The sequence below is a fragment of the Chionomys nivalis genome, chromosome 1, assembly GCF_950005125.1.
Source record: "Chionomys nivalis chromosome 1, mChiNiv1.1, whole genome shotgun sequence".
Classification (NCBI taxonomy): domain Eukaryota; kingdom Metazoa; phylum Chordata; class Mammalia; order Rodentia; family Cricetidae; genus Chionomys; species Chionomys nivalis.
In genome coordinates this window covers 49922570-50037082 of record NC_080086.1, presented here as the reverse complement: position 1 = coordinate 50037082, position 114513 = coordinate 49922570, and the positions used below count along the sequence as shown (strand labels likewise).

At 44.7% G+C, this 114513-nt stretch overlaps 1 protein-coding gene and 1 non-coding gene across 2 annotated transcripts; both read left to right on the top strand.

The window, feature by feature from the left end:
* Nucleotides 1-815: 815 nt before the first annotated feature.
* Gxylt2 (glucoside xylosyltransferase 2) lies at nucleotides 816-93848 on the top strand. Its single transcript, XM_057780440.1, has 7 exons — nucleotides 816-1181; nucleotides 27240-27429; nucleotides 43576-43707; nucleotides 74826-75077; nucleotides 77617-77740; nucleotides 86037-86209; nucleotides 92280-93848. The coding sequence occupies exons 1-7, from the start codon at nucleotides 901-903 to the stop codon at nucleotides 92460-92462; spliced, it is 1335 nt and encodes a 444-aa protein (XP_057636423.1). The 5' UTR covers nucleotides 816-900; the 3' UTR covers nucleotides 92463-93848.
* Nucleotides 93849-95134: 1286 nt separating this feature from the next.
* On the top strand, nucleotides 95135-95263 carry LOC130889809 (small nucleolar RNA SNORA27). Its single transcript, XR_009058646.1, has one exon. It is a non-coding gene; the product is annotated as a small nucleolar RNA SNORA27 (small nucleolar RNA).
* Nucleotides 95264-114513: the final 19250 nt, after the last annotated feature.

Below are 114513 nucleotides of genomic sequence, written 5' to 3'. Positions count from 1 at the left end.
CGTGTGTCTGTAGGATAGACTGTTTTGTTGTAGTCATTGCCAGAAATTCCATTTTGAGCCCCATACTGTGCAGCTCTGTTTGAAAGGATTATTTAACTTAATGCTCAGAGAGGCCTCGTGTAGCACCCTTATCGCTCTCATTTTGCAAGCTTGGGAAAGCTCGGTGCTTATCTCAGGTTCACCAAGCCAGGGACTGTCAGGTTTCAAATGTAAACCTTGCAAACCATTCTACAGTTGCGGTAGAGTTCATGGATCCAGAGGGGCTATATTCATTAGTGCCAAAAATTCTGCCCTGGGTCAAGAGGGACTGGGTTAGTGCCCAAGCCTGCGGGATAGATGGATGAAAACAATGATGGAAACACGTACGGAATAAACAAACGCATGAGGGAACTGGGTGAAGCTGTGGATGGAAGGGGTGAGTGTGCGCAGTGAGAGAGCCGGTGGGACAACGAGTGAGTGGACGGGAGAGGGAGTCCTCAGTGAGTGGATACAGGCTTAAATGGTGGAGAGACAGTTTGAGGATGCCTGGGTGAACTGGAGAGTGAATCTGAGTGCGTGGGTGAATATGAGTACTCACTGAATGAATGAAGTGAATGAATGAAGGTGTGGCGAGCCTGCACTACCTGAGGTCTAGGCTCCTGGCAGCCGGTGGTGGGCTGCAGGGCCGCTACTCCACACACTACGGTAGGGAGGGCTGCTCCACCCGAGTCCTCACGGGCCTCCTACCAGCCCTCCCCCTCCTTCTCATCTCCTCCCCCTCCACCTCCTCCCAGTCCTCCTCCGCAGCCGCCAGCCTAGACCCCAGTCCCGGGCGAGCCAGCCTGGACGCTGCGCGCCGCCGCCGCCACGGGCCGCGATGCGCAGAGGGTCCCCGCCGTCCCGGGGCCGCCGCGCCGCACCATGAAGCTCCGCAGTAAGGCGGCAGCGCTGCTTCTTCTGGCGCTGGCCGTACTGCTGCTGGCGCTGCTGTCCTTGCGCACCCGCCGCGACCCGGAGCCCCCTGCGTTCCCCGCGCTTCCCGAGGCTGTCCCTCAGCGCCTCCACGCGCCGGTCCCCACGCGCCCTCCGGAGCCCCACGCCTTCCCCGGGGTCGCCGGCCGACGCTCCCCTAGGCGCTGGCCCCCGCGTCCGCGCCCCCGAGCCGGCCGCCCGCGCGCCGCCAGCCGCGAGAAGTTGGCGAGGTGAGTCGTGGCAGCCTGGATCCCTCCCATCTGGGGACGAGCGTCTCGCTAACCGCACCGGTGCCAAGTTCAAGGGCGGCTTGGGGCTGGTTGGATGGGAGACGCGAATTCCAAGTTTCACCCACTCTTAACGTCTTTCCACCTCGCGAGACACGCAGACCACCCTGGTGACACCCATGCCCCTCCATGAAGGGGTGTCAGGGAGAGTGGCTTGTAGATTTCGGGTCGCAAGTGTCAGGGCAAGGCGTCTGGTTGCATTCTTGCAAACATGTGCTCTTTGTTTAATTTTTCAAAAGCCATCGCCAAGCAACTGGAGCTCATTCTCTTGTTTCACGGGAGAATTCAGATCTTGATGGAGTTGGAAAAGTTGGATGTTGAGCCAGGACTGGCTTGCGTTCTGTGCAAGCTTTGGTACCCGCGTGCTGCCCGTAAAGCGGGCGTCTGGCTCAAACTGATTAGAAAGAAGTTTTGTTCTCGGACAGAGTGATGTGTGGCACGGGGAAGAGGCAGACTGGGGGTTTCCTGATCTCTGTTGGAGCTGCAGGACCGCCAAAGGCTCCCGCTGGGAAACCATCTTAACCTTCGACCCTGCCCTCTCCCCACACGAGGCGGTCCACGCGGCTGCCTTTCATCGCAGCTTTTTTATCTTTGGTCTTGGCGTTACCGGATGCCCTCAGGTTAGGGATTCGCGTTCTTCTCCTTTGTTGTGGGGACGGTTTTGAACAGTCCCTGAGTCTTGTAGTAGGTCTGTTTCCTCTGCTCTTTCTGAGCTGCTTTTTCTAACTGCCTTACAACGACCACATTCGCTGGCTCCTTAATTGCTTGAAACAAGTTGAAGAATTCTTTTTTTACCATAATGACGAAGTCTGGGCGCCTTTTTTTTTTTTTTTCATTTAACTGTAGTTAAGAGAAACATGAAACCTTAAGAAGGAGCTGGGTCAGCTTTTCTCTCTCTACTTGCAATAGCACATGGATATGTCGGGGGAGATAGTACCCTAGCAATCTCTTAATTTTTATTACTTTTTTATTACTTTGATTGTTTATTTTGTGTGTGCATGTTGAGGGAGGCATGTGTGGAGGTCAGAAGTCCTTGTTCAGAAATGGTTTTATCTTTCCACTTGGTATGTACTCGAAAATGAATTCAGGTCCTCAGGCTTGGCAGTAGGCACCTTTACCCTCCGAGGCATCTTGCCACCTCCCGAGGAAGCCCTTAAAGTTCTTAGAATCCTTCTTGAGTTCTGACTATCCACTTTTAAAAATCAGGCTGTTTTTGTTGCATAGTTAGTAGGATTTTTCCTCCTCCAGTTTGCTGGGGTTTCTTATTTACACTAGATTGTTTCAGAGTTAAGCTACAAGTTCATTGTGATAAAAGCTGGCATCACTTAACACAAACAGTGTCAACTGCACTGTGTAAAGATAGCTATTAATAATTATACGCACACTGCAATCCATACAGTAACCCTTTGATAGTGGTCCACAAACTTCCCAGTATTAGAACTGTTGTACAGCATCATGAAAACTCGTTTCAAATGTAGGTTCTCAGACCCCAGCTAGCCCTCCGGAATCGTAAAACCTGGGAGCAGAGTCAGTAATGTGTGTTTTCTCCTCCCTCCTTTGCGCTGTGTGCACATACGTGTTTGTGCATATGAAGACCAGAGTGGACATCCAGTGTCCCTCTCAATTCTCCCCGTCTTTTTTATTATTTTATTGTATTTTGAGACATGGTCTCTCACGGAACCAGGAGCTTGAAGATTTGGCTGCTGGCCAACTCTAGGGAGCCTCCTGTCTCCACCTCCCCAGAGCTGCAATTACAGAAGCTGGGGATCTGAGCCTAGGTCTTCATGCTTGGGCCTGCCCGCATGTCATTAATGGAGCCATCTCCTCAGCTTTGCTTGAGGACACGTCAGAGTGGCAGAGCTGCTCCGTGACGCACCCATGAGTATTATCAGTTTTAGAGACTCTGAATCAGAAGGGCTGTTTGTGCAGGACTTGCAGGTAAGAGTTAGACCAGGCCAAAGACCAAGGCAGCCTGGGGCTGGGAAGAACCTGCTGAGCCGTTGCTGCCAGGCCACAGTCTTGCCTGCAGTTATCACTGCACGGAAGCTTTTCTAAAGAAGCATCATGGATTCTTGGATGTGTCTCTTCCTTCAAGATGTTAGGAACGTTGGGGCAGCATCCTCTTGTCACGATCTGAACAAATTGGCTCTGACTCACAGGAGATCATGAATAGAATCCCAATGGGCCCTAGAGAGAAGGTATATTGCCTCAGGCAACAGGATCCTGGAAACCATTTTTCTTTTGAACATATCTCCTCGATGATCACAGAAATGATGTCCAATGCCAGAGGAATAAAGAACTAATTCACAAACTCTGAAAAGTGCAAAGAAACTGCCATCAGGCATCTCGGGATTCAAATGCATAAACAGTCGGACATTTTCTGGGGGCTGCTTTCTTTCTTTTGCTGCCTCCACACCAAGGGTAACTCAAGGTTCAAAGAGAAAAGGGAGCCGGCGGGCGAGATCCCCACCGACTCCTTTATTGCTTTTCAAACTCTGCCTGGGTGAAATTTTTGTGGTTGAGAAGGAATTTCATCTAGGGAGGGAAGAGAAAACCTTGTGGCTTAATCTTTTTACGTGGCCAGAATCCAGAGGAGATAGAGGCTGCGTGATCTCATGTCTCCTTCATGGTGAGGGTCAGATTTGTGGTTGTAGTGAGCAGAAAACTTGAGGGTGGATGGGACCCAGCCGGCCACCTGCTGACCACTCAGTGCCCAGGCTGGCCCCCTGAGGGCCCTGCTGTAGTGAAGTTCTGCCACGTCAGTGTGGGGAAGGAGGCCTTTGCCTTTCACATCTTGTTTTCATTTTCAGCGCATTTTCCATGGGCTTGCCTGGTGAGCAGGCAGACCCTACAATTTCCGAACTAGCCTTTTGTGTGCAATCTGTCCTGTGGTGACTTCCTTCTATCTAAACATGAGGCCATGAGGGACGGTCTGGGCTTTCAAGCCACGGATGCGATCTCAAAGTGGACATCATCCTGGAAGTAACCATCACTGTAGAGCCCAACAAAATGAAATTTGCCTTCTGTTTTGGCTTATTGGTGGTTTGTACCTGGCTGGCTTCCAAAGAGAATTTGAGGTGACTACAGTAAAAGATACATATGCAATAAAGTCATTAAGATAGTTGTATAAGAGGGTCATGGAGGGGAGTAATAAGTACTGTTTGCTAAAAATCGAGACCACTGTTACTGAAGGAGTAAGTGCTAAATTTAGCTGTAAGCTTCCTGGCAGCCAAAGGAAAAAGGGAACATGGTAAGCTGCCCAATCTTCAGTGAATGATAAGGACTTTGCTAAGAGATTTTTAAAAAAAATGAAGCTAAATTCTAAAGTAAGTGTTTTCCTTGTGAATAGATTTCAGACTTTACAAGACTATATTTCCATTTTGCTTCAGAAAACTCTTTGAGCCTTCACATGGAAAAGGAAGTTTAATGTAGCTGGGAAATCAGCAATATAAAAAAAAAAATTGAGCTGAGTGACGGCTCGCTGAGCCGAGCGCTTGGCGTGCCGGTGTGAGCATCCGAATTTGGATCTGAAGAGCTCAGGTCCAGCTGCACACGGTAACTCCCATCCCAGCTTTTATATGTTGGGATGGGAGGCCGAGAAAGGAGAATCCCCCAGAAACTTAAGGACTAGCTAGCCTGGCTTATACTCCTGTCTCAGACAGGGTGGAGGGCGAGGACACTCCCAAGGTTATCCTTCGTCTTTCCTTCACCTATAAAGAAATGAGCAGATGATCCACAGTTTCCTGAGATCTCTCCCAGCTCTGACGTGATGATCCTGTGATGAGCACATACGTTCATCAGCAAGATTGCACCCGTCACTGTCACGTGCTGTCACTCGCGAGATCAGCTCCACATTCCCTGCACTGTCTCACTGATTGCTCAGATTCAGAACGCTCCTTATTCTTTGACTTCTGGGGTAGTCTGTTTTCTCTTAAAATAGAGCTTCTTTCAGAAAAAAATTGCTGCAGGTATTTATTTTGTGTGTGCATGTGCATGAGCTTGTCACATTGTGCATGTGTGGGGGTTAGAGGTCAGAGGACAGCTTGTAGTAGCTGGTTCTCTCCTTCCACCATGAACTCAAGCTGTCGGGTTCAGCGGCTGCTGACTCTCTTGCCAGTCCCTAAAATGTGGTTTCTGAAAAGGACTTGGGCTCCCTCCTGGTCCCGTGATATGCCTCTGTCAATATAGTCCACAGTTGTTGGGCAAATGTTTCTGGCACACAGACTGCTAGGCACTTGCTGTGCAGGGGAGAATGGAGTCTCCGCCCTCCTGGCATTGGAAGGGAGAGAAGACAATGGAGAAGCTGCTGGTTGCACTTGGCCGCCTCCCCAGCCACCCCAGTGAGAGGAAACACATCCTTGCTCCTCACCAATTTCCTGCGGTTCCCTTTGATCTTCGAGATGAGTCTCGTCAGAGGGTTCATGCCTGAACAAAGGTCTCAATAAACAGGGATGATGTCATGTCGCAGAATCTATCTTTCGTCCTCTCAGAATTAGATGCTGGCCTTAGAGGATAGTCATGACCTCAAGGACTTGAGTGACATGTGTGATGCTATGTAGATTGAGTCTTGATTCTCTTCACAGCTCATTTTCTAATCATGTGTAAGCGCATGCAAGTGTGTGTATGTGTGTGTGTTAGATAGTTCAAGGACAATTTTCTAGACTGTTATTCCCTCCTACCATGTGGGTCTCAGGAACTGAACTCAATTTGTCCAGCTTGGTTGCAAGTGCCTTTACCGAATGTGACATCTTGTGGACCCTAGAATTCAGCTTTGTTGTCTGACATGCACGCACTCCCTCTAATGTTAGTCCTATTAGCTCAGCCACAAAACATGCTTCCCACCATCTCTGCCACCTTCCTGGGTACTGCTCTCCACCATCCTTTGGACCACTGCGGAAGCCTACTCTGGTTTGAGTGGGTCTACTCTAGCGCCCTCTATAGTTCATTTTCCATATAGCTATTGAAATAATCTTGAACAAGTTAGACCAAAACAGGTCACTATGTCAGTTTAAAGCTGTCGTGTGTGTGTGTGTGTGTGTGTTCCCATCACACTAAGAATAAAATTCTTGGGTGGGAGAGATTCGTCAGCCTGTAAAAGCATGTTCCTTGTGAGGTTCATGACATAAATTAGATCTTCATGATCCACATAAAATGCATTTCCAGCTATCCTGGGGTGAGATGAGAGGTGGAGACAGAATTGCCCAGAAAGTTGAGGACTAGCTAACCTGGTTTATGCAGCAAACCATCAGAAACAAGCGAGAGCCTGCCTTGGCAAGATGGGAACCCCCCCAAAGTTGTCCGCTCGCCCCCATACATGTGCATGTCCCCCCATAAATAAATCAACTTTGAGCCCTTGCCCATCTCAGTTTCTCTGAGCCCTGCCCTCATCCCTTTCTATTCTCCCTCAGTCACTGGACTGCATTCCTGTCCACATCCTCATCTAGCAAGAGGCCTCACTTTCAGGTCTGTGTTCCAATGTCCTATTAACAAAGACACCTTCCAAGCTGTGCATGGACACTTCCCATCCCTCTAGATCTCCTAGCTCATCGTGGTCCATAGTCTGTTTTCATTGCATCCAAAGCTGTGCAAGCATTGGGTTTGATTTAGTCCTCCCATCTCAGGTGCACTGCCTGCGTCATTAATCACTTAGCCCTGAGTGCTAAGGCAGAGATGACCTCATGGTGGGTACTCCGTGAGGATTTATGGACCGAACTAGAGAACAGAGGCAGGGTCCACCTTGTCCCAGCCGGTACCCAGCTTCTGTGACTTATAAGATCTTCCACTGCTGGGGTTCGACTGTGTTGATGAAGTCATATTGAGACATTCTTATTAATGTTCATTTAGAGTCCCTGTTCCAGGGTCCCATACAGCAGACTTTGTTGTATGTTGTCATCTTTTAAAGCTGGACACTGCAGTAGTTTCTTAGACTGCCTATTTCTGACAGGTTTGGGTGGGGCTTGCTTTTAGGTTTTGCCATAGGCGTTTAAGGATCTGGCCACCTGGGAAGAACACTGGTCAGTTATTTGGGAAGGTCTCCTTACCAGAATATTTAAAATAAATATTTTACTCACGATAGTCCAAGGTAATAGGGCTCTAGAAGAAAAACCATCTCCACAATAGCGTTTCTCATGTGTGCTCTGTCTACAAGATTCACAACAAGCTGGATGAGGTGGAACACACCTTTATTCCCAGCACTGACAAGGCAGAGGCAGGCAGATCTCTATGTGTTTAAGGGCAGCTTTTTCTATGTAGACAGCTCTAGGCCAGCCAAGGTTACAAAAACAGCAGCAGCAACAACAAAAGCCTACTAATTTGGGCCTGGTCACCTGACTGAGGTGGCACTTGCTGGATTTCTTTCTTTTTTTTTTTTTTTTTGGATTTTCGAGACAGGGTTTCTCCGTAGCTTTAGGTTCCTGTCCTGGAACTAGCTCTTGTAGACCAGGCTGGCCTCGAACTCACAGAGATCGGCCTGCCTCTGCCTCCCGAGTGCTGGGATTAAAGGTGTGCGCCACCACCGCCCGGCACTTGCTGGGTTTCTGCTCTGGGTGGTCGCCCTGTCCTGTCTCCCTTCCTGTTCTGTATACAGGAAGGAAACATGACCCACAGGTGAGGTGTGTGGAGTTTGCTCTGATCCTGGAAGGCCGAGTGTTGGCATGGCTTACTTGAGGTACTCCTGCAGGAGATTGGTGTCTCTTCCACTGGTCACTTACTCCCCTGTTCCTCTCAGTCTGAATGCAAGACTCTCCATGCTTTCTTTGGGTTGGGCCTTCATATGGCTGTTCTGTTGCTAAAACTGTTCCCATTTTGTCCACTAGGAGCTTATCCTGTCCTTGACTGCATGTCCCCTGAATGAATTTTTGGTTTGGCTTTTTGTCAGGTGGTCAATCAAGCCTGGGATCTCACATATAATGGGCAAGCACTGTCCCACTGAGCCACAGACAAGCCTGGTTTTATCTGTAGTTGGGAATTGGGTACTTCTTTACCTTCTGGCACTATGGTAACTTGTGTGTGTTGGGGGAGGGGGCAGGAATAGTACTTGTAACTAGGAGCTGGACACTAGGCATGCTCATTAATCTTGGGATGCTATTTCTTAGATGCCTTCAAGCTGAAAGAGCGAAATGTATATTATGTGTTTATACTTATCTGCAGATTTGCATACTTCTTAAATCTTTTCATATATGATCATCTATGTTTACGTTTAGCTAAACATGGGTTCCTGCTGATGTCTCCAGCTCTAACTTGTGAATTATCCTTGCCTCCTTCCCTCCCATATACAGGAGAAGGGTGCTTTAATTTCCCAGGAGCTCCAGTGGAGTTTCTCTCTCATCCCATTGTCTTTGCTTGATTGCCTGTAATTTGGAGGAAGGGAGTAGAAAGGAATGGAGGATCAGATTCAGGTCAGATCAGCTGGTTGATGTAAGCTAAGCAAGTCTCATCCATTGAGACTACTTGCGCCCCCTGGGGGAGTGTGTATGGTAGATGTTGTTCTTGGCATCTGTCTTAGGGTTTCTATTGCTGTGAAGAGGCACCCTGACCACAGCAACTCTTATAAAGGAAAGCATTTAATTGGGGTTGACTTGCAGTTCAGAGATTTGGTTCATTATCATCATGACAAGAAGCATGGTGGCATGTAGGCAGACATGGTCCTGGAGAAGCAGCTGTGAGTTCAACATCTGGATCTGCAGGCAGCAGAAAGAGAATGAGTCACACTAGGTCTGGCTTAAGTTTCTGAAACCTCAATGCTCCACCCCCCACCCTGTGACACATTTCCTCCAACAATGCCACACCTACTTCATCAAGGCCACTTGTCCCAATAGTGCCCATTCCTATGAGATAGTGACCATTTTCATTCAAACTATCATAGCATCCGATTTCCATTTCCTCAGTACCTCTGCAATTATTGTGTGAGCCACACTCCACAGATGAGGTAAGCCCAGATGGCAGCCCATTCTTTCTGTATCCAGGACCAAGCACACCAATTCCTTCATCTCTCTTGCTACAGTTACTTTGCCCAAAAGGATCAACTTACAACATTGGACAGAAGACTCCATCTTCTAGATCTAACTAGAGGAACAGCCCCAGCTGCTCCTGAGGAAATCAGCTGTAGGACGAAAGCTTCATGAGGGGCAGTAGAGAAAGGAAAAGAAGAAGGTGCTATATTGGTTACCTTTTTCATTGTTGTGACAAACTGCCCGACACAGGCAACTAGAGTGTTTCATTTGGCTCACAGTTTAAGGGTACAGTCTGTCATGGCAGTGAAGTCACTGTAACAGGAGCCAGAGACAGATGATCACATATCAGCTCCAGTCAGGAAGCAGAGAGCTGAAGGCTGATGCCCAGCTCACTTTCTCCTCTTGATGCAGTCCAGGACTGCAGACAGTGGAATGGTGCCGGCTTCAGTATGTATTAAATGTGACTCTTATTTGATACCATAACTATTAATACATGAAATATTGTAATCTTCTAGCAGAAATGTATATTGTACAATATGAGACCCACATCTTCCATAAGACATAAAGAATGCATTATCAAAATTATGACTTCTGAATCTGTGGACTCAGGAACTGAAGTCTGGAGAAGTCAGATAAGGATTGATGTAGAGCATCTGGTACAGGGCTCACTCACAGCCCTCCTCAGAGTATTTTGTTGACCTAGGGCACTATCCCTGTCCACCACTTGTAGGGAGTTAAGCCATAACTGAACCCAGATGCCTCTTGTGTGATTTTGAATACATCAATCTTAAGGAAACCTTGGCTTTCTCACAGGCTCACTGGTAAAATGAGATTATGCAAGTGAAATGCCAGCATAGGGTATGAAGTACCAGCATAGGGCACCAAGCAACAACCATAGAGCATGAAGTACCAGCATAGGTCGTGTGGTACAAGGAACTGTGTGTGCTAGTGAGGGCTCAGAGGCACATTCGAGCAGACTCTTCTGAAGGGGGAAGAGTTCAGACTTGAGGACACTGAGACTTGCCTTCCATGTGTATGAATGGTCGCAAGGCCCTGTCTCTTGACTGATGTCTGATAGAGTGGGGGAGACAGAACTCTTCATACTGACTCCTGGAGAGTTTGAGATCAGTATCCTGGCCAACTAGAACTTTGATGTCTCTTCAAGGACACAGAATCAGTTGGTTTAATCTTAAGAAAGTAGGGTGTGGGCTACATATTCCCTGAGAATTAAGCAGTGTCCTTGGGAGCCTCCGAACAGGATTTTGTCCCTGATATATCTCCTCAGGGTCCATGGCTGTGATGTGACACATGCCTTTGTGCTCTATTTCTTTCCTCTCATTTTTCTGAGCACTTCAAGTTCTTAACGTTGTCAGACTAGTGACCTTAAAGTTATACACATTTAAGTAATCAATTTTTTATTGACAGAGAGAATGGGTTAATGGAAACCCGGGTCATTTTCTGAGAATTTTATGAAGCACATCCGCCCTTTAATTTGCTTTACAACAAATTAGAGCTTGTATGCTGAACTGTCTCCCAGCCTGATTTGGGCATGAATACAACATATTTAGAGAAACATCAGAGTGTCTGATAAAGATAATATTTAATTATAATCATGATGTGTCGGGGACCATCCTTGACAAAAATACCACTTGCCATGGTAGGGACATGGGGATCAGAAACATAAGAAAAGAGTATGAAGATGCAAAAATAATAAAACAGAAACAGAATAGTATCAGGAGGGAGTTCCAGTGAATACTGAAGTCGCCCACATTTAATTTCTTATTGCTTAAAATGCCCTGACCCCAAGAGGTGGGAGTAAGATAAAAAAAAAAAAAAAAACTACATTAACATGATACAAGGAGATGAACACACCAATTGAATGTCGGGGCCAACATCCATAGTTAAACATTCTATTGCTAGGACAAAACAAGCCACGTTCACACCCTAGACCAAAACATTCTGTGGGCAAACCATTCTGTTGGTGGAATCCAATGTATCTCCTTAGGGGAATTGGGACCTTAGTTGGATCCTTAGACTTTTGTTTGAGGTAGAAACATATCTACTTCTCTATTCCTGAAATACAAGGTCTGGATATTAGCCACACCTGTTGACAATAACCTTGAGAGAGCAGAAGTCTCTGAGCTAAGCCTGGGTTGGACCTTTGTTTGAGGTAGAAACAGACAATAACCTTGAAGCGATAGAGGTAAGTTCCAACTCTCTGACCTTTGGTCAATGTGGAAATAAGCTCACATTTTTGGGTCTCCACAATGATGATAATGACTACTTCATCCTTACTTTATGCACAGAACTGAGCCAGGCATGCGGCACATGCCTGTAATCCCAGCACTAGAGTGAACGGGAGAGATGGAGAGAGAGAACACCATGTACGGTACTATTCTAGTTAGCTTTCTTCTGCATGATAAAAGACTGACCAAACCAAGGGAGAAAAGGGTTTATTTAGTTTATAGGTCACAGTCCACCATCAAGAGAAGCCAAGGCAGGACCTGGAGGGAGGAACTGACACAGAGGCCAAAAAGAAATACTGGTTTGTGCTTTGTAGTTTGCTTGGCCTGCTCTTATACAACCCAAGGCCACCTGCCCAGGAGTGACCCCATCACAGTGGGCAGAGAGTGGGCCCACCATATCAATCATTAATCAAGAAAGCACCCCCACAGTCATGCCCATGGATCAGTCTAAGGGAACTGATACTTAGTTCAGATTCCCTCTCCCCAGAGTTGACATTTGAAACAAACTATGACAGGTACGAAATGCGTTGTAGGGTCACTTCACTTAATCTCCACCGTCACCTGACAGGTCACTCCTGTCCCTGACCAACCCAGAACAGCTTCCCTAGCAAGCAGTAGGTTCCCAGACCCCTCCCCATCCCCAGTATCACTTCATCACAAACACAAACTGCCACGCAAAGGAGACAGAGGCCCAGTTACAGGTGTGACCAGGACCATCCTTCCCCTGCCCTGCCCTTCAGCTTTGTGTGAGTGACATTCTCAGGTGCTTTCCCCCAGTGGAACGGTTGCCACCAGATCCAGGCATGTGCCCTTGGGTCACAGGCACATCTGCACTCCCTGAAGGCCACACCTGGGACCTGTGCCTGCAACTTAAGAGGCTTTGGTCCAAACCTCAGGGACTGAGAACTGAAGAGCAGTTCCCCTAAAGTATAATTGAGGTGCCATTACCTGAAACTCCTAAGGATGACAAAGGCCAGAAGACATCCTGTGTCACCCAAGTGTCCATTTTATAGATAGAAAGCCCCAGGATAGAGGTGGTGAAAGCTTTTGCCCTAGATAGTACAGCCAAACAGTAGACCTATAAATTGTACCATGTCTATGAGCCTCCAAGATCAAAACTGCTAAACACATGCTGTTCTTGGGGACAAGAACTCTGAACCCTTTATTACTACTGAGAATACCTTTGGAAAAGATCTCTTTGATACAGTCTTTTCTTTTTCTTTTAATTGAAATGTATACTTATATAAAGTCAGTTTAAAAAAAGCCATCCCTTTTCAGCTTTAAAAAATTGTAGGATCAGTGAGACAGATGAGTGGATAAAGGTGCTTTTTCCTCTGAGCTCCACATGTGGGCTGTGACATACACGTACCTGCATGCCTGCATGTGCGTGCACACACACGAAACAAATGGTTAAAATCTTGTTATAAAAAATAAAATGTGCATATATTCACATACTTACATATATTGTATATTGTTCTTAAAAACTAAAATGTAACAGTGATTATGAAACCGATTATGACCGTTCCCCTTGTGCTTGTCTGTGTTTCCGAAGCTTTCTGTAATAGATATGTGTGTTATTGTTATGTGATACCCTTTGGGGAGAAGAACAAATGTCTACTGACCCTGATAGGAAACTATGACAGAACAAAGTAAGGTTACCACTGAAGTCCACTTGGGGGCATGGGGGCTCAAAGGCAGCTGTGTTACCAAAAGCCCACTTCAGCATTGTGACAACCCTCAAAAGCTAGAACCCTGGGATTCATTGGACAGCTTGCTGGCAGCTTGGCCAGTAGGAGAGTCCCTGCTTCTCAGAAGTCCCGACTGCTTGGGTGACCTTGGGGGAGGAGGCACGTTGTGAATCTGCTAACTTTCAGGGACTTCCTGAGAGTGAACTAACTGTTCACATACTTAGTGGAATTTTTTTTTAATTTAATCTTTAATGTGTATGGGTGTTTTGTCCTCATGTATGGGTATTTATGCCTACACAGGCCAAAAAGGGCATCAGATCTTGTGGAACTGGAGTTACTGCCATGTGAGATCTAGGAACTGAACTTTTGTTCTCTGGAAGAGCAGCTAGTGTCTGAACCACTGAGCCATCTCTCCAGCCCCTACATTTTGGGTCTTCATACACTCCCTCCATGACAGAATGTTTCAGCTTAGAGCAAGAACAACCCCCCTAAACTAGAAGTTTATAAATGACCGTAATTATGAAAATCTGGTTATTGACCTGAGGTATAGGAGGATGGGAAGTTCCTGGAGAGGCCATTTCTCCTCCACCTCCCACTGAAGGCGTGTAGGCCCATATTTCTATATGGTATGGCAGCCAGGCTCTGAAGCCATAGGCACCATTTGAGGTGGTCACGTAGCCCTGCAGACAGGCTGTCTCTGTCTAACAAAGGTCAGGATGTTGTTACTTTTTTCTTTGTAATTTGGAGGATGCCTTATAGAGATGCTGATTCAAGCCTACGTGACAGCTAGCATACACAGCAGACAGGTAGATGTGGACATGACAAAATGCCATTCACCTGGTTACCTAGGAGACAGGTATTTTCCCTCTCAGTTTGTGTGTTGGTATAAAAGTTGTTTGGAGAATAAACGTGGGGAGATCATCAGGAGGAAGGAGCCTGAGATGCCCTTCCATGATGACCGTGTAAGCTGTGTCTGATTATTCCTCGTGACTCTGTACCAGTCCAGTTAGGGAAAATAGTTATCTGTGTTGGGACCCACAGGCTCTAACAAAGGCAGTGACTCTTATTCTTTTTCAGGGGCTGAGATAAACATTTTCTGGTTCTACATAACCTCTGATCCTCCTCCCTCCCATGTCAAGTGCCACTTATTTCCAACTCACTCTGCTGGTTCATATTTCAGGAATCTAAACAACATCCTAATTTGAACAGAAGGGAGGGTTGAGAAATCAAATCTCCTGTGTCAGGAACAATTGCAAGGCAAAAAAAAAATGAATTTAGTGTCAGTCAAGGGACCAGCATGTAATTCTGAAGTAGAAAGAGAAGGAAAGAAAGATGTTAGGTAATGGCAGAGCATTGGATAGGTGTGTTGTAGGAATGATGCCCTACATAGGGTTACCCAGGAAGGCTGTGAGTCCAGGACTGGAGTCCAGCCTACCCTAGAGGCCCTGGGTGGGAGGTTTATTAGTCAAAAGTGCTTTTTCTAACTCACTTGTGTAGCATGTTTAGCATAATGATCAGAAGCATGACCTCTGTCCCCTAGACCTGCTGCAGAATATGAGCTTATCATTTGGAAAGGGCTTTACAGATTCCGTTAGCTAAGGATATCAAGAAGAAGTTAGACTTGGGAGAAGCCTAAGTCTGAGGGTTGGTGTCATTAGGAGAAGAAAGGACAAGTGACATACATAGACCAGGTGCACTGCTACATGCCTGTAATCCCAACATGTGGGAAGCTGAGAAAGGAGGATTACAGGTTTGGAGACAGCCTGGCCTACATAGCAAGCCTATCTCCAAAGGCAATATGTACATTAATTAAAATAAAATAAAAAATGAGGAGAGAAAGAATCGAGGGAGGGAAGGGACTCAAAACCAAAGAGCTATATGGGGAAATGTACCAGGTACAGCGACAGTTGGAGTGTTGCGGCTACAACTTTAGGAACTCTGAGCATTGCTGGGAACTCAGAAGCTAGAGAGACCGTGAAACAGTCTTCTCCTTATGTAATGGTAAAAATAAAACTCTACAGTTCCCAGAGGGGAACAGTGGTAGAAATGCTGCATGTCCCCAAGTGGCAGCAGTGGGCAGCAGGCATGAGACCACAGTGGGCCACGAAGGCAGCCAGGTCCCAGGCAGGGAGCCACGTGGCAGGTGAGAGACTGAGATGGATAGGCACATCATGCAGAGTGAGGTTGGATATTTATTTAGTGGGTTATGGAAGGAAAAGGGGAGAGGGGAAAGAGCAGAGAGAGGCAGATAAAGACAGAGAGAAAATGGGGAGAAGGAGGCACAGCAGCAGCTACCTCTTTGAGAGAGAGACAGAAAGGAAGGAGCTCAGACTGCAAGTGGAAGGAAGATCTGCCTGCCTTGGTGGTGGAGGGGGAAGTGGACCGGGCTTGTCTCTTAAAGGGACAGGACAGACCATTATACCTTACCCTTTGGAGGAAGCTTGGCCCTACCTATACCTTGATTATATCTCTTGGCAGCATAAGAGAATTATTTCTGTTGGGTTAAACCACCAAGAAGTGGGCAGGGAAACCTGGCCTTTTAAGTGTATTCCCTGGGTCTGGTTGCTTGCGGTGACACTCACTAATGGCACGGCATGTGTACGTGTGCAGAGATGTAGAAAGCAAATGCACACATATCCCCACATGGACGTGGCTACTCACTTCAGACATCAGACACCTACACTGCATTAGCCCTAGACTTTGTTTAGGCACACAGCCATGTTTCAGATACCATGAACCAAATTTAGAATGTACTGTTCATAATTAATGCATTCATCAAATAATTTTATTGAGCCCCCCCATGGCAGGCTTTTGGCATGCCTTTGACATTATTCATATTCTACCATGACTCCAAGGCAAGCTGTCAGCTTGGTTGTCTTGAAAGACTAATGATTCTTGATTTGACTCCAAACCACGGGTCATTAAAAGTGATTTAAAAGTCTAAGTAAGGTTCTCGGTGTCGTGTCTGCCTTCCACATCAAGGTCTGGTCACAGCTTCAGTGGGGAAGTGTTTGGTGTTCATTCATGTTTCTAAAGCCTGTGGATTAGGGCTGAGGGGACAGCTCTGTCAGTAAAGTCCTAGCTACATAAGGAAGAAGACCTGCGGTCCGTCCCCAGCAGCCCGGTGAGAAACACACACTTGAAATCCCAGCTCTGGGGAGGGAGACAGGCAGATCCCTGGCACTGCATTTGCTGGCCAGCCTAGCTGACTTGGCAAGCTCCTTATTCCAGTGAGAGACCCTGTCTCAAAGACCAAGATGGCTCCTAAGGAAGAATGACATTTTGAAGTGGTCCTCTGGTCTCTCCAGAATGACATTTTGAAGTGGTCCTCTGGTCTTTCCATATGTGAACACACGCACGTACACATGCACAAGTAAAATCTATGGATTTTCAAGAGTGTTTGTGACTGTCATTGCCCACATGTGACTTGGATGGAATTCCACATCAGCTGATTGCCTCCCCAGAGGCCGTATTTAGTGTCGCCATTTCTTCACCTACCACTCTGGTTCCTTCACATCCGTCTCTCAGACTCAGATAGCCAAATGGGTTCAGCGAAGCGTCGCAGTAGAGAAACATTTCCAGATTTCTCTTGCCTATGGTGAGTGTAATCAGCTTCTCAGACTTGATCTTCTTCAGGGCACTTCTGCCTTTCCTTCCCCGGGTAAGGCTCCTTGCTGGCAGTCTAAAAAGTGTGGTCTTGCGTGCTGCTTTCCCTGGCCCTATCACAGCATCAGGCTTGCCTGAGTTAATTCTGCTTGCCAGTTAAGGGGCACTCTGATAAAAGGGGTGACGGGAGGCAGCAGGGAAGAGGGGCCGAGCAGAACCAATTACCCGCTTTAATAATTCAGTGTGTTTCTTAGTAATAGGCTACAGAGTAAACAGCACTACACATAAATGCCGCTCTCCATTATTTATACACTCCAGAAATGGAAGTTTAATTAACTCGCACACTTGAGACTTCGAAGCGATTAAGGAGCCGCTTGTCTCAGACAGCAGGCAGGGGAGGTGTGGGAGCCTTGGCTCCCCTCTGAGCTGCCTCTGGGGTTCTAAGGATCATTTTTCATGTGAGTGTGGGGAGGCTGGAGCTGGACGATGGGGGCAGCGACTTCCAGGCTCGCTCAAGCCACATTTGTTATTGTTGTACTACCATGGCCTGCTTTCAGTTTTTTCCTACAAAAATCTATGTGATAAATTTGAGTGCATCTGTTTATTAATAACAGCACTGCTACAGTTTAATCCCAGTACTTTTAGACACGTATATGCCGTCATGATTTTTAGTTTATTTATAAAATTGTGCAACCGCCACCCCTGTTTAATTACAGAAAATGTTCACCGCCCCGAAAGAAACTATACCCACCGAGTTATCCTCACATTTTGCTGTTGTCTGTTTCCAGACATGTCCTAGTGCATATTGGTACTCATTCCTTTTTATTGTGAAATAATATTTCATTGTGTAGCTCAGCACATTTTACTTAAACATTTGTCTCTTGAAGGATATTTAGGGAGGGCTTGGTGATCATGGTTATTGCTGGTGTAGACATTTGTGTACAGATTGTGTGTAGACACATGTTTTCAGTTCTTGTACATAGCTTTGAGCGAAATTGCTGAGTCGGGTGGTGTGCCCTATATTTAGAATTTTCAGGAACTGCCAGTTTTCTAGGGTGTCTATCATAGTTTATAATGCCACCAGCTGTGCTGGAGGGCTCCAATTCTCTAAGTATCTTTATTTATCTTTGTGGTGCTGGGGATCAAACCCAACACTCTGCCTGTGCCAGGTTAGCAATATACCACTGAACTGTATCTAGAGACAGGGTTTCTCTGTGTCGTCCAAATTGGACTGAACTCACTGTACCTCAAACTCATGATCCTCCTGCCTCAGCCTCCTGGATCTGTCTGTCTGTCTTCCTTCCTTCCTTCTTTCTTTTCTTCCTTCCTTCCTATCTTCCTTTCTTTTTTCTTTTCTTTCTATAAAGATACCCCATGACACCAGGCATTGGTGAAGCAGGAGGCAAAGATAGAGGCAGGAGATCTTTGTGAGTTCGAGGCCAGCCTGGTCAACAGATTGAGTTCCAGGACAGTCAGGGCTACACAGAGAAATCCTATCTTGGAGAAAAAAAATAAACAAACAAAAGGCCAAAGAACAAAACCCATGCCAGTACTGGGAATGGCTGTAATCACACAGGTGGGTGATGATTGACAGAGAACAAAATGCTGTTCCTGGTTTTTGGCCGAGTCCTCTTCCCTCCAAGGTTCTGCTGGGGGTCCAGTATCTACTGAAGGAGGATCAAGCAATATTAGAACAGTGTTCAAGGCATAACCACACAAGACTGAGACTTGGCCATTGACATTGCCAGACAAGGGCTGGGAATGGAGAGGCTGTGCCATGGTGACCCGGCTCTGCACCGTCCTTCATCCCTGGTAGATGGGGAAGCAGTTATGTGAGACCCCAACTCCATGATCTCATTTCACAAGTGGCTCCATCCTGTTTGTTTTATTTATTTTCTCACGGCCCATTTTCTCAGGAAGGCCTTGGGTAGATTTGAGAAGCTAGCAAAACTAAGACTTTCTTAATAAGAGGGTTGATATAACCAGTGGTTCCATTTATAAGAACACAGTCTAAAGAAATAGTGTAGTGTTGCGGGAGGTCCTTCCACTCCTCCAGCCAATAGCCGCTGAGATACCAGCCCATTGGGGCGTGGTCTCTCTCCCTTTAAAAAAGCGGCTACTTCCCTCCTTGCTCTCTCTTTGCTTCCTGCTCCGTTTCCGGCGACTAGACTCCCTTCCTGATTGCGCAGAGGGCTGTTGTCTGGGACGGTGATCTGTAAGTTTTTCCCCTTTAAATAAATACCACCCTATTAATCATAATTCCAAACTGGTGTGGGATTGTTTGTGACTTAAGCCTTCAGTGCAGAAGAAGAAAAATCTACTGGCTAGAGCTCTTTGGCACAAGCTTTTGAAATAATATAATAGTTAGAAAGAATCAGTGAGAAAAATGATTGTAGGTAATAGTGTTTCCTTGGGTAGGATAGTGGATAGCCATTAAAAAAAATGGTTATGCAACCTTAAAAAAAGAACAAAAAAAGAAAGAATCAAATAAAAATAGCAATTAAAATTATATGCATACTAGACATGCTAGCACGTGCTCTAATCCCAGCTCTCAGGAGGCAGAGGCAGGTGGATCTTTGTGAGTGTGAGGCTAGCCTGGTCTACATAGTAAGTTCCAGGACAGAAGTGAGACCCTGTCTCACATGTATAAACCACACACACACACACACACACACACATACACACAGACATGCTATCAAGCAGCTGTAAAAAAAAAGTGTGTTCAATTGAATAAAGACCCAATTGCAACATGAAAAAGTAAAAAATGCATAGAAATTTTCATCTGATAACTTTAATATTTTATATAATTTTTAATATTTTAATTACTTATTTGGGAGGCACAGTGCATGTACATTGTAGTACATGTGTGAAGGTCAGGGGATAACTTGAAAGAGTGCATTTTTTCTTCTACTATGTGGGTCCCAGGGGTCAAATTCAGGTCATCGAGCTTGAGCCTTCTTGCCAGCCCTCATATTTTAATAGATTGCATTGTATGGTTTTCAGCTTCAAATGTACATTATTTTCATCTTTTTCCTAAGGATAAATGTCTATTTGTACCACCTTCTATGATATGTAATGTTAAATATGTGTTGTAAAACACAATAAAATACATAATCATCAGCTGATGGGAGAAGGAACTCAGATCCATGATAGAAGATAAATGACAGCATGGAGAACAGAATCTGTGTTGGATGTCACAGGGAGACGATGAAGGTGAGCTTGTGGAGGGCACAGAGCTGCAGGATCAGGAGGCTGGAGGCCCCTACTGAGTCGGGGCTGAGTCCTCAACAATGATGTTGGGCACCTAGCTGGGCAGAAATGCTGTGACCCAGAACTAAGCCACAGTGGGTGAGGAGTGACCTGGAAGTAGATGGATGATACCAAGAGGGGAGGAGAGGGAAAATGCAGGGGAGTTCTCAGTGCCCTTCACCCTCTGGATGAAGACACTTGCCTGTGTCTGGTGATGACCAAGAGAAGCCAGGAGTATCCTGCTTCCTCTCCTAGGTGGGGCAGGTATCAGGAAAAAGTGGTGCCCTCCCATGTAACATGAGAGCTGGCTTGCTCCTTGGGGTTTCCTTCCTGCCCCATACCCCACAGCCAGCAAACCCAAAGAAAATCGCACAGAGAGTCTGCATTAATTATAAACCGATTGGCCCATTAGCTCAGGCTACTTATTAGCTCTTGTAGCTTATATTAACTCATTATTCTGATCTATGTTAGCCATGTGGCTCAGTACCTTTCACAGCTGGGGAAGATCACATGTTGCTTCTTTGGTGGTCTGGGCAGGACTGGGGGAAGAGCTTCCTTCTTCCCAGAATCCTCCTGTTCTCCCTGCCCCACCTCTACTTCCTGTCTGGTTTCCTGCCTATGCTTCCTACCTGGCCAATCAGCATTTATTTAAAACATGATTGACAGAGTACAGATAATTCTCCCACACCACTTCCCCCTCTTTTTTTGGGCCAATCACTTTATAATTAATGCAGACCCTCTGTGTGATTTTCTTTGGGGCTTGCCGGCTGTTGGGTACCAGGCAGGACGGAATCCCCAACGAGCAAGCCGGCCCTCATGTTACACTCCCGGGGTTTTATCAAGGCAAGAGAAGGGAACACTAAGCAAGAGCTGAGGTAGGGCAGGTGTTGCCAGCATAGGGCCAAAGGTAAAAGGTCATTGAGCGCATCCTGGCTCAATGTATGTGTGTTGCTAAGCAACCTTCAGGGGCTCCCCCAAGACTGTGGCATCAGACTCTCTCTCTGTGTCTCTCTGTCTCTCTTTCTCTCTCTTCTCTCTCTCTGTGTGTGTATTTACCTGATAACAAACAACAGGCGAGTGTGCTTTGCCAGGCAGGGAGTCTCCCACCATCTACGGTATAGACCATTTCTTCCAGTCACAGCTGGAGACATGATGGGAGGTATGGGTCAGAGTTGTGGGAGAAGGTGACCAGGAAAGAGGTGATTCAGTGGGTATTTCAAAGGATGAATCAAGGCAGAGTGTGGTAGCCATGTCCATAATCCCAGCAATTGGGCATCAGAGAATCAGAAGTTGAAGACTAGTCTTAGCTACACAATAAACTCTGGGCCAGCCTGGGCAACAAGAGACTTCATCTCAACAAACAAACAACAAACAAACTGGCTGGAGACATAGTTCAGCTGGTACAGTCTTGTCTTATAAGCAGGACCTGGGTTCAAACCCCAGGACAGGCATGGTGATGCAGCACCCCTGTGGTTTCAACACTGGGATGCAGACCCCTGAGCTCCTGGCCAGTCAGCCCAGCCTGATAGGTGAGTCCCAGGCCAGTGATAGTTCCTGTCTCAGAGGGACAGTGCTGAGGATGTCCTCTGGCCTCCATACATACCCCTCACCCGTGTGCACATGCCCCTGCGAACAGTACACCATTGTACATGTGCACTTATGCACACATCCACATCCACACAGCAGATTCCCCTACATTCTGAACAGCAAATGTCTACTCCAGTTGCCTTTTATAAAACAAGCCAGAGCGGAGTTACCATCCTACGTCTGGCCAAGTCCAGAGTCCTGAGGGGTTAAGAAGTTCCAGTTTCCTGGACAGAGCTCCTCAGATCCTTGCCGATTTGGGGGACATTTGAGAGGTGCTGAGTGTGCTGTAGGTGGGAGCTGGTGAAAGGCACAATGTTGCTGCACCCCCATTCTTCATTATTCATGTGACAGCACACCACGGCTGCCTGTGACCCAGAGCCTGGGGTTTGTACTGTAACATGAGAGGGAGCAGTGGGGCCAGCGAAGGTCTTTCTAAATCCCAACCACTGGTGCTGGACCTGGCAGCAGAAATGGCTTTTTCATTACCTGTTACCAGATACCATGAATTATGCATGCCTAGGCCCTTGTTTTCTGTACAGCACAGGCCAAAGCACTGGAGCTTCAGAGAAGCGAAGAGATGGTTTGCTCTGCCTTGGGAAGAGGGAGCTTCCCTTCCCTCCATCCCTTCTTTTGGATTTGGTTTTAGGGGTGGGGGCCACAGCCTCGGCATGCTAGCTAAGCTCTCCACCACTGAGCACGTCCCTGCTCTACAAACTTTCCTCAGTGAGATAAAGTATTTGCCCATCAGTTTGGAAGGCACACACACAGATATAATGAAATGAATTTCTGCCTGCTTAACACTCAGCTTAAGAATTGCAACTTTCGGGACTGGAGAGATGGCTCCACCTTTGAGAGTGTGTGTATGCTGTTCTTACAGAAAGCCTAAGTTCAGTTCACAATAATGTGGCTCAACCTTATCTGCCTGCAACCCCAGATCCAGAGGATCAACACTTTCTTCTGGCCTTTGCTGACATGTGTACACACACACACACACCACATACACACACACACATTCACTTAAATAAAAATGAATTTATCCATGAAAGAAAAAAAATACAACTTTTAGTTAGCCTCCGGAAATAGCTACTGTTCTGTATTGAAATATTGGTATAATTTACTTTTACTCCATATACATCAGCAAATAAGATACAATACTCCTTCTTTCTCTTATTTAAGGGGATTTAAATAAAAAAACAAATAAACATACAAAATGGTACCACGCTGGACGTCATGATCATCATACACATGATAATGGATTTTCTTTTGCATATTTACATGGCAGAATTTTTAGATTCTAAAAGGTCAATAGGACCAAGAGCATTAGAGAATAAGGATCCTGGACGAAAATGGACGCCAGCAAGTCTGGTGCTTATTTAACCCCCAGAACTGCATTTAAAGCCCCAGGAATCAGCGCCACTATGCTATGACAACACTCCTTCTTGTGTTGAAATCTGACTGTGACTATCCTGTTACAATCCGCAGACTTCTTCACTTCCTCCTAGGCCCGTGTCGGAGTCTGCTGTTCTAGGTTATTCTTTTTCCCTGCTTTATGGTAATCCACGCTCTTACCATGGCACGGATGTTGATGATCTTCTTTGCATGGTCATTGGCTTGTTTTCTACACAGAATTGTTCTGCATGCTCTTGCATGGGATTATGCAAACACGCAAGAGTTTCTGCAGGTTATTCATGGGGGAGTCCATGTGGAAGAACAGGGGGTGTGTTAACTTGACAAATAACTCTTTAGGGTTTGGGCCAGTGTCCACTGTTCAGGACCAAGCTGTCTGTTCCCTGCCCCAACCCTTGAGAGCTCATCAGGGACATCCTTTTATTTATTTTGCCATCTACCCCAAGGTATCCCTTTTTCTGTTCTGAGGATGGAATGGAAGGTCTCTTGCATGCCAGGCAGGTGCTTTACCACCGCACTATATTCCAGCCCCATTTGTCATTACCTTTGCAACACACCCGTATTCCCAAATACAGGGCAGATTTTAACCAACTGATCACATTGAGTCTTATAGCGTTTTTAATACTTGTTTGTATACATGCGTGTGCAAGAGTGTGTGTGCATGTGGCGATAAGAGGACAGCTTGTAGGAGTTTAGGGGTTGGTTCACTCCTTGCACCATGTCGTTCCAGGGACTCAAACTTGGGTTCTCGGCTGTGGCTACAAGAAACTTCTGCTGGAAGAAACATCTCGGAGGCTCAGAGTGTTATGGGCCTTTTGGCTGGTCCTTAACCATGTATTTAAATCATCATCTTAGTGCTGTTCACATGGTCTCTCCTCCCATCCACATAAGCTAGCTCATCGAGAACTGGCTTTAATAGTGGGCATGACTCCTCCATGAGGAAGACCTGTGGGTGTGTGAGTCCCGAGACGCGGGGTCCTCACGGTTTCCAGGCTCATACGGACTTAGTTTCTCCTCTGCCACTGTCCCCTAGAGATGCTGTGTCCCCACTGCCCAAAGCCTCTGATGGATTTCTTGTCAGGGCGGCCTGTCTTCCCTTGCCTGGTGTCACCCTGCACAGTCACCCACCGTGGATGAGATCCCACCCTGTCAGCAGTATTCTGTCACAACCTTTTTCACCTAAAAGATATTTTTATTTTATGTGCATTGGTGCTTGGCCTGCGTGTATGTCTGTGTGAGGGTGTCAGATCTTGGAGTTAGAGACAGTTGTTCGCTACCATGTGGGTGTTGGGAGAATTGTATCTCTCCAACCCTCACTTTTGACTTTTTCTGCAAGGTACTTAGGGATTGTCCCCCCGCCTCCATGGGTGTGTTCATGTGTGTATGGGACATGTGTGTTTGGGGACATGTGTGTATGGGGACATATGTATATGTGTGGAGGCCGGAAGACAAGCTTGGGTGTTATTGCTTAGGCTTCATCCAATTTTTTTCCCCTGAGACTGTTTTTTGCTTATCTGGAACTCAACAAATGGCCTAGGTTGGCTGACTGTTGAGCCCCAGGGACCACCTGTCTTTCCTACCTAGTGCTGGCATCACAAGTGGGCAACACTGTGCCTAGCTTTTCTTAGCCAGGTTCTGGGGATCAAATTGAGGTTCTCCTGCTTTCAGAGCAAGCCCTTCACAAGCTGAGCCCTGGTACGGGAGAATTGTCTGTATTCTGTCAATCATGTTTTAAATAAATGCTGATTGGCCAGGCAGGAAGTATAGGTGGGTCAACCAGACAGGAAGTAGAGGTGGGGCGATGAGAACAGGAGAATTCTGGGAAGGAGGAAGCCCATTCCTCCCAGTCCTGTCCAGACCACCGAAGAAGCAGGATGTGACCTGCCCCACTGAAAAAGATACTGAGCCATGTGGCTAACATAGATAAGAATAATGTGTTAATATAAGTTACAAGAGCTAATAAGTAGCCTGAGCTAATGGGCCAATCAGTTTATAACTTATGTAGACTTGTGTGTGATTTTCTTTGGGGAACTGGGATGTGGGAACTGGGCAGGATAGAAACCCCAACAAGCAGCAGGCCCTCATGTTACAGAGCCCTGTCTCCTTTTCAGTGTTATTTCTCTTCTTCCCTTGTCCTCTGGAGTGACTTCTCCATCTTTGCTTGGTTCAGCTCTGTTCTAGAATACTCTCTCACACATAATGGGCCTTTAGTAAAGAATTGTCCATAAAGGAGTGGGTGGTGGTTAGTAAAGATAAAAGAGAGAACACTTTGGAGAGAAATTAGAATGAGTGAAATGAATGAATGTCCAAATGGCTTAGTTAGGTTTCTATGGCTACAACAAAACACCATGACTAAAATGCAAGTTGTGGGGTGGGGGGGGTGGGGGAGGGTTTATTTGGTTTACACTCCCACATTGCTGCTTAACACTGAAGGAAGTCAGGACAGGAACTCAAACTGGGCAGGATCCTGGAGGCAGGAGCTGATGTAGAGGCCAGGTGTGCTACTTACTGGCTTGCTTTCCCTGGCTTGCTCAGACTACTTTCCTACAGAACACAGGACCACCAACCAGGGATGGCACCACCCACCATGCCCTTCCTCAAGGATCACTAATTGAGAAAATGCCTTACAGCTGGATCTCATGGAGGCATTTCCTCAACCGAGGCTCCTTCCTCTCTGATGACTCTAGCTTATGTCAAGTCGACACACACAAACCAGCCAGTGCACCTAGAAATACACTGCATGGACTGAAATAAAGCCACGAATGGGGACAGAAGTGTGACTGAATGTGTATTGGTGGCAGTTGAGATGTAGTTAGGATTCCTAATTGGCAGTTTGTGTTTGATCTTGAAGGCAGGTAAGCCTCACCTGATTCTAATTGGAAAACTAACAAGACCAGCATCTTGGAACCCCACCGGCACCCCCACACCAGTGAGGACAGCACATTAGGTTGGGGACTACAGGTAAAGCTGAGATGAACAGACCTCCCACGGGGCTGTCTGTCACGGTGACAGGGGAGAGAAGTCAGTGGCCGCGTCTGAAAAGAATAGGGGGACTGGAGAGAAGTGAGCGATTCATAAAGATACCATCTTTGCTCGTGACTCCCAAAGTTAGTGAAATCCGAGAACCAGCTGCATCTAGCCTGGGCTGAGCCACCAGGCCACACTTCTGCCAAGCTTGCTCTTAAGTAATCAAACTGGGACACGGTCCAGGATGCTCCACCCACAGCTTCAACTTCCCTCTTGGTGAAAGCAATCTGGAATGAGCCTGCAAGCGCGCCAGAACGGGGCGGGTGTGTGTGTGGGGGGGGGGGAGGCCGCAGAGTGAACAGGAAGGTTTTTGGAAGGAAGGTGGCGTTTGACATCCAAGTTCCCCTGCTCTCCAAATCTTTCGTGCGAGTAAATTGCGTTCATTTGTCTCTGGGCACCTTTTTCAGCCCGACTTCTTCCAGCTTGCCTGCAAATGTTTCTCAGTGGTGCTTTTGAGGCTTGGCTTCAGCTCCCTGGCTGGGACCAATCTTTATTCCTAGGAAATAGCTGGATGATGATCCTAGACTCCTGGATCCCATTTCTCCTCCCAGCTGTTCATTTGGTATTGGATACCTTGATGTTCGCAGGTTCGCGCACCTCCCCCCTGCCTGCTTCTCACTAAGCTGAGTCTCACACCCACCACCTCACCCTTCCTTGACCAGACAGGATTAACACCTGTTTCTTCAAGGCCACCCTGGGACACCGTGGGCGTGGGGGCGTGTAAGTTGTTTGCTTCCTTCACCTCTTGCAATTACACAGCTTTCCTTCCATCCAGCAGTCACGCATTCCACCGCAACCTAAAAACCTCCAGATGAGGGGGGTATCATATTTCGAGGTTCACATGGGAAAGCCACGACTCACCCTTCTCTTGTTCAAATTGCATCAAATCTAATTTCCATGGCCCTGTGCTAGTGGGAACCCCACAGCCCCCAGTCAGCTGTCAGAGTTTGGAAATGATATTTCCAAACACAGTCCTGTAGGCAGCCAGCAGGCACTAGACAGCTGAGTGCTGGCAGAAAAAGCCCCAGACACCTATAGCCATCCAAACAGTGACTCATCTCATTATGGCCAGGATAAATATGGGAATAAATGGTATTTTTCTAAAAGCAGGAAGAATTGTCAAAATGCTTATCACTTTATAAAATATAACAGATTGTGCCTGTTCATGTTTTGAAATGTTCCAACCATTCAGTGTGTTTTTTTTTTTTTTAAAGTTTAGCTTTTTTTTCTTCTTTCTAGGAGGCCTGGCGAAGCTAGGAACTTGCACCCCGTGCCACCCGAGCTCTGGATTCACCTGGCTGTGGTGGCCTGTGGTAACCGGTTGGAGGAGACGCTGGTCATGCTCAAGTCAGCCGTGCTCTTCAGCCACAGGAAGATGTGCTTTCACATCTTCACGGAAGATGCGCTGAAGCCTGAGTTCGATAAGCAGGTGAAGCGGGTAAACGGAGGCACAGTGTTTGTGGGAGGGCTGTTAGACCACATTGGGTGAGCTGACAATGCAGATCACAGCTGGAGCTGGCTGCCAGCTCAGTTGCTGGAAGACCTTGGATCCTTGGCTTGGGGCATTGCTTTGTTTGTGTGTGATTCAGAGATGGGCTCAGTTTCTAAAGCAATTGCTGAGCAAGCGTGAGAACCTATGTTTGGGTGTCCATAACCCATGGTGGCATGTGTCTGAACCTATGTTTGGGTGTCCATAACCCATGGTGGCATGTGTCTGAACCTATGTTTGGGTGTCCATAACCCATGGTGGCATATGTCTGAACCTATGTTTGGGTCTCCATAACCCATGGTGGCATGTGTCTGAACCTACATTTGGGTCTCCATAACCCATGGTGGCATGTGTCTGAACCTATGTTTGGGTCTCCATAACCCACAGTGGCATGTATCTGAAAACGCTGCACTCCTAAGCCGAGATGTAAAGTAGAGACAGGAGAATCTACGGAAGCTCATGGGCCAGCTAACTTGGCTTGTGCAGCTGCAAAAGTCAGACCCTGCCTCCAACAGGATACATGGTGAAGACCGGCAGGCACCCAAGGTTGTCCAACAACCTCCATGTGCTCCAGGGCGTGAGTGTATGCCCAAGTTTGCACACACTGGCACACACAAGAATTTTTAAAACTGGGCCAATCATGTCCTCCTCTTAGACATATTGGGAGCATATGAGCATATGACACGCACTCAGTCTGTGTTGCCTACCTTCCTGGGGCAAATAGCTTGTTTTTATGTATTGAGGAGAGAATTTTAAATAACAAGGAGCAGGCTCACAGAAAGACCAGTTCCCGCAGTGGAGGTCCTGCCCGACCTCAGCAGGCCGTGCTTTGTTTTCCTTGGATGTTTTATGTTGTACCAAGGTCTTGGATTCTGGCTGAGCGGGAACCTGCTTTGTTTTGTTTCTGCTGACTGAGTCAACAGTGATTCGTCCTGTCATCAGGCTAGTGGAGCTTGTGAGGAATGCCAAGAACAATGTGTTGGGCAGAGAGAGACTAACAACAGAAGACTGGAGAATGTGTTATGTTTCCTAAGGGAAAAGTCACCTCCAGATGCCACTGAGGGAAGCCAGGAACGGGTAGTTTTAGAGCTTTGGAGTCAATTGGAACAATGCCTGTGGAATGCCTCAGGGGACAAGGGAATGAAAAGATTGGAACACTCCCAGTTGGCTGCTCTTAAGTGGTGTTATAAGGGAAAGGACAATGACAACATAAAGATTATGGTAGGTTATGTCAGCTGATGATTCGTGATTTCTTCTCTTTAATCTTCACAACTCTTTGCAGAAAGAACCCTGTCTAATTTAGGGATTTTTTTTTTGTTACTGTATTAAAATACCCAAGGCTAGGTAACATTCTAAAGAAAAAAAGGTTCATTTATTTAACTCAGAGCTCTGGAGGTTCAAGATATGGTCACAGTATTATCTTAGTTGCAAGGATCTTATGATTGATAAGGTGGGAGAGACAATGCCCTACCATAGCAGAGAAAAGACATCACGTTGCCAGACAGGAATCCAGATCAGATACTTTCTTTAGATGTTACCTTTAAACATTATCACCCTAAGGACTGGGCTCCTGACACATGAACTTGTTGGGTGTGAGCTCAAAGCATAGCAAACTGAGAAAACCAAGACTCAAGGAGTTTTGTTGGTTTGCTCACTAAATGCCAGGTTAAACTCAATGATTCCCATCTCCGTGGCGTTTACCACAATTCCGTACATCTTCCTGAACCACTAGACAAAGAACTCACATTCAAAAATTGGTTTGCTATTTACTTGTTCCAGAGTCTTGGGCTAGTCTTTTCCCCTTTGAACGTCTCCTCTTCTGCATCTGCAACTTGGGGCTATGGTGCAGGAGAATTGTCTGTATTCTGTCAATCATGTTATAAATAAACACTGATTGTTCAGGCAGAAGTATAGGCAGGAAAATCAGACAGGAAGTAGAAATGATGTAATGAGAACAGGAGAATTCTGGAAAGAAGGAAGTTGATTCCTCCCACTCCTGCACAGATCACCGAAGCAGCAGGATGTGATCTGCCCCACTGAAAAAGGTGCTGAGCCACATGGCTAACATAGATCAGAAAAATGGATTAATCAAGATGTGAGAGTTAGCCAGTGAGAGGCTAGAGCTAATGGGCCAATCAGTTTATAATTCATGGAGACCTATGTGTGATTTTCTTTGGGGCTAACCAGTTGTGAGGTACTGGGTGGGACAAAAACCCCAACAACAAGCAGCCCCCCCCCCTCCATGTTACAGGGCTAGCCTGTACCTTTCCACCTATACACCATGGACAGTTTGCGAGTCAGGCAAACTCAGAGATTGAAATACACATGTACACACACACACACACAGAGAGAGAGAGAGAGAGAGAGAGAGAGAGACAGGTCATCCTTGAAACAAGAATGCCCCTTTTATTGTGTTTGAGGGCAGTTTATAAAGGCTCTCCTTGACTAATGATCACACCCTAGCTCTCGGGATTTTTCAGCTACAAGTCCACCAGAAACCACTCCTCTGCCCTCAGGAATTCATGAGGGTCTCGTGTTCAGAGCAGTTGCAAGCACAGAAAAATAAGTTGTTTACTCCACAGGCAAGGGGTTGCAGAAAATTCAGGGTCTGAGGGTCTGCAATCCCCAACACTAGCCCAGGCTATTCTTAGAAAAATGATGTTCAGGATGGCTCCAGTCAGCTGTAGTGATGGCTCCTGCAGAGTTCAAGACTTCGCATGCCTGCTGCTTCTCTCCCGCAGGGACAAACTGGTCCACATGGCCTTGGCTCTGGGTCAGGAGCTCAATGACAGCACTCATTCACACAGCTGCACCTGCTGGAGCATTGTTGACCAGTCAGGTTTCCCATGATACTACTTTATTTTTATTTATTTATTTTGGATTTTTCGGGACAGAGTTTCTCTGTAGCTTTTTTTTCGGTTCCTGTCCTGGAACTAGCTCTTGTAGACCAGGCTGGCCTTGAACTCACAGAGATCTGCCTGCCTCTGCCTCCGGAGTGCTGGGATTAAAGGCGTACACCACCACCGCCCGGCTCCATGATGCTACTTTAGAGAAGAGAGACTGGAACGTCAGAACCACAACTTTTGCTCCTTTTGTGTAACACCGACATGGATCTCTTCGACTGTCCATAAGTAGCCACAGGCCATCCAACTACAAGGGCCTCAGAACTGTTCATACACAAGAATGGCAGAAAACTGGCCATGGATGAACTTTATTCAATCTCTCAGAGTCCATCTGCATCCTGGATGCTGAGCGTGGGGCTGCACATTTGGCTAGAGATTGCGTGGGGGAAGAGAGATGTGTATGATCATATCTGTATGGCCAACTGTACCTTCCCAAGTGTTCACATCCATGGATACACTCCTGTACTGGCCTTGGGTAGATCTGTGCACCAGTCACATCAGATGGAGTGGAAGAAGACCATCCATGGAAGTATGGAAGATTTCACTGTCTCTCTTGGGTTACCAATTCTGGGTGAAGTCCACTGCTGTGACTGTGTAGTCCATGGAGATCTTCATATGATGAGGTATGAAGTCTTCTTGCCTGTTGTGGTGGTTTGAAAGAAAATGGCCCCCAAAGGAAGTGACATGATTAGGAGGTATGTTGGAGTAGGTATGTTCTTGTTGGAGGAAGTGTGTCACTGTGGGGGTGGGCTTTGAGGCCTGTCTTTTTTCTCAAGCTTTATTCAGGCTACTTCCTGCTACCTTCTGGTCAAGATGTAGCCAGCACCATACCTGCCTGCACGTCATGATGATAATAGACTGAACCTCTGAAACAGTGAGCCATCACCTCAATTAAATGTTTTCTTTGTAAGAGTTGCCATGGTCATGGTGCCTATTCACGGCAATTAAAAAAAATCCTAACTAAGACACCCATGCTCGTGTATGAGCTTGGCGGCAGATCCTCCAGGCTCAGCCTTCAGAGAAGCCCCATTAAACCTTAGATTAGCATAGACATCTCACCCCCAATGTCATGAGGGGCCCAGGACCAGATCATCTCAGCTCATACATTCCTGACCTTAAGAAATTATTTGAGTGGGCTGAAGATATAGCTCAGAGGTTAAGAACTCTTGCTTCTGGGGCTGGAGAGGTGGCTCAGCAGTTAAAAGCACTGGCTGCTTTTCCAGAGGTCCTGAGTTTAATTCCCAGCAACCACATGGTGGCTCACAACCATCTATAATGGGATCTGAAGCCTCCTTCTGGCATAAAGGCACACATGCAGAAAGAGCACTCAGATACACAAAATAAATAAATCTTAAAAACAAAACAGTGCTTCTCACCTGGGCCGTGGTAGTGCATGACTTTAATCCCAGTACTCGGAAGGCAAAGCCAGGCTGGTTTCTGTGAGTTTGAGGCCAGTCTGGTCTACAGAGAGAGTTCTAGAACAGTCAGAGCTACACAGAGAAATTCTGTTTCAAAAAACCAAAAAAAGGAAAATAACACTTGCTTCTCTTAAAGAGGATCCAGGTTGCACCCACACAGTGAACCACAACCATATGTAACTCCAATTTTGGGGGGCTTCAGTCCCCTTTTCTATACTCCTCAGACAACAGGCATGCATGTGTTACTTGTACATACATGCAAGCAAAACCTCTTATACACATAAATAAATTAGTTGATTGAGCCTGTTCTGGTGCTGCAGGCCTGTAATCTCAGCTACATGGGAGATTGAGGCAGGAGAATCATGAGTCTAAGCCCTGCCCAGAATACAAAGTGAGTTTAAGGCCAACCTGAGCAACTTAGTTAGACTGACTCAGGGGGCTGGAGAGATGGCTCAGAGGTTAAGAGCACTGACTGCTCTTCTAGAGGTCTTGAGTTCAATTCCCAGCAACTACATCTGGTGGCTCACAACCATCTGTAATGAGATCTGGTGCCCTCTTCTGGCCTTCAGGCATGGAGGCTGAACACTGTGTACATAATAAATCTTAAAAAAAAAAAAAAAAAGAAGAAGACGACTGACTCAGAATGAAAAGTAGAAAGTGGGCTGGGGATGCCTATCATACATGAGGTCCTAGGTTTATTCCCCCCTGCTACACACACATGCACACAGACACATACACACACACCACACAGAAGGAGGTAAAGGAGGGAGAGAGAGGGAGGAAGGGACAGGGAGAAACATGAAGTGGTTGGTAATATGGTAGTAGGTGAGGGTTTTTGCCACCAAACTTTCCAGCCTGAGTTCAGTCTCTGAGACCTACATGACAGGAGAGAACTAGCTCCTACAAGTTGTCCTCTGACCTTCACACATGTGAGATGGCTCGCATGTGCACATATAATAAATAAATAATTGTAATAATTTTTAAAAATTATTTGGGGAGAAACATTTATGGCTTTAAGCTGTTACTTTCTGGGTCATTTGTTACAAGGTAACAGTTAATACTACTGTGCACACACATACATGTAGCTACGCGTTCAGATGAGGATGACAGGTGTAATGACATATGACATCTAAGGCTAGGTCATGAAAGAAGACAGCTTTTGTTTGACCCTTTGGGGTGTGCTGTGTCTAGAAGTTGCCACCATTTCCAGAGAAGTTCAGAGTAGTCTGTGTGAGGAGACCCTCAGAAGAGGCCTCGGCTAACAGATTGCCGTGGACACCGGGCATGTGGACAGAGTTGCCTCCGGCTGTTCATACCTTGCCTTTAAGGCTCCTGGTTGAGACCCAGGATGGTGAAGCATAGTCCCTGTTCTTACTATGACTTGTCTGAATTGCTGACCCATGGATTCTGAGTGTGTAATAGGTGGCTATTGGATGAGCCACAGTGACTGCCAAGTTGCAATCTCCGAGTAGCCTCCTCTGGGACATGCTCAATGCTTACGATGTTCTGCTGTGTGTTGGTTTCAAGTCTCTGTGAAACCAGTGAAGGCTGTTGCCATAAGTGTTGCTGTGGTTTGGGTCTGGACTGTCCCCCAAACACCATGGTAAACTCTTGGACCTCCTTGGTGCTGTTAGGAGGTGGTGGACCCTCACGAAAGTTAAACCTGTGGTTTTCAGTGCTTGTAAGTGTCTATTGGGGCCCCAGCTCCTTTCTGTTTTCTCTTTTAAAAGAAGATTTATTTAATTTTAAGTGTGTTGTTGTTTTCCTTCATGTATGCCTGTGTACCACATGCATGCAGTTCCCACAGGGGCCAGAAGAGGGCATCAGATTCCCTAGAACCGGAGTTAGAGATGGTTGTGAGCTACCATGTGAGTGTTGGGAATTGAACCTGGATCCTCTGGAAACAGAGCCAGTGCTCTAACCTCTGAGCCATCTCATATATTTCTTCTGTACGCATTGTTGTTGTGATCTGCTTCCTTGTCACAGGTCCCATAGCAACTGGACTGACCAACCAGAGCCTGGACCTAATTTTTTTCCTCATTTTGACTTTTTGGTTATGGTGTTGGTTTAGTTTGGCTTGGTTGAAACAGAGTCTGACGACATGTTTCCTGCCTGCCTGCCTGCCTCAGCCCTTCAAGTGCTAGAACTGAAGATTGCACCACCCTGCCAGGAACCTTTCCTCTTTTTTAGGCGACTGTAGCAGGAGGCTGCTTGTTCATTTCCTGGCTGCCCAGACTCCGGAAATAACCACACAGAAACTGTATTAATTAACTCTCTACTTGGTCTATTAGCTCTAGCTTCTTATGGGCTAGCTCTTATGTCCTAAACTAGCCCATCTCCATTAATCTGTGTATTACCACATGGCTGTGACTTACCGGGTTCCATCCCCAATGTCTGTCTCTGGTGGGGCTACACGGCATCTCCCGACTCTGCCTTATTTCCCCACCTAACTCAACTCTACCCTATCACAGGCCAGGGCAGATTTATTCATTAACCAATAAAACACATGGACAGAAGGACCTCCCACACCAGTGGACGACCTCAGGTATTTCATTGCAGTACAGTCAGGCTGACTAGCACAGGTATCAGGCACTTGGCACAACACGTGGTATCACCTTTTTCCCATGCCATAATTATGGTGACGGTTTAGATTTGAAACCCGAGACTCTCTGTAGGTGATAGAAGGTCCCTCTGCTTCTGTCTTTGTCATCCACATCTCAGGACAAACTATTCTTCTTCTGAGCATGTTTGCAGAGTACCATTGTGGGGCCAGTCTGATCATACATTTGTTCTTTCACTCTGCAAAGATTCTCTGGAATGTGCGCTGTCCATTGGGCATTTTGTTACCGCAGCTGGCTGAGGCTGGGTTGGGGGGAAGGGGGTGGTGTCACCCTTTCCTCTGCTGTATCCAGAACTGAGCATTTTAGGCATATTCAGAGTTTGCCGTGATAACTTCCTGGGATATTTAGAACCATGTATTTTTACCTCGGGATGCAATTAAAAAAAAAAAAAAGTCAACCACCATTGCTATGCCTCGGCAGCTGCTCCATGGGTTAGGTCTTCTATATTTAGAGCGTTCCTCTTCTTTTTTAAAAAGTTGTGTTATATGCAGCCTCTCTTTAAGAGAAAAAGAACAAAAGGCTCCAGAAGTTGCTTTTAAAAGGTATCCTGGGGCTGGGGAGATGGCTCAACTTGTTAAAGGGCTTGCTAAGCAAGCCAGATGAGCAGAGTTTGATCCCAGAATACAGGTAAAAGGCTCCAGGTAGCTCACATCTGTTAGCCCAGAACGCCTACTGTGAGATGGCAGCAAAGACAGAATCACCTAGAAACTCACAACCCTGGAATAAAGGGAGGGCAACAACATGAGAAACTGCCTTCAGAAGGTGGAAGGGGACATTCTCCTGCATACACACACACACACACACACACACACACACAAATTCGCAACAGGAGGGCTGAACTTTGAGGGGGAAGAAGAGCCAAACAGAAAAGAACATAAGCCTGAGGACCTGATTTCCACCCCTGAAATCCCTGGTGGAAAGAAGACCTGACTCACTCGCAGAGGTGCATTCCAGTGTCCAAGCGCCTGTTCATACCTTCATGAGCAAACAGCTCCAGACTGCCTGTAGCTCTGAGCCCTCGTGACGGCCAGAAGGAAGGCCTTATACGGAGGAAGTGTGAGCAGCCAAAGTGTAGCACAGATCGGTGGCCATATTTGAATCATTCCAGAGGAAGTCCCAAGCAAGGGCTTTGTTGGCAGTTTTGGGTGAGCTTACATAGCGGGCAGTTCCTAGAGGTTAGCTGCTGGTTTCTAATTAGCCTGGCATGGCGCTGTTTGACCTACACAGGTCTCAGCTGCTTAGGTAGAAACTTGGTATTGGGAACTGATGAAGCCTCCTAACCTCTGTGTTCGCTCCTAACACCATGACAAAGGCAGCTTAGTAGAAAGAAAGGTTTGTTTGGGCTTCTGGTTCCAGAGGGGTAAGAGGCCATCGTGGCAAAAAAGCATGGCAGCACAGGCCAGAGCAGAATGCTGAGGACTTATATCTTAAACCCCAAGCAAAAACGGAACAGCATATGGCTTTAAAACCTCAAAGCCTACACCTAGTCACACTCCTCCTCCAGCAAGGCTGCACCTCCTAATCCTACCCAAACAATGCCAGTAATTGGGGCCCAAGCATTTAAACATCTGAGTCTTTGGGGGACATTCTCATTCAGGCCACCTCAGCCTCCCAATTAACTATCCTATTAGAAGCAATAGTTATAGCAGTTAACTTCTCAACAGAAATACTAGCTAACACACAATGGGATAATAGCTTCAAAATGCAGAGAATACATCAGCTTGGATATTCTTCCCTGGTTAAACTACACACAGAGAATGAAAGAATTAACTGCAAAAGATCATCATTAAAGGAGACTTTATAGGATGTTCTTCAAGATAGAGTAAAGTGATTCCAGAAGGAGGGTGGAAACACAAGAAAGGAAGATACGCAGGCAAAGTGGAAGATTGATGATTTTAAAAGTAATACCTGCCAGACAGTGGTGGCACATTCAGGAAGCAGAGGCAGGCCGATCTCTGTGAGTTCGAGGCCAACTTGGTCTACAGAGCAAGTTCCAGGACTGGCTCCATCACTACTGAGAAACTCTGTCTCAAAACAACAACAAAAAAATCAAAAAAATTAATACTTATGTTGTAGAATGAATATGAAAAAACATACTAAAATGTATCATGTGAACCATAGTTAGACTTTCCATATGTCCCCATAAGTCAGGAGTATGACGACAGCTAGCATCTGACTTCACACAGATACATAAGATGATATGACATACAGAACATGGAGGTGGAAAAGAAAGAAAATCTTCATGTAGAAAGAACAACAACAGCAACAACAGAAAAGACAAGATTGGAGATGGGAAAGAAACCAAAAAAGTGGAAGTGTAGCTTTGAACCTGGTAGAGATGGATTGAATGTGTGCTGTAACAAATATGCATGGGTTGGGGTTGCTCTCGCTGAAGACATGGACTGGGAAAGAGAGATTAGATCCTGAAGATCAAAATAAAGGAGACCCCCCATATTCTTGGAGGGCTGAGTTAGGGCTCAATGTATGCCCAACATGTGTGCCTGTGCTTGCTAAGCGGTTGGTCCTGTTGTAGCTGAGTGTCGGTCCTGAGCCAGTGAGCTCAATTGTGGTATTAAGGCTGGGGTGCATTCAGATTGGTCAACGCCCATCATGAGTCAAATGTTGGATGCTTTCAATGTCACTAAGAATTGTCAAGTGTGGGGCTGGAGAGATGGCTCAGCGGTTGAGAGCGCTGGCTATTCTTCCAGAGGACCCAGGTTCAATTCCCAGCACCCACATGCTAGCTCACAACTGCCTGTAACTCAAGTTCCAAGGAATCTGACACCCTTACACCGACGCACATTAAAATTAAATAAATTATTTTAAAAAAGAAATTGCCAAGTACCCCCAATGTTTCTAAAAGTTTGTGTTTATAAAAATGATGTTTGTTGCCAGGCAGTGGTGGCACACACCTTTAATCCCAGCATGTGGGAGGCAGAGGCAGGTGCATCTCAGTGAGTTCCAGGAACATCCAGGACTGTTACATAGAGAAACCCTGTGTCAAAAACCAAAAACAAACAGAAAAGATGTGTGCACATTTTAAACAAATAACCAATAGATTTGTGAACCACAAATGAAAAAGGCCTCGCCACCACAGTAGTGCTCAGGAGAACAATTTTGACATATTTTTCTATTGCATGTCTGTGCTGGTTAGTTTTTTTGTCAATTTGACAAAAGCTAGAAACATCTAGAAAGAGGAAATGTCAGACTGGCCTGTAGGCAACTCTGTGAGGAATTTTCATTACTACTAATTGGTAATGGAGGGCCCTGTCTACTGGAGGTGATACCACTCCTAATCAGGTGGTCCGGATTGTATACGAAAGCAGGCTAAGCTAGCCATAAGGAGTGTAGGCAGAGTTTCTCTGTGTCCTGCCAACCGTTCCCAAATAACCACATGTAGACTTCATATTAATATGAAAGCCAACAGCTTAGGCTTATTTTTAGGTAACTCTTGTAACTTCAATTAACCCTTTTCTATTCGTCGATGTGCTGCCTCAAGGCTCGTTCCTCAGGCATGTACATTCCACGCTGCTTCCTCCCCCATTCCCAACTCCACCCTTCTTTTTCTCTGCCCCGAAAATCCTGCCTAGCCACTGACCATTTAGCTTTTTTATTAAACCAATCACAATGGCAGATAGTCACACAGTGTAAAGGAATATTCTACAAAGGAGCAAGCCTTTAAGCAGGATTCCTCCATGGCCTCTGCACCAGTTCCCGTCTCCAGCTTCCCCACCAAAGTTCCTGCCCTGACTTCCCTTCGCGATGGACTGTAAGCTTTAAACTGAAATAAACTTTCCTTCCTTCCCAAAATGCTTTGGGGGCATGGTGCTTTATCACAGAAACAGAAAGCAAAGTAGAACAATACCTTTTCATATGAATATCAGAAATTAAATCATACACTGTATTTTTTCTTTTACTAACAGTGCATAGATAATAATTAATTTCATCTAAAGCAGGGGGTAGCTTTTTAAAGTTTTCCTGTAAAACACTAGCTATAGCAACTGTTGCTTTGCTGATGTTGTGGATCACAGTTATATTCGCCCCTGTCATTAAGTGGCCATAGCAATGTGTATGTGGGGTGTGTGTGTGTGCGCGCGCATTCCATTCTATTTAGGGATACAAATTCAAGTTTCATGTAACTTTTTTCTATCACAAAGCATGAGTCTTTTGATTTTTTTTAAAGATTTATTTTATTTTTAATTATGTGTGTGTATGTGAGTATGTACACGTGCCTACAGCTGCCTGTGGAGCCAGATTCTTTAGGTTCCCCCTTAGAGCTGGAGTAACACATGGTGGTGAACCACTTGATGGGGTGCGGAGAACTGAACTCAGGTCCTCTGCCAGAGCAGTGTGCATGCACTCTTAACCACTGAGCTATGTCCAGTCCCCATGATGTCTTTGACTATCTTAAAATGTCAAGTTGCTTTCCGGGTGTAGTGGGCTGGGTATTGGTCTTTTGAGGTCATCGTTTGCTGACTCTGGCTCTATGATGCGGTCACGAAGAACTGCATTGTATTCTGTTATTCAGACATACCCATAAGCTGCCAGTGACTGTTCAAATGAAATTATTCACCAATACCAAATAAAGCGTTTTAAAGTCTTACAATAATAAATTGAGTTTCCAAGACACAAAAAGGCATGTACAATCTTTTTAAAGATAATATATATATATATATGGTGCTCTATTTACACATAGAACCTATATACCAGACGAGGACATCAGATCCCATTATAGATGACTGTGAGCCACCATGTGGTTGCTGGGACTTGAACTCAGGACCTCTGGAAGAGCTGACAATGTTCTTAAGCACTGAGCCATATCTCCAACCCCTTGCATGTAGAATCTTAAGTACATATTGCTAAGTGAAAGAAGCCAGCATGTAGAGATGGGCATGTGTGAGTCCAGTGAAAGGATTTTCTAGCAAACAGGAATCTAAGAGATAACAAAAAGACCAGTGATTGCTTAGAAAAGAATGGTGCATGGGTAAAACAAGGATTTTTAGGATGGTAAAACTACTCTGTATGACATTGTGATTGTGGGAACCTGGCTTTATGCATGTATTCAAACCATAGAACTGTGGCACAGAGAGAACCCTAATAGACAGCACAGACTTTAGTTAATAACACCAATCACCGTGCTGAAGAGATGCCTCAGTGGTTAGGAGCATCTCTTCCTCTTGTGGGTTCAGTTCCCAGAACCCACGTAGTGGTTTACAGACATCCATAATTCCAGTTCCAGAGGATTTGACACCCTCTTCTGACCACCATGGGCACCATGCCCACATGTGGTGTACGTGTGTGTGTGTGTGTGTGTGTGTGTGTGTATTCAATCAAAGCAATCATATACAGAAAATAAGATAAATATTTCTTTAAATTTAAAAATTAATATTGGCTCATCAGTTTAAAAAAAAATAACCAGGCACTAGCTATGTAAACCAGGCAGCTTCTCCATACAACACATGACTGCCATCATTTTGACTGAGGTCAGGTGACCTTACCGCTCTCTTAACTGAAGTCAGGTGACTTCACCACCATCTTAACTGACAGTCAGGTCAAGTGGCCAAGTCCTGGCATCTTTACTGAGGTATACTCTGCTTAGTCCCTGGTTTACTTATGTTTTTGTCTCTAAATTCCTCTTGCTGACTCTGTTGTGTGTGTGTTTTGCGCAGTGGCATGCCTTTGGTAGGGCCCACCAAAGCATCCACTTCACCCAATTCCTGTTCACTGTGTGTGTGTGTGTTTACTGTTAACTGTTATAATCGTCTGCCCATTATATATCATTCCAGACTACAAAGCAATAAGTCTCATGTTTTAAACTGGTATTTTTAAGTCTATTACGAAAATACGGTGTATTTAATCTAACCCTGATTTTAAATATATTAAGCTGTTCTCTAATACTGTCAGTTCTGCTGTTAGCCTTCTATTGCCAGCAGTTTTTTCTTCTTTCTGTCTTTTACAAGTACAAATTTTACCTGTTAAGTTAAGAGCTGGTACAGTCAAGCTTGGATCCAGCTCTCCAATCAGATTCTATACTGTAGTTATAGCTCATCTATACTCCGTAAACAGCCCTCAACTGCTCAGAGATCTGGGAATATGGCATTTAAATATTTAATTATTAAAAGACTTTTCATAAGAAAAAGAGACAGGTTGGCTCCTAGCAGCAGCACTCTGCTTCCTCCAAAGAAAACAAAAGACAAATGGGCACAGAACAATGTCCATCCACAATTCATTTCAACGGCCAAGTGCTGACCACTGAGCAAAACTGCCTTTCATCTAAGCTGAAGATCACCAGACAGTGGACAGGATTGCTGGAATTGACAGCCTAGCTGCTCAGGTCAAGGTAGGCTTGTCTTCCTACAGATTTCTTAGCCCACAGGATCTTCTGGATCCTGGTCGGCCCTGAACTAAAAGTGAAATACGCCCCTCAGCAACCACGCAGGACTCTGAGGAGTAGTTCTAGGTGCCAACCAAGTAAGTTCTCTGTAGTTGTTTAATCAATGACTCAAGTAAAATTTTATTCTTCTCAAAGATCTCTAATGCAGTTTGACAGCTGAGAGGTTTTGTCAGTTTAAAGGACAGCCTCACCAAACAAATTTCAATAAGCTACAAGTTAACAAAATTCTCTCTCATGCTGCCTTTCATAGTCTTAAAGATACTTTTCATTATGCAAAAATATCTGTCACAGTCATTCTGATATAAATATGCTGTTGTTTAAAACTTATGTTTTCACAAACCCAAAATATTCTTGTGAGTTCCAGGGAGCCAAATTGAAGGATCCACCTTAAACAGATCAGATATACCCCTCTCAATTCCCTGGTCCTAAATTTTTTTTTCCTCAATTTAACTTTGTCCTCTGTTCTGCCAATACCTTAAACAGGTCTAAGAGACATTGGACATTTCCATACCACAAACACCAGACAGGATCATAGAGACCAACTACCCCAGGATGTGACCAGCACCCAGTTTTCTCAGGTTCCCCCCACAAGACGATGCCCAGAAGTAAGCAGGAAGCAGTTTTGAGAATCTGCAATCCCAACTCCTTTACCCTGTTGTACCTAACCTCCCGCCTTTTTATTATAAAAAAGAGATGGGAATGAAATGGTCTGTCCTGTCCCCTTAAGAGACAAGCCCCACCCAGTCCCCCTTCTGCCAAAACAAGCCAATCTTCCTTCAGCTTCCAACCTGCACTCTCTCTACCCCATCTCTCTTTGGAAGAGGTGGCTGAAGCCTCTTCTCCTCTCCCCCCTCCTCTCTCTTCTTCTCTCCCCCTTCCCTTTCCTTCCCTTTTACTGAATAAAGTATATCCAAACTCACTCTGCATGGCATGCCTATCCAAATCTGTCTCTCACCTCCTCATGAGACTGGCTGCCCCAAGCCGCACCTCTGACTCATCAAGGTCTCTCCCACGCTGCCTCCCACCTGCCTGGGACCCACAGAGGCCTCAGGTGGTGGGACCCCCTGCCCCTCGTGGCCTACTGCGCCCCTCGGGGAACTGCGCTGTTTTATCTAAATCATAACCCAGGGGAACGATGCCCTCCTCTGTCTTCTGCAGATACTAGCTGTGAACGTGGTGTACATACATGCGCTGTGGTGCAGGAAAAACACACATACACATTGTAGGGGTTTCAAAGAAGATTGCCCCCATTGGGGTGACACTGTTGGGAGGTGTGGCTTTGTTGCAGTGGGTGTGGCCTTGTTGGAGGACATGTGTCACTGTAGAGGTGGGCTCTGAGGTTTCATGTGTGCTCATGCAATGCCCAGTGTGACAGTTGCTTCTACTGCCTGCAGACTCTCAGCTCCTCCGCCAGCACCATGTCTGCCTGTGCACTGTTTGAAGATAATGGACTAAATCTCTGAAAAACTGTATGCCAGCCCCAATTAAAAGTTTTCCTTTGTAAGAGTTGGCGTGGTCATGGTGTCTCTTCACAGCAATAGAACACTAAGATACACATTAAATGAATTTTTTTTTGTTTTTTTTGTTTTTTGTTTTTTGTTTTTCGAGACAGGGTTTCTCTGTAGCTTTGGAGCCTGTCCTAGAACTAGTTCTTGTAAACGAGGCTGGCCTTGAACTCACAGAGATCCACCTGCCTCTGCCTCCCGAGTACTGGGATTAAAAATGAGTCATTTTTTTAAAAAAATTAACATATGCAAAGAAAAAACATATTCACTACAAAAGTTCTGAAGAATACAGAAATATCAACAGAAAATGAGACCCATAAACACCACCTGTAAAGGTGCCCACTTTTAATAAGAGGATGCTATCTGTCTAGATTTTTTTTATTTACATATAAAAGGCGTGTGCTTAGGGGCTGGAGAGATGGCCCAGTAGTTAAAGACACTTTCTTCTTTTGCAGAGGATTTAGGTTCAGTTCCCAGAACCCACATTGGGTGGCTCACAATGGTAACTCTAATTCCAGGTATCCAACACTCTCTTCTGGCCTCTGCAGGCAATAGGCACACCACACAGTACACATACAGCGCACAAACATACCTGCATGCAAACCCCTCATTCATGTAAAAGTAAACCTTGAAATGAAGATGCGTATATTTTTGCTATTAGATGGAGCCATATTAGAATTTTTTGAGACAGGATCTCACATAGCCCAGGCTAGCCTCAAATTTGTGTTCCTCTTACCTCAACCTCTTTAATTCTGGGATTACAGGCATGCACCCTGCACTGGACCATATAATAGCTTTTGTATACATCACACAGAAACACACAGTTCTTTGTTCTGTATACTCCATATATGGAATATCTATCATAATTTTTGTTTTCCCAGTTCCTTATGAATTGACATTTAGAGTCTCTCCAGATTTTGTTGCCACGACTCCATTGTGACGAAAGCCCTTGTCCTCTCTTTCTGTTAACCAGCTCCTGAAGTGTTCTGAACTGCCCTCTTGGCATGTTATCCATTCCCTTGGGCAGTGTTTGTAGACCAGTCTCCCAACTCCCCTGCCTTCAGCAAATGTGGTTTGTTTTCACTCCTAGCAGTGTTATAGGAAAATATCTCTTCACTTAGTGACCTGTAGGAGCTGTGTGAGTTGCCTGGATAATTTCCACTGTGCCCGCCAGAGGCCTCTCAGGTGTGCTCCGTACATCTCGGTGTCTAACCCTAACCCCTTCTGTGTTCCCATGTTTTGCAGTTGCGTCAGTGGCCCGACTCATATACAAAGAAGTTTGAACACAGAATCTACCCCATCACATTTTCCGTTGGAAACCCCCAAGAATGGAAGAAATTATTCAAACCCTGTGCCGCCCAGAGGCTCTTCCTTCCGGTAGGAACCCTGTTACTAAGATGCAGCTTGGGAGAGACTCCCCTTTGAAAATCGTGAAATCAGCTGAGGTGTGGTAGAGACCCTTACTGTGGGCAATGAAAGTGCCCCCCTCTGTTCTGGCGTTGATGTTCTCAGCCTGCTGTGTGCACACGGAGGATCTAGAAGGCTCTTGAAGGCTCTTCCCTCAAGATTTTGGGTCTGAGAGCAACCAAAGCATACTTTAGACAAGGGACTTTGTGTCTGTGGCTTCACCATTAACTGAGAACTGAAGCAGAGAAAAGGTGCCATGGATATATGTCATGTACAATCCCACTGTGTCCTGGAAGAGATCTTAGAGACCATTTGTGGCTAGACACAAATGAAGCGAGGTTACTGGGTGACAAAGGTTTGGGAGTGAGACTAGTGTGTGCAGAGGTCCTGATCTAGGAAGAGGTGTGTATCCCAAAATAAAGGTCCATGGACTAGAACAGAGGGGGCGATAGGGCCTGTGGTATCTGCAGGGGCTAGAAATAGAAGCTCTGAGAGCCCCATGAGATGTCTACTCTCTGTTTAAAGGTAGCGGGAAGCCATTGCAGAGTCTAGCATGGAAAATCGATGGCCCCGTTTGGGTTTTAATGAGGACAAACATTTGTGTTTAATGAGGACAAATCCATTTGTGATTTGACAAATGGATTTCCAGCCCCTATTGGAGATGAAATGGGGGGCCGGGGAAGTAAAAAGGCTTTCGGCCAGGTTTTGGTTGATTCAGGTAAAGCAGTCAATATCTAACCATTCAGATCACACACTTCTCATATGACTCCATCTCAGAAATGGATGGTGATACTGTGTAGGGATGAGGAAAACTTCAGGACCAACGGTTTGGGTGAAGAAGTTGTTTGACGTTTGATATTGAAGAGTCTAGGGTTACCCGAGGGGGGTGTGCCTCCCCATCTGTTTGTTTGGAAACTGAATGGTGAATGATAACCTTAGCATTTCCAACGTCGAAATCAGGGAGAAGAGCAAGGCCTGGATGGGCGGCTGCTGCCGGTCTGCAGCCTAGGGCCGCCTCTTATTTATTTTAGTTCTTACATATTTATTTTATTTTTTATTTGTGTGTGTATATACCACATGTTTGCAAATGCCCACAGACGTTAGGCAAGGATGTTGGATTCCCGGGAGCTGGAGTTACAGGCAGTCGTGAGCCCCCTGGTCATGGGAGCTGGGAACCGAACTCTGATTCTACACAGAGCAGTATACACTTTTAACTACTGAGCCTCAGCTGCCGTTTGATTAAATGACATATTTCTATCACATGCAGACCTGTCTATATCTTGTGAGATGAGTTAGTTGTATGAAGGCCTGGGTAAGGGAAGCCTGCCTGAGAGTAGAGCTAAAAACCTCTAGAATGGTGATGTACACAATTATCATTTGAGGTGAGAATCTATTTAAGGCAAAAGGACGTATTAAAAAGCCAAAGTTACTGTTGGGAAATTGTCTCCCAACCCTATCCCCATTTGAATTTTCCCTGCCCTTGCATTGTGGCTCTATGACCCCATTAAAACAACAACAACAAACTAAGCTCACTACAGGATGAGTATGATTCACTCCCCGGAAGTGAGCTGTCGGTTTTGAATGACAAATGGGTGTTAGTGTCCCTTATCTGCTTCTGGTAATGGGAACCATCCCTTCTTAAAAACAATAAAGAGAGATTGTGGCTGACAGGACATTTACCTTCTTCCCAAGTCCTACAGCATAATGGCAGATTACGAACATGGCTTTGGGGAGCATTGTTGAGAGAGATTGATTTTCAGGGTTGTTGAAGTAAAGTCTAAATCATATTTCCCATGAAACCACTCTCTCAGAAGCTAATCGGATGTGCTGCTAAGGCTGCGCCTGGAAAATGGAGCCCTGTAATGCAAGCATTTTAGCAAATGACTGACTGGGCTAGAGCCGTAGATATAGACATCTTCTGTACCATCAGTGCTGCGACTTGGATGAAACAGCCCCCGTAGGCTCGTGTGTTTGGACTCTTGGTCTGAACATGCTATTTTAGAAGGTCATGGACCTAGTGGGTGGATTTATGCTAGAGGAAGTGAACACAGGAGGTGGACCTGGCAGGTTATTAGCCTGGCTCTGCTTTCTGCCTGTTTTATACTTCCTGACTGCAGATTCAGTGGGACCCTTTGTTTTCAGCTACTTGCTGCCATGACTATCTCACCACAATGGACTGTATCTCCTTAAACTGTGAGCCAAGACAAACCCTCCCTTCCTTCGGTTGCTTTGTTCAGGGGTTTTATCACAGCCATGAGGAAAATAACTAATACACTTGGTATCACACCAGACACACAGTAGAGACTACTCTTAACTAATATACATATTATTTCCCTGTGTGTGAGAGTGAGTGTGTATGGTGTATGGGTGTGTGTGTGTGTGTGTGAAGTTGTGCACGCTGGTGCCTAGGTGTAGGGGCCAGAAGACAACATTGTGTGTCCTGCTCAATTGCCCTCAGCCTTCTTCCCTGGAACAGGGTCTGTCTCTCGGTTTGGAGGCAGGCTGGACACCAGTGAGACCCTCCAGTGTGTGCATGACCACCTCTAACTTTTTATGTGGGTCCTGGAATTTTGATCTCAAGTTCTCACACTTGCCCAACAAGGACACTTTTGCCCTCTGAGCCTTCTCCCTAGCCCTCAACTAACATTTTACCATCAGAGCAAAGATTTTTGCATCACATGCCTTTCAGATTCTAATGTAGCATTAGAGGAATTCAGATTTCACCGATGCTTGGGTTATGAAGTCCAAGAGATCAACTGACTTTCCTGCTGCTGGGGATAATGGCTCAAGGGGCACGACTGTTACAAGCTACAGGCAGCTTGGCTGAGTTCTCCCAGGAAACTCTCCATTCTGCAAAAAACGTTCATTCATTGGCTTGAATGAACACACACCACGACATTTTTAACAACTGCACATTTCACCACCCACTGCCGTTGAATCACAAAGGGTTCTCTCCTCAGGAATAGAGATGCCTGGGGATCCTAGGAATATTTAGGATGTAGCAGAGGGAACTGGAGGGCAAACTGTTCAGAAACAAGTAGTAGCTAGTGTGGTGGGAACATGCTAGTCAGGTTTTAGTCAGGGAGAAAGGATTCCACCGAGTTTTAATTGATATGCTCCTAATTATAACAGCATCTGATGTCTTTTGGTGGTGCCCTGTTAAGGCAAACTGAAGCTCTTATGCCAGAGGGAACAAGAGATACTTTATTCTGAGCGAACCGTTTGTGACAATGCCCCATGAACTCAGGATGTCCTGGATGGGGAAGTCCACTGTGGAAGCAGTTATGCAAATTCTTATAGTCACATAACAAAACACAGCCATAAAGCAAGGTGGGGACATTGGTGGGGACATCAAGCAGGCAGGTTACAGTACAGCAGGGAAGTCCCTGTGAGGGGTTTCAGATGGTATCTGATAATAAATATCCTTAGCTTTGGATTGTTGGAAGCTAGTTATAGCCAAGTTAAGCATGCCAAAGATTTCAGCTGATAGTCAAAGAGATGGATGTTAGGCCAGATACGGAGATGGGTGGTAAGTAGCAATTAAGGATGCTAGTGATGACCCAAGATAATGTTGGCTCTGATACAGCGTTCCAACTCTCCACAACTAGACATCCTAATCGCTCATCCGTCTGCAGAAGCTTTAACACAGATGTGGGGTTTGCAGGAAACTTCAGTGCACACTGCCATCGCTTGCTGCAGGCATCTGCATTCATGGCAGGAGTTAGGATGAAATTGCTCTCAGACCCGTCTGTGATTTATCCCAAACACAGTCTGACTCCAAACCACCCAGTAACTTGCCTCCTTTTAAAAAATATTTCAAAGCAGTACCATGCCAAATATGCACACATCTTATATTACCTGTGTTTTCTATATCACATTGGAAGGCATGTAACATTTCCATTTTCCATTTACAGCTTGCTAAAGGGGCCTGTAACTGGTTCTAATATGTAGAAATCTATGTGACTACAGGTGTTCTAATGAGTTAGGTGTAGGCTAATGGAAAAGGCTGTCTTATTAGACTTGTTTGAACATTTTAAACTCATGGCCAGACCTCTGTTATTACCAATGTCACACCTCAGCATTAGCAATTAACATTGAGATACCCTGGGAACCAGTTCAACGGCTATGAACACACATTGACAAATGTATAAGAATATATTAAATACCCTTACTAAGAGGGACATTGGAATCACCTTGGCTGATATTTTCGATCTGACCCAGCAACCAGAAGCCACAGAAGCACTGAAATGAGCTTAGCTAGCGAAATGGTCATGTTAAATGTGAATAAATCATGAAGAAACTTTCTACAGTATTATCATTTATTCACATCCTACAAAAGATTTGACATTCAGAATATTAATGCTAACTCGTGGTTACATATGGGAGATGCCTAGCTCTACTGTAGTAGATTGAGTGAGAAATGTCTCCAGTTGGCTCCTATATTTGAAGACTTGGTCTCCAATTGGTGGCACTATTTAGGGAGAGTTAAATGGCAGGGCCTTCCTGGAGGAAGTATGTCATTCTGTTTTCTGTTCTGATTGAGGATGTAAGCTCTCCGCTTCTTTTTCCTGCTACCATGCCCCACCTCTTGCTGCAATACTTCTCCTTCATGATAGACTCTTACCTCTCTGGAACTGTAAGCCAAAATACACTCTTTCTGCCGTAAGTTGATTTTGGTTATGGTATTTTACCACAACCATAGAAAATAGCTGTTATATTAGCTAAGCAAACAAAGAAATTATTTTATTGGTTAGTCAGAGGCCAGATAGAAGGGCCAATTTTTTGTTTGTTTTTTTGAGGCAGGGTTTCTTTGTAGCTTTTAAAGTCTATCCTGGAACTTGCTCTTATAGACCAGGCTGGCCTCAAACTCACAGAGATCTGTGTGCCTCTGTCTCCCGAGTGCTGGGATTAAAGGCGTGTGCCATCACCAACCAGCTGAAAGGGCTAATTCTAAGCATAGCTAGATCCAGGGGCTCACATGATGTCATCAGGGCCCATCTGTTGTCTCTAGATCCTTGCAAGCCTCCTTTGGGAAACCTAAAGGCTGCTCAAGACCCCTGATTCCAAATTCTACAAGCTTAACAGCAGCAACATCTAAAGAACTTGCCCTCCAGCACTTGGGGGGCAGAGGCAGGAGGATTTCTGTAAGTCTGGGACCAGCCTGCCCTTCATAGAGAGTTCCAGAACAGCTAGGGCTACATAAAGAGACTCCATCTCAAAAAAAAAAAAAAAAAAAATTGCCAGGGCAGTGGCATCTAAAATGGTGGGACAGGGAACTCTGGGAAATTGCATCCCAGTGAAGCAAGCAGAACTGGTCACATTGTTTTCTAGATAACTGTCTAAACAACCTGGAGTAAATAAATAAAGAAATGTTTAATAAAATTCATTAAAAGTTTAAGAAGACTCCATGACACGCTTCCTCCCCTTCCAACTCACTGTTATGGAAACTCAATTCAAAGGTTCTCAAGAACAAAGGGTCTCTCTCTATATATATTGCTCCCAGTACCTCCTTAGGTGGGGCAAGTCATCAGCATTTCTTAGTTCTACAGTTATTGTCTTGAAGAGGCTAAGATCCACAAGCAACAAAATTAACTGCTTTCTTAAGTAAGGGGAGATGTGTAAGGGTTTGCTGACAAAGTCTGGTAACTTGAGTTTGATTCTTGAAACCCCACAAAGGTGGAAGAAGAGAACTGACAACTTGGAGTTGTTCTAGGACCTCCATATGCAAACAGAAGGACACACACACTGCACCCAGTAATAAATAAATAGTACCCTGTTAATGTCAGAATGAGCTTAACACTCTTGGCTCAGATTATCAGTGAATCAGAGTGTGGAGCAACTGGTATCCCACTGAACACTAAAAAAATTGAAAAATTTTAAAATTCTGTATTAGAAAATACTTAATATAAAAAAATGAAAAGAGGAATCTGGAGAGATGGCTCAGTGGTTAAGAGCACTGACTGCTGTTCCAGAGGACCCAGGTTCAATTCCCAGCACCCACATGGTAGCTCATTCTTGTCTGTAACTCTAAGATCTGACACCCTCATACAGACATACATGTAGGCAAAACACCAATGCACATAAAACAAAGTAAATATTTTTTTAAATGAAAAAAGGGACAAAAAGAGGAAATGAAAATGAAAATCAAAATGGTTTGCATAAATTCCTTATACAAATAACACTAAATGTAAATGGAGAAAGTAATAAAATCAAAAAGCAGGGATGGAATTATTAAGATGGCTTACTTGCCACCAAGCCAGATAACCTGAGTTCATTTCCTGGGATTCACATGATATATGGAGAGAACCAATTTTTACACGTTGTCCTTTGACCTCTACTTGCACACTTATTCTCACAAGCACACACACATAATAAATAAAATACATAATAATAAAATACATAATAAATATGTGTTTTCTAAAAGCAAAGATTGTCAGAGTTGATAAATGTAGTCGAATCATGTGTTACCTACAGGAGGTTTAAATAGACAGAAAGGATAGGTATTAAATGATAGAGAAAGATATGCCACAAAAACAACCATCAAAGAGCTGGAATGACACAGGAGAATTTAAGCATAACAAGGAAATGACAAAATGGCTGGACAAGTATAGGTGCTTGTTCCTGAGCCCAAAGACCTGAGTTCAACCTTCACGATAGAAGGGAGACCCGACTCTCATAAACTGTTCTCTGATTTCTATATGCTGTGGTGTGTGTGCCCACAGACACACATAGTAAGGAGCCTTAGTGTGTGTATGTGTGTGTACAGGTGCACATGTGTGGAGGACACACACAGAGGAGGACATTGGGTGTCCTGCTCTGTAACTCTCAGCCTTTTCCTTTGAAGTATTGTCTTTCACTGACCAGGAACTAAGCTAGTGACCAGTAAGCCCCAAGCATCTTTCTGTCCAAGCTGCATGCACAGCATATCCGCCTTTCATATGAGTCCTGGGGATTTGAACTCAGGCGATCATGCTTATACACAAGGAAGAAAGAAAGAAATAGAAGGAAGGGAGGGAGGGAAAAGAAAAGAAAGGAAAGATTAGAAAACTGAGGTATCTTTGGGACGTACCAGCGAAGATGATGGTGGTAGGTGACCAAAGAGCCAATGCTTGCTACACACACCAGGTCTCTCAGGACCTTCAGGCTGATGATAATATTAATTATTTGTGGCATGAGCCCATTTGTATCCTCTTTGCAAATAAGAACATTGCTGTTTTAGCAACTTTAATCATTTCTTCTTTAGGTTCTACATAGGAACCCAACTTCTATCCTCTAGTTATTTTGCTCTGTTTCCTGAAGCATTTCTTCCTGCATTTGTAAGAAACATTCCTAAGGATGTTGTTCCAGGATATCTCCCTTGCCTGACTCTGCTTTCTTTCTCTCAGCATTCTGTTTGGTCTGCGCTATCAAAAAGCCAAGGCAGTTTTTTTTTTTAATTAATTTATTTATTTCTTAAAGATTTCTGCCTCTTCCCCGCCACTGCCTCCCATTTCCCTCCCCCTCCCACTCCCCCAATCAAGTCTTCCTCCCTCATCAGCCCAAAGAGCAATCAGGGTTCCCTGCCCTGTGGGAGGTCCAAGGACCACCCACCTCCATCCAGGTCTAGTAAGGTGAGCATCCAAACTACCTAGGCTCCCACAAAGCCAGTACATGCAATAGGATCAAAAACCCATTGCCGTTGTTTATGAGTTCTCAGTAGTCCTCATTGTCCGCTATGTTCAGCGAGTCTGGTTTTGTCCCATGCTTTTTCAGACCCCGGCCAGCTGGCCTTGGTGAGTTCCCGATAGAACATCCCCATTGTCTCAGTGTGTGGGTGCACCCCTCGCTGTCCTGAGTTCCTTGCTCGTGCTCTCTCTCCTTCTGCTCCTCCTTTGGATCGTGAGATTTCAGTCTGGTGCTCCAATGTGGGTCTCTGTCTCTTTGCTTGACCAATGAAAGCAGCACATAGAAGGAAGACCCTCCTACACCAGATGAATAGTCTTATTTAAAGGCCTTCAGAATTGGGTGTGGTGGCACACAGAAATCCCAGAATTTCAGGGGAAGAAATAAGAGTACGCCTAGCTTCTGGCCCACCTGGGCTCCACCTTGTCCTAGGAAGTGAATGGGGGAGGCTTTACCAATAACTTCAAATACTTGCAGCAGATTTAAAGATAAAACACTTACTAAAGCCCCCAACCTTCAACCCAACATCTGTTCAGAAAATGATGGTTGGATTTGGTTGTCAAGTGACAGAGGGAAGACTTTATACCTCAGCTTTATTCTACACAGACCTGCATTTCCTTGTGTCCCAGTGATGAGATTTTCAGCAACTCTGGCAGAGAGCACATGCTCTGGGGGCCACCATCTCACTAAGACATACAGCACTGCTCTAAACAACAGTTGCCATGGCTGGTGGAATACCAATAAGGAAAGAGTGGGGTTGTTGGCTAGAATGGCAACACCTGATAAGGGGCAGAAGCAACTGGGAACATGGGAACAGATGGAAGAGCTGAGACAGCCATTCTCTCAGAACATGCCAGAGAAACCCGATCCTCCCTCTAGTTACGAAAGCCATGTGGAGAGTGGACTGCAGACCCAACAGTTGGCCAACACAGCTGAGATGATGAAATCAAAGGCCAGGCAAAAGTTCGACCGAACAGGATTTTAGGGAGCCTGTCTTGAACAAAGCTATCATAGAGCTGCCTGGCGCAGAGGTGATCTGAATCTTGTCCGTCAAGATGACTGCATCAGAAGGGCCCATTTCACCATATACCCCCACAAAGTGTAACCCTGATGCTGGCAGCCTGCCCTTTAACATGACGTGGAAATGAATATGTACACTATTTGTAATTCCATGAAGGGGCACAGTAGTGGTAACAGTAAAAACTTTATTTATGATTTAACTTTTACTGCCCCATTTTTGTAGTTTAATGAACAACCTTAAAATCTCAAATCAAAACAGTTAAATGATGGGACACTATTTAGTAAAGAACAGACATTTGCTGGGGCCGTGGATGGCTCAGTGGGTAAAGAGCTTGCAGCATAAGCCTAAAGACTTGATGTTGGGCCCCAACTCCCTCCCTGCTGGTGGGAGGGCAGAAACTGGCAGATCCCAAGGGTTCCCTGACCTGCTGGTCCAGCAGAAATGGTAAGCTCCAGGCTCAATGAGAATCCATTTCCAAAATCTAGGGTGGAGAGTGATGAAAGGAGACACTCATGTTGTCCTCTTAACCTCTACACACATGTAAGCCCAGCCCTGGGGAGGCTGAGACAGGAGGCTCATAGTTCATTCAGGGCCGTTCTGAGCAAATAGCACATTGAAAGCCAGCCTGAGTAATAGGAAGTCTTTACTCTCTGCACTTATAAAACAAAGGAAAAATATCTGAGAGTAAAATCAGAGAGATGGATACTATGGTTTCATTGTTATTTGAAATATCTGTAAGTATGTATAGATGTAGGTATATATATTTACTTATATAAACAGTTGTCATTCATTCAACAATACTTATTGGCCCTTAACTATGTTCCTGACCTTTAATCGAGTACTCAGGAGACAGACAGACAGATGCAAGTGGATCTCTTGTGAGTTCAGAGCTGGGTCTACATAATGAATTCCAGGATAGCTCAAGCTACATATTGGATGCTGCCTCAAAAATTAACTACTCCATTCGTTCATTACAATGTGAGTTAACTTTAAGTAGTCATTAAAAATTTGGAGAAAGGAAGAATTTTTTAAAAAATGAAAATGACTGAAGAGGCCGTATGAATTGAGATCTGACTTCTTGACCATACCACATGTGGACAGATGTGGAGACAATATAATATCTACATTGAACCATTCTGTTGGTTCATTATGCAGAGAGGAGAGAGGGCTGTGGGGCTGTGGAATGTGGTATGGCAGGATACATGTTGGTAAGGAACAAATTATTAGCAGTAGTATTATCATTATCATTGACAGTGTTGGGGATTAAGGATTAAACCCAGATCCTCTGTACTTGGCAAATTCTTTACCTCTGATTACATCTCATCCTTAGCTATTGGGTTTTTGTTTCATTTTGTTTCCATTCAAATAGTTTAGTAACATGAATTATTAATGCTTCTTTAGTGTACTTCGATAGCCAGCTCCTGCTCAGAGTTAATGCGGCCCTTGGCATTTTTTGCTTGTTTGTTGTTTTAGTTTTTTGAGACAGGGTTTCTCTATGTAACCCTGGCTGACCTGGAACTCACTCTGTAGACCAGGCTGGCCTTGAACTCACAGAGATCTACTTGCCTCTGCCTCCTCCCAAGTGCTGGGATTAAAGATGTGTACCACCACTGCCCAGCTCCCTTGGTGTTTTGGAAGCAGGGTCTTCCTCACTCTGTAGCTCAGGCTGGCCTTGAATCTGTTATGTCACTCATAATGACCCTGAATGAACTTGAGATCATCCCTAACCCCAGGGTTATAAGCACGTATAACCACGTCTAGCTCAATATCTACTTCTTACCCTGTCAACTGCTGGGTTGTTCATACAATTTTATAACAGATGACAGGCACTTGTGTGTTAAGAATGTAGGTTGTTGAGGACCAGAGAGATGGCTCAGTAGCTTAGAGCGCTTGGTGCTCTTCCAAAGACTCTGAGTTCCATTCCCAGTTCCCAAATCACAGCTTAAAATGTGTGTAACTCAGTTCTGTGGATTCTAATGCCTTCTTCTGTTTCCATGGGTACCAGGCACATAGTGGCATATAGATATATACATGCAAAAAATGCCCTTACACATAAAATTTTAAAAAGAAAAGAATTTAGGTTGTTTTCCTTTTCATAGCATCTGTAGACCCTCTGCTCACAAAGACATTTGGATGCACCAGAATCACCCTAAAGTTGTGGGCATTTTGAGACCAGTGCTCTGAGTCTGGATATTTTTTCTTGTTTTGTTGTATGAGACAGAGTCTCACTACATAGTCCTGGCTGTCCTGGAACTCATTATGTAGCTAAGGCTAGCCTAGAACTCACAGAGATCCCCCTGCCTCCCAAGTGCTGGGATAACAAGCATGTATATCATGCCTGACTGGGTCTTGATATATTTACATTAACACAAAACATAAATGTGCCAATGATAGCAGGTAAAAGAGTTATCTTTCTGGCCTGTTTGTCCATCTCCCTTGTGCCCGTGTCCCCTTCTACATGCCTTTCTCATCACATGGCTTAGGGTCATCTGTGGCCTTGTGAACCAAGTCCTAGTATAACCCAAGCAAGTTTTCCTGGAAACAGTATTTTCCAGACAGGTAGTAACCTGGTCCAGTCAGACTGTTCTGTCCTTGTCCTTCTCTCAGTGGGTATACATGTCCTGCCTCATACTGTCACTTGGTGGCAATGTGTGGCCACTACTGTTCTACCTCCAGCGTCACCTACAGAGATCATACCTATTTCTCAGAACTCAGCCCAGCACCCTTAAACTTTCTTTAACTTCCTATAATTCCTGTTCTGGGGTGCTCTGATACCCTCTGGACTCCACCCCTGACAACTGCATATACATAGTGCACATAAATTTATATAGGCACACATAATCATGTATGTGCACACACATACATACATACATACATGAAGCCAGCCTAGCTGAATATAATCACTGGGAGAGAGTGTGTGTGTGTGTGTACATGTACATACATATATACATTTAACATATAAATTAAATATGACTATTTTAGATATGTACCCATGGTTGGTACACACCCATAGTTCTGTTGACTGAGAGGTCAGAAGTGGTGGGAATGAGTATACCTCACACCCACATTTGGGCTTCTGAGTACTGTCCTCCAATAGGGCTCCTTGGGGAAGCTGATTGATTCCAGGGCTTAGGGTTAGAAAACACAAAATGCAGCCAGGTGGTAGTGGCTCCTGTCTTTAATCACAGCACTTGTGAGGCAGAGGCAGGAGAATCTCTATGAGTTTGAGGGCAGCTTGGTCTACAAAGCAAGATCTAGGACAACCAAGGCTACACAGAGAAACCCTGTCTCGAAAAACCAAAAGGAAGGAAGGAAGGAAGGAAGGAAGGAAGGAAGGAAGGAAGGAAGAAAGAAAGAAAGAAAGAAAGAAAGAAAGAAAGAAAGAAAGAAAGAAAGAAAGAAAACACAAGATGAGTTTGGAGTTTGGAGCGTCATGTGGTACCAGAAAATAAGGATTTATTTTTCAAATAGAAAGAGGGCTGGGTAGATGGCTTAGCTTGTGTGAATACACAAGTTCAACCCACAGAACCACATAAGAAAGCTGGGTATGTTTGGAAGTGAAGTCAAGGTGATCCCTGGGGCTCGCTAGGCAGACAGCCTACCTGAATAAACAGTTCCAGGCCAAATGAGAGTCAATGTTTCAGAAAACACAGTGGGTTTCCCGGGGAGATGGCTTAGCAGGTGAAAAGACTTGTTGTGCAAGCTGATTATCTTAGTCACTGTTCTAGTGCTGTGAGAGACGCAATGACCAAGGTAACTTACAAGAGAAATCATTTGTTCCAGGACAGCCAGGGCCATTACACAGAGAAGCCCTGCCTTGAAAAAGGAAAGAAGGAAGGAAAGAAGGAAGGGAGGGAGGGAGGGAGGGAGGGAGGGAGGGAGGAAGGAAGGAAGGAAGGAAGGAAGGAAGGAAGGAAGGAAGGAAGGAAGGAAGGAAGGAAGGAAGGAAACATGTAATTGTTAGCTTGCTTGCTTGCTTGCTTGCAGTTTTAGAGGGTGAGCCATGACTACCATGGCAGGAAGCATGGCAGCAGTCATGGTGCTGGCGCAGTCACTGAGAGCTACATCTCGATCTGCAAGTTGGAGGCAGAGAAAGGGAAACCTCAAACTCCACCCTGTGACACATCTCCTCTGACAAGGCCACACCTCCTAATTCTTCCCAAATAATCCACCAACTGGGAAACAAACATTCAATTATATGAGCGTTGGGGACCATTCTCATTCAGACCACCACACTGGTCATCTTAGTTTAATCCCTGGAACCCTAACTGGAAAGAGAGAACAGACTCCTGAAAGTTGAACTCTGACCCCCACAGGGGTGTGGCACATACACACGTACAAACATGCCACATGTGGGATTCACTTCAGTGGGCTCACTAAAAATACTAGAAGATGCAGGTGTTCTTACCTCATCTGGGATATCTGGCACTCTGTTTCCCAGACTGTGCCTGCTGCTGCCACCAAGGACCACCAGCAAGGACAGCTTTGTGACTTGATAGATCCAAAGACAAATAGGAAAGCAGGGATTTTCCTGAATGTGCAATGCTTCTGTGCAATCATAAAGTCAAACTGTTGCTAAGTCAGGGGCCATCTATACTGTGTTACAGCCCCCGCTTCCAGTAAAATAATTTCCATGCTGATAAGAATAAATAATGGAGTGGGTAAATGAACACAAAAAAATAATAATTCTTCCGTACAGGAGAATTGCAGTTAATACATATAGAAAGAATGAGGGAAGAGACATATGATAGCATAACAGTGAATGCTTGTGACGGAGGCAAGAGGGTCACAAGGCTAGCCTGGGCTACAGGGAATGGGAGTGTGAGTGGGAATGGGGGTTGGGGTGAGAGGTCATCTTTGCACGCTCCAGTTAGAATTACTGGAGGAAGGTCTAACCTGTGAGTGCTGAAATGGGGGTTGGAAAATTTAATCAAAGTGAGATACTTCTGTGGTTTTAAAGAATCTTCTCCAGAATACTTAGGGGAAAAGAATACGTTGGCTGGAGAATATTGACAGTCACTACTTTGTCCAGGAGGCCAAGGCTGGAACTTGTCACCATTGTGTGACCCGTTCTCCTGATCTGTATAGCTTCATTTAATCATGAAAGCACCCAGACTCCCACACCAGAGGCCTGGGTTCAGACTCATCAACCAGTACTCTTCCAAGAAGTTAGATCTCTCAGATCTCCATATTAAACACATGGCATAAAGCAAATGTTATTTTAGATGACTAAAAGTTAATAAAGCTGTCTATTCTTCCCCGGTTTTATGGGATAGTTGATTGAATAGCATCTGCCATATAAATGGTCGTAATCAGTTTAATTATTTAGTTAGACCGTTGTTATTTTATGTGCTGAACTGCTGGGCTCTTGCATCTGTGATGGTCAGAGGTTGTCAGTCATTCATGCAAATAGGCGCGTGTGCCTAGCTTCCAGTCTTTGCTCGATAACTATTGTCTCTGTAGCTGCCTGGGTCATCCTCATATCCCAGCTGCAGCCAGTGAGCTTTCTGTGGAATGACACAGGCAGAAGGCTTGGGACACGTTCCCTGGGGTCTTCCACCAGGGAAAGCCCAGATGGAGGCGGGGGTAACTTAGCTGAGGCTGTCCCTCCCTGCACCTGTGCCTGTCTTGGCAATGGTTGTTGTGTCAGCTTGGGCAAGGCACTTGACCTGAAGATGCATATGCTCCAGGAATGACTGGTGCTTCCAAGCGGGAATAGGTTGGGCACCTGTTGTCATTGGATGATCTCTGAATAACTCCTCAGATGACATTTGGATAAAGAAAACTGTATTTTATTTGGGAAAAAAATGGAGGTGAGGTGTGGAAAGAACGTAGGCGAGAGGAATGACTGGGAGCGGTGTGGGGCACGGGTGGGTGTGTAGTGAGGAGCAGCGGGCTGCGTTCCCGCCTGGCTCCAGCACAGCTAGCTTTATACCAGAAATAATTACACGGAAACTGTATTCTTTTAAACACTGCCTGGCCCATTAGTTTCAGACTCTTATTGGCTAACTCTCACATCTTGATTAAGCCATTTCTAATAATCTGTGTAGCACCACAAGGTGGTAGCTTACCGGAAAGGATCTTAACCTGTGTTCATCTTGGAGCGGAGAGCTATAGCATCTGCCTGACTCAGCTTTCTTTCTCCCAGAATTCTGTTCTGTCTACTCCACCCACCTATATGTTCTGCCCTATCAGGCCAAGCAGTTTTCTTTATTAATTAACCAATGAAAGCAACAGATAGATAGAAGACCCACCTACATCACGGGCATGATGTTGCTGCTGCACCCTTGAGCTCGCAGCAGTCTGATAGGCTGCACAGACTGGGCCTCTAGTGGAGTCCTGTTACCTCTCCCATGAGGTTTTACACTGGTTAATGGTTGATGGGGGAAGGAAAGACATGTTTTCAGAGCTGTAGATCATGTTCAGGGTCCATTCTCCCATAAACGAGCCCTCACCTATGCTCCTACAAAGCACCCTAGTGAGGCTCATTAGGTCGGAAACAAAAAGCCATCAAACTAGAAGGGAAACGGGTTGGAAAGAGGAAGGGATCAGTAGGAGTGGGAGGGGGTGGACAGGAGAGGTAAAGGGTGAAAATGATCTAAATATATTATGTACATATACAAAATATCATGATGAAACCCAGTGTTATGTAAAAGTAATATATGCTAACAAAACATTTTAAATGGCTTGGCTGTAGTAGCGCATGCCTATAAGCTCAGGACTGGGGAGGCAGAAACAGGTAGATCTTGGGGCCCTGTCTCAAAAACCAAACCAAACCAAACCAACCAACCGAGTAAAAAACAGTAAAAAACAAAACCATTTTAAATGAAGAGACAAGGGAATGCACTGGTGTCCTTAGAGACACAGCTGTCCGTCAGCAGAGGCTGGTGGGTTCATACACAGGCCCATGCAGCAGAAGAACAGTATTCTGTATGGCAGGTACCTGCAGCTTTCCTTCAAGACTCTGAGTCCTATATACTTCCTATTACTGAGCCTGTCTCTGTTCTATAATCTGTCTTGAAGCGTATTTACAGCAAAATTGAGGCCTGCAAGATGGCTCAGTGGGTAAACACTTGCTGCCGGGCCTGCTGACCTGAGTTTGACCTCTGGGAACCACATGGTGGAAAGAAAGAACCAGCTCCTGCAGGTTGCCCTCTGACCTTCACATGAATGCCATGGTATATGTGTGTGCATACAAACACCAAAGGAAATAAATGAATAAATGAAAATAGATTGAAATGTGGCTGGAGAGAAGGCTCCGCCATTAATAGCCCTGGTTGATTTTCCAGAGGACTCAGATTTGATCCCTAGTGCTGCATGGCAGCTCACAACGATCTCTAACTTCAGTTCCAGTGAATCCGGTGCTCTTCTCTGATGAGAAAATGTATGGGCATCCAGCATTCAAGTGGTACTGGCCAATTACTCATATAATATATATATATATATATATATATATATATATATATATATGCTCATTTTATTTTACTTGATATATATAAGCAAAATACCTATATTCATTGTATTTTACTTGTTACATAAAACATATATGTTCATATACATAAATTTATGTATATATAAAGTAAAATAAAATGAATTTATAAAAAGCAATGATGAAGTTTTCATTTGCATCTTAAATAAATCAAGTTGTAGAGGCTCTGAGACAGTGTAGAGGAGCACCGCCCCGGTGCCTGGACTTCAGTCGTTCCTCCAGTCTGGCTCCCGTGGGCTTCTGTTCTAATGGAGGGAGAAAGCAATTTAAGAAAAGGCCACTGTTGAAGAGGGGTAGGAGAAAGGAACTCATGGGATGTGGTGAAGGATGCATGGAGGGAAAGGAGAGGGGGCCTCCACAAGGGCTTTCTGAGAAGGGCTGTTTCAGAGCTGAGACCTGAGGCCGGGGAAGCCCGTTGTGACTGTGTTTGGTTGGTTTTTATCAACACTAGCTAGTTATCTGGGAAGAGGAACCTGAATTGAGAAAATGCCCCACATTGGCCTGTGGGCAAGCCTGTAGGACATCTTCTTGATTGATGATTGATATGGAAGGGCTCAGCTTCCTATAGGCCATGGCACCCTGGGCAGGTGGTCCTGAGTGTATAAGAAAACAAAGCCAGTGGGCGATGTTTCTTCATTGCTTCTGCTTCAGTTCCAGCCTCCGGTTTTCTGCTTGTTGCCCTGACTTCCCTTGATAATGAACCCTCACTTGGAAGTTGTAAGCCAAATAAACCCTTTCCTCCCTAGAAGATTACTTTCGGTCATGATCTTTATCACAACAACAGGGAGTGAATTAAGACAGTGGTCCTTAATAAATAATGCTGCAAAATTGGACATCGGGGTGTCCTGCTGGGGCTCCTTCTCAAACCAAGGAAAGGGACAGAAGTGGTCAAAGGAACAGGCCTAGTGTTGTGGGTGAAATCACGGCTCACTGTGCTGCCCCACTTTCTCTGCGTCTGGAACTGAGGCTCCATGGAGCACACATGGTTATCATCAGTGTGGATGGAGAAGACCGTGGCAGTACTGTTGACTGAGTGACCTCAGGCACGGCTACAGAACTGGTGGAACGCCCCACCCATCAACTGCTGAGCAAACATGTGTTACAAACCTACAGGGAACATTTGCAGAGATAGACCATATGCTGGGCCATAAAACAAACCTTGGTAAATTGAAGTCATGCAGTGCATTCCCTGACTACACGGGAATTAAAAGAGAAGTGGATGCAAAAAGATCTGGTAACTTCCAAATACTTAGTAATTAAATACCGCCATTGGAAAGCCCCACTGGGTCAACATGAAATCACATGCAAGCTAAAAAGTCCCCATGGCTGTTGTGAGGAGTGGGTTAGATGAGGCAGCTACGAAGGATGTCACAGATTCCTGGGGGACCGTTGCAGTGCTGGTGTTGGGCAGAAAGTGGAGAGGAGACATGAGCTGATCCAGCTGTTTTGAATTAAGCTAGTCAGATTTTTAACAGACACACACACTAACATTTGTACCCAGTTGTACTGGGACAATCACTCCCCAGCTGGAGCAGGATAAACCTGACAGAGAGCCAGCCCGTTCCCGATAACCAGGCTGGCTGGCTGTGACTAGGCTCCACTGAACACATAGCATATGTTTCTTCCTCTCGCTTTTCCTTTTTTTAAAGATTTATTTACACTTGTTTGTGTGTCTGTGTGGGTAATGCCACATGTGTGCAGGTGCCCACGGAGTCCAGAAAGGTCATCAGATTCCCTGAAACTGGAGTTACAGGTGATTGTGCACCACTCAGCTTGAATGCTGGAAACTGAAGTTGGGTTCTTTGGAAGAGCAAGAGTACTTTTGCCTGCTGAGCCATCTCTCCTGCACCCTTAGCACGGTTTTTCTGAGCTAGATCACAGACAGTAGCCAGTGGAGTTGGTGCAGTGGGTGGGCTGAGCAGCACTGGGGACAAATGGATTTTGTGAGACACCCTACTTCTCTTAAGAAAGAAAATAAGCCTCTCATGTAGTGTTCATTAATTTCCATAAAGCAATCAGAATGTACTTTTGGTAAATATTACTCTTCCCATTATAACATAACCAGCAATGATCCTCTTCAAGGCAATGCCAGCAGAATTGCAGGCCTCCCGAGAGGAGTATTACAGTCACTTTGTATTTTGTTTTTACAGGTTAACAGTGAGAAGGCTAAGTGCTTGTTTCCAGCCAAGATAACTTGTGCACTGTGATGTTAGAAAGGTCTTCAAACCTCCTTTCTTCTTTCTCGACTCTGATGACGTAAAATGCTTTCTGTGGTTGGCACCTGTCTGACTGTGCCATGGGCACTGATGTGAACCATAACTAATTGCACTGGTTATTTTAGCCAGAAGAACAGGTTTCTGCTAACAAAGTTGTTGCTTATTGATTACTTATTTAGCTGCTATGTGAGCACCTCATGTGATCAGTTAGTGCTGCGACACCTGCTGTACCACGGACCGGCTCAGGGGAGCCACTCAGACCGTGGGAGAAGCAGCGTCTTGGTAACAGGAAGGCACAGTTCGGCAAATGATGGACAGACACAACACACAAGAGAGTGGTTTGAATCTGCTGCGATTTTACTGAATTCATGTTTTCATTATATAGTATTCAAACAAAGAACAAATCAGAAGGTCATGTATCATTGGTTGGCACAGTATGAAAGCTTCTTTTAGTCACATCAGCGATATTTAAGAAAAGCATATTATCAGGGACAGGTGTTAGACATAAAACATCCTTAGAAGAGGAACTCTTGTCCTTGGGAATGTAAACCTCAGACAAGTGATTTCATCTTATGAATAGAAAGTTTCTGTCTTATTATCACTATCATGGCCCTTCCTCTTTCTAACCCTTTCTTTATCTCATCTAGTGACCACATATACCTAATCACCTCTCTGCACCTGCTGAAATATACTTTTTTGTACCTTCCTATGCAGCGGACACCATCGGGGTTTGTTGTAAGAACGGCGGCGGGCCACCCACATGGCTAGCTTTATCTGAAATAATTACATGGAAACTGTATTCTTTTGAACATTGCCTGGCCCATTAGTTCCAGCCTCTTATTGACTAGCTCTTACATATTGATCTAACCCATTTCTAATATTCTGTGTAGCACCACGAGCTGGCTTACCAGGAAAGATCTTAACCTGCGTCTGTCTAGAGTAGGAGAATCATGGCGACTGCCTCATTCAGCTTCTTTCTCCCAGCATTTTGTTTTGTCTACTCCACCTACCTAATTTTCTGTCCTATCAGAGGTCAAGTAGTTTCTTTATTACTTAACCAATGAAACAACAGATAGAAAGATGACCCTCCTCCATCATTTCCCCTTTTTCTGTTTAAACAAAAAAGAAAGGCTTTAACTTTAACATAGTAAAATTACATATAGCAAAACATTTATTAAGCAAGAATCACAGTTACAATATTTATATTTATTTTATCTTTATTATAATAATGAAAAACTATAATTATCCATTTTTTAACTCCATCAAAGACTCCAGAAGGATATAATATTACCTAAGCAAACAAGAAATCTAAACTCTAGAAATGACAGAGACAACTCACTGCCTGGACAGTAACCCAAAGTTTGTACCGTTGGGGCATCCATCTTCAGCCTTTAGGCCCATAGTATCCAGCAGACATTTCCATGAAGCAGGAACGTTTAAAGACAGTTTAGTCATTTTCTGCTGTGTCCTGTAGAATGTCTCACAGACTCTTTCATGAATCAGGAACCCTGAAAGACCATCTCACCTTTAGGCAAGTTCAGCAGTCCTCTTTCTGTGGGTTCTTTGTGTCCAGTTTATGCAACAGTCCAGGCAAGAGCAGTTTCTTGCCCAAATGGCTATCAAACTCCATAAGGAGCCTCTTTGATGCCCATCTTCCTCTTGAAGTAGATTGGTGCTGCCAGGAGCAGATGTGTCTCATTGTCCTGAAAAGTCCTAAGTTATTAAAACATTAAATGCCATATTCTGCAGTCTTTGAAAGATATAAAGAATGCCTATCCAACTGAAATATATCTCTATATATCTATAAAATCTAACTAACATGACTACAAGCTTGACTATTATTGATGATATCCACCAACAATCTATATTTCCTAATTATACATTACATTCTTAAATGAACTACACAATCACAATACCTTAATCAAGATTAGAAATATGCATATACATATAACAAAACTGACCTTAAAATCCATACCAATGCAAATTATTCATATCTATATCATATCTCCCTTTAAATGTAAAAGAACATTTATAAACAATATTTGGGAATATGGGCACAGTTATTTCTCTCCAAATTGCTTCATGATGAATGGGGGCGCTATTATTTAGGTCTTTTATGGTATAATCTGTTGCTAGAAGCCTCTCTGTAGTGAGGTGCTGCAGGCTGCTTCCTGCCACCCAGCTCCCACACGGCTAGCTTTATACCCGAAATAATTACACGGAAATTGTATTCTTTTAAATACTGCCTGGCCCATTAGTTCTAGCCTCTTATTGGCTAATTCTCACAACTTACTTTAACCCATTTCTAGTAATGTGTGTAGCCCCACCAGTAAGGATCTTAACCTGTGTCTGTGTCTGGCGGGAGAATCATGGCAACTGATTGACTCGGCTTCTTTCTCCCAGCATTCTGTTCAGTCTACTCTGCCTGCCTAATTTTCTGCCCTATTAAAGGGCCAAGCAGTTTTTTTATTAATTAACCAATGAAATCAACAGATAGAAGGATGACCCTCCTCCATCAGGGGTTGGGATCTAGCAAGCCTATCCATAAAGTTCAAAGTATAATAATGTTGTCCATCAACATTAACCCATCTATTCCCTTGCTCATCATACACCCCGTGTATGACAAAGGTTCTGCTTTAGTCTTATACATTCCCTATCCCAGAGCTGTTCCTGAAGAGATAATCCTTGTCTTGTAGATATATAGAATATCATTATTATGAAAGAGATTGTGCAAAGCCCATATACCGCATAGCCAGCTAATTGAGAAACCCGTCTATGCCTCAGTGGTGGCTAATACCGGGCCGTTGCCATTGACTTCCAGGAAGCCTAGTCCCATAGGACATGTAGCTCCCGTCCTGCATAATGACATACGTCATGCCACACAGACGACACTGGAGTTGGTGTGGCACTGCTGTTTGCAGATGGGGGAGCAGAGGCCCCAAAGTGGGTGCTAAGACTCGAACTCAGGATATGCTATACTTGAGGTCACTCGGTGAGGTTTCTCATACAAGGTGTCCTTGTATGTTTCTTTTGACATATAATCTACCTATCAGAGAGCATACTGAAAACCTCCATGCTCAGCTTAACCTGGACACTTCCCATTGAAGTCAAGTGCTGGCCATCTGTGTCCCTTCCCTTCAGGTGAGGAGGGGCCATAGGGAATGTGAGGGTTACTGTTGTCAACAGAATCCAGAATGACCTAGGAGATAAATCACTAGGTATGCCTGTGGGATGTTTGTTATCTTGATTATGTTGATTGACTGGAAAAACCAGAGATAGCCTTCCCTGGGGCTGGGATCTTAGACCGTGGTAGGAGACTGTGAGCTTTGACTGTTTCTGTTTGGGTTTTGTGGATGCCCTGTGACTTGCTGCTTCAGGCTCCCACAACTGTGACTTCCCTGCCATGAGGGACAAACTAGAAGCCAGAATAAACCATTTCCCTGTTAAGTTGCTTCAGTCAGGGTGTTTTTGCCTCTGCAGCAGGAAAAGAAAGTAAGTCAGGTATGGTGTCGCATGGCAGGAGAATCTGTCGGAGTTCAAACCCAGCCTGCTGCAGTGAGTTCCAGGCTAGCCACTGCTAGGGAGCGAGATGAGGAGGAGGAAGAGGAGGGGGAAGAATGGCACCCGGCTTTGGCACCTGCAAACTCCAATGTCTCTGAGGAACCCCAGAGCGATACAGATCACTCTCGGTTAACATGGTGTGGAGGCCGGAAAATGCAGGCCCATTTCCACCTTGTCTGATGTCAGAGAGTTTGGAGACTGACAAGCATAGCTGCACTCAGGAGGTGATTGTGTGGTTTTCTGGAAATTAAGATAAGTCCATGCCATCCTGACAGGTGGTCAGGATATGTAAATGTACTTTTTTGGTAACTATGAGGTCACCTGGGGAAGGGTGGTCTTTAGGATACAATGATCTAGAGCACCTTTGCTACCTAGGCAACAGAATGCTAATAATTTAATGTCTCAGTGATAAAATGATTGTGTGAGTCAAACGTGGGCAGATTTCAGGATCGCAGTAATCCCTGGAATGCTCTCCCAATATTTTCTATGGTTTCTGTCTTATTATTTCTATGTGTCTTCATATTCTTTGCTTGTATTTCTTCAATTCCCACGCCCTTACCCTGGCAAGAGGTGATTTTGTGGTTTTCCATCACTTGAGTGAGAATCCCTGGAGCTATCCTTGACTTTCTCTCGCTTTTCATGCTCAGTCCATCTGCCGTCCCTGTGGGTCCTGTCTTCAAGCGGTGTTCAGGGTTGGACCACTTCTCACTCCCTGGGCTGTGGTTGCCAGAGTCAGTCCGCTCTCAAATCACATCTCATCAACCTCAGCAGATGATCAGACAGGGATGGAGCCCCTCAGGGAAAAGCCCTCTAACAGTCTGGTCTCAGCAGATGATCTGACAGGGATGGAGCCCCTCAGGGAAAAGCCCTCTAACAGTCTGGTCTCAGCAGATGATCTGACAGGGATGGAGCCCCTCAGGGAAAAGCCCTCTAACAGTCTGGTCTCAACAGAGGATCTGACAGGGATGGAGCCCCTCAGGGAAAAGCCCTCTAACAGTCTGGTCTCAGCAGATGATCCAAAGGTGTTGGAGCCCCGCGGGGAAAAGCCCTCCAGTGGCTACCATCGCGGAGTCCAAACAAGAGTGTCATCAGCCCTAAACAGCCAGCCCTGGCCACCTCTCTCCTCATCTTGGGCCCTTCCCATCACTGCAGTGTCCAGCCATGTGGTCTCTTGCTATTACTGTGCCAGATATATACCTGTCCTGTCTCATGTGCCCAAAGTGAGCCTGTTCCTAGCTGTGCCGTTTTCAGTCACAAGCTCCCACCCCAAGTGGAGTAGCACATACCTATTACCCCAGAACTCAGGAGGCTGGAGTCTTGTGAGTTTGGGGCCAGTTTGGGCTATGTAGTGAAACCCTGCCTTAAATAAACACACACTGTAAACTCCCTGGTATTTTTCACCTGTTTGCACACTATATAATCAGTGATTTTATCTTCTTGCTGCCTCCTATAGGCGAAGATATTTGTCTGGCTGAGCCATGCTTAGCACCTAGGGGAACTTCCATAAATATTTATTCCATTGAACTGAGAACACTACCAGTGTCTATTACCAAGAACACCACTCTTTGCCCTACAGGAAGGTAGACATCTGGATATTTCTGTGAGCTCTTCATTTTGAAGAAACTGTGAGCAATGTTGGCAAGATGTCTCAGTGATAAATAAATGCATCTGCCACTAGGCTGACCCTCTAATTCTATTCTGGGACCCACAGAGTGACAGAATGAACTCCTGAAAATAGCCTTCTGACATCTACATGTATGCTGTAGCATGAGTGCACCCACACATCCAGCACGTGCATGCATTCACACACACACACACACACACACACACACACACACATTACTCCTACTGCTACTGCTGCTGCTACTACTGCCACCACCAAATAGCAATAGGAATAATAATAGTAAATAAATAAATAGCTGTAAAACCTTTAAACAACCTGAGACAGGGCCTCACTGTGTAGGGAGAGCTGGCCTGGACTCACTACATAGACCAGGCTGGACTCCCAAAGATTAGCCTGTCTCTGCCTCACTAGTTCTGGGATTAAAGTTATGCCTGGCTAGCCGGGCGATGGTGGCGCACGCCTTTAATCCCAGCATTTGGGAGGCAGAGGCAGGCGGATCTCTGTGAGTTCGAGACCAGCCTGGTCTACAGAGCTAGTTCCAAGACAGGCTCCAAAGCCACAGAGAAACCCTGTCTTGAAAAACCAAAAAAAAAAAAAAAGTTATGCCTGGCTAAAGTAATTTATTTTTTAAACTGGACAAATGGGGCTAGAGAGATGCCTCTGTGGCTGAGAGTACTTGCTGTTTTTCCAAAGGGTCCAGATTCTATTCCCAGCACATACATGGTGGTTCACAACCATACGTAACTACGGTTTCAGGGGATCTATCGCTGTCCTCTGGCCTCCACAGACACCAGACACACATGTGGTGTACCTACATATAAGCAGTCAAACTACTCATAAACATAAGATAATGATATACTTTTTAAAAACTAGGCAAATAATTTCAAACTTTTAAAAGTATCAGGCCCACTTGTCAGTACATTCCTGAGGAGGGAAGTGTGGGTTGAGGAAAGAACTAGACAGAGACAGAAGATAAAGATGGGAGGGCTTCCGGTAAATAGTGTAACAAAAAGCAAAAGCCCCGAGTTTATTACTCTCAGGCCTTATATGCCCCAAACAAAAGGGGAGGGCACAAGACTTCCATGATACAAAGAACAAGCAAGGGTAATTACCTCCTTACACCTCAAAACACCTGGTAGCCATGCCCTAAGTCAAACATTCTGTTGGTTGGCCTTTGAAGAGTAAGACATCCAGCAGCCACACCCTTGGTCAATCATCTTTTTGTTAGTTCTTGAGGAGCAAGAACACGTAGGTCTGAACTCTCTGACTTTTAGTCGAGATGGAATGATTTCAAAACTGTGGGCTCCCACATAAGAGTCCCTTTATGCCAAAATTGTTAAAAATGATAAGGCTTTGGACAGAATTTGACTCACATGGCCCTATTTTGCCACGTTCAGATTATGTTCAACTGACTTTGCAGCCTGTCATAGTTTATTTTCTGTTGCTATAACAGAATGGCATAGTCTGGGGAACTTAACAAGAACAGAAGTTTGGAGCTGGAAATGTGGGTCAGTGGTAGATGAGCTCAGCTCTTGCCTGCTGTTGTCCATGAGACTTTAAGTTCAGTTCTCAGCACCACAAAAACTAAGCCAAACAAAACAGGTTTATTTTGGCTTACAAATCTGGAGGTTCAGAAATGAAAGAGTGATGTGGGAGTCCCCTCTATGTGCTGTGATTACCATTAATGAATAAAGAAACCGCCTTGGCCTGTTGATAGGGCAGAACTTAGGTAGGTGGGGAAAACTAAACAGCATGTTGGGAGAAAAGAGACAGAGTCAGAGAGAAGCCATGTAGTCCTGGCGCGGAGATAGACATGGTAAGTCACAGCCTTGTGGCGATACACAGATTAATAGAAATGGGTTAAATTAAGATGTAAGAGTTAGTAAGAAGCTAGAGCTAATGGGCCAAGCAGTGCTTTAATTAATACAGTTTCTGTGTGATTATTTTGGTTCTGGGTGGCTGGGATAAACAAGCGGTTCCTTGTAACACAAGAGCCTAGCACTAATGTCTGCTCAGCTTCCGGTAAAGGCAAGGACTACATCACAATCTGGCAGATCTGGAAACGTCAAAAGGGCAAAGGATGGACTTGCTTTGTCATCATCTCCTCTCAGGAAAGGCTCAGATCTCTGCTGGTGACCGAATCATCTTAAGGTCCTATCACCTTGAAATACTATCATTTGAGGGAGGAGATTTCAACATGAGTTATTAAGCAGGAAACCAAATCCTAACAGGATACTTTATCTCCATTCTTAAATTTATTCTTTTTCCTCATTGTCCCTTAGTTATAACTCTTAAAATATATGTCTTCATATGTGTGTGTATGTATATGTGTGTATATATATATGTGTGTGTGTATGTGTGTATAAATATATGTGTCTGTGTATATGTATATATGTGTGTATGTTTGTATATATGTGTGTATATGTATATATGTGTGTATGTATATAGGTGTGTGTGTATATATGTGTGTGTATGTGTATATATATGTGTGTATGTGTGTGTATTGGTTTTTTGAGACTGGGTTTCTCTGTGTAGGTTTGTAGCCTGTCCTGGAACTAGCTCTTGTAGACCAGGCTGGCCTCCAACTCACAGAAATCCACCTGCTTCTGCCCTCCAAATGATGGGATTAAAGGCGTGCACCACCGCCGCCAGGCCAAACCACATTTTTGAGTCAAATAAATAGTTACTGTTAGAAAGGAAGAGGAGGGCTTGTCATGTGATACAGCTGGTAGGGGCATGTGCTGCTAAGCCTGATGACCTGGTTCAGTCCTCAGAATCGCATGGTTGAAGGAGAGACTTGACTTCAGCAAGTTGTCCTTTGACCTGTCTCTCTCCTTCTCCTCAACTAAATAAATAAACAGAATGTAATTTTTTAAAGATTTTTTTAAAAAAGAGAGGAATGCTATCAATTATTAGAATTTCCATGAAAACCAAAGTGCACAAATGAAATGTAGTTTTGTCCATAACAGTAAACAGATATATGACGTAGTAAGATGTCATATTGCCCCATCTTCATCCTGGCTGGGCACAGTGGTGCAGCACTTGGGAGGCGGAAGCCAGAGGAGCTCAAGTTGGAGGCCATTATGGCCTGTGTAGTAAGATCTGTGTCAGAAGCTAAAGCCACCATGAAATAGAGAACTCTCTGCGTGTGAATTCCCACCCAGCACATCAGCTCTCCCTCTTGACAGACAGTTCTTTGAGGTATAACACCCCTTTGCTTTAGCTTTTCCTTTCTTGGCCCTCCCTCCAATCTGTTTTTTTTTTCTTTGTTTTGTTTTGATGAAGGCTGATTACTGTACTTTATATTACAGAAGTATTAATATATCCATGATTGAAGACCAAGAAAAACAATGAAATCATTCTAGTCATGAACTTCAATTTGCTCATAGATTTTTAGAGGCCTATAGCTAATTAATAAGGTTGGTAGAATTTGCCTTATCAGGTTTTGCTCTTTAACCCCCTTTATTCTAAGGTTTTAAATTAGTTGTTTTTTTTTTTTTCAACACTATGCAGCGTTGTGTTCCCTTAGACGCTTCTGGCAAACAACTTTATCTTATTCTCGCCTTATTTGTCTCACTCCAATGCATGAACTTAGAGTACTTTTTTGTACTTCAGCTTTCCTTCCCTGTGAGGGAGATAAAATATAATTTCTCCCTTAATCCTCTTAAGTCTGTAGTTGAATCAGAGTTCTGACACAGGAGAGTCATAAGAGAAGGAAGTTTATCAGCACGTGACACACACACCACATGGGAGAACACACAGGTGACCAGGGCAGGAGCCTGACTTATTTAATTACCTAACTGGGAACCATAAATTTCATTACAACATTTGCCTTAGTCTCTCTTCTGTTGCTGTGAAGAGACACTGTGACCAAGGCAACTCTTCTGAAAGAAAGCATATGATTGGAGATTTGCTTACAGTTTCAGAGGTTTAGTCCCTGATCGTCATGGCTGGGAGCATGGCAGTAGGCAGGGCAGGCATGGTGCTGGAGAAGTAGCTGAGACCTACATCCTGATCCTCAGGCAGAGAGACTCTGGGCTTGGCATGGGCTTTTGAAACCTCAAAGTCCACCCCCCAGTGACACACTTCCTCCACCAAGGCCACACCTCCTAATCCTTCTAATCCTTTCAAGCAGTGCCACTCCCTGGTGACTAAGCATCAAATATTTGAGCCTATGAGGACCATTCTTACTCAAACCACCACATTATTTATTTGGTGTGTGTGTTTGTGTGTGTGTATGGGGGGGGAACAGGTACATGTGTCCAAACTCAAATGTGATCAGAGGACAAATTGCAGGGCCTTGGTTCTCTTCTTCTACTGTATGGGTCTGTAGGATTGAACTCAGGTCATCAGACTTCCAGAAAATGCCTTTACCCACTGCGCCATCCTGCCAGCCCTTTGAGAATAATAAATATCAAAGCAATGACAAGACAAAGAAAAGCAGCTGCAGGCTTCCAGAAAACATGTAGGGGAAAGGCTGATTAGAAAAGTCTGCAGAATCTCAGTTTCTGAGCTGATGAGGACTGGGGAAGAGAATGTACCTCCTCTCTTTGGGTAGGAACTGGTAGGAAGATTAAAAGGGTCTCTGTTTTTGTGTGTCTATGTCCTGTTTCTAGGAAAGCAGAGAGGGCAGGGTTCTGTCTTCAGCTGAATAGTTCATCATTTTTGGAGCAGGTGTGTTCTGGTTTCCTTCCCGCATAAAACTAGATGAGCAGAACATGAAGGCCCTGAAAGACCTTGAGGGTGCGTAAGACACCATGGTCCTAATTACATACAACACAGTTCGTATCCCAACATGTTTCTTAATAGTTTTGTGGAGAATTTTTACCCTTTCTCCACAGTACACTAGAATTGGAAATTTCTGAATGATGACTGCAGACTATGCCAACCCGCGACAAGCTTTACCTTCCTATAGAAATAGGAAAAACTGGGGCTGGAGAGATGGCTCAGAGGTTAAGAGCATTGCCTGCTCTTCCAAAGGTCCTGAGCTCAATTCCCAGCAACCACATGGTGGCTCACAACCATCTGTATTGAGGTCCGGTGCCCTCTTCTGGCCTTCAGGCATACACACAGACAGAATATTGTATACATAATAAATAAATAAATAAATAAATAAATAAATAAATAAATATAAAAAAAAGAAATAGGAAAAACAAGGAGAATGTGTGGTTGTTTTGTTTGTTTGTTTGTTTTGAGACGTGGTTTCTCGGTATAGCTGTGACCGTCTTGGAACTAGCTCTGTAGACCAGGCTAGCTTCCGACTCAAAGATCCGCCTACTTCTGCTTTCAGAATGCTGGGATTAAAGGTATTTACCACCACTTCCAGCTGTGTGATAGAGGTTTTTTTTTTTTTTTTAAAAAAAATGGTTTATGAGCTCAATTGCAGAATCACAATTCTGAATGAACTCAAGATCTTTGAGTTGTTCAGGTAGTCAGGAGGACATTTTTTTAAATGGTAGATAGCTGTTATTTTTAATTTCCTCCAATAGATGAGGAAAGAAAGAGACTGAAGCTAGCTGAATAGGTGTTGAAATCCCTGAAAAATTGTATTATATGGTACTCATGTTCACACTGTTAAGTTCTGGGGATTTGGATGAGTACTGTCTTAAGTTTACCCAGCTCCCTGTTGTAGGAGCTGCTGGCTGTGTTCCTGCCACCCAGCTCCCGGCCGCCTGGCTAGCTTATGCCCCAAAATAACGACACACAAATTGTATTCTTTTAAACACTGCTTGTCCCATTTTTATTAATGTGTGTAGCACCACGAGGTGCACTTACCAGGAAGATTCTAGCCTACGTCCATCCTGTGTCGGAGCGAGCTTCATTGTGTCTGCCCTAGAGAGGAGAGGAAAATGGTGTCTGTCTGAGGCGTCTTACCTCACTTCTTCTTCCTCCCAGCATTCTGTTCTGTTTACTCCACCCACCTATGTTATAACCTATCAGGGCCAAGCAGTTTCTTTATTAATTAACCAATGACCTTCCTCCATCAGCTCCCCATGGTAAAACACAGCTGACTGGATGCCTTAAACAACAGAAATATGTGTTCCCACAGTTTTGATTGGGAAATGTCTGAGATGTGGATTCCAGCAGGGTGGGATTTTGGAAAAGGTTCTCTCCCTGCCATGCATCACAGCCACCTTCTCACTGTGTCTAACGGGGCAGTGAGAGGAGGGCCCTTCCTGAGGCCTGCTGTCCAAAGGGCACTTGTGCTGTTACGATGGCATCCTTATGACCCCAGTAAACCTCGTGGTTCTCCAAAACCATATCTCCATATGCTGTCCCGTTAGGTGTTGGGCTTTACTGTGGGAATTTGGGCATAGATTCACACACGTTTAGTTCATGCATGTACAGTTACAGTGAGGAAAAGTTCAATCCTCCTTGATTAAATTATTCCTAAGTTTCGGGAACAATGACAAAATGAGGCAAGTGGCATTACTGCTAACTCAAGCTTTAAAGTCTCACACTCCAGGGCTTAGCCCTGGAAGCTGAGGTAGGGGTGCAGGGAACATTCCTTCACCTGGGGAGGCTAACTGGAAAGATGTGTAGCAAGCCTGATGGGAAATAGAAGCCTATGATTTTTTTTTTAATTTATTTATTACGTATACAATATTCTGTCTGTCTGTATGCCTGCAGGCCAGAAGAGGGCACCAGACCTCATTACAGATGGTTGTGAGCCACCATGTGGTTGCTGGGAATTGAACTCAGAGCCTCTGGAAGAGCAGCCAGTGCTCTTAACCGCTGAGCCATTTCTCCAGCCCCAAGCCTATGATTTTTTAAAACTCAAAGCAAGACTATTCTTTGGCATCCAACAATGATACAAAATTTCACTTGCGGTGTCCCCTCCATGAGGTGCCGATCATAACCACTCTTGTTCATGTACAAGTTGTCGCTGTTGCTCCCAGGATACAGCAGCAGGGCCAACTGGCTACAACGGAGCCCGAAGTATGCACCATCTGGCCTCTGCTGGGGAAGCTTGTCAAGCCCGGATCTGCTAACAAAGCCATAGGCTGAAAATACCATCTTAGAAAGATACACAGCTGTCTCCTAGAATAGAGTCCTCACCCCTGAGCTAGGGGAAGGCCTGGAGATCGTCTGTATCAAATTGTCAATCCCTGACTGTTCCAACAAAGAACTAACAGGGAAAGACAAGTGAGTTTCTTGTAGGAAGGAAGAACGAGCAAACAAACAAACAAACAAACAAACAAAAAAGAGCTACGGTGTTCAGTTGATGTTTCCAGTTTGATCTCTTTGAAAGTCTAGCCAATATACAACCAGACCGGGTCCGGAAGTTGGGCCAGTCTAGTGCCAGGTTTATCTGCTGTTGAGTCTTCACTTGACTGACACTTACCCTCGGGTGAAAGTAGAAGGGAGGAAAGGGGGCTAATAGTGGTGCCTCTTGTGGAATCCGGCACTAGTCAATAAGTATCAGTAGCATTTTTTTCCTGTTGGGTCATTTACATTGTTTCTGACCTATTTTTGTTTTGTCCCCTTTGCTTCCCTGCTCCCTTGAACACACAGGTGATCTTAAAGGATGTGGACTCGCTTCTCTACGTGGACACGGATGTCCTCTTTCTGAGGCCCGTGGATGATATCTGGAAGCTTCTGAGACAGTTCAACTCCACCCAGCTTGCCGCCATGGCCCCAGAGCATGAAATCCCCAAGATTGGCTGGTACAGCCGCTTTGCCCGCCATCCTTTCTACGGCTCTACAGGGGTTAATTCAGGGGTCATGCTCATGAACTTAACTCGCATCAGAAGTACCCAGTTCAAGGTAAGGAAGAGCTGGAAAATCCCACCTAAAGAGTTAGAAGTCGGGTGGTGGTGGCTCACGCTTTTAATCCCAGCACTGTGAGTTCAAGGACAACTTGGTCTACAGGGTGAGTTCCAGGACAGCCAAGGCTACACAGAGAAACCCTTGAGAAATGAACCAAATAAACAAACAGAAGACCCGGAATTTCCAGTAGGGACATGCTAGGTGTGTGTCTGTGCTGATCTGGCTTGTGGGTGGGAAGAAAGTATTGGAAATGTGGAATTTTGCTCAGGAAAAGCCCAGGCAACTGTGCACTGTGAAGCTTCATAGACTCCATTCAGAAATACTGTATGATGTTTCTGAATTACAGAGTGTCCAAACTCGGCTTTTCCAAGGCTTCAAAACCCGATGTCCTGGAATGGCTCTAGAAGTGTATGTCTGTGAGTACACAGATCTCTGTGCATGGCTCACTGGGTCTCTTTTCTACTAGTGAAATATAAAAAGGACCAAAATGAACATCTGTAGATGACAGTCCCCATCCTTTCTTCTTATGTTAAGAAGAATCAGAGGCTGAAAGATAACTCAGTCGGTAAAATTGCTTGCGTTTAAAGCACTGTGGACCTGTGTTCAATCCACAGAACCCATGTAATTAATGAAGCCAGATGTGGCTTATCATCCCAGTGCTGGCAAGGCAGAGGCAGGCACATTTTTGGGACTCACTGGCCAGCTATGTGGTAAATTTCAAGAGAGATCCCATCTCATAAAACAAGTAGATAGAGGGTCTCTGAGAAAGAACATTTGAGGTTCTTTGACCTCCACAAGCACTTGTACATATGCTCACACTTACCTACATACAAATTTATACCAGCACACACATGAACAAGCACATACACATACATCAAAAAGGGGAGAAGACTAGATTCATCACAGCTGGCATGTAGTCTGTATAAGGCATCAATCCACATGCCTTCAAGGCTGCCAGAACAATAGAACATAAAAAAGAATAGGCTAGTAGTTAAGAGGACCAGGGTTCAATGCCAGCACTCAAGTGGCAACTCACAATCATTTGAATTTCCAAGATCCAATGTCCTCTTCTGGCCTCCATGGGCACCAGGCATACATGTAGTGCACAGCCATACATGCACACAAAACACACATATACATAAATACATTTTTTTAAAAAAGAACAGTCTAATCTTTATATTATTATCAATAACACAATTTCAAAAATAGAAAGTGAAGAAAAAATAGTCTCATACTGTAGTGTGTTTACTTTATGCTTTAGAAATTTCCAGAAGAATGCCTAAGAAACTTTTAGTTGTTCATTGTAGATGTTTCTGTGGAAGGTGGGGACAGAATCTGGAGAAAGCAACAGAAGAAATATTTCCACTTTTTAATTTTTTATCTTAACGTACTGGTTGAATACTTAGTTTGTGGGTGTGTTACTTTTAGTTTAAAAGTAAATAATTATTTGGGAACAAGGACAGGAGCCAGGTATGGTGTCATGCAGCTTTAACCACGGTATTTGGGAGGTAAACTCAGGGACCCCGAGTTGAAGGCCAGTCTGGGATATAGTGCAAGACCTTGCCCCAAAACTAATTAATTAAAGGAAGGGAAAAGATAAGGAAAGAAAGCATGTTTTCCCTTGAAATGCCTTGACTCTGTGATCTGTGATTTGTTTCTTCACAGATATGAAATGCTTCTAAGATAATTTTTAAAAGAGGAACAAAGTAGAGAGAGATGCATTTCAGCATGGCTTTTTGATTAGTGTCATAGGCAGGAGCTACAGAGAGGGCTCAGAGGGGCAAACGAGTGTGATGCAAACCTGATGACTGGAGCTGAGCTCCCTAAAACCCATGCAAAGCCAACACAGTAGCACAGTTGCCTGCAGTCCAGCACGCTAAAGGTCCAGACAGGAGCAATGCTGCAAGTTATGGGTCAGCTAGCCTGGCCTGAGCAGCAAAGAGACCCTGCTCAAAAAAAAGGTGGAAAAGGCAGGACCAGACACCAGAAGGCTGTCATCTTAGCTCCATACATGTGCTGTGACCCCTGTGTGCCTATAGCCACACACACAAATGGGCATTCTCATACACCTGTGGAAAGAAAAGCCTAATGAAATAGCTGAGCAGGTAAAGGGAGTTCCACCCGGCAATGCAAGCCTGGTGGCTTGAGTTTCACCTCCAGAACCTATATAAAGGTAGAAAGGGAGTTGTCCCCTGACCTCTACATGTACCCCACGACACATGTTTGCACATACATAATAAACACACACACACATATACATTCAAATAATAAATACTAAAAAAAAAAAAAGAAAAGAAAAAGAAAGAAAGAAAAGAAAACCAAAGGGCCCCCTCTACTTCCTGGTCCACTCTGCATCCATAGGTACCCACCCCCACAAACATCTACCCACAGCCCTCGCTCTGCTTCTTCTGTGCCCAGGGTAGCAGGACCACACCTGTGTGTCCTGTGTGTTGCATCTCGGAGGACAGGAAAGCATTTTCACTGGACAAGGCAGCTCGCTTTCCTGCAGCTGCTCTCTCGGTTTCCTCTCTTCCAGAACAGCCTGATTCCAGCAGGCCTGGCTTGGGAGGACATGCTGCTCCCGCTGTACCAGAAGTATAAGAATGCCATCACGTGGGGAGACCAGGATTTATTAAATATTATTTTTTATTTCAACCCAGGTAAGCGCTCTTTGGAGAATGCCACCGTGTAGGAATCCGCCCACCTCATTTCATAGGGAGCATTCTAGACACAGGCTGCTATTGATGGACCTGCATGGTGCACAGAGAGAGGCTTGTGTTCCTCTGGTCCACCCTTACATCTGCCTCCCGGGTATCTGCGGAGGCAGGTCCTCAGCCACTAACACAAAAGGCCAAATGTTGAAGCCTCCAACGCTGCACTCTGGTTTTAGAGCCTTCTCAGTCCCGCCACACCATCCTTCCAAGAAGTGCCGCGTAAAGTGGCACAAGACGCAGAACCAGATGACCAGATGACAGCATTTCCATATGAGCACCAGACCCTCACCATGGAGCAACTACTAGTGGAAGGGAGGTGGCTCCTGAGCTTTAAAATTCAGTCACCTGTCCAGAGTGCAGAGGGCCTAGGATAAGATCTCGGATCCCCCAGGGTTTGGTTTTGTTATCTAGAGCAAAAGAAAATGTTATACGTTGTTAGCTTGGTGACTTGTCAGAGGGTACCGAGTGGGGCAGGGTGTCCTGGTTGGCTTTTTGTCAGCTTGACACAAGCAAGAATTCTTTGGGAAAAGGAACTTCAATTGAGGAAATGACTCTCTCAGATTGGCCTCTAGGCAACTCTATATTTAGGTAACTCTATGTGTAGGCAACTCTATGTGTAAGCAACTCCATGCAGCATCTTCTTGATTAATTAATGACTGATGTAGGAAGCGTAAGATAAAATGAACCCTTTCCTCCCCAAGTCGCTTTCTTTTCTGTGTAGTGTTGACTGTCCTAGAACTTGCTCTGTAGACCAGGCTGGTCTTGAACTCACAGAGATTCTCCTGCTGGGACTAAAGTCTTGTTCCACCACCACCCCTACCTCCAAGTTGCCTTTGATCATGGTCTTTATCATAGAGTATAGAACCATAACTAGTACAGAGAGAGATGAAATTTCTTGGTCTGTGTTTTCATATTAATACCTTAAAGCTAATAAAATGTCCTTCTTCCCTCCCCTCCCCTTTGCTAAAAGGTTATTTAATTTCATTAAAGTGAAAACAATGGTTTCCTTTGAGAGGAATCTTTAGGGAAAGTAAAGTAGTCCTTGTCTTATCAGTCCTTCCCTTCCTGAAGTAGAGAGCCATGCTGATAGTGATGTGACCTGTGGTACTTGTCACCCTTAAAGCATTTGTTATGGCCCACAAAAAAGAAAAGCATCTGCTATGAAACCTAATGCTGTAGGTCTCTGGATTAAAAAGAACCAAATGCTAGGAAAGAAAACAAGCGAGTCAGCATGAGTTTGTGGGGAGAGACTTCCAGTACTAGCTAGATGAGCAGAGCCCGTCTTGGCTCTTTACATGCAACTTCCAATCCATTTCTCTCCTCCAGTATGTGGTCTGCACCACATTTTTCTTCTTAAGCGGAGAATGTCTTTTCTTTAGATGAAGGGGTGTCAGTTTGGATTCTGGGGCCCTGCAGATAGCATCGGCACAAAGGTTGCTTGTTAAATAAGCAGATGGTGTCTCATAGAAGCAAGGAGTGGGAATGCTGGCAGGCTCAGCCCAGTAACTGCAGCAGGAGAGGACCTGGCAGGGAATGGAGGTGACATAAACCCACCCTCTCCCACTGCTGCTGTGGGGCCCAATGGGTAATGCAGGTGACATGTACCATCCCTCTCCCACTGCTGCTGTGGGACCCAGTGGGGAATGCAGGTGACATGTACCTCCTCCCACTGATACTGTGGGACCCAGTAGGGAATGCTGGTGACATGAACCTCCTCCCAATGATGTTGTGGGACCCAGGGGAGAATGCAGGAGACATGTACCCTCCCTCTCCCACTGATGATGTGGGACCCAGTGGGGAATGCAGGTGACATGAACCTCCTCCCAATGATGCTGTGGGACCCAGGGGAGAATGCAGGAGACATGTACCCTCCCTCTCCCACTGATGCTGTGGGACCCAGTGGGGAATGCAGGTGACATGTACCCTCCCTCTCCCACTGATGCTGTGGGACCCAGTGGGGAATGCAGGTGACATGGACCCCCTCCCACTGATGCTGTGGGACCCAGGGGAGAATGCAGGTGACACGGACCCCCTCCCACTGATGCTGTTTATTCCTCTTTGAAGATTATCACTATGCTCCCCAGGCGTCAAAGCAATGTACTCATATCTGTTATGGGTCCAGCCACCCACAAAGGTTAACTTCATGCCAATTCCACCCTCCCAGGGGAAAAGTCACATGGTTCTGCTGGTATCAGCAAGGCCAGCAGCATGGACTGTGGGAATGATAGCTGGTGTGTGCCTTGCCTTTCATTGGGGCTAAACCCAGTTGGATTTGATGACCTGGGTGCCTCCTTCTGAGGTCCACTGAGCCAAAGATACTATGACATAATTATGTTCTACATCCTTGTTCTGAGCAGAGCCTACTAAGCAATCAAGAGCTCAGGTTTCAGGTCAGTGGTAGGTCATTTGCTGGCCTTTGTGTGGCCGTTTAGCCCCATTTTACACTTTACCCTGGCACTGTATTAAACATTAGCTCTCTCTAATGAACCTCTAAGGACAGCCATCGCGTATACGTTGTCCTCTCATTTATTTTGCATGTGAACTCTCTACAACTTAGAGCCAACTGTACGTTTTTAAAGATTTGTCACCTTTAGCATTGTAAAGAGGAGAGTGACAGTACTGGTAGCAACCTAGGAGATAAATACGTTTATTGTTGTGGCTTACTGGGTTGCTATGGATGAAGTCACACACATAAAACCTGCCGCACAGGACTGCGGTGTTAGGGTGAAAAGAGTCTCCTGTAGCCAGTAACCTACTTACTGAGATGTATTTAAAAGTCATTAGCTAAAACTGTTGTTAAACTTCCTGCCATGATTAGATCGTAAAATGTGTGTGGGTGTGGAATTGCGTGGCTCGGTTGCAGACTGACTCAGGTGGAGGTGACTGAAGCCCCTGGGGACTGTGCAGGCAGCTGGTCCCACAGGACATTTCTTGGTATGTGAAGAAAAGCAACTTCTCCTTGAATGAAAGGCTGAACTCACATTTGTGTGTGTGCACGCACATGTGCGTGTGTTCATGTAGTATGGATGCATGTGTGTGGGTGCGTACATGTGGAAGCCAGAGGTTGACTTTGGGTGTCTTCCGAAGTTACACTAGATTTAATTTTTTGGGACAGGCTCTTTCAATGAACCTCAATACTTGCCATTCTGGGAAGATTGGCTGGCCATCAGACTTGAAGGATCCTCCCCGGTCTCCATTTCCCCAGCCCTAGAATCACAGGTAGATGCTGCTGCACCTGGCCTTTATATGGGTGCTGGGAATTGAACTCAGATTTTCGTGCTTGCAAGGCAAGAAGACAAGCTCTTTACTAGCTGAGCCATCTCTTCAACTTGTGAGCTCATATCTTAACAGGTGAGTTTGAGTCATGGACACATTTTTATAGAAAGAGCAAACCTGACCAAAACCCCAAAGAACTCTTAGGATAAATGAGCTTCCATCCCAGGCACTGGAACTCCACTCAGACCAGCTGTAAAGGGCAGAGATGGCTACGTGGATCAGGTGATGCCAGGCTTTCTGGGGAATGTCTTTGGGATGCTGCTAGGGACTCCAATGGTTTCTTCAGTCTTCAGGGTTCTTCTGGGCTCTGGCATCTTTTCTTCTTGTGAGTTGCCATCATCTCTGACAGAATTCTCGGTTTGCCCAGCTCAGCATGATTGTCAGTCAGAACAATCATAAGAGACCACAGCAAATAAGGATGCTTTTTTCTTTTCTTTTCTTTTCTTTTGGTTTTTTTAAACAGGGTTTCTCTGTAGCTTTGGAGCCTGTCTTGGAACTAGCTCTTGTAGACCAGGTTGGCCTCGAACTCACAGAGATCCACCTGCCTCTGCCTCCCAAGTACAAAGATTAAAGGCGTGCGCCACCACCGCCCGGTGCTTTTCTTTTCTTTTTTCTTTTTTTTTTCTTTTTGGATTTTGTTTGTTTGCTTACTTTTTGTTTTTAGAAACAGGGTTTCTCTGTGTCGCCCTAGCTAATCTTGGAAATTGCTCTGTAGACCAGGCCTTGAACTCAAAGAGATCTGCCTGCCTCTGCCTCCTGAGGGCTGGATTAAAGGCTTGCACCATCACCACCCAACTAGAGGATAGTTTTCTAACAGTTCTTAATTCAAGTGGGAGAGAAATAACCCAGCTGTGGAGACCAACCTTGATTTGGTGGCACTGGGCCAGAGGAACAAAGCTTTCCACACTCACCACATAGGTCGGCTATCACTTTGAGCAGTTTTCCAGAAAGTACTGCAGAGAAAGGGAAGCAAGTCAGGTATGCATGACAAGGCAGAGATCCCACCAGAACAGAAGTATATAGTTCTCTAAGGGGCAGAGAAGAGCCAAGCTGTCCCTGGAACGTACATAACCAGACTAGGTATTGAATGTCTGATACTAGGGAGTCAGGATCTCCAGAGGACACAGGCAGTAGGGCCCATAGCTACACACACTCTTTGAAGGCCTTATTTTAGGTCCTTACTCTCATCCTTCCCAGGAACCCCCCCCCCCAGGGCCCTGGCCTCTGCTGTTTGGCTACATTGAATGAACACCACAACGAAGCACCCAGCCTCAGGAAGTCCTGAGGGCTGTGCTGTGAGGGTGATCAGCTCAATCACTTCACATTAGGTGTGCTTCTGGACACTGGTAAACTGGATGGCTCACCAGCCCTGATTTCTGTAAAGCACAGAGACAAGAATGAATATTGTAGGGTCCATGTGAGATGGGCATGATTTATGTTTTTGGTTCTGTTGTTTCAGTACAAGGCCCCAGAAGTGTTAGTTGGTTGAAAAAAATAGAGTGATATCAATGGAAGAGAAATAAAATCACAGCAAGGGAACTGAGGGAAAAGGGAATTAGGGAAATTGGGGACAGAAAGCAGCCTCCAGCAAGAGACAAGACAGAGATATTTACAGTCTAGGAAGGCATAAAGTTAACTCCACTCATTCAGCATGTGTGTGCGCACACACGCACTCACACACAGAGAGAAAATAAGCACCTCCCTACAGAGACCGGCTGTCAGTCATGTTCCTGACCCTGCCTCCCGAGTGCTGGGATTAGAGGTGTGCACCACCACAACAACCAAACACAACTGCCCTGTTGCAAGGTCTCTGCTCTGTTGGTAGATGGTAGCAATTGAGTGGCAAGCGCATCTTTCTGTGAAGTTAAAATGATCAGACACAAACCATACTGTAATCTTCAGCACCAACTGGATATGAATCATCAGAGCTGCAAGGGAGCCCTGGCACTGTGTGGGTCTTGAAGATATCAGTCATTAAGGGATATCACCCATAGGGAACCAGTTTTTAATATAACTTTGAGAGAGAGAGATTAGCAAAGACCAAGGGCTTCAAGAAAGAGTGCTTTGAATTTTTTTTAATATTTCTACTTGTTTTTGGACAGGGCCCATTGTGTAGCCTGTCTTTAGCCTCTCGGTGATGCGTGCCTAGCCCTTCTGCTCCTCTTCCTCCTGCTCATAAAGTGGACAGTTTAAATTTACAAAGTTAACCTGCAAATAAACAGACACATCTACATATTTGGAGGGTGGCTGTGAGTGTACAGGAGGAGGTGCACATGTGTGTTATGTGTAGAGGCCAGAGGACAATCATGGGTGTTGTATCTCAGGCCTGGTTTTGGTCCCTTGGTTTTGGGGACAGAATCTCACTGGCCTGGAGCTTGCCCCATAGGCTAGTCAGGTTGGTCCATGAACGGCATGGATCTACTTTCTCTGCTTCAGAATGCAAAGATGCTACCAAACCTGACTATTTTCACACGCGTTCTAGGGACCAAATTAGGCCATCATGCTCATACAGCAAGCACTTCACCAACTAAGCTATCCCCCAGACCAGATCTGGTATCTTCATCTTCCTACTGCTGATTGCCCTTTCTTTTGACAACAGATTCCATTGCTGGATGGAATAGCTCTTTCCCCATTTCATGTGTCCAAGAGCCCTGCCCTCCAGTGTTTCCCTGCTAAACCAGTCAGACCATCCATTCCCTGGTGTCTAAATCCTAAAACCTGAGGACAGAATCCATGGCTGGTTCAACCAGCCAGCAGTGCCGAAAAGATGACACCAATTAGTCCCCACCCCAGATCCTGGGAGCTGCTCCACTTCTGGCTCCGATTCTGCCTCACCTCACATTTTATGAGCTACTTATTTGTCTGCAACCCAACACAGGTTTCTGTGTCTTGACTATTTCAGACTAGTGTATTTATGACAGCTTCTCCTCTACAGTCCTCCCCCATTGAAGAAATCGTTTCTTCAACAAATCCAAGGTGATTTACCTTCTTCTAAAACACGTTCCGGTTTCTCAAAATCTAACATGATCAGACCTTTTCTTCCTGGTGTGCTCTTCCAAGCTTCTGTTCCTGTCAGAACTGCAACCTGACTAAAGCCTGCATTTAAATGAAATTGTCAAAACAGGACACCACTGTCCTACAGCGACACAGGTGACAAATGCTTCCTATGATTACCTGTGCAATATTTTGCATTTTTCATCCCAGGAAATCCTGTTAAGGTGTGAATTGAATTTCTTCTGAGTTCCATTTTGTATTTGAGGTTTGGCAGGTGGGGTGTGTAGCTGATGTTTAGGAGACATGAAGACCCTGAACTTATAAACAAATGTTCTTTTAGATCTGTATCCCTCTCCCCCACCCCCAGTTGCAGTTTTGCGTACTTGGGGTCTAAAGCTTCCATTAGATTCTCAAAGAGATCTGTGACCCACAAAATGGTAAAGAATGATCCTATATGTCTAGGGACAGCTGTCGTAAACACTGATCACAGGTGTACTGTCAGAGACCACTTATTCATCCCAGCTGCCCAGAACCAAAATAATCACACAGAAACTATATTATTTAAAACACCGCTTGGCCCATTAGCTCTTGCTTCTTATTGGCTAACTCTTACATATTAATTTAACCCATCTCTGTTAATCTATGTGCTTACCCAGTAAAGTACCGGCATCTGTCTCCGGCGGGCTACATGGCTTCTTTCTGACTCTTTCTTTCTCCCAGCATTCAGTTTAGTTTTCCCTGCCTAGCTCTGTTCTCCCATAGCTCTGTTATAGGCCCAATGCAGTTCCTTTATTAACCAATTATATTCACAGCATTCAGAGGGGAATCCCACATCAGTACTGTGTGCTGGTGTTCATCAGTGTTGTGAACATAAATGCTCCGTCTAGGCTCCTGTGTCTAGACAGTCAATCCCAAGCATGTTTTGGAAGGAAGTGGTACGTACCATCAGGAGATGGAGCCTCACTGGAAGTTTTATATTTGGGTTGTTTTAATCTGAAAAGAACTCTTTATCTTAATTTCTCCTCCTATCTTGTGAGTTCGTCCTCCTCACAAAACCTTTCCAAAGAAATGATTGTTGCTGATACTCTTGGGCAGTCCTGTGTGCTTGGCGCTTTGTGTTAACATTTGCTATGTATTTTTTTCCCTTGAGGTTCTAGGAATTTAACCTAGGGCTTCATGAAGCTTATGCAACTTCTAATCCTCAGCCTGGTGTATTTTAAATTTTTAATAATCAAAATCAGTAAAAAAGTGACTGGTTCCAGATTTCACTGTTCATGAGTGAGAAGTTGGGGTTCAGATACAAGTGCGCTGGTTAATTTTTGTCAGTTTGGCACAAATTAGAGTTGCCTATGGAAAAAACACAGTTGAGGAATTAGTTCCATCATGTTGACCCGTGGGCACTTCTGTGGGACACTTTTTAGATTAATGATTGATGTGGGAGGACCCTGCCCACTGTGGGTGAGGCCACCTATATAGTGCAAGTGGTCCAGCTTTATCTAGGAAAGCAAACTAGGCAAGCTATAGGGAGCAAGCCAGTAAGCAGCACCCCTCCATGGCCTCCGCTTCAGTGCCTGCCTCCAGGTTCCTGCCTTGAGCTCCTGCTCTGACTTCCCTCAGTGACAAACAGTTACCTGGAAGTTGACATGAAACAAACCCTTTCCTCTCCAGGCTGGTTTTGGTCGTGTTGTTTATCACAGCAACAGAAAGCAAGCTAGAACACTCGGCTGTTTGATGCCCTGGTTTAACTCCTATTTTAGGTATTGTTCTGTCTTCCTCTATCATCAATAATGGGTGCCCCTGCCATCACTGATCTCAGAATTTAAGCAAGTGTGGCATGCATATTTGACCTGGGATTCACAGCCACACTCCAAAGCATTGAAATTGTGCAGCGTGTATCTTGTAAATGTTACGTTTTAAGCGTAGTCTTACAGATGACAGTAGGCACTGACTCTATCTCTTCCTCTGCCACCAGAGTGTCTCTATGTGTTCCCCTGCCAGTGGAACTACCGCCCTGATCACTGCATGTACGGAAGCAATTGCAAAGAGGCTGAGCGGGAAGGTGTGTCTGTTCTGCACGGCAACCGAGGCGTCTACCATGACGATAAGCAGCCCACTTTCCGAGCCCTCTATGAAGCAATCCGGGATGTAAGTGTGCTCGTCAAAGCAAACGCTTGCTTGCCAGCATTTGGTGCTTCAAGCGCTATGGTCTATGGGGACTGTGAAGGCCAACCACTCCCAGGGGGAACTCCTGTGCCTTTTGTCATCCTATGAAGTAAGAGTTCAGGATAAAGAGACTGTAACAAAAGTGAGATCGTTTTATTTAGTTTAAGCTAAGTGTGTTGCCTGGTTACCAGCTCCAAGCTCTTAAGCAATCATGTTTCATGCTGGTCAATTAGAAGTTGTCACACTGAAAGCAGCGATTGGTCCTTTTTTTTTTTCTTCATTTGTGTACATGTTTGTGTCTGTTACATGTGTATGTATGGGTGAGTGTGCATCTGAAGACCAGAGGTTGACATTGAATGCCTTCCTCAATCACTTTCCACCTTATTTTTTAATTATTTTTATTTTATGTCTATGGTGTTTTGACTGACAGCATACATGTATCACATGTGTGACCGATACCCTTGGAGGATAGAAGAGGGTTTTGGATCTCCTGGAACTGGAATAACAGAAGGTTGTGAGACACAATGTGGATGCTGGGAATTGAGTCCACATTCCCAGTGCCCTTAACTACTGAACAAGTTTTCCGGCCCTTCTAATTTTGAGACAGAACCCATAGCTCACTGTCTTGCCTAGTAAACTCCAGTCTGTCTCTCCCCAGTCCTGAGATCACAGGTATACTCCAACACACACAGAGTTTACGTAGATGCTGGGGATCAAACTCATGTCTTTAAGCTTACATAGCAAACACTTTGCCAACTGAGCCATATCCCCAGTCCACCAGTCCCTTATTGACTTAACAGTGCAATCAAAAGGAGATGCTCACCATTTTTAGCACCAAAAGAGATTTGTTAGGGGTGTGTGGATACAACCTAGATGGAGGAATCTTGTCATAGCCTGGAGGCCCTGAGGGAAACACTCCTGCACCTCATGAACCGTGGAGTAGAGAGCTGGAGGACAAGGTTAGGAACAGAAGGTTCTAAATCCAAGTAGAGGAAAGTGCCCTAGCCAAGGTACCCGAACAGGGAGGCCTTCAGAAGTGAGCATCAGGCTAGGGATTCAGAGCTGCATGTGAATCTGGCTGCCCAGTGCAGAAAGTCCTTGCCCATAATGACTCCCTCTGGCAGGCTGACCCTGAAAGAACAGCCCCTCCCACCAGGTCTGCCAGGCAAGCCCTATAGCCTTATGTGGTTGATCATATTTGGTAGATAGAACTCCTGCCCCATGGTTTCACTTTGCATGGTTTCAGTCACCCTGTGTGACCATGACCCAAAAATATTACATGGAAAATTCCAGAATTCCATGCTTCATAAGTTGTACATTGTGTGCTGTTCCCAGGAACATGACGAGATTTGATGCCATCCTGCTCTGTCATGCAGGAATGTGAGTCATCTCTTTGTACCCGTAGCCACACTGTATATATTTCCCACCTACTAGTCATGTCATAGCCACAGGGTATCCGGTCTGTAGGGCTCAGTACTCATGGTTTCAGGCATCCACCCAGTATGTAGATATGTATCTCCCCTGGATAAGCGATGATTTTATGCACAATGTTGGCGTGGAGGTAATGGAACCTCATACAGTTTGAGCCCACTCTGTCTTCCTTGAAGAGAAGGGTGGACACGTGTTAAGGAGCAGTTCAGGATTATGTGAACTTGGAAAGCTCTGTGTTGCTCATTACCTTTTGCCTTGAGATTGCGATCGCTAATAGGAAACCAATAGCAGGTACTTACAAGGGGTGCTCTCCTTTTTTTTTCGAGACAGGGTGTCTCTGTGGTTTTGGAGCCTGTCCTGGAACTAGCTCTTATAGACCAGGCTGGTCTCGAACTCACAGAGATCCGCCTGCCTCTGCCTCCCGAGTGCTGGGATTAAAGGCGTGCACCAACCACCGCCCGGCTAAGGGGTGCTCTCCTTAAACCGTCCCTCCAAGACAGAGCAGGGATCAGTAAAATTTTCCAACATAACCAGGTAATAGTGAGTGCATGCCTGAGGAAGAGGCAGACAGATCCCTGTGAGTTCAAGGTCAACCTAGGCTACAGAGTGAGTTCCAGGACAGCCAAAGATGTGCAGAGAAAAACAACAACAACAAAACAATTTTTAACATGATGACTCTGTAGGAGCTTTGTGTTTCAGCATTCACAAACAGAGTCGTGGGAGAACACAGTGCCTTTTTCATTCTTATTCTGCCACTGGCTACACTGGCATTCTGACAACAGAGGTTCTTAGTTATGACTGTAGGGTGCACAGTGCCGAAAGGATTTGCTGTCTACCCCTCACCCCGACAGGAACCGTTTGCCAAGCCCCTGAGACAGACTTTATTAAATATCTTTATTTGTTCTTGAAAATCTGGGAACCTGGTGCCAGATTTAGACATTCACATACAACAGCTATGTGTGGAGGTCAGAGAGTAACTCGGGCTGTTGTTCTTCACCTCTGCCTGGGCAGGCAGGGGCTCTTCGTGGTTTACTGCTTCATGTGCCAGCCTAGCTGGTCCCTGAGATTCTGGGGAGTCTACCATCTGTGTCTCCCATCCTACTGTAAGAGCGCAGGGATCATAGATACATGCTACCATGCCAGGCTTTCTGCGTGTTCTGGGGACCCAGACATAGAATGTCACACTTTGCAGAAAGCACTTTACCCACTGAGTCATCTCCCTGCTGGCAGTGCATCTGTGTGACCCACTGAGCCACCCCCAGCTGCATCACATCTGTATCAAGATGAACATTTTGCTAAAGAATTCCAGCTTGGGAAATCCCAGCACTGTCCTCCCCATAGGGGATCACTTGACATGTATCTAAGCAAGTACCTCTTCTCCTGTTTCCTGCTGTTCGGTTTTCAAAGGGCAAGTGATTAAATTACACAATCTGCTATGCACTCAGTGACATTCTCACACTTGATTACTCAAACACTGCCTCCAGGGGAAACCCATGCCCAGCACGGGTGGAAATCAAGGAAGCATGCAACCGTGTGGGCTGATTGGAGCCCTCTACTTTCCCTTGTGTTCTGGCCCGGCTTTGGAATTGAGCAATTGTGGCTGAGTTATGACTCATCTGGTTTGTTCTCACAGGGGATCAGAAAGGCAGCCAAATGACTTTGCTTCTTAAACAGTTCTGCCTAATCACTCCGCGGAGTTCTGCAGTTTGGCCTCAAAAGACTGTTTTCATTCAGGCATTTCCATCAGGGCACTGGCTCCAGATCAGCACGGGAGTGAAGACACTCCATTGTGATGCGGTATTCCCCTATGCCTACCTTTCTCTACTGGGCTGTGATGTTCTCAGCGTAAGATAAAGGATCAGAGCTGGCGCTCCGCCTGGGCAGACCTGGGCTCAAACCCCATTTCTATTACTCTCTGTTTAGTCATTAACTACTGTTACTTTACTGAGCCTCGGTTGATTTCCTCATCATAAAATAAAGATAAGAAGGTTACCTTCTTGGGACTGGAGAAATGGCTCAGTGGTTAAGAGCACTTGCTCTTCCACAAGACCCAAAGTTCTGTTCCTAGCATCCATGTCAGCTGGCTCATGGCCACCTATAACTCCAGCTGCAGGGGGTTCAATAACCTCATCTGGCCTCTGTGGACATGCGCACACACACACACACACTTTTTAAAAGTGTTAATAAATACTTTTATATAAATAAAGCTTCCTAATGAGACAGTTATGAAGAGTAACAAAATGATGGCCTTTAAACTTTAATCACACACCTGACAGCTGTATTTAGTATGTAGATGTTTTAATCACACGCCTGGCAGCTGTATTTAGTATGTAGATGTTTTAATGGCAAACATTTCATATCTGTTTCTTTCCTTAGCTTGCTGTCTTTCCTTCTCTCGTATGCACACAGCCTAACCCTGTGTGTCTATGTGTTCATGTGATGGATGACAGGAATAACAGCTCCCATCATGGCCCTCCCAAAAGTCATCAGGCAGATATTCTTTAGCAATTCTTTCATCAGTCATCTACAAAGCCTAGTTTATGTAGGAATAATTCCAGTTGTCCAGAATGTGGAAGCTTGCATATACACCAAGCCCTGTCTGTGGTCAAGAATCTCTGTTCTAATAGAAAAAACCAGATGATATAAAAGTTTCCCATCGCAATCAAAGAAAGAGCCTATCAGAAGTGGAAAGTGCTTACGTTCTAAGAGGAACAGGATGGTGAGGGCAGAGAACTGGCTACAGAGGGATGTTTCAGGTTTCCAGGGAAGGCCGTGCCATCCTGAAACACGGTCAGATGGAGGCATTCCTAGGGAAGATGCTACCAACATAATCTGGAGACTCTCCAAGGTGGAATGAAGTTGGTGTGCTCGGAGCACACCATGATAGTCAGCTCAACCATCCTGGAGAGCTAGTGGGAGGGAAGCAGGTGCAGCAGCGCTCTAGCTCTCCCGGAGCTTTTGCGGCGAGAATTGGACTGCAATGGGAAGTCTGGGCAGGAAAGTGACAGCCGTGATTTATGGTGACTTATGTCAACTAATTGCAGACTTGCAAGAGGGAGGCACGGGGCCATTTGTGAGGTTGAGAGCAGCCATACAGGCAAGAGCTGAGCTAGCAGGGACATTTGGGGAAGTGGGAAGGTAGGGAGAAGGGGCTGTGTGGATAGAACTCATGGGACTTCTGGTTGGCTGGCTGAGGGCTGTGAGAGAAAGCGATGGTGTCCCAAACCTGAGCTGGTGTGGCCCATTCTCGAGTTACCCCATCACTTTGCTGATCCACAGGCTAAGACAACGTTTCTAATGACCTTGAAGGAGTGGGAGGTGTGTTCTAGGAAAGCTGATACCCATTCACTCTGCTCTGGGGCCAGGGGCCTGCCCTTTAACCTTTCTGTTCCTTAGGCTTTTCATTGGCAGAAGTTAAACTCTGACATGATCTACCATGGCCCTTTCTCTTTCAACAGGATGGTGATAAAGCTTGCCACATGCTAGTTTCTAAGTAGCCCAAAAGGTTGATTTTGGAAAATGCTGCTCATTCATGTATCACATGAAAAAATAAGAGATATTAAAACAAGACAAATCTTCAAATGTCCAATACACAGTGAATTTAAAAAACTCAAAATTATGTTTGACATTTGGCCTCTTAGTTCCTTCCCCTCCCCCGCAGCTTCCGTGTCTGACCCTATCCTGTGGCTCAAACTCAGGACTTTGGAATCCTAAGCAAGTGCTCCACCAGTGAGCTGTATCCCAACCTGGTGCCTAGAATAGCGAAAGAAAGCTCATGGCCAATACATTAACTTGCAATTGCTGAACTCTTGACCTTCTGTAGCCACCACAGACATGCCATTAAGTTTCTTGAATGGCAAAAAGATAATAAATAAATAAGTAAATAAATAAATAAATAAATAAATAAATAAATAAGGGCTGGAGAGATGGCTCATAGGCTAAGAGCACTTGCTGCTCTTGCGGAGGACCCAGGTTCAAATATGGTGGCATAATTCTAGTTCCAGGAGATCCGGTACCCTCTTCTGACCTCTGTGGGTGCTAGGCATACACATAGTGCACATACTTGCATGCATACACATAAAGTGAAAACAAATAAATCTTTTGAAAATAATAAATTCAGCGTTTGTTGTAGTAGATTTCAAAATGACTATCTGCTTTAGACGTACACATTCTAATCAGGGGGATCATATATATATATGAAATATATAATATATATAATAAGGGTGATCATATATATATATATAGTCTTCCCCTTAGTGGTAGATATTGTTACATTGTCTTCAAACTTGAAGAGCCTTAGAAAACACAAGTAAATCATCTTTTTTGGTTTGTTTTCCAGTACAGGAAAACTAGGCACTGTGGTATATGCCTTAATCCCAACACACTAGAGATGGAGGTAGAAGGATTCCAAAGTCAAGGTCATTCTCAGCTAGAGGAAGCCCTACTTCAAAGAAAAAGAGAAAACAGAACTGAGACCCCAGAGAGTTACAGGATTCCGTGGGGCTGTACCACTGGGTCAAAGCTTAGTCACTTTGCACTGTGTCGTGTGTTTTACTGAGAGTGATTTGTGGTTTTAATCAGCACTTCAATCACAGGCTCTTTCTTTCTTTTTGTCATTCAGTTTCCCTTTCAAGACAATCTGTTCCAATCCATGTACTACCCGCTCCAGCTGAAGTTTTTGGAGACAGTGCACACGCTGTGTGGACGGATCCCCCAGGTCTTTCTGAAGCAGATTGAGAAAACGATGAAAAGGGCTTACGAGAAGCACGTCATCATCCACATGGGCCCCAACTCCATGAGCTGAGTGCCCCCCTTGCTCTGAGTCAGCCTGGCGTCTGTGACTGAGGACATGGATCCTATGCTGCCCGGATATTTGTGTGTGGGCATATTTACTGGTGCTCTGTGACTGCTGAGTTTCAAATGCCTGGTTACATTGTGCTTGAGTTGTTTATCCCTAAAAGGGAAAGTGCTTTTCTTTATTATTTTTAAATACTATTTATCTTTTTTTAAAAAGTTATTATTATGAATTTAACATTGTCCCAGCAGGTTGAGAGAGAAAAGGGAACTTTTCCTAGCCCTCAAATATGAGACCCTATCAGTGTATGCAAGGTCATAATTACCTGATATTCTTTAGAACCTTCCTATGCAACTTGCTCTCTCACCCCCATTAAGAAATAATGTGTGTTGGGGCTGGTAGGATGGCTAAATGGTAAGAGCATGTGCCACTATGCCTGATGGCCTGTGTTCCCAATTCCCTCAGATCGAGAGGATTCTAAGAAGAGGATTGACTCAAGTTATCCTGACCTTCATGTGGGCCCACACACCCACAAATAAAGATATGTAATATTAAAAATAACAATAGGGGGCTAGAGAGATGGCTCAGTGGTTAAGAGCACTGACTGCTCTCCTTGAGGATCCAGGTTCAATTCCCAGCATCTACATGGCAGCTCAAAACTGTCTGGAATTCTAGTTCCAGGGGCACTGAATACTTTTCCAGAGAACCTGGATTTCATTTCCAGGACCCACATAATGGCTCACAACCATCTGTAACTCCAGGTCTAGGGGACCCAGCACCCTCTTTTAGCTTCCACAGCCAACAGACACACAAACAGTGTGCACAAAATAATAGCTTTTAAAAATTAAAATTAAAATAATAATATGTTGTGAGACAGACAAACTTGGAGAGAATAAAGGTCAGTGAATCACAGTCAAGATTAGATTAGATGTAATCCTACCAACCCCTGGAAGAGGTTGTCACCATTGTAATGTATTTCTTTCCAGACTCGTTAAGACTTCCCTGACTTCTGTGTTCCCATTGTAACACATTTAAAACATGCGACCTCGGTAAAGATCAGCCTCTGTGCTAAGGTTTCACGTAGGAGACTAAAAAGCCAGACGAGATAATTACAGCACCGCTGTGTCTGGAAGAGGCTTTCAGACCAGCTAATTGGGCAGCATTTCAAGATGAAGCGTGTGTCTGAGAGTACATCCCAGAAGAATTGCCGCGCTCCGAGGAGGGCGCAATCAGGAGAAATTTCTATGCAACAAAAGCCTCGGAGAGAAAGCCCAAGGGATCTCTTTAGCAAAGAGGTCTGATTTTGTATTTCTCCACGGACAAGAGCACTTGACTGAACTTCTGCGCAGTGGGTAGAAATCCAAGGACAAGTTCAGGCTTTTGAGGGGGCTTTCCTTGTTGTCGTTTTAATTGTATTTTTAACTGTGTGTCTGTGTACGGGCATGTAAGTGCAGGTGCCTGTGGATACCAGAGCAGGAGGGCATTAAATCCCTTTGAGCTTGAATTACAAGTGGTGAGCCTCCTGACATGGGTGCTGGGCACTAAGTGTGGGTCTTCTGCAAGAGCAACAAGTGCTCTTAACCACTGAACTATCTCCCCAGCCCTTGCTTTGTTGTGTTTTGTATTTTTAAGACAAGATTTCCCAACCTGCCTGCCTCCACTTGCAAGTAAATACTGAATAGACAGGTGTGTGCCACCATACCCAGCTCCAGTTTCAGATTTAATTTGATCAGAGTAAATATTTCAGATGATTTCACAAGCAAGAAAATTCAAATTCCTGCCAGTCTCAGGTCTCTACCTTTTTTTTTTTCTTTTTCGCTGTGGTTAGCCAGTGCTTAGCTTAGAGGCTTTGCAATTCTATCACCTAGCTACAGTAGAGGAAGTTCTTATTCTATCCCCAAGAGGGATCTGACTTAATCCCTAGTTGCTCTTAAGGTTGCAGTCAGGGTAGGGACATTTTGCATAATGCTTTATTTATCTCAAATGACTTTTACATAAACAACCTTTTTGATGTCTCGGCAGCCTAGGGAACTAGGAGGGGCCTGTATCACCTCCGTGAAGTAACAGAGGGAAAAGGAGTGTACTTGATAGAAGTACATTTCTATAAAACACATGTTTGTGTAAGATGAATCCTGTTTCCCAGGGAGGAAGAAATTGAAAATAAACATTCTCAGTCCTCTTCCTTCTACACAGAAAGCAAACTGAAAGTGGGAAATAATAAACATTATTTTTACTAATGCGATGTAGTACCCCGTATATCATAATCCAGTAGGTTATCTCCGTCCCTGTATCAGCAGAAATGGCTCGTCCTGAGATAGTGGAAAACCTGTGCTACAAAGGCAGATGGGGTAGACGCAGCTATGGTAGTCACAGGTGCGTAGCTGGAATGCTAAGCTACGACCACTCCCCCCTCTCGCCTACAGCCTGGTTCTCAGGGAAACCACCCTGGGATGCACAGCTCTCGTTTCCACTCTTGTTTTGTGTCCTCACCAGCAGACATGACACTTATTTTTTTTTTCTTTCCGGCTGTGGCCACGTGGGATGCGCGGTAAATACCCACAGACTAGGTTTTGGTGACAGAGCCAGAATATACACTACAGCACTGGCTTTGAGTCCAGTCTTGCTTTTTGTCTGTTCAGAACATTCAGTGAACCCACGAGCGCTATTTAGATTTTTCACTGGCACCCCCTTTCACTTTGCCAATTGGACTTAATGTCTTCATTGGCCATTCAAGTGGGGCAAAGGAAATAACCTTTTAAAACTCAGGCAAACTTAAGTGTTTGTCTTGTAACCTGTCAGGGGATACATTGAAAAAAAAAAAAAAAGTAGATTTTTCACTGGTTACCAGATCTAAAAACCTTTGTCCAGTCTTCGGAGAAGTGTTTGAATACAAAATACAGCAATACCTTTGACTATATGAAAACCAGGTCCACTCACATCTCTCTTCTGTTTGATGCCAGGGGAATCTGTAACACTGTTGCCAGTGAAGGTCAATGATAGACTCTTAAAACATTCTAGAAGGACCAATTATGATCATGTGACACTTTAAGACCTAATGTGATTTTCCCCCACCATGGAATTGCCATGCTGTATTCAAAAATTTTAGTGTTTAGTGGAGAATTTAAGAAAGAAAATTTCTCTTCCAACTCTTTGTACCAAAAAGTGGTAACTATTATCCATACTAAGATACAAAGTGGGGCTTTCTCTGCCTTTGGTATTTCCCGGCAAACACCTTTGAAATACAAGAGCATATTTATTCAATGAACTTCTAAAACGTGATCAATCTGTGGTAGGAAGTCACAGGCTGCCTTTGTACTCCTTAGGCTGCACTAAATCTGTACCTGGGACAGCTAAGGCTGGGCTGGTTCTCTCATCTCCAGGTCTGTCCTTCCTTTTCCCCTCCTCTCCCCTTGTCTTTAGTCACAGTTGTTTTGCTGTGCAGAGACACCTCAACCAAGGTAACTCTCATAAAAGAAAGCATTTCATTGAGGGTTTGCTTACATTTAGAGGGTTAGTCCGTTATCATCATGTTGGGAAGCAGGCTTGGCACTGGAGCAGTAGCTAAGAGCTTTACATCCTGATCCAAGGGCAGCAGGCAGAAAGAGAGACTGGACCTAGTGTGGGCTTTCAAAACCTCAAAGGCCACTTGCAGTGACACACCTCCTCCAGCAAGGACACACCTTCCATCAACTGGGGACTAAGCACGCAAATATGAGTCTATGGGGGTGTTCTCACTCAAACCACCACATCTCCCCTCTCCTGCCTTCTCTCTTAGCTATGGGTTCTGTGGAGAATGTCAGAGCCCTCTTGAATAGCAAGCGGTGACCATGCTTTTGGCATGTGAGGTTCCAATGTCAGAGTTTGTAGAAAGGCTGGCATTACTTCTTGCTGTTTATTTCCAATATAAATCTGAGAAATTGTAACTTACATGAAAATTCTAATACTTGAACAAGTGCTGTCGACAAAATCACTTTGAGTGTCTCCTCAACTTTGACAATTACATTTTAGCATTTGGGGCACAACACTCTACGCATCAGCCTTTCATAACATTTGGATCTCATATTCAGCGCTCTGCTGTGAGCCGTCTATACTTCCACTGTCTGCTTCTGAAATGGGCATTTATACACTCCCAAGGGCTGGCCAGCGTTTCTACGATTGCACTTATAGTGACCATAAGCAAAAAGAAGCAAGCAAACCAAACCATGAATAATCAGTCGTAGTTCTCAGCAGTAGCTCTGGGCATGGCGGTTCACGACTGTAATGCCAGTGTTTGGGAAGATGACTGCACTCAGAGGCCAGCCAGGACTACATGGTGAGTACCAAGTCAGCCGGGCCTTTCTCAGGCAAAAATGGGACCAGTCAGATAGGACTGGAGAGATGGCTCCATGGTTCAGATCACTGACAGCACTTTCCAGAGGACCTGGGTTTAATTGCTACCACCTACGTGGTGGTTTACAACCACTTGTAACTCCAGTTCCAGGAGGGTCTAATGTCCGCCCAGCATACACGCGTTTCACAGACATACATGCAGGCAAAATACCCACACGTACAATTTTTAAAAATTCAAAACACTTGAGAGACAATCAGGTAGATCTCTGTGAGTTTAAGGCCAGTCTGGCCTACAGAGTGAGTTCCAGACCAGCAGGACTATGTGGTGAGACCCTTTCTCAAAAACGAAACAAAACACACTTGAGAGAGAGAGAGGGAGGGAGGGAGGGAGGGAGGGAGGGAGGGAGGGAGAGAGAGCACTGTCCCAGAGTTACTGTGATCCAGTAACTTAAAAATCATAGCCTGCCCTGTGAACAGGATAGCTGTGACACAAGCGTAGAATTCTAGTAAATATTATTTGGCATTTACTTATAAAGGATGAATGCCATATGTTTGATGAACTAAAATGGACATTGTTTCATGATCAAGTTCAGACATTCACTGCTACTATAATTGTGTCATGGAACAGATCAGAGTAGTTCTTATGGTTTTGTTTCTTACTGCTTTTTTCTTTTTTTCTTTCTTTTTTTTTTTTTTTTTTTGTATGTTTTTGTTTTTTGTTTTTTCGAGGCAGGGTTTCTCTGTAGCTTTGGAGCCTGTCCTGGAACTAGCTCTTGTAGCCCAGGCTGGGCTTGAACTCACAGAAATCCGCCTGCCTCTGCCTCCCGAGTGCTGGGATTAAAGGCGTGCACCACCACCTCCCTGCTTCTTGCTGCTTTTTTCATCTTTGCCTTCCTCTCTCTGTCTCTGATATAAATATCTGGCTAGTATAAAACCTGGGCTTTAGTGAACCAAGAAACAGAACTTGGGAACCCCTGTGTAGGCGGAAGAGAAGCCCATTTAGATGGGACCTTTCAGGCAGGCGTTTTTAAAGTCTACACATGCATGTATTCATGCCCCATGCAGACACATCACCACATCACATGCTTTTTTTTTTCTTTTTTTTCTTTTTTTTTTTTTTTTGTTTTTTTTGGTTTTTGGTTTTTCAAGACAGAATTTCTCTGTATAGCCTTGGCTGTCCTGGAACTCCTTTTGTAGACCAGGCTGGCCTCAAACTCACAGACATCTGCCTGCCTCTGCCTCCTAAGTGCCGGGATTAAAGGCGTGCACCACCACTGCCCGGCCATCACATGCCTTTGAAGAGACGCCAACTTCGGCTGTATCTGTGAGTTGAAGAATTATACATGGTCAACGCTTAGGGCATTTCTTAATAACCCTGCTGCCATCTAACTCCGACAAGATTTCTCGGGCAAGAGAGGGCGCTTTGTTCTCGTTTTTGTTTTTCACAGGTCAAAACTGGAAATATTCTCCTGAGTCTTCAACATAAAACTGGTGTGTCACCACATGTGTGAACATGTGAGAATCGGGTTCAGTTTTGCTTCACTGGGTTGACATGCTTGTGTTGTCATTGAAAAAGCGTGTCCGTTGTTCAGAGCTCCTAAGGAGTCATTGAGTGCATTTTTTTATTGGAAAATGCTGATGTTTTTGTGGTTGTACTTTTGTTTGCAAAGAAATGCATTTAAAAAAGAATAATCCAAAGACAAAAAATTATTACAATGAGTAAAATAGGAGACAAGTACCAAGATGAAATAACTATCTCATCTTTTTAAATGTTATCTCTCATTTTACCTTTTTTAAACTAAAAGCTTTAAATATATGTTATTTGATATTACCTTTGAATTATGTATGTATGTATGTATGTTTTTCTTTATAAGATGTTAAGCCTAAAAGTGTATCTTAAGTATGTATAACTAGTAAAGAGTATTTAATAAGTAGCATAGTTTATTTTTTAAAAATCATTAAAAATTTTACTGTGCTTATAATAGTGTCATAAGTTATTTGATTTTTGTTGTTATTGTTGTTGTTGTTTTTTAGTTTTTGTTTGTTTTGTTTTGGTTTCTTGAGACAGGATTTCTCAGCAGCTGTAGAGCCTGTCTTGGAACTCGCTCTGTAGACCAGGCTGGACTCAAACTCACAGAGATCTGCCTGCCTCTGCCTCCAGAGTGCTGGGATTGAGGCATGTGCCACCCCCACCCAGCAAGTTATTTGTTTTTTTTAGTCGTCTTCCTTATCCAAGGAATAATGAACAGAGTTTAAAGAATAGGAGAATGATCTCTCCATAATCCCTTGTTGTATTTAGCAAAATTGTGCTTGACTTGTTTGGCTATAGCACATACAAAAGGAACCAAAATGCTTCAAAGGTGTTTTTTGCTGTTGTTGTTGTTGGTTTTTTGTTTTTTTTTTTGTGTGTGTGTGTGTTTTGAGACAGGGTTTCTCTGTGGTTTTGGAGCCTGTCCTGGAACTAGCTCTTGCAGACCAGACTGGTCTCGAACTCACAGAGATCCGCCTGCCTCTGCCTCCCGAGTGCTGGGATTAAAGGCGTGCGCCACTACTGCCCGGCGCTTCAAAGGTTTTAAGCTGATAGAAGTATTTTTCCTATCATCTCTTTTTAAAATCAGCACAAGGTGTTCAGTTTATCTACTGAATTTTTCCCCTCATATTTGACTAAATATTTTAAGTGTCCACCCCTACCCCAGACAGGGTTCTCTATGTAGCCCTGGCTATCCTATAACTAGCTCTGTAGACCAGGCACTGCCTCCATGGTAACACATGCCTTTGATTCCAGCACTCAGGAGGCAGAGGCAGTCAGATCTCTGAGTTCAAAGCCAGCCTGGTCTACTGAGTGAGTTCTAGGACAGCCAGGGTTATATATATAGAAAAACCCTGTCTCAAAACAAAATAAACCAAAAACTGTTTAACTATGTTTGTGTGTGTACGTTTGTGGGTATGTGCACATGAGTACAGTGCCTGTGGAGGCCAGAAGATGGAGTCAGATTCCCTGAAGCTCAAGCTATAGGCTGTTGTGAGCAGCCCAATATGGTTGTTGGGAACCAAACTTAGTCCTCTGCAAGAGCAGTACCTGCTCTTAACAGGGAGCTATTTCTCCAGCCCCTCAAAATTAAATTGTGCTACCATCATCTGATAGACCATAATTCTCTACCCCTTACCAGCCTCCTTGTGTTAAGAGAATAAAAGGTGACTCTCCTATTATGTAATGTTCTGAGGAACAACTGAAGAAATGTACATTAAGTACTTGGCACATGATAAACACTTGGTTTCTATGTAAATGCTAACTAATGCGGCTACCAGGGACCTGGATACTAAAGTAGGAACTTGTGATACAATAAACCCAGTTGGATTGTACCAACCCAAATCCAAACAAAGGCTGCTCTGCCATGGCCTTTGACCTACATAGCATGGGATGTTGTTGACCTGTGTACGTCTCACATCCGAGAGTTCATGAAAGCACCTTTAAACCCATTTTAGTTGGTGAATATTAAGGTAGTGTAAAGCTAAAATATTAAGGGTGTGAAAGCAAAGGTGTGAGGTCCCAGACTGGTAGAACCACAACAATACCTACACGATTCTTGATGCTTATTGAACGAGTGGATGTTTTTCAGAATATGTTTCCTTTATGATGCCATACAGTTAGGAAGGAGATGGAAGTTCAGACCATGGAACAAGTCTGGCATGTCTTCCCAAGGTCTTATTCGGAGGATTTGGAAACTATACTAAATAAAGTGCTACTTGAAGGTGGGGGTGTAACTCAGGGTAGGACACTGGCCTAGCATGCTCAAGGTCCTGGTTTCAATCCCCAGCCCCTGATCCCCAAATAAAGAGGGGAAGAGGAGAAAGAAGGAGGGAAAGGAAAAAGGAATGAAAGAAAGATGCTAGGCTAGAAAGCAATAAACAATAATGGTTAAAGCTACATTCTACTTCCCCTTCCAGAGAGATCCATCTGTCTCTTGTTGACTGAGGTTTCTGTCATGCCTGGTCTCGCAGTTGTTCACCCCAAAGAAAACACACAAAGGTCTACATTAATTATAAACTGATTGGCCTAGTAGCTCAGGCTTCTTATTAACTCTTATAACTTACTAATTATCCCATAATACTTGTCTGTGTTAGCCACGTGGCTTGCTACCTTTTTCGCTGAGGCAGTCACATCTTGCTTGCTCTGTGTCTGGCTTCCAGTGTGTCTGGGTGACAACTGCAGACTGAAACTTCCCTCTTCCCACAATTCTCATTGCCTTGCCTCTACTCCTGCCTGGTTGTCCCGCCTCTACTCCTGCCTGGTTGTCCCGCCTCTACTCCTGCCTGGTTGTCCCGCCTCTACTCCTGCCTGGTTGTCCCGCCTCTACTCCTGCCTGGTTGCCCTGCCTATACTTTCTGCCTGGCTACTGGCCAATCAGCGTTTATTTAAAATACAAGTGACAGGGTACAGACCATTGTCCCACAGCAGTCTCTCATAGGGTTCTCCTTATCTCCTGTCTTCTCTGGGATTGTGGACTGTAGACTGGTTATCCTTTGCTTTATATGTAATATCCTTTTATGCATGAGTACATACCATGTTTGTCTTTCTGGGATTGAGTTACCTCACTTAGGATGGTTTTTATACCTTGTTCAGCCTAGATAGAGAGAGGAGGGCATTGGTCCTGCATCAGGTGATATGACAGACTTTGTTGACTTCCCATGGGAGGCCTCATCTTCTCTGAAGGGTAGATGGGAGGTAGGGTGGGGAAGAGATGGTAGAAGCGGGAGGAGGAGGGAGAGGGAACTCGGATTGATATGTAAAAGAAGATTGTTTTTAAAATAGAATTTAAAAAAATCATAAAGTAAAATAAAAATTAAAAAAAATTTACACCCTAGGTCAAGCACCCCAGAGCATGCCTGTAATCACAGCTCTCAAGAGGCTGAGGTAAGAGGATCTTGAGTTTGAAGCTAGTGAGATCATGTCGTGTGTGTGTGTGTGTGTGTGTGTGTGACACAGAGTTGTATCAAGATCCTGAATAACAACCAACTGAGTTAGCTTCCTCTGTTTATCTTCCCTGCTACTTCCACGTAATCATTATTACTCCCTGCATCCAAGTCCTCTGATCCAAATTTTCAACCTCCTGCTATTTTGACTCTGATTTCTTCTCAGCCCCCACTCCTCCCTGGGAGGCCCCTTCACCTCTCCTTTTTGCTCTTAGAATAATGCCCAAGCCGCTTTTCAGATCCCAAGCAGTCTCTGTGCGATTCATCCCCAGGTTTCCTCCTTGGCGTTCTTTCCACACTTCTTCCCTAACTTCCATTCTTCCGTCTAGCATCCCCTTTGCCTCCCTGTTCAGAGCTTAATGAAAGAGGCATTTCTTTTTAACAGCTTTCCGTGATCCCCCAAAGATGACCGGGCCTTCTCGTACACTCATTTGTATGTGTCACCCTGTACATTGTTGTGTCTGTCTATTGAAATAATGACAGTAAGACAGGCATGGTGGTGCACGCCTTTAATCCAAGCACTCAGGAGGCAGAGGCAGCTGGATGTCTGTGAGCTCCAAAATACTTTGTTCTACATAATTTGGTCCCAAAAAAAAAAATCAAAAGAAAGAAATGGTAGCAATACAATACTAATGTCATACTTAGTTTATTGACTACCTTCCCCCAGTAGACACACCTTAAAGGAACAATCGTTCTATCCTGTTCTCTGTCCTGGACTTTGATGATGAACACACACACACTCCTCATCACAGTTAATAGAAGAAATAAATTATCTGGCTACATGCTCATCTGGGACCCAGTCCTATCAACAAAGCTTCAGAACATTGATTTTGGTGACCCTTAAAAACGGTTTTACCTAAGTTGGGCAGTGGTGGCATACATCTTTGTGGTGCAGAAGTAGAAAGTCCTGTTCACTGAAAGTTTATTGAGTTGTTTCATTTCTTAGGGATTTATTTACCCATAAGAAGATAAAGCTATCTTCCCCAAGGCAATATGCCTTACCCTCTCTGAGGACTGGATGGGGGGTGTGGTGAGGGATTAGGTGGACAGAATGGGAGGAAGGAAGGGAGTGGGAACTTGGATTGGTATGTAAAATTAAAAAAAAAAGATAGTTTGTTTTCTATTTAAAATAAAATAAAATTAAAAAGAAGATAAGATTAAGGCAGAGACCATTTTAAATTATTTTCTGCTTGCTTAATTTTTCACTCTTTCCACAGACTGTTCTGTATGACTGTATGGGGGCTTTTTCCTGAAAACCACCCTATTCCTGGTACCAATTTATTTCATCATTAACTATTTAAATAGTAAATGACAGCAAACATAGCTCATTTAGTGTGTGTGTGTGTGTGTGTATGTGTGTGTGAGAGAGAGAGACAGACAGACAGACAGACAGACAGACAGACAGACAGAGGCAAATAGAGACGGAGAGACAAAGAGACAAAATATGAACTTGGATTGGTTTGGTAAGTGAAAAGGTACCTGTCTTCCACTCCTACCCCCCCCCCCAAAAAAAATCTGTGTATATTCAAAGGCCCAAATGATGCCAAGGGAAATGTATCTCTTTCTTCAATGCCTTTGTCTTGAATATTTTATTGAAAACCATTGGACATCCTTCTAGGATTCCAGCCATCAAATTTTCATGTCCTTTCAATAGCATCTTTCCATCTGCAGAAACTGTCTCCATGTCCAGATGACAAAATGACATTTCCAAGCTGGGCCAAAGCACCAAAAAAATTATTCTCCTAGTGTTTGTTTTTAAATAATTAAAAAACTCATTTTCCCTGAATGGTGAACAACCATTGGTCACATAGAGACCTCCCCAGAAATAATTCAGTAATCTAATCAAATAGACAACAGGGGTATTTTGTCATACGCCTTATCTGTTAGACAAGAGCAGTTTAGAAGTCCCCTACAATTGTAGGCAAAGTCATGAGTGTCAATGTATCTTCCTCACTTCTGTAGTGTGTATGTCATCTAGGATATGGAGAGTGTGACTATAAAGGAACTTGTGAGAACACCTGTTCTTACTGAACACATAACATTCCCCTCTGTGGAATTGCCATGTTGGGTTAAATGACATGTTAGAAAATTGGATTCTTCTACAAATTATTTTTATCTGCATGTAACACACACATGCACACACACACACACACACATGTATTACAGTATACTTGTGGAAATTAGAGGTCAACTTGTAGGAATCAGTTTTTTTTTCCTTCCATTATGTGGGCCCAGGGATCAAATTTAGGTAATCAGGTTTGGCAGCAATGCCCTTATATGCTGAGCCATCTCACTGCCTTAGAAACTGGATTTTTCATTTAAGTTCTTATTAGGAATTTTTTTCAAGAATACAGAGTTAAAAGAAAAATTAAGAAATTATAGCATTTTGGTTATACCAAGTGTTTGAAACCTCATCAGTGATTAGAACAGGTCCTCTGATGGTTTGCTATTGCTGGCACATGTGTGGTAATATAGGCAATAGCTAACACTCGGATGGTTTGCTATTGCTGATGTGGGACCCAGCCATGACAAGCTAAAAAGATGCCTAAGTCTCAGTGGTTACCCTAAGACAATACCTAGTTCCAGGAAAGACCACAAACTGAGACCACCCAAGGCACCACCCAGGAACAAACCATCGAAAGGAAATTCCTAACATTCCAATCATTGTAGATAGGTTCACCTGCCAGCACACACCATCATTTTTTTTTTTAAACCAGGACACCCCTAGACAAATGTTAGCCAATCAGGGGTCCTGAACCTTAGAAATTCCTCACCCCTGATCTGTGCTGCTATAAAAACCCAACCCTAACTGAGCTTGGGGCTCTCTACTCTAAAACATTGGGCATACGGAGAGTCTGCGTTTGCAAACTTGTGTAAGAATAAAGGCTCTTTGCTTTAAAACATAGGACTCAGTCTCCTAGTTGGTTTTGGGGGGACACCATGATCTGGACATAGCACTGGTGTTATGGTTTTGTCTCTTTAAGAGGCAAGCCATGCCCACTCCTGGCGACTTCTGCTTCCCCCTCCCCACCACCTTGAATCTCTTACTGTTCCCTCTTTGTGCACGTGTCTCCCCGTTTCTCCTCTTCTCTGTCTCTTTCCTCTTTCTTCTCTTCTGATTGGGGTCAGGTGACTTTTTCGCCATCTTGACTGAGGGCCAGGTCAGGTGACCAAATTCTGCCATCTTTACTGAGGTATTACCTGCTGGGTTCCCCAGTGTTAACTTTATTACATAGATGACTTCACCACCATCTTGACTGAGAGCCAGGTCAGGTGACCAAGCGCTCCCAGTTTTACTTATGTATACCCTGCCTTTTCCCCAGGTTTTCACTAAAATCCTCTTGTTAACTCTGTTACATGTGTTTTGCACAGTGTCATGCCTTTGATAGGGCCCATCAAAAGCATCCACGTTGCCCAATTCCGGTTCACTTTCTATGTATAATAATTGTTTATTACATCTCATTTCAGACTACAAAATCATAAGTCTCACATTTTAAAACGGTATGTACTTTTAAGTCTCTTAAAAATATATTAAGTTGTTTTTTACTATTGTCAGTTTTGTCATTAACCTTATATTACAAGCAGTTTCTTTTTCTTCTTTCTGCCTTTTTGTGAGTGTAAATCTTTCCTGCTAAGAGCCAGTACAGTCAAGCTCAGACCCAACCTTCCAGGCAGATTCTATACTGTACCTATACCTAACAAACAGCCTTCAACTGCTCAGAGATCTGGGGAATGTGATATTTAAATATTTAATTATTAAAAACTTTTCATAACAAAAAGAGACAGGTTGACTCCTGGCAATAGCTCTCTGTTTCCTCCAAAGAAGACAGAAGACAAACAGGTACACAGGACAAAGTCCTTCTGCAGTTTGCTTTGACTGCTGAGTGCTGACCATTAAGATAAACTGCCTTTCACCTAAATTAAAGATCTCCAGACGTGGACAGAATTGCTGGAATCGACAGCCTAGCTGCTCATGTCAAGGTAGGCCTGTTTTCCTACAGATTTCTTAGCCCACAGGGTCTTCTGGAGGCTGGCAGGCCCTGTGCTAAACAGCAAAGGTCAAGTGCAACCTTCAGCGACCATGGAGGATCCAAAAAAGAGTAGTTCTGGGTGCCAACCAAGTAAGTTCTCTGTCATTTTTTTAATCAGTAACTCAAGTAAAATCTTATCCTTCTCAAAGATTTCTGACAGTTTGATAGCTAGGAGGTTTTCCCAGGTTACCTCACCAAACAAATTTCAAATCAACTTTCTCTCTTATGCTGCCTTCCATAGTCTTAAAAAATACTTTTCATTGTACAAAATTATGCCACAGTCATTATGTGTCTAAAACTTCTGTTTTCACAAACCCAAGGAATTCTTGTGAGTTCCAGGGAGCTGATCCACCTTAAACAGGTCAGATACATCCCCCTCAATTCCCTGGTCCTAAATTTTTTTTTTCCTTAATTTAACTTTGTTCTTTGTTCTGCCAATACCTTAAACAGGATAAGAGACACTAGACATTTCCATGCCACAAACACCGGTCAGAAGCAAAGAGACCAGCTATGCCAGGATGTGGCCAGCACCGAGCCTTCTCTCAGGTCTCCCCCCAAAAGACGACACCCACAAGTAAGCCAGAAGCAGTCTTGAGAATTTGTCGCCCCAATTCCGTCAAACTGTGGTGTCTAGTCTCCTGCTTTTTATTATAAAAAAGAGATGGGAATGTTATGGCTTTTGTCTCTTTAAGAGGCAAGCCACGCCCACTCCCAGCAACTCCTGCTCCCCCTCCCCACCATCTTGAATCTCTTACTGTTCCCTCTTTGAGCACATGTCCCCCCGCTTCTCCTCTTCTCTGTCTCTTTCCTCTTTCTTCTCTTCTCCTTCTTTCCCCACACTCTCTCTTTCCTCTAGGTAATAAATATTCAATTCTATTCTGTATGATGTGTCTTCCTTCTACCCACCGCCTGCTCACACCCACCTGCGTGGCGGGACCAGCCTGCTCAACTGCTCAGCGCTGGGAAACTGCACTGGGCGGGACCTCCGGGAACCGACAGCTGTCGTCTCTGTCTGGAACTGACTGCTCGTAGTGGGACTGGCTGCTCTCAGAGCCCACCGCTGCTTGCCGTCACCAGGGACCTGCCAGCATTTTTTTTAAAAAAATCATATAAACTGGCACATATGTGATACTGTAGGCAACAGTTAACAAAACTGAGAAGCGTTCAAATGGGAAAATGTTTAAAGTCAAGTTTTAATTAGGAGGCCGGAGAGATGGCTCTGCTCTTCCAGAGGAGAATTGATTCCCAGCACCCGCATGACAGCTCGCAACCATTTGTAACTCCAGGGGGAACTAAGAGGTACAACATATTCAGAAGATATTGACATACATACAGGCATTACACATTAAATAAAAATATAGGCTGAAAAAAAAAAGGAAAGAACTGGTCAGGTGGTGGTAGCACACGACTTTAACCCAGCGCTCAAGGATGCAGAGGCAGCGTGGTTTACAGAGTGAGTTCTGTCCAGTCCAGGACAGTCAGAACTACACAGACAAACCCTGTCTTGAAAAATCAAGCAAACAAACAAATAAACAAGCAAGTAAAATAATTAAAGGAGTTGGTTTGTTGTACATTAGGATTAAAACTTTCTAAAGTTGCCCTCTATCTCACAGTTTCTGTGCATACAGCTATCACTGGGCTCTCTGTGTTGTTCTCCACAATGCGCGCGCGCGCGCACACACACGCACGCACATAGGAGCTGCAGGCAAAGCACTTCTCATTCCACTTCCCAGCCCTGGCTGCCTGAAGGCTAGCCTCTGCCCCCACACCTGTTCTGCTTGCTTTATGACCTGCTGAAGGTGCCGAAATATGAACATTTCCTGGAATACTCTTTGTCAGGAGCCGTGTCCCCCCAAAATTTACAGGAAGCACCGCCGTGAGGAGTTTTTGCAGAGGGCTTCACTTCTCAATTGTATTGAGAATAGTCTTATTGACCAAGCCTATCCCACACCCAAATTAACTGTTAATAGAGAGTTATCTCTTAGCAGAACCTGCCTCACATTCCAAACTATCTAGACAACTAGGTGGGGTCACCTTGTGACTTCCTGACCAAGGAATCGTGACCTGGCCTAGGTGATGGGCGTGGACCACGTGGCAAGACCCCATGCCCCAGCCCCCAAGCTCCCCATTCAGGGGCTATATAAGCTGTAACCATGACTCTAATAAACGGAGGCTTCGACAAATCTGCCTAGCCTCCTTCCTTCTCATCAGCCTATGTCTTTCAGGTGGTGCCTCTCCGTGACCCTGGAATAACTGGCCAGCCAGGCGGGTTACAAACCCTAGACAGAGTAACCCGTCGAGGCCGCTACAACTCTTCTAAATAGCCTGACCGGAGTGGGTGTGTCTATACCCTGGCTGACTCTCAGCAGGTGGCTAATGGAATTTTCTGCTCTACAATTTGACCTCAGAGTCCCCCAGTGGAAGAAGTCCAAAGAGCCAACAATAGGAACATCCTTGATAGTGGGTGCTTTAATGGCCTCCTTGCTTTTTCAGTCTTACCTTAATCTTTCTACCCACAGTTCAGCAGTCTTGGCCCCCAGGGAAAACACTTATGCAAATCTTTGTTTTATCATCTGCCATGGATAACACTTTTGATTTTTTTTTTAATTATTATTTTAAACAGCTAGCATCTCACTGATGTAGACACTTACTGAAATGGAAATCCTCGATCCTACTCAGTTCTGAGGCCTTTAGTCTGAGAATCTTGGGGGTTAAGATTCAAAATGTTCGCTTTCCTGAAGCTTCTCCAGGCAATTCTATATCTCTCTGTAATTTGAGAATTAACAGTCTGGTGTGTGACCAATGGCAGATTTTAGAAGTGTCAGGACCTGGGCATCTCTGAAAAACGAGTGTTCTCAGCCTGGCAGTGGTGCTGCACACCTTTCATCCCAACACTCGGGAGGCAGAGTAGGTGGATCTTTGTGAGTTCCAGGCCATTGTGGTCTACAAAGTGAGTTCTAGAACAGCCAGAGTTGTCACACAGAGAAACCTTGTCTCAAAAAACAAAAACAGCAATAAAAAGATGAGTATTCTCTTGGGAGTCCAGGAAAAGAAGATTCAATAAGAACACTGGGATTTGTTTTTTTGAGACAGGATTTCTCTGTGTAACAGCCCTAGCTGTCCTGGGACTCGCTCTGTAGACAAGGCTGGCCTTGAACTCACAGAGATCCACCCGCCTCCGCCTCCCGAGTGCTGGAATTAAAGGCACCACCACCTGGTTGAACACTGGGAATTTTGACAAACATAAATCAGTGTGTGTCATTCTGTCATTTGATTGTGTAAAACATTCCACTGTCACTGTACATGGTGGCACGTGCCTTTTAATCCCAGCACTCAGGAAGCAAAGGCAAGCAGATCTCAATGAGTTCAAAGTCAACCAGATTACATGGTAAAATCTTATCTAAAACAAACAAACAAGCCCCCTACCAATCAGAACAAAACCCATTCTACTGTGGAGGCTGGGAAAAGCTTAGTGGGTAAGATCCCTGGCTCTGCCACTACAAGGACCTAAGATCGAATTCTTCAGCACTCATGCCAGAAGGCTTGGTTGCATATAGTTGTAATCCCTGCTCTGAGGTGAGAGCAGGTGTATCCCCTGAGCCCAGTGGCTCACTGAAAAACCCTGTCTCAAGTCACTAGGCCGAGAAAAGAAGACACACCAGGCTCTGTTCTGACCTCTGCATTTGCATGCTTGGGTGCAGGCACTCATTCAAACACACCACACACACACACACACACACACACACACACACGATGTGGAAATCCCCTCTGTGTGCTGTGATTACCATTAATGAATAAAGAAACTGCCTTGGCCTGTTGATAGGGCAGAACTTAGGTAGGTGGGGAAAACTAAATAGCATGTTGGGAGAAAAAAGGCAGAGTCAGAGAGAAGTCATGTAGCCTGGGGCCAAGATAGATGCTGGAACTTTTCCCGGTAAGCCACAGCCTTGTGGCAATACACAGATTAAGAGAAATGGGTTAAATTAACATGTAAGAGTTAGCCAATAAGAAGCTACAGCTAATGGGCCAAGCAGTGCTTTAATTAATATAGTTTCTGTGTGATTATTTCTGGGCTGGACAACCGGGAACCAACAAGCAGCCTCCTCCTCCTACACACACACACACACACACACACACACACACACACCCCTAAATAAACAAACTTTTCATTTCATGTTCAGTGAGAGTTGAGAATTAAATTCTTTAGCATGGCTTCGCAGGCATGCCTTAGCTGCACTGTCTCCTCTTTTCTTTCACACATCAGTCACCAACCTTTCTTCCATGTCTGCAACCACAACAGTTCAGTTTTAGCAACTGACCATATCCCCAGCCCCCAACTAGTGTTCTTTTAAGGCTAAGGGTGGGGCTGGTGTGATTACTCAGCTGGTAAAGGCACTTGCTGCCAAGCCTGAGGATCTGAGCTTGACCCCAGGGCTCACATGGTGGAAGGAGAGAACTGATGCCTGCAAGTGTGCGCTGAACACCAAGGTGCGTAGTGGCAATGCATGCCATTCTTACACACACACACACACACACACACACACACACACACAATTTAAAATTTTTTCTTTAAAGAATAAGGGTGAGGGTTCCAAACCAGGCAGAAAATATGCCTGTGAGAAAGATAGAGATAGGAGGATCAGGGGTTCAGGGTTGTTCTGGGCTACATTTAAAGTTTGAGGCCAGTTTGAGGTACACAAGATTGTCCAAAATAACCAAAAGAGGGGGCTGGAGAGATGACTCAGAGGTTAAGAGCACTGGCTGCTGTTCCAGAGGTCCTGAGTTCAATTCCCAGCAACCATATTGTGGCTCACAACCATCTATAATGAAATCTGGTGTTCTCTTCTGGCATGCAGAAATACATGTAGTCAGAACACTGTATACATAACAAATAAATCTTAAAAAAAAAATCAGGAAAGACTCCAAAGAGGGGTAAGGTCAGTTGATGAAATGCTTGCTTTCACGAAACCCACAAACCAGGGCGTGTGGTGTGCTCCCATGCTTTGGAGGAGGAGTCAGAATAATCAGAAACACCTGGTCATCTTCTCATTCACGAGTTTTGAGGCCAGCCTGAGCTACATGATATGAGATGAGAGACAGAGAAAGACAGACAGAGGGACAGAGACAGACAGAGGCAGAGAAAAGCCTTATTTGAAAGGAACATGGCCTGAAATTGACCCAAGAGCTTTCAGAGGAGTCAACTCCACCGCAGTGAACAGACCTGCCCTCTCCCTGCCCCGGAACTACAGAAGGCTACATTTCCATCAATGAGTTAGCAGTAAATTGCCTCTGCAGTTTATAGAAAACAGATAGAATAAGGGCATGAGGGAAGGGGATTGCACGCAGGAAAAATCTGCTGCATTCTCTTGATGTCACCATTAAAGTGAACGTCACAACGATGGACACACTTGACGCTCTACCATGCCATTGGGTAGAAAGGGATAACAGCATCTCTTCATGGCATTCCTGCCAGGCACTTCTGAATGATGCCGAGCAAGGTCCATTTTTATGAAGGACTACGTCGGATGGAGGTATATCAGTGTTCATTTCTTGATAAAATGGATAGTAATAAGTTGTCTGTGTGGTAGAAATTTACAGTAAGGTTTCAGGAGCCTGTGGTACCTCAAGCACCTGGTCTTAAGCAGCTCAGAGAAAGTGTCCTTGTATTAGTGCTGAAACTCTTTACATTTGAAATTATTCAAGAGACAAAGGAAGCAAAATCACAGATTTTCTTATCAGTTAGCCTAAATAAGAACACCAGGTTATAGTCACTGAGGCAAGTCACCTGCTTAACTGGTTAAGTCACCTGTGTTGGCTTCAGGTCACAGCTGAAGAAACAGGCATTTTAGACATTAATGATTTACCTGAGCTCTCATAATCAGGAAGTGAGAATCAGAGAGTTAAACCTAGGTGTCATATTTGAGACCTTTGTCTAAACCAGCACATTCAATTTTATCATATTACTGACAGTGTGTGTGTATCTGTATGTATCTGTGTGTGTGTGTGTGTGTATGGAAGAGAGACATGGTTTCTCACTGAACCTGAGCCCAGTGATTCCAGTGATCCCCAAAGATCTTCCTGTCCACCTTTCCAGCACTGGGATTATACACCCACATGTGTGGGCCTCGTATGTGCTGTACACTCACTCACTCTCTCTTTCTCCCCCCCCACCCCTCTCTCTCTCTCTCTCTCTCTCTCTCTCTCTCTCTTTCTCTCTCTCTCACACACACACACACACACACACACACACACACACACACATGGGTGGGGAAAGTGGAGGTGAAAGGGTGAAAGGGTAAGAGGACAAGAAGGAGAGGGAGGAGAAAGGTTGAGAATTATTATAAGGATTGTTAGTACTTTGGCTCTTACGATTATGGATGCTGCCCGTCCTAAAATCTACTGGGTGACTTAACAAGTCAGGTCCCCTGCAGAAGCAATTAGATAGAAAATGTTTGCTCTCATTTTGGGAAAGTGGAAGACTTTGCTGTATTGAGGCCATAGCCTGACTGCAGGAGGCCCACCCACATTGAGGAAGGCTAGCTGTTCTCAGACGTCCAATGTAGAACCTCACTTGCAGATTTGCTCTTAGTCTACCGTCCTCCCTTTTCTGGGAACTTCCACCCCTGGCCTGTCTGCTTTAGCGGCCAGCAACAGCCAGAAGCATACAAGGCCTTGGTGCCTAGGTAGAGTGGTATGAAGGCTTGACCTGAGTCAACCAATCATATACTTTGTAACTGAGCTGCACTGAGTTGTCCTTAGCAAGCCAATTAGAATGAAGGTGTGTACTTCTGAGCTGGGGAGGGTGATTCAGAGAGAAAAATAGAGGCAAAAAGAAGGGCAAGAGGGACGGGGCTGGGGCAATGCATGGATGGGTAGAAAGGAAGTCCTGAGCTCATAGAACGCTGCCCTCTCCCAGAAACCTCCTGTTTTGTCTTTAATCCAAGCTTCTGGAAATCCACTTCCACAATGGCTGTCAGGCTGAATGAAGACAGACCTTTATCCAGTCTGTCCATTGTTTCTCAACGTGCTCCTAACTGCAACCGCATGTGAGCGCCAGCGATGACCATGGTGGTCATGACACCACAGAGCACAGCCTAGGGTCTTTAACAACAGATCCTAAGTTACTTGTCTTTTCTCTAAAACCTGTTAGCGTTTCAGAGTCTGGAGGAAGGACGGGAAACCCAGTGGGTTTGTGAAGTATCCTTCACACTTATTTAGAACATTGTAATCAGTCTGCTTTGTCCATCTCAGCTCTGTCTTCATATCATTTATGAGATATAAGTAAGGACTCAAAGACAAATTTCCACAGAAATCGCAGGACTTCTAAGACTTTATACAGTGCATTTTAATTTTAATTCATTTTTAACAGACACATAAAGATATAAAAATTGTATAAATTTATGGGTATAATCTATGTATCATGTCATTTTATTTATTTATTTATTTATTTATTTATTTATTTATTTATTTATAAACAGGGAACCTTTATTTAGATCTTGCTGTCCTGAAACTCAGTGGACCAGGCTGGCCTTGAACTCAGAGATTCATCAGTCTCTACCTCCCAATTATTGAGATTAAAGGCCTGTGGTACTGCACCTGACTTTTGTATGATAGTTAAATCAACATAATCTTATCAATCTTCAAAAACATTTATCTTTTTTATGTGTTGTTTGTTTGAGACAGGGTTTCTCTGTACATCCCTAGCTGCCCTGGAATTCACTCTATAGACCAGGCTGGCCTCAAACTCAGAGATCTGCCTGCTCTGCCTGGGATTAAAGTGATGAGAGTAAAGGTGTGTGTACCATTATCTCCTGGCAACATTTACCATTTCTTTATGGTAAAGATTCTAATTATTTTTTCTAGCATTATTTATTTAGTTCATCTATCTATCTATCTATCTTTTTTTTTAAAAAAAAAAAAGATAGGATTTCTCCGTGTAGCCTTGGCTGTCCTGGAACTCACGCTATAGACCAGGCTGGCCTTGAATTCAAAGGTCCATTGCCTGCTTCTGCCTCTGCCTCCCTAGTGCTGGGAGTAAAGGCAAGCACCACCACTGCCTGGCAGCCTCGTGATCAGGATCAGTTGTGGAGTGGAAGGGGGTTGAAGTCTGAGAGACCCAGGTGAGGACAGCAGCCCTCTCAGTGAAGTCCCTATAAGCCCACCATCATTTATTTACTTAATTTTTGAGACAGGTTCTCTCTGTGTAGTGCTGGTTGTCCTGGAACTCTCACTACGTAGATCAGGCTGACCTTGAACTCAGAGATCCACTTGCCTCTGCCTCCTTGAGTGCTGGAATAGTCTAACTTATTTTCTCCTGAGTGACAACTGACTTCTGCCATCAAGCCCCCGAGGCAGAAGTATCCAGGGTCTTCTATGGTACAGCCCTTGCCCTCCACCATGCACATTGATTCAATGTAGAGAGAGATCTTACATAGGCGAGATCCCAAGAATCTTGGGGAGTTCTGTGACCGGCAGTCACATCTCGGTCCTACTTTCTTCCTAGGGAGTTTGCAAGCTGGCAAGTCAAGAAATCCAGGAGGATGTAGGAACCAAAGGAAACACAGGCTTCTCTTTGCCTCTATTCTCTTTGCAAGCCTGACCTCCAGATAGGACACAAGACAGAAGAGAAGTGCATGCAGCAAGGCCAGCCTAAGGGAACAGGGAAGTGGAGTTTAACACAAGACCAGAAATGTATGTATGAGGAAGGTTGCACAGTGAACTACTGC

What these genes read in the sequence shown, in the direction of transcription:
- Gxylt2 (XM_057780440.1), top strand. Translation starts at nt 901, where the DNA reads ATGAAGCTCCGCAGTAAGGCGGCAGCGCTGCTTCTTCTGGCGCTGGCC. An exon ending in AGCCTGAGTTCGATAAGCAG is followed by an intron (nt 27,430 to 43,575) that starts GTGAAGCGGGTA and finishes CATGTTTTGCAG; the next exon opens with TTGCGTCAGTGGCCCGACTC. An exon ending in CCCAGAGGCTCTTCCTTCCG is followed by an intron (nt 43,708 to 74,825) that starts GTAGGAACCCTG and finishes TTGAACACACAG; the next exon opens with GTGATCTTAAAGGATGTGGA.